Here is a 104,812-nt window from a genome sequence, read left to right on the forward strand (position 1 = left end):
TAGCACCTAAGAAAAATAGTAAATAAAGATTTATGTCGATCGAAACTTAGTATTGACAATGTACAAACCTAGAAATTTACTATTTAAAAAATTATAAAATAAGAAGTAAAGACACTTTCAACCGGAAAATAAATACTGAAAGCAATAGACAGTAAAGAACACTCGATCTCTAGCTAACCCAATAAGAGATAGTGAAAAGTAAAAGAAAAGTATTCACCAGAAGAAAAAGAAATATATGTACAAACTTTCTTCAACAAAGCCAATCTCTTGATCTTTAAATGCACTCAATTCCTTACCAGCGAAAAAAGAATAAACACTCACTCGCGCAAACTGGCCCTTTTTAATGAATATTTCGAGAAAACACGCTATAAAGCTACAAGAATTCTTCTCGAACTGCGTAGAAAGATTAGTGCGAAGCGTTTTTTTGTTTTGAGATACATTAAATGTTTACTCTTTCTAAATTCGCTAAAAGCTAAACTATTTGTTCACGATAGTTGGCGATAGCGCAAGCGCGTAAATCCTAAATCCGTTACATTACATGATAGTGGGTTTCTGTTTTTTTCATTTACGTTTGTTGTGTTAGTTTAGTAACTACTGTACAGAGTTTGTTGATTTGGTTGGTTTTTATATATGTACACAACACTACACTCTACGGTAATCTCGGGGGCTAGGAGGGAAGATGACAAAAGTGTGAGGGGTGGGAGTAGTTTTCTGTTAGTGGCTAGTAACTCTACAGGTGTGTCTGCAAGAAGAGAAAAAGAAACGGGTAAGTATGGTTTTGAGCTGAGATTAGGGGTAATTTGGGGTTTAGTAGCAATCAGAGTGGGTCATTTAATTTTGTTTTTTTTTTTAAACTTCCCCGCTTATACTACCTTATTATGCCAAGGTTTTTTTTTTAAATATAAACAGCATTATTGGGTTAAAATTTCAGATAAATTTGAATTATTTAGCTATTTATCATTTAATTAAATTCATTTTTTTGAGAAATCTATTCACCCAAACTTGAACAACCAAATCCTCTGAGAACTTTGTCAAAATAAAGTGATATTAACAATAATATTAGTGAACTTATCGGAATTGGACAGTTATTGAATCGATTCTTTAAATTAAATTTAAAAGATGTTTCATTTAAAAGTTTTTTTATGGACATTAACGATGGTTTATATTTAATTCAAATCCCAGTTCAGTCTTTTTCCAAAAATATTGCTACCAAATATAATTTTCGCTAAAATAATAAATAAGAATAAATAAGAACACATTATAAAAAGATTTTTCAATTTTTAAAGCGTTTTATTAATATTTTAGGCCGTTGCAAATATTTCTTGAAGTTTATGTCCCTCGGCTCTGACCAAAGTCGAGGGGGGGGCAAAAAAATAAAAAAATATAAAAATTGAAATAACAAGCCTAGGTTTTAACATTTGGATGAAAAAAGTGTTTTAAAATGCATTTTACAGGCGTACAGTTGCTTTCCAATCATTAGTTTTGAAAATATCGAGGTATTGACGGATTTTTTTTTTCGCAAAAAAAAAACTTTTCGTGGGACTGTACATTGATGTTTCATGAAAATTTAAAATGTTTTCAAAGGCGTTCAAACATGCTAAATATGATTATAAACGCGGGAAAATGCATTTTAACTGGTTTTCAGTTGATTAAACTTTAATTTTCATTAAAATTTTGAAGTTTTTCGAAAAAATATTTTTTTTGCCCCCTGATTATTCAGGCCAACTTTGAAGGGGGGGGCGACATAAACTTTGAAAAATATTTGCAACGGCCTTACTAATACAGTTCCAACAAAACGAGACACCTAACCAGAATCGTGAATTTTTATTTAGCTAATTTGATATTTTTTTTTACAGATATATATTTGAGGGTGAAGTTTTCCAGCTTTGGTGTCTTAAGAAGACATTGCACCAATCGGTGCAAATGGAAAGGGACAACTTTGGGTTTGGTAGAAAATTAGGGTGGTTCACGAGGAATGTGATTTTCAATTTCAATTCGGTTTTTATTGGCGAATAATCAAGATACAATCAGTTCTTTTGCAATTCATAACAGAGTTTTGGAGTTCCTTTCAGCTGTGTGTTGCATCATAATCCATTTTGGAACAATTATTTCTATAACTATGGCACTAACAAGAGCAAGAAAAATAAAAAAAAAACTTGCTAAAAAGGAATGTGATTTTAAAATTCTAACTTTTCAGGAATATGTTAGGAAATTTTTGTGTCTTCTAGAAAATTGAATTCTACTGCGCCTTTTCGAGATATTTAAGTTTTAATTTTGCATCTTTTTTACCTTGAAATGGCTGTAACTTTTGACCCTTAAGTCCAAATTGATCTTTAAAAAAAATGTCCATTTTTGGAGCTCTCAAGGTGCCCCGAACATCACTTTTCTCTAAAACTTAACCCAGAATTGCTAAGTTCACAAACGTGATTTTTAAAGGTTTGCTTAGGGACCATCCATAAACCACGTGGACCCTTTTTTGGTAATCTCAACCCTCCCTCTCCATCTTGGACAATTTCCATACAAAAAAAAACCAAGCCCCCCCCCTCCCCTAAAGTGTCCACGTGGTTTATGGATGGTCCCTTAGATGCTTTCTCTAAATCTGGTCGTAGAAGGCTTTGATTGCGAGAAATTTTTTTGTGTCTTCGACAAAGTTGCTTGCATTGGCAAGCCTAACAACTTTCTAGAAAACAAAAATAAATCCCAAAAATATTCATGAAAAGTTAGATTTTCAAAATCACCCTAATCGTGAACCACCCTAATTTTAAAGCAAACCTAAAGTTGTCCCTTTCCATTTGCAACAATTCTTCTGAAGACACCTGTTTTACATTTCGAGTTTTGTAGAAAAGTTACCTGTTGTCTCGGAATTAGTAAAATAGTTCCGATTGTCAAAATGCTTATCCGTCAAATGTTGATCCAGATTTTATGAATTTTTTGATTTGGATGATTTTTTGTGTTTTTTTTTCTGAGACCAAAGAAGTCATTTTGCATCATTAGTTCGTATATACAAGTTTTCATACAATGTGGTAGCTTTTATGCAATAATTTGTATCTTGAGGACGGATTTTTAAATCGATTTGGTGACTTAGGAAAAGTTGTTGGTATTGATTAGGCAGAAAAAATCGTTACACTCTTAAAATAAATACATTTTACAAGGATTGCACAAAATGATCAATTTTGAAAAATCTCATGTTTATTTTTAAATATGTTTTAAACTTCAAAAATGCCATCTGTTGAGCCATAGCATAAGATAGCATTCATTTGGCAGTGTTGGCATTTTTTAAAAAAAAATCATGATTTAAAAAAAAAAAATATCGAACAAAGTTTTCCTAGCCTCTGAATAAAAATATATATAAAGTTTTCAATTTAACCCAAACATTAGATATGGTCGGAAAAAAATGTTTTGGGATCATTTCAAACGTCAGCGTTGATTTTAAAATTTAGAAAGTATTTTTAGTCGAGAGATCAAGAAATTTCTCACACTTTGTACAACAGCAACCATTGGACCAATCTTCAACATCTTACATCTTTGAAGCAAATTTATAGAAAATGTTACGATCTCTTCGAAAAAAAAAGTATTTTTAGAGATGATGCTTGGTCATGACTTAAACAAGTAAAAGAAATGTTATCAACAAAAAACTATTTTTGGATGGCTATAACTTGAAAACAGTGCACGATATCGAAATCTATGTTGAGTACTTTTCGATAGCAAATTTGATTTTACATCTAAAAATAATGTAAACAATTTTTTTCGATTTTTTACATGTTTTTCGAACATGATGATTTTTCCGAAAAATTTGCATCACTGTCAACTGAATTTTGACTAACAACTCGATTCTGGTTCGATCTCGAGCCGGCTCGACTCGAGGCTCGAGCCAAAATTCTCAATGGGATAGCTCAATAGATGGCATTTTTTTTTTGTTTTTTTAAACATCCAAAAATAAAATTTTCCAAAAAGTTTTTTTTTTGCAAAATCCGACTTTTTATGTATGGACGAACTAATGATGCAAAATTATTTCTTTGGTCATAGAAAAATTACACAAAATTCATAAATTCTAAAAAATCGAAAAAAATTGCTCAATATTGAGCGAAATGCTCAAGGAAATAAACTATTATCCAAAAAGCTTCAGTTCGAATTTCTAAAAAAATGACCCACTCTTTTTTGCTGTTCTCAAAAGTATAAAAAAAACACAAACAATAACAGACAAAGGTTAGATATTATACCACCACGGAATAGAAGCGTCGTTATCACACGCACACACACAAATGAGTTCCCATATTAGACTTAGTTTTTTTTGCTAGATTTTTGTTTTCTTTATTTGGGTAGTTTTACAACCACTTGATACATTGAGATGCATGATATTTACTTTCTTAAATTGTTTGTTTGTTTTTTTCTGACCTTTGTTTCCCCTCTTGTTTTTTTTTTCATTATTTCGAACGAGGGCGCTTTTCTTCTTCTTTTAACGTTCCTGTGTGTGACAGCTTGTGAGGGTGTGGTGAGTTGGTGATTTTTCTTTCGATTTTGTATTTTCAACAAAGATATCGTGTTGTTGGCATCCTTGTTTCCACTTTGTTTTTTTTTGTTTGTTTTGTTTTGTTTATCGAATATTGCTTGTGGTGTTTTAGGAAAACAAAGACACTCCCGCGCTGAGATGCGCTGCGAGCGCGAACAAAAACATTGAAATTGTTCAACAGTTATTGCATCTGATTATGTGTATGTTTAATATATATAATATACTTTTTTGTTTTATTTGTTTGTCTACAACTTTTTTGTGTTTTTTTTTTCTCTTTTCTTTTCGTCACGTGATGAGGTTTTCAGTTTATTTTGGTTGTTTCTCGTAAAAGTACGCCTAACTATCTATTCGAATGAGAGTTTGATTTTAGTTGTTTTTCTCGGTCGACGGCGGAAACACAAACTGTTTTGCGTGTTTGTTTTGCTGGCGCTCACTCATCTCGTGTTTTGTGTTTTCTTCTCACCCCACCAGAAAATCCTGGTTTCTTATTTGTTCTGAATTGTGACAGTATAATTCACCTTTCTGTTTTTTGTCTTCTTTGCTTATGTTGCAGAGTATAATGAATGAAGCATAAATTCAACAAAAATTTACACTGATTAGTTAATGTTTCTTGTGTTTTTTTTTTCTGAATAAGAGTCCCTACGATTCGAGATACTATAATATGTATATTCTGAGAACTGGGTCCCGTTCGTGACCCTCATGCTTCATATTTCATAACTAACTTATTATTGTATCGTGTGTTTTTTATTCTGTTTACCTTTATTATTTGTAAATAATTCACTTACCTACTATGCATAGCGTTTTACCTCTGGTTTTCCCACCCCTTTCAAATTTGTTTTTATTGTAATGTCCTCCCACCGTTTCTTCCCCCTCTTGCTATCCCCAATTGTCCAAGTTGTTCGCTATAGCTCACTCTGTCAGCCGTTGGCAGCTCTGAAGCTGCCAGCCAGCTTTTTTCCTACACGTAGGCCGATTTATTTTGTTTTTCGCTATTTTGTTTCTTTCACACCAAACGCCACCTTTTATGTACATTTTTTTGATGATTCTTCGTTAGATTGCGTGATTCTCGTTTACCAGTCCTCTCCTAATGCCACCGTTGGGAATGAGTTTAGTACAACTTTTGCTTTGTTCTGTTTAGGTTTTGACACAATTTCTCGCAGCTCTGGCGCGGACTCGTTCGCATTCGATTTAGCAATGGTTTTGGTTGGATTAGAAAAATAAATGTTGCTGATTGCTTCCTGCAAATAAGCGTGCAGCTGGTGAAAGTTATTTTAAACTGCACAACGTAGCGAAAAATGCACTTTGAATAAGGAATAAGATGAATAAGGAACAAATATTTAATTTTGCAGGTTTCGTATGTATAGAAAATAATTTACCTCAAAACTTGATTTTTTTTATATGTTAAACACCGTAGTTTATGCTCTGTTGCCGAACGAAACTTTTTGACATTTTAAGTATAACGCATTTTAGTGTTTGTCAGCAAATAAACAATATTTTGGATTAATTTCGTTTAGAGAAAAATAACATAACATTTATAAATCAAAAAATAACAGCAACAGCATGAATACATGAACAAACAAATTTTAATTGTAGAAAAAATGTTAAGCCCTTCGAAAATTTTTTTTTTCCTTCATGACAATTTTTAAAATTGCAAAAATACTGAACAATTTTCAACAAATTTTACCATAAAATGCCTATAACATGAAAATAGTACACTTTATCAAAAAAATGTGTAAAGTCATTTTCGATTACAAATTTGTTTTTGCATCTGAAAATTGATTTTTTTTATTTAATTTGACAATTTTTTTCCAAAATTAAACACAATTCCCAATTTTTAGTATGAAATATCAAGTCAAATAAAAATATTGGGAAATTTGTGCTGTTTTGGCAGAAAAGTCCTAATCATATCTCACAACTTTGTCGAAGACACCAAATCGATCTAAACTCCCTTCTCGATATACAACTTTTTAGGGGAGAGTGGGGAGACTTGATCCCCTTTTTTTGTATCGCACATAACTCTGTCAATTTCTCACAAAACTATAAACTTTTTGCATGAATTAAAAGCTTAAACATTCATCTATGTTTGGCTAACAAGGGTATTTCATCAGATGAACTCTTCGAATCATGCCAAGCGTTTTAAAAAAATATTTTAAACCGGCATTTTAAAAATGTTAGGGGTAACTTGATCCCCCTTTCAACATTTTGAAGAAATCCTAAGCAAAATGTTTTTTATTCATCCAAACTTTTAATTTTCTATAAGTTACAGCAATTTCCCATAAAACTTGTACGTTTGTGTTCAAAATATAACAAGTTTAGTATGGGACCATCCATAAACCACGTGGACACTTTAGGGGGGGGGGGGGGTATGGCGATTGTCCACGCTCCATACAAAAAAGATTTTTTTTGTATGGACAATTGTCCACGAGGGGGGGTGGTTCGAGATTTCCAAAAAAGTGTCCACGTGGTTTGTGGATGGTCCCTATGTAAAATATTTAAAAACTTATAATATTATTTTTTAGACCAAAATTAAGCATGTTTACAAAAGCTGGAAATTATTGTTTACAAAACTTTTGAAAAAAGGTTCAAACTGCAGTAAGTTATGTACAACTAGACTAAAGGAAACTATGTATGAAAACCCAGCCTAATTAATTGATCTTGAGGCTGATTCCAGTGACTGTAAAAATGCAGGGATCAAGTCTCCCTAAACGCACTTTTATAAACAATTGAATAATAGTATGACGATAAATTTAACATCAAATGCGTAAGGTTTTTGGAGTTGATAAGTTTATCAAACAATTCATACATAAAAAATATTTTTTTGAATAATTTTTTTGTGTTTTCTATGCATATTAAAAAAAGAAAAAAAGATCTCTTGGAAGTTTTTTGCAGCTCGTTCTGAAAAATGTGTGTAACTCAATCTAAAAGCTAATTGTTTTACCCACATGGTGACGAGATACAGGCTTGGGATCAAGTGTCCCCGGGGATCAAGTCTCCCCACTCTCCCCTAAATATTCACTTGCACATGCGGTTATTGAAGATTTGAGCAAATCTCTATGAAATCGGCCGAATTCGTGCATTTTTGTTTTTTTTTCGATGTGGCTCAAACTTTGTGATGACCTTCCCTATTACCAATAAAGACATTTTCTGTTAAAAGTCTCCAAAATGGAAAATATGGATTTTTCAACCATTTCAAATATAAGGTAAGACATTTAAAATTTTGAAAATACTGTTTCGGAAAAGCGGGAAATTTCAAAAATGTTTCGATTTTGACATTGAAAATCTGATGAATGGTTTTCGAGTTAACGTCTAATGCAAAATAATGGGAAGACACTTAGAAAAACCTTTTTTAATCCGTTTTTTCAAGGCTGTTTTTCAGCATCTAATTGATTTTGAAATCCAAAAACAAGAATTGAAGAGAAAGTTTTCTCAGCTTTTCGAAAAAAGTAAAATTTTCAGAGATTTACTAAGATGAACACTATTTAAAAAAAATCAATAATATTCCTATTCTCATTCTAAATCAAGCTTATAATGGTTTTATCCTGAAAGTTAGAAATGTTATCAAAAAATTGGCATGTACTTTTCGATTGAAAACTTCTTTTGATATCAATACCGAAGTCAAAAATTTATGTTCTGTAAGATTTCCTTTTTTTCCAAAAATCAAAATATGGCGGAATTTTTGCCCGTACTCTTCTAAAACAAATCCAAAAATAAGAAAATCAGGATTTTGAAAAATTTACTGTTCGGCAAAAAAAATCAATTTTTTTCAAGTCAAAAAATCTTCGGTTTGATTGGTTTTGACGAGGCTTTTGACAAGCATTTTATAACACTCCATTATTTAAAAAAAATCTACAGTTTTTATTGAGTTTTTATTCCAATAAACATAATTTATTTTGTTGTTGGATGTTTTTAAAACAGAATCTTAACCATAATCACCTCATTCAAACATAAATTTATAACTTAATAACTTCACTATTAAATCTTGTCACCAAATGAAGAAATTGGATTTTCCGAAAATAAGTTGAAATTTTTGAGCTTTGTCCCTTCCAAGTTGTTGCAAATGGGAAGGGGTATATTTTGGATTGGTTAAAAATTAGGGTGGTTTACGATTTGAGGGATGAGGAAACTTAACTTTCCAGTAATATTTGTGGGATATTTTTCTCTTCTAGAAAGTTGATGTTAATGCTAATCCAAGAAAGTTTATTAAAGACACCACAGTTCTATCTCGCAATCTTGGCCTTCTACAACTATTTTTTATCAATATTAGAAGAGCAATCCCTTGAAAATCAGTGTTTGTACATAGCATGCAGGGTTATTGAAAAGTGATGTTCTTAGCACTTTAAGGTGAAACTGGACGTCGGCCATTAAAAAAACCATTGAAGAATTTTTGGAATTCCTCTTCTTCTTATTTTTTACCGTTTTATGAAAAAAAAAATCAAACGCATTGGATCATTTTAATTTCTGATATTTTTGATAAAAATCACTGAAAATTAGTTTTTCTGGCAAAATCGGACCAAAAAATAAAACTTATGCAAAAGAATGGTTTTTAGTCCTAAAAATTAAACTTTAGTTATATAAGTACTTTTAAGTTCAAGAAAGTCAATGCACCATAAAATTATATTTCTAGATGAAAAAATATTTTTTACTCATAAAATAATCGAAAAATCCCTTTGCCCCACTTACGGGGCAAAGGTACGCACTTCATTTTTTTAGAGCAATTGCCTGGTTCTCGAGATACAAGCGATTTGTGGTAAATCCTAGTACTACGTTTTGAAGGCAAGTGATAGGGGTACTTTTCGGTAAATAAGCCGATTCTGAAATATTGTATGGTCACTGGTTACAGAGTGATGGTCATTAGGTGCGTACCTTTGCCCCGCTCTACTCTACGTATTTTCGCGATTACAAACACATGATCAACATAATTACATTTTTGAACTCGAAAGAAAAAAAAACTCAAAAATATTCTTCCGCCCTTATTTTTGATTAATCCAAAAGTTGAATTTGAGGATGATTTGTTATTTAAAACCTTTTTTTTTTATTTTCGATCGCTTGAAAGCATCATTTTGCATCCAGTACAAATTTCTTCACCATTTTTCAAAAAGCATTTGAACCAAACAAAATCTCAAGGCATTTTTCGCTGCATTGTGCATTGTTTTTTTGTGTTACCGCGCAAACTGATTGTCCTCAAGCTAAAACCAAAAGTGCTCCCGAAAACCATTAAAAAAAAACAACCTAAAACACCCAACAGGAACCTTCTCTACTCACAAGATGTCCCCATTTCACGTACTGCCATCCATGTCGTTCACGGTTCTGGCGTGTTGTTCCTGTTCCGCTTCGCCGCCGGACGTGGGCCCAAAAGTTCTACTCAAACAATCGTTAAACTCATCTAGCTAAACGTTGAGAAATAAAATAAAAACAAAGGAAGGGGGGACGGGGGGATAGTGCTTAATTTTTTTTTGACTTAGCTTGTTTGTTTGTTTACTTGGTTGGTTTTAGTCTAGTCTCATCACAAATGTGGTGGTGGTGGTGATTTGTGGTTTTTGTATGTGTGGTTAAATACGGACGATTATAGATTATGTAACGAAAGCTCTCACGTTTTTTTTTTTTAGTTTGGGGTTTTGCTCAACAATTTTGCAACGACGTTTTTTTTTGTTAACACAAGTTTATGCAAACAGCGCGCGCATATGTATAAGTGTGTGCTCAAGCCGTAAGATAAATGGATAGACAGGGGTTGGGTAATGCACGAGTATAATCATAACTATGTGTCACTCTCACTTTTTAGTTCAAACTTCTTGCCTAGTTCGGGAATATGTCAACGTTTCACAATTGTAAGTCTTTTAATCCTCTTCTCATGAATCGTGGTTGTAACTTTGCGTGCTAAATTTTGATTTCATTCAACGAAACTCTTTCCTTCGCGTAAGTATTTTAATGGGGTCCTAAATACAACACTATATTCTAGTGTGAGGAGGGTAAATGCATTTACACGCTACGAGCTGGAGTAATGATATTATTCGCGAGATGAACTGTTGTTTTATTGTGAATTTTACTGTGATTTTTCGATTACTCTATAATATAGTATGTACAAAGTCGTAAAACTACATCAACTAAGTTGCATTGGTTTGCTTATTGAACGCGCCGATGATAGTAAGTACTCTTTTTGTTATATGTTTTCGTCTATACACGGGTGTAAGTTCTGAAGTTTTTTGAGATTTTTCCTTTGTATATACGAGATTTTTTTCTCTCTTTTTTTGTTTACTTATGAGTAATTCTCGCTGAAAGTGGACCACTATTTACACAAGGTGCTCAAAAATCAAATGCAATGTACTTTTCCAATAGCCCCCACCAAGTTATGAACGAAACCATGTTTGGTTGGTTGAATTTGTCCTCACCTCGGCGCCACGAAGCTAAAACATTTTTTTTAATTGGTAATTTTTTGACTTAGGCGCGCCTAAAAAATTGCTAATAACTTTGCAAAACTTAAACGAACCCTTGATGTTTAGGGGTGTTTTGGAAAGGAAATGGCCAGAGCTTTCGAATGAACTTGTCAGAAAAATACCGTTCCATACATTTTTTAGCCACAAAACACCAATGTATTTTTAAAAGTCATTTTTGAAGGCCGGCGCCCCGCTTTATCGAAAAACTGACAAATCCATTCGAAAGCTGAGACGATTTCACATAAAGGACCAATAAATCTAAGGTGTATGTTCCTCCTATCTTTTTTAATCTAATTTTGATTCTGCGAGCACAGCGCTCCGTTCGCATTTCGGGCCCCCAAAATGTTGCAATTTGCTGGCCCCATTTTAAGGTTTTGTCAAAAAATATAAGTGCTAACTTTTTAAATGATAGTTTATTGTCCAAGTATCGAAATGCACTTTCGATAATTTACCAATATTTATGTTTTTGGGTTCTTCCAGGCAATTTAATGTCGAAAAATTGTTTTTTTTTTTGCTTTTTTTGTAAAATGCTCACTTACAATTGGGTGGACTATTTTTCAGTAGAACTAATGAATGTAGCATGTAGGAAATTTCACTACGAACATTTTTCTCTAAAAGAAAACGTAATTTCGATACTCCAGTGCCAAGATATTTTAGTTTTAGTGAGAAAAAAAAGTGCCAATTTTACAAATTTCTCGGAATCAACAAGCACGGCCTATTATTTACATGCGGCATATGTTTTGGAGGCCAGAGTATGGTTTCTTATAGTTATTTTGGTCGCTGAATTCGGATCTGGAATCAAATTTCAGATTAACAGTGAACCGTGATATTTTAGCCACGCTCAAATGTTATTTGCGTGTATTCCCAATAGCCACTTAGGGATCGGCAGCCGAAGCCGCTAACCACCGCGCCACGAGGCCTCTCAAAACAATCAGAAGTTGAAAAAAAACAATCTCCATAAAAAATCCGTGAGTAAAATATCAATTAAAGGTGAGCGAAAGATGAAATATGACCGAATTCACTAGCGATCAAAATTACAGCATATTACCGCAAATAACTTTTGGGCGTGGCTCCAAATTTAACAGTTAATCTGAAATTTGATTCCAGATCCGAATTCAGCGACCAAAATAACTATAAGAAACCATACTCTGGCCTCCAAAACATATGCCGCATGTAAATAATAGGCCGTGCTTGTTGATTCCGAGAAATTTGTAAAATTGGCACTTTTTTTTCTCACTAAAACTAAAATATCTTGGCACTGGAGTATCGAAATTACGTTTTCTTTTAGAGAAAAATGTTCGTAGTGAAATTTCCTACATGCTACATTCATTAGTTCTACTGAAAAAAAGTCCACCCAATTGTAAGTGAGCATTTTACAAAAAAAGAAAAAAAAAACAATTTTTCGACATTAAATTGCCTGGAAGAACCCAAAAACATAAATATTGGTAAATTATCGAAAGTGCATTTCGATACTTGGACAATAAACTATCATTTAAAAAGTGAGCACTTATATTTTTTGACAAAACCTTAAAATGGGGCCAGCAAATTGCAACATTTTGGGGGCCCGAAATGCGAACGGAGCGCTGTGCTCGCAGTTTTTCGATAAAGCGGGGCGCCGGCCTTCAAAAATGACTTTTAAAAATACATTGGTGTTTTGTGGCTAAAAAATGTATGGAACGGTATTTTTCTGACAAGTTCATTCGAAAGCTCTGGCCATTTCCTTTCCAAAACACCCCTAAACATCAAGGGTTCGTTTAAGTTTTGCAAAGTTATTAGCAATTTTGTAGGCGCGCCTAAGTCAAAAAATTACCAATTAAAAAAATGTTTTAGCTTCGTGGCGCCGAGGTGAGGACAAATTCAACCAACCAAACATGGTTTCGTTCATAACTTGGTGGGGGCTATTGGAAAAGTACATTGCATTTGATTTTTGAGCACCTTGTGTAAATAGTGGTCCACTTTCATCGAGAATTACTCTTATCTAAGTAATTTCCTGATAACGAACGCTGGCTGTAGAGTACTAATTGTTCAGTTTTCTTTCTTCTTTTGGGTTGGCGATTTGTATTGAGTACCCCGTTTTCCCACCAGTTCACCGAATATATGATCATGAAACGGTCAATGATTTGGCCCTCACTTTCAGTTGTAATCGTAGTCTACTTGATATCTCAAGTTCTCCTGGTTGAGAAGGTTTAATGTTATTACCGTAATGCAAAAATCCATGATTTTTCGAAGTGATTGAAAGCGTGAAAAGACAGAAAAAGCAAGGGTTAGTGAAAGATGTTGTCGCGAGGAAAACCATTAGTAACAAGCCATGTTGTGATATAATCTTGATTGTACAGTAACTGAACGTCGATTTTTTTAGAAAAATAAACACAAAAATTCGATGTTAGTGATAGGGGCCATCCAAAAACGATGTAACACTTTAAGAAGGTGGAGGTTTGGCGATTGTCTACGCCGCAGGCAAAGTGCTTTTTTTTTGTGTGGACAATTTGTCCAAAAGAGGGAAAGGGAAGGGTGGGAAATATAAAAAAAATGTCCGCTTGATTAACGGATGGCCCTATAACAATTTATATAATTTGATGATGATACAATTACATCTTATTTGAAAAAGATAGCCTAAAATTTGTGATCCGGTCGATAAGAAGCACACATATTTTTTCACACAATCCAACTCTTTGGAAACAACAATGTCCAAAAGGGATTTAATCATTATTATTTAATTTTTATTATTGTCATTAAATGAAGTTGATAGGGTGCATGAATTTTCACAATTTCTCGAACATCGTAAAATTCGTGAAATTTCCGTGAAAACCCGTTATTTAGTAATTTTCTCAAATCAATGCATCAAAAAACAACCGAAATTTCATCCACAAAGCCTTTTTTAAGTTAATTTAATTAGTTTTCAATCGAAAAGTGTGATACACATTTGACATTTGAAATTTTTTTAGGAAAACAAAATAAATATTAACACTCAATTATTACAAAATTAACCAAAAAATTAATGCTCAGCATACCTCAATTTAAAAAAAATCGAGTTTTGAGTGCCCGGTTTATTGTTGATCATTTTAAGAGATCCAATTAAAGCACACAATCTTGTAAAGGTAACATTTAGAAGATGCTGTCGTCTTTCTCTGACTTTTTTTCCTACATTGACCGGAGGAGGAAGCAATATTAGGACATAGAATAAAAAAATATTGCTTCTTACAGAAGGGGCTGAAAATTGGAAAAGGATGGGCAAAATTATTGAGAAATCAGATTGCTATTTAGACTATCAACAATAGTTTATCAGCATTTCTTAGAAAACGTACTAAATTAAATTATATATTCATTTCATGTAGATACTAACAGTACCATTTTACTTTTAAGATTTAAGAATTTCAAAAAATATTTTTGATCTTTAAAATCCGGCCTTTTATAACATTTTAGATTTTGTCTGAGTTCCTTTTAATTTTCACGATATTTTATGATTCGGTTTGATTGTTCTCGTGGAAATTTCAAATTTCCGGCATGAAAAATCTATTATCATTGGTGTTATGTTTGTGCCAAAAAAAAAGCAAAAAATGTATGAATTAGCTGTTTTATGATCTGATTTAGAATACAATTAGGAAGATTTCTTTACGAATTATATAATTTTTGTCCCTCATTTTTTTGTTGCATAAAATTTTCCAGAAAATTCTAGTTATTTCAATCATTTTTCCTAGACAATACTGAAATTTTGTTATGATTTCTTATTCAATAAAATGTAATATACATTAAATAGATACAAATCAGAGAAAACTTTTCACCAATATCAGTCGAATATTGAAAAAAAAAATCTTGAAGTGAGAATGATTCTTTCCAAAAATTTTCAAGGATTGTTTTATTTTTATTATCATTAAACATAATCGAAATTATTTTGCAATTATGAAAAGCAGGCTGTTTCGTCACAGGAAAAGTAAATTTTTTCACAACGGGTTGCAACGAGTTGCTTACCATTTTTTTTTTTGCAATTATAAAAAACGCCTTCTGAATGGAATTTTATGTCTAAAATCCATGTGTTAAGCCAATTTACAGTTCAAAACGAAAAAATATTGAAAAATGTTACTTTTCGAAGCAGTGTTGAAAAGTTCAACTTTTCAGCACCCATTTTAGCACTGGTATTAATTTTCCATTCTGTTATTTTTGGTAGGGAAAAGTAGGCCATTTAGTTTCTCCAGAAGGAAAGGAAAAGTTGACAGTTTCACAGCAGAATTGCAAAAAAAATATCATTGGGACCTCTGCCAAATCAATTCCTTAATAATAATATTTTTTAATCTGCGAGAGCTAAGCAATATGTTGTGCCTGGAATGCCCTACTCTTTGACAAAAATCACATATTCTCGATTTTACCCCGATGTTTCGCTGATTTTATAAAATTTCCTACTTTTTATCCAGCATAAATCAAAAAGTATGAAATTCAACAATTAAAATCAACAATAAAAAAAAACAGCAGAAAAATTTTACGCTGATGAAAATAAAAATCATTTATTAGTTAGAGCAGTGGTTCTCAACCTTTATTGATCCTTTCTCCCTTGGCTATATTTCAAGAACTTCATTCCCCCCTTTAATATCCAACTAATTGGTATCATTGCACAATTGTCATAATTTTTGCATTAATGTTTGCAGAATAATTAAATTACAATATTTTTTTAAATAATAAATTACAAATACTTGAAGCATTTTTAATGGATTCAACGGAATGCAAAACCTCCCGAAAAATATTTGTTAAATATTTTTTTCTTTAAATGTTCATGTATGTACCAAATACAAATACATTTTTTATTTTATTTTATCAATCATAGACAGGTATCTTAACTCATTTTGTTTTAGAAGAAATGAAACAAAAATTAAGATGTTAATTGACTTTTACAGACATGATTATTTGAAACTGGTTTTTTTTTTTTCAAATTGGTGTAAATTATGTTCGGAAAAACTCGAATAAACGCAAAATCTCACAAACAAATTTTTTTAGAAACTGACCAGTTTAAAAAGAATTCAATTTTCATAAAATTACCTAAACCTAACAATTTTTTTTTATTTTCAAAAACTGCTTATGTGAAAGATTAAAACACATAATTTTAAAACACCTACAAAGATGAAATCTGAGTGTATAAATTGCTGTCGCATTGAAGCATTGAAGGTTCATAAAAAGAACAGATGAAGATTTTATTTAAAAAAAAAACGCATTGAATTTCTATTGCATCGTCAATTTAATTCATAACAGGACAAGTACACATTCCCGCCTTGGTATGATTTACGTTGTATCCGTGGATTTAAAAGTTATTTCTTCTCCCGCATGAATCTTATACATGGGGTCAATTTCAAGATGTTGCATTCCAAAACATTTTTTCATTTTTGATTAAAATTTTCTCGTAAAAAAAAGTCGAAATAATTGGCAACTTTGCTCAATAAGCCCAAAATAAGGACATCTACCATAATTCTAGTTCAAATTGGATGCAAATGAATAAGCTGTTATGCTCACGCATTGTCGATTCCCAAAACATTATGAGTTCATGAAATGTTGCACCTGAAAAAACCACAAAACGCCTGAGCAAAACGATTCGCACAAACAAACAACGCTGCAGCGGCTAAACGGGTGGTTTGAAGATGAATCAAACGAACGAAGGTGGTAGACATTATTTTTCCACACGCACCCACACACGAAAAAAACACACACACAAAATCGGCGGTGTTGAGCTTGAGTTAGCTACCTCTCTAATTTGCTTCGGAAAACAGTTTCCTAAACGCCTCCCGGAAGCTGCCCCTGGAAAACGAAATACAACCGAGCGTGGTATGGTCCACGGTCGTCACGGTATTCCGCTCGACCACGGCTTCCTCCTCCTCCTTTTTTTCCTCCTGCTGGAGAAGAACGTAAAATGACGATTTTTGAATTATACACCCGGAGTGTGATTGTTTGACGGGACGGCACGGGGGACAAAGCAGATCTCTTAGGAACTAAATGATGAGAGGAGTCGGGTTTTTTTTATTGGTTGTGTGATTTCTTGCTTTATTTTGTTTGATATTACAGAAATGAAGAGGATTACTCTTTTGACCCCTTTTTTGCGGAGGAATAGTTACTAATAAATTATTTATATATAGGTAAGATATAACTACATAACTTGCTGAGTAAAGAATGTCCTTTTTACTGACATATATAGTAATGATTGTGAATAGTTTGTTCTGTACTTTTGGATTAATCGACGACACTATTTCTAAACAGCGTTTTACAGCGTAATAATATGTTTGTTTTAACGTGGGGGGAAAATGTGGTTAACATGCGGCGTGACCTGTTCCCCGAGGGGAACAGGAGAATCTGCTATCTACAGACGTAACCCGGTTCACGCGATATCTCTGGTGTTTGTGTGTGTGCTACAAAGTAATTGAATGCTCGAGATTCCCATAGTTTTTGTTCTCCGTTTAAATCGTAACTACGTATCGATTATGTAGTATTTTTGCTCGCAAATTACAATTTTATACTTGTAAAGTCGTAAAAGAAGCAGCTTTTTATAAAGGGTAGCGCACAATAAACAGACAATAAATAAAAGAAAATTGCTGCTCTTTAAATACAATATTCTAAATCACAATGCGATTACTCGTTTCTAAATCTGCCAAATGAAAAGGGAAAAAATAAAGTGTCGAGTCTCACTCGTTGATTCTGAGCACGGCGGCCAGCGATCCGGAACTACCATCGAGCCCGTCAACCGACTCGATGGTCGTTACGGATGCCGGATGCGGCTGTGGCGACGGCGGCGGCGACGACGACGACGCAGAAGAACCGTGAACCACGGACGTCGACGAGCTCAACCGGGTCGTGACGACCGAAAGCTGTTCCGGTTCTCCCGCGCCGCCGCCTCCACCACCACCGGAACTGGTCGCCGTCTGTTCAATGCTCGAGCAGCTGCTGTTCTTGACGTAAATCAACTGTTTGTGCACCTTTTTGACGGCGAGCGCCGACGCGGACGCCACCGAGGACGCCGACGACGACGCCGAGTACAGGTGCGACGATTTGGAAAAGCTTACCATTTCGGAGGTGAGCGAGTTGAGGGCCTTCTCGACGGTCGGCTTGTGGCGGTCCCGGTCCGAGAGGGTCGTGTGCAGGGGAGACGAATGGCCTGAGAATGCTGCAATAGTTAAAAATCATTTAATTAAGACTCTCAACCCAGAAGCCAAGATGTTTTTACTCACTTCCGATATCACCGCTGGAGCTGGACTCGGTGAAGCTGGGCGTGCCCTCGGTCCAGGTCGGGGTCGAGCCCTCGACGGAGGCCGGCGGGGTCCACGCTAGGGCGCCCCGGGAGCCGTAATTGCTATTGGATGATGATTCGACTGCTAAATGACTTTCTAATCTTATTTCTGATATACTGTGGATTGAGAGTTTTTTGAAAAATTTCGAGCGGTTTTTTTTTCAGAGCACGGCATGCGGAATCGAATCGAAATGATAGGGATAGGGTTGAGAGAGAGAGAGAGAAGAATAAAATAAAATATTAGCGATGAAGAATATTTATGGAACAATACTAGCTATTTAAAACTGACGAAACAAAACATATTTGAAATAAAATCAAGTTGTAACTCGTTGAAAAGAGGTCATGCATAGCTATTACTGATATCGTAAATTTGCAGAATTTATGTTAACAAAAACAGAACAAAAAGTTCATTTATAATGGATTTTTAAACGATTTGTCAACGGATTGTGGTGGAGAAAATCCACTCGATCATTCTTTAGCAAAACAAGAGAAAACCATGATTTGCAATGCAAACATAATTTTTTTTTAAACTTCGTTTCAACTGGCAATGAAAAAGATGATGAACTAAAGGCAACCAAATTTATTCTTTATTTTTATGATTATATTTATTAACAAATTTTTACATATCTTTACACTTGATTACAGTTAATATTCTTTCAAAAAAATTAAAAATATTTAAAAATTCGGTTAAAAGATATTTTACGAAGTATCCTTGAATATTTGGTAAATTTTAATATTTAATGTTAAGAATCAATGTCGATTTATCGAAGTGTCAGTATTTGAATGTTTAAACTTTTTTTTCAAAGAAAAATCCAGTTTGATAACACTTTGTATTTTACCTCTTATTTTATAGGAATGTGTCTAGACAAACGCTTTTTAAATTTATTTGTAATAACTCAAACAAATTCTTATTAAATTGATCAAACCAATACAAATTTTAATTCAATTTGTCCCGTCAATTAAATAACATGTAACATGGATTTCTTTTTATGTTTTTTATACCCTTCAAGGGAATTAATAATTTCAGGGTGACCACTCAAATTCCCGACTTTTTCCTGACATTTCCAGAAACTCAAACAATAGGTATTTCTTATCTAAAGAATGATTTCAAACAAAAACTCTTTATGAAAAAAGTCAATATCAACCATCAAAGACTTATTCTAAATAAATTAAAAAAAATATTGGCAATTTTCGTAAAAACAGAAACATAACAACAAACTCCTAAAAAATGTTTAAAAAATGGAAGCACTCATTATTTTGATTAAGAGTAGAAACAAAAAACAATCAGTCAGTCAGTCAATCAGTCTTTGAAAAATAACCGAAAGGTTAACAATACTTTCAATTTCAATGTTTATTTTTAAATTTGGATAACGTATAGTTTTTGAATCTTCGTTTCAACTGGAAATGGCAAAAAGTTAAAGATAACAGAATAAAAAATTTTATTCTTCATTCCATTTTATTTGCAATCATAGAACGCTTTAAACATGATTATTGTTATTATTCTTTCGAAGAATTTAGAAAAATATCAAGGAATTCGTAAAAAAAAAGTTTTAAGCAGTTCCCTTATCAAGTTTGTAAAATTTGAAATTGATTTTTTGAATTAATGTTGATTTATCTAGCTGTCAGTATTTAACTGTTTCAATTTTTTCAATGAAAAATTAGTTTTGATATGGTTCCATGTTTTACCATTTATTTTAAGTGAAATGTTTCAGAGACATATTCTTTAAACATATTTGCAATAACTTAAATCAAAATTTCTTAGATTTATTTTATAGCAATTTCTGTACTTTTTCATGTTTCAAAACATAAAAAAGTTTTTCAGTTTTTTCATTCAGATTTTATTCAATATTTAAGTTTTCCGACAACTGAAAAGCATGCTTTATCTATAGTTATTTACCCATACTTACAAAAAAATCAAGGATATCATTTGGAAAAAAATATTTTAAATAACTTAATAAATTTAGTTAAACAATAATAAAATATAATGCAAATTTGTGTCAAATGCATCCTGTATTTATTTGTATTTTTATGCCTTAAAAAGCCTTTTCATTTTCAAATAGATTGAAAATGTAAAAGGAACCATAAATTTAATGTAAGTTATTAAAGAAGATTTTAGTGAATTTAATTCGAAAAATGTAAAACTAAATTTAAAAAATAATTTTCAAGCAAAGCAAGTATGCTCAGGATTCCCGACTTTTCCCAACTTTGTAATAAAAAATCACAAATACCCGACTTTTTCCCGTTTTTTTGCGGATTTTGGCGAATTCCCGACTTTTTCAATTTCCCGACTTGAGTGGCCACCATGTGATTTGTTCGAAAATTTTCTAAATGTGCATTACGAAATATTTTTTATATGCTAGAACTTTCAAATATTATTTTCATGTTCGCTATTTTGGTTATTTGCTCACTTCACACTTCGGTTCTGTAAACTGAAAGTAACCGAATTCGGTAAAACTTAACCAAATTTCATTAATGTAGTTCATTATTGTTTATTTTGATAAAATTTTGTTCATTTTGACAGATGGTTACCGATCTGAAATTAACCAATTTTTCAACTACCGAAGTCGGTAATAAAATCTTACTGTGTTGGATATTCGGCCAGGTTTTTGTTAAGTTTTACATTTTTCCAAATGTTTAACAAAATTTCAAAGCCGTCAGCCAATATTAACTGATTTTATTCAGCATTTGAAAATATGTAATATTCAACCAGACCAATATTAAAACTATATAACAAGCTACACATTTAGATTATTTTTACCGAATTCGGTAGTTGAAAAATCCGAATTATTACCGAATTTCGGTATTTTTTTAACGAATTCGGTAATTTTCAGTTTAATCGGAGCGTTTAGTACGGTATGTCCACGCATCCTTCCTCTCCGGTAGTTTCCGTGAAATGTGATCCGTTCTCAGAATCCTCTCTGCGGTAAACACAACGCAGTAGGGCTGACCTCTTCAATTTTTGTAATACATTTTCGGGTGTTCTCGGATGTTCTGCAATTATTAATATTGACAAGAAAAGTGCTTGGGGCATAATCTAATCACAAGACTTCCCAGCATGCTTTCATCGGACTGGCTGCGTTTGTGTTAGATTAAATAGATTAGATAAGAATTCGGTAATTTTTCAGTTTACTGTTCAGCAGTTAAAAATTCGGTAAACTTTACCGAATTTAGTAAAAAAAATCTAGAAGGACAATAATTTAAAAAAAAACAAAATCAGTTATTTATCATTGAAAAAACAAGATTTTTGAAAAAAGAATGAGTTATTTTTCGAACAACTCCCTGTTATTATTTTAAGTTATTATAAAAACTAATATAGGTAGCAAGTCTTGAACTTGAACTTTTCCAGTTATTTCCACCTGTTCGGGCAAAGTTGTCTATTCCGTCTAAGCCGAGGAAAACGTAAGGCGAATTAAAAAATGGATTAAAAGTTAGTCAGTTCTCAAAATAAAAGTTCAAACGAAAAAGCGTATATTTTGAAGGATTGCAACAATCAAACATAAATTTTGCAAAATTATTTTGGTAGATACCGCGTTATTTGTTTTTTTTTTCAACAATTAATAATTATGATGAAAAATTTAATGTCAATCAAACATAATAGCATAATATTTTAACTATCAATTCATACATAATAACATGCTTCAAAGATAAAATTTAAACTAAACCATTTACTCATCCTCGCAAAAGTTCCCTCATCACCCTTTCCCCTCCTTACCTTATTGAGTCTTCCTTGTAGTTATCACTCCGGCAGGAGGTGCTCCGCCGGTCAACCGTACCGCCTCCACCTTCTCCCCCGCCGCTCAGCCCATGGTGACGTCCGCCGCCGCCGCCATTCCCTCCGGTCTTATTATCGTCCGACGAGTGCCGATGACTACTGCTACCGTGCTCGGAGATATCGTCGAAAGCGGGAGGAGGGGTGGAAGAACAGGAAGGAGATGTGCCTAGCGATATACAACGGAAGAAGCGGTTTGATTTTTTTGTTTGAGTGGTTTGAAATTGATTTTTTTTTGGTGCAAAGTTTGTTTAAATGATATGAGAGTGCAAATGTTGAAATCAAGAGATAAAATACACAAAAATCAAGCTACAAAGACCGATATTTCAAGCGTTGAGGACAAAACTACCAAAAAAAAGTCGAGCGTCACTAGAGAGGACAGTGAGAGGAGACGCGCGCGGCACTCAGACGAACTCCCCTTCCAAGCTGAACTGGCTGAGGTAGCTCTCCAGGTTGTGATTTTCGTCCAGGGGAAGTCCGAGTCGTCGCAGGATGTCAACCGGAGGTTCTTCGCCATCGTCGTGAGGTTTTGGCTTGAGTCGCGCCAGAAAGCTGTCATTCTTGGACACTTTGACCGTCGGAACGACCGGTTCTGGGATGGACTTCATACGGACTTCGTTTTCGAGAATCTCTTGCTCAAGTTCTTGAATCTTGCGTTGAATTTCGTCCACGTTACGGACCTTTCCCATGGTTTGTTTTTGCTTCACCAGAACGTGCTTTCCAGCGGTTCCGTTGGCGACGGGCTTTCTAAATCGAGGACGATCAAGTGTCGAAGTCGGCGAGTCGAACATCTCCCGTCTGCAACGAACCACGTCCCGTAGTTTAGACAGCACCAGCTCGTCATTCAGCTCCTCCTCAAATTGCCCAACTCGTTCGGCCATCGGGACAAACTTCTCTCCGGCGTTGTTGTTGACCTCCTTCGTAACAACCGGCGCCGCCGCAAAACTGTTTCTTTTCACCACCGTCGTCGACGGAGGAGCCGCTTCGTTAAGTCCGGAGAACTTCCGAATCCGCTCCTGGATAGACTCTACCCGCTCAACTGAGGCTTGCTTCTCAAAGTTCTGAATCATCTTCTTGACGGAGGAGCAACTGTCGTTCAACCCGACGACCACCTTTTTCTGAGCGGGTTGTTCAACCTCCAAAACGGGATTCACAGCTTCCGCCACCTCCAGCCGGTCTCCGTTCTCGGACACCCGAAAGTCGTGGCTGCTCAACCAACAAACGACCTTGTTCGGCGATCGGGCGTAGTCGACGACCGGCGCGGGCAGTTCCGGTTTTGGCTTGGACGACGATCGCCTCACGACGCGCTTACCTGCGTAGAGATCGCAGATTACACATCTTTCATTATTGTGGTGTGTATTTGTTTGAGTGTAGATGTTGGTGTTCTAGCTGGACGCGGCCGCGATGGTTCTAGCGATAGTGAAGCTCTCTTCGCAGCCGTTGGTACAGCTCCCGAGACCTGTGACGGTTCAGTAAACTTCTCCAAACTTGCTCAACGCGGCAAAACGAAACAAAAAAAAATCATGCAAAAAAAACGAAAAAAAAAATACGAAACTCATGCAACAATCTCGATTCTACAGGAACATTTCCGGTTGGGAACATCTCGCACCTGCACTGGACCGTCCCCGGTGGCTGGACGAACTCGGCAGCGACCCCGTGCCGCCACCTCCTTTCATCCCCGCCTTGGTCATCTTGGGTGAGCCCCGCGGCGGAACCGGTGGCGGCACGCTGGCCTTCACAATGGCGGTTTTCTTCTTCAACGGAGGCATCGCCGCGGATCCCTTTCCCTTGCCGGTTCCACCAGCTGAGCCGCCAGCACCGTTGCTGCTCGACGATGTCGCGGTCGTTGCTGCCGTGCTGGACGCGGCGTCTAGGTCTAGGTTTTCAGCACCACGACGACGGGGGTTAGTGAGTTAGTGAACGGGAGACCCACACCACACCACACACACACCGGTGAGTTTTGCGAACAGGTTGGATTAGAGCAAGAGGGTTAGAGTATAGAGTTAGAGTTTGTGTGAAAAGCCAGCGAAACCGAGCGCAGCGCAATGCAGAGCAGGCGCACAGAGTTCGAAAGCGTTGAATATTATGTTTTTTACAGGGGGGTGTCAAGCAGGGTTCGAGGATTGCAATTCCGACTAATGGATCAAACTTTTTATTTTTTTTGTAAATAAAGGTTGTTTATTTCATAGTATAACTCTGCCAAAATGTACAATTATTAGGTTAGCAAAACCCAATCGGTGGTGGCATAACTTTATTTATGATTTTTCTCAAAGTCGAACCCAAAAAGCCCATAAATCGAAAGCGGAGCACCTCAAAAAATTATTGTACTTTTTTATTGCAAAATCGATGTCGTGAAAAATATTGTCCGGCAATTTTTTGCTAAAACTTCTCTATGGCTTAAATGATGCATGTTTTGGTCCTTTGGACAAATCCAAAAAAATATCGACTTTTAACGAATTTTGGGAATTGATTTTTATTTTTATTCAGTCTAAGGCCGATACAAATTTTATTCAAAGCTTATATTTTTGGCAGTGACTAAAGCCAGTTAAGAGGAAGGATGAAAAGATAAACTAAACTGCAAATAAACTACAAGCCATCATTTCAACATTTCAATGAAAAAAGTGTAAAAAAAATGCGTTTCAAACATTATTATTGTCAATAAAATCAAAATTCTGACTTTTTTTTTAGCCAGAAAAGACACTCAAACTTAATTTCAAATATTTTTTTTATTTTTTAGAATTTAAATTTTATTAAAAAGTTTCAGCATATAAAAAGATTTTAAAAATTTCAAAAAATTAAAAGTTTCTAAAAATATTTAGCTTTTCAAGAATAAAAAACATCAATTCAAAAAAATATATTCCAAATTTTTAATAAAATTTCAAAGATTTAAAACCAGAGTTCGGAAATTCACTCACGAGCAACTCAACCATGAGGAAAAAACTAAGTTACCTGCGAGTAAATTACTCAACACTCTCGGTGAGTGTGAGGGCCTTCCTCATTTATTCACAAAGAGGGCTTTGAAGGCCCACGAGGTCTATTTTAGAAAACAAATTTCGAGATGTCAAACTCTTTAGTAATTCGGAAATCACACAAATTTAGAAATTCTGAATTATAAAAGTCAAAAATTAAAAGAATTAGGATTTTTTCAATGTTGAAATTTTAAAAGGCTAACACTTCAAAAAACTTAATTTTTTTTAGAGAATCAACATTTTTTAAGAATTTTCATAATTTTAATAAATTTGCAATTTTAAACTTTAAAATTAAGATTTTGATTAAAATTTTGAATTTCAGAAATCTTTAACAATCACAACCATTTTTTTTATTTTGAAATAAGTATTTTTTTTAAATTACAAAAACATTAGAAAAACATTTTTCAATTTTTAAAAAAATAAAGATAATAAAAACGTTTGTAAAAACATAAAAAATGAGGGGTGGGTGGCAAACATTTCAATGGAAATTTATGTGCAATCATCTGAAATCAATTTAAAATGCATTCACCTGCGTTTAGAATTATTTTAAGCATGCTTGGGTTGATTTAAAATTTGTGGAATTTTTGAAAATTTTCAATGTATAGTATCGCAAAAAGATTTAATTTTTTTTTTTTCAAATATGGCCGTTGCAAATATTTTTTGAAGTTTATTTCCCACGGCTCTGACCAAAGTCGAGGGGGGGGCAAAAAAATAAAAGATATAAAAATTGAAATTACAAGCCTAGGATTCAACATTTGGATGAAAAAAGTGATTTAAAATGCATTTCACAGGCGTACAGTTGCTTTCCAATCATAAGTTTTGAAAATATCGAGGTATTGACGGAATTATTTTTTCCTAAAAAAAACTTTTCGTGGGACTTACATTGGTATTTCATGAAAGTTTAAAATGTTTTCAAAGGAGTTTAAACATGCTAAATAGGATTATAAACGTGGGAAAATGCATTTTAAATGGTTTTCAGTTAATTGAACATTAATTTTCATTCAAGTTTAACGAAAAAATATTTTTTTGCCCCCTGATTATTCAGGTCAACTTTGAAGGGGAGGAAGGAGTGGAGGAGGGGGGGGGGAAATAAAATTAGAAAAAAAAATCTTATTTTTCAAATTTTATTTAAAAAACATTTAATTTTTTTAAATTTTGATTCATTTTAAATATTACTGAAAAAATAAAAAATACATTTAAATTTAACAAACTACAAAAAATATCAAGCGTTTAAAAATTTCAAAAAAAAAAAAAATTTCAAATATATTTCGCAATTGGGAAACTGTAAAAACTGTTTTGCTGTAAAAACTAAATTTTGCTAACTCAGAAATTTTATAACTTTAAGAATTTTGGAATTACAAAATCCTGATATATAGAAGTTTAAAATGCAGAAACTCTAAAATACTTTAAAAACTGTAAAACTAAGAAATCATAAAATTGAAATTTATATAAATTTTGCAATTTTTAATTTGAGATTTTTTTTAAATTTTTAGAAAAAAATCTATACTTACTAAATTAATAAATTTAGAGACCTTGAAATTTTTAAGCTCAAAAATCATGAACTTAAGAAACCATACAATTCAATTTAAAAAAAAATCAAAGAAAATATTTTTTAAATTGAAAAAAAAACACACAGATTAAAAAAAATATTAACATTTACACAGATTTTTAAACTTAAATAAAAAAATATTAGGAGTTTAAAAAAATGAAATTGCAAAAATTTTGTAATTTGGAAACTGTAAAACCTTTTTTTTTTTTTGTTAAAACAAAATTTCAATTATCCAGAAATTTTTGAACTCTGAAAGTTTACAAAAAAATTAAATCTAGAAATATGAAAATTTTAATTTGTTTTTTTTTTTTAATTTGATTTTTTTTAATTTACAGATTCAGAAATTTTTAAATTTTGAGCAAAACAAAATTAAAATTAATAATGTCCAAAGTTGTGAAATTATAAATTTAAATTAGAGACTTTGAAACTTTGAAATTCAGAGATCATGAAATTAGGAGGAGGGCCTCGTGGCGCGTTGGTTAGCGGCTTCGGCTACCGATCCCTAAGTTGATATGGGGTGCGGGTTCGATTCCCGCCTTATCCCTTCTATCGGATGGAGAAGTAAAACGTCGGTCCATTTGCGTAAAAGAGGCTTTGGGTGACTCACCACACATAACCTTCGGACGCCAAGAAATAAGCAGAACTTGCAACAGTGACCACCAAAGACCCGGGGGTCGTTAAAGTGGATTGCTTTGCTTTTTTTGAAATTAGGAAATTGTATGATTATAACATTTAAAACTTTTACAACTTTTAAACTTTTGAGTTTATAAATTTTTGAACTTTTGAATTTTCAAACTTTTAATCTATGTTTTTTTAATCCTAAAACTACCTGAAATTTCATTCATATTTTACATCAGATTTAACATAAAATTAATGTGCCATACAATTAACTTTTATCATGTACAGTAAAATGAATGCTAATTGTGCAAATAGTTTTGCCAAATTCGACTTTTTCATACTTCTAAAATAATCTTTCACAAAACATTTTTTCCAACGGTCGGAATTGCAATCATCGATTTCCCCAACCCTCACTCGGAACCATCACCTTAATTTGGAAGGGGCATTTAGGGCAGCGCTCTCTTACCGGATTTAGGTGTTCCAGTGGTGTGCTGGTTGAAATGCGTCTGGGTCGGATGGAACTGCTGGTCCCGCTGCTGCTGATTCTGCTGATGCTGTTGCTGCTGCTGCTGCTGATGGTCCCGGTCCCTCTGCTGCTGGTGATGCTGGTGGGAACTTCCGGCCACAGCTTTATTAGTTGAGATGGGAAACCGGATTAGTGGTTGATATTTTGAAGCAGACAAAACTATTGCGCAAGCTGCAACTTGCGGCGCACGCATTTTTGGAAGGCGAAAACTGGGCGGTTTTTATTTTTTTTTTGAATGCTTATAGGTACAGATGGTTGGAAGGAAGGAAACTTAGGAGAAATGAGTGAGGGAACATGAAGAAGGTCGAGAAATGAAAGGGAGATTATTTTGTTTCGATTGGACACAAACATCCGTGCAAGTTTTTCCGAATATGATTTTTTGTTTTAAGGTTAAAGGGAAAAAGTCGAATTCTGATAGGGAAATAGAAACGCAAAAAAGATCACACTGACAAAAATCAAAAACCGGAACGAGAAACAACGCACAAGGTGAAGATTTTGAAGGGGAAGGGAAAAAACCAAAACCGGTTCCAAAAAAAGGTACCAAACTAAAACGTAAAACTCTACTGTTACAAAAATACCTTAAAAACTAAACGAAAAACAAAAAAAAATCTAAAATCAAAATGATACTTCACACTTACGTTGACTTTCGGTTTCTTCGTTTTTAGTTCTCTGTGCTGCTTTCGAGAGACTTTTTCTCTTCGACGGCGAATGTTTTAGCGCTTTTGTATTGCGGATTTCGGTTCAAAGATCGCAGATCGCGCGCGCCCATTTTTGAACGAACAACAACGACAACACATTTTTCGTACGCAAATCAGGTTGGTTTGAATGTTGATTGGTTGGGAGTGATCGGGGTTGAAAATATAAAAGAGAGAAAAAAAAGGTAAAAAATACAATCGGGGGAAGGTTAAAAAATCGGGGAGCAAAATTGGTTTCGATATGTGGTCGAGATTTTTTAAAACGAGCTAAGGGCGCAAAACAAAAACAGTAAATCGATTCTGCTCTCAGTGGTGGGTGGGTGTGATACAAAACAAATCAAAGGTGACTAGATCAACGTTAGAGAGCAAGTTTGGGGTTAAATCTCAAGCAAAAACTTTACGCTAATTAAATGTAAAGGCGTCTGCCTTCCCAAAATGGGCCAGAGACACGTCGGGGGGAGCAGCGGGTAAAACGGGATCGCAAAAGAAAAGTTGGTCGAGTGTGTTCGGTGTGGCATTTCATCAAACGGAGTCGTTGCTACAAAATGTTGTACAAAACAAACTTACTAAAGCAAAACTAGAAGCACTCGGTGGTGTGGGTGTGTGTGTGACCTGCCCTTACTTTTCCGAAATCGGAAGTCAGAGCAAGGTCTCGAAATCATGCCAAACTCAAGATTGGTAACGGAAATCAAAGGCAATTTACTCTCTGTCCTGGGTCACACACCTTTTCCAAGGTGGGACAGATCGAACGGAAAAAACGGAGGTCAAGGGGGTTAGGGAAGTAACGAAATGTTAAAAGTAAATATTTTGGGGATTTTTCAACGTACGGGGCAGAAGCGCTCAACTTTTCTTTATTTTTTAAACACGCTGGATTTTAAATCTTTACAATTGTGTGTGTTTGATTTACACTATTTGCAATTTCGGTGTATGTGTTCGTCTGACCCTTTCTGTATGTGTGAGTTTATGCAATATTTACACAACGTTTTGACCACTTTGACGGTGTTCGAAATAGCGTTATATTAGATATAAAACTATTCGATTTGGTAAATTTTCAAAGGGACAAAAAATAATAAATCTGTGTGTGTGTGTGTGTGTGTGTGTGTGTGTGTGTGTGTGTGTGTGTGTGTGTGTGTGTGTGTGTGAGTGTGAGTTATTGTGAGTTATTGTGATTATATGTTCAATTGTTATTGTGTGATTTGTTGTGATTGTGTGTGTGATTCATTGTGATTATGTGTGTGATTCGTTGTGATTGTGTGTGTGATTCGTTGTGATTGTGTGTGTGATTTGTTGTGATTATGTGTGTGATTCGTTGTGATTATGTATGTGTGGTTCGTTGAGATTCTGGTTGTGATGATTGTGATTATGTGAGTGATTGTGCAAATCTTAACGGTAGTGTAAACTTAAGGGTTTAATTTTTAATTCAAGCTTGCAGCTGTTTGGAACAGAGAAAGTCGCTCAATAAACGTTGTATTTTTTTTTTGTGTAAACAATAAATCCATTGTTAAGCACACGGAATCAAAGCACCGCATACAATCCTAAGGATTATTATCTGAGAAATCATCTTAAATTGACATTATTTCCTGTCTGTATGTGTGTGTTCTAAATATATTTTAAATTCGAGATCAAAATATCCTTCTGATTAACCAATCAGTTACGAAATAAAAAAAATGTCTAAAAAACCAAACTTATACGGAAACAGCAATCATTTCGCAGAAAAGGGGACACAACGGACAGAAAACTCACGCAGGAAAATTTACAAAAGAACTTGTAAAAACGAAAAGCTCAAACCAAAACCAGGCAGCGAGCGAGAACTTCAAGCAAAACAAAACGCAACTGTCACACGAATAACTGAAGGTGTAACGATATCTTAGTAGTAGAGGCGGCAGTAGCAAGCAAAGAAGTAGAAAGAGAAAGTAATCACAGAAAGGGGGGGAAAGGAGAAGCGAGCCGGAAAAGCTCACTCAAAGCAATCGAGGAAATAAGCGCTTCCTCAAAGCATCAAACGCAAGCACGCAAGGTAAGAAGTTTTGGCAGTTAATAGCAGAACACAGTGTAGAAAATGAAACATTTTTTTATATAGATTAAAAAAAACGCAGGCAGAATAGACAATAGAAAGAAAGAAGTACGAGAGCAGAGAGTATTAGAGAAAAAACAAGGGGTTTGTTAGATTACCTATGTAGCTGGTGACCAACGTGCGAAATTTTCTATGATTGCCTTTGATCTCGGGAAGATCCACTGGGTATTAGCAAGATTTTTTTTTTGTTTTTAACATTTACATATTTTTTGGTCATATTTTTTGTGTGTTTTAATAGTATTTGTTTTGTACACGTTTTGTACATTTAATGCAGCGTGTATGCAAAGAGAGAAAGAGAGAGAGAGAAAAAGGGAAGAGAATATATGAAATTACCATTTTACACCAACCCAGTTGTTGTCCTACTCTAACGCGCGGAACTTGTTTCAAACTTTAAATCCTCACGTGTTAGTCAACACAACGGTTTGAAGCACTGTTAGTGTAGGTTAATCAGAAGCGCTGGATTTGTTTAATTTCAAAACAAAACAAGGAACTTTTTATTAAATATTTTTAAATAAAATTTACATGTTTCGAGCCTATTTAGAATCAAATCCGGCCAACTATGGCCAATTCTAAAGTAGTTCTAAGAGACCTTCAAAACGGTTTCCTTTTTTCTTGAAAATCCACCTTGATATGATGCATATAAAACTTCGTGAAATTGAGAACTATGATCATTTGTGGTCATACCGACGTTTTATGAACATTCTACACAGAAAAAATATCATGGTAAAATTACAACTGGAAAGGGGTACATCTTTTATGTCAGAAAAAATGTGTAATTTAACCTCTGAAAAATGTGTAATTTTATCACTTTTCTGTTGTAATGTCGCTTTTTCAGTCTAAATTGAGGTTAAATTAAATCATAAAGAGGTAATATTCAACCTTCCAAATTTACACAATTTTTTACTGTTTAAAACACTCCAGAACCGGTTATTGGTGGCCGCATGGGGACACCTCCGAAATTTATAGGGAATCCTATCATGCGACATATCAAACATTATAAAATTTAAAAATATGACCATCTCTGGTCATGCCAACATCAATGACCCAACCTGGTTACTCCGGAATCGGTTACCAGCGGCTACATGGGGACATTTCCGAAATTCAGAAGATATCCTATCATGCGACACATCAAACTCTATGCAATTAAAAATGCTGTCCAACTGTTATTTTGCCGACGTCATATGAGCACATCTGGCCACTCTGGAACTGTTTACTGGTGGCCACATGGGAACACTTCCGGAATGTTTAGGATATCCTAGAATGTGACACATCAAACTTTATTGAAATTAAAAATAATTTTCAACTGTGGTCATGCCGATGTCATATGACCCAACCTGGTTTCTCCGGAATCGGTTACCAGAGGCCACATGGGGACACCTCCGAAATTTGGAAGATGTGCTATCATGCGACATATCAAACTTTATGAAATTGTAAATACTGCTCAACTGTGGAGTTGCCGACGAGCGATGACCAAACCTGGTCCCTCTGGGACCGGTCACAGGTGACCACAAGGGGACACTTTCGGATTGCGTAAAAACCCAATCATGCGACGTATCAAACCTTATTAAATTTAAAATCATTTTCATCTGTGGTCATGCCAACGTTATATAACCAATCCCGGTTACTCTGGAATCGGTTATTGGTGGCCACATAGGGACACCTCAGACATTTAGGAGATATCTCGCCATGCGACATATCAAACTTTATGAAATTGTAAATGATGTTCAACTGAGGAGCTGCCGATGTCCTATGACCAAACCTGGACACTCCGGAACCGGTCACCGGTGACCCTTATGGGAACACTTCCGGATTACGCAAAACCCAATCATGTGACGCATCAAACGTTCTGAAACTGTTTTTTTTTTGCTCAACTGTATTCGTGCCTGGTTTTGATTCAACCTGGTTACTCCGGAATCGGTTACCGCTGGCCACATGGGGACACTTCACACCTACGAAATTTTGTAAGGAATCCCAACATGCGACATATCAAACTTTATGAAATTAAAAATGGTGTCCAACTGATGTGTTGCCTAGGGGAACAGCATCTTATTCCAGCGTGCCTCTAATGTTGGCAGGTCAGAACTTTGACATTCAATTAAAGCTAATTAAAAGCGTTTTCAACTGAAATCGAGTGATAAATAGCTCAATAAGAAGTGAGCAAGCAAGTTTCTATCAAAAGTTATGCAAGATTAGTTGTTCAAATAGTTTAAATAAGCAAATTGGATGGAGTTAGGAGCGAATGCTTAACCTGCCAAACATACGAGAATTTCCCCTACATCCTGCACCACCACTCTGTAATCGATCACTTGTGACCACATAGGGGACACTTCCGGATTACGCAAAAAACCAATCATGCGACATATCAAACGTTCTGAAATTGATTTATGTGCCTAACTGTGGTCGTGCCGAAGTTCTATAACCCAAAATGGTTACTACGGAACCGGTCACCGGTGACCACATAGGGGACACTTCCGGATTACGCGAAAACCCAATCATGCGACATATCAAACTTCATTAAATTGAACAATTAAGACCATCTCCGGTCATGCCGATGTCCTAAACTGTTTGCAATGCTCTATGAAGATTTATGTAATGATTTTGGTAGTACAAAAGTCAAAATCCGCGGGTTTCACAAAACCATTTTAGAACAACTTTCCAATGCAATGGAGAGAGAGAATATGGTCAAACGTATTAGCCGATGCACATGAGTAGTATGTAACTGGCGGGGAGGAGAAAATCCGGAACTCCGGCGTCTCCGCCAAGGCCACGCGTACTTACGGGATGGAATTTTCTTGAAGACGGTCTTCGCCATAAAGTCCTGAAAGCGTTGTGCATAGAAGGAGGGCCGGTGTACCGATACGGTATCCTGCGCGAAAACCGGAAAGAAAGAATCTCATTAGTTTCAAATCTGCTGCAAGAAAAGGGAGACCAAAAACTTACACCGTCGTGTATAATACTTTTCCACGTGTGTTCCAGCTTTTTCCTTAACCTATACGACTGCAGGATGTCGATGATGCCGATGAACAGCAGGAGCCGCTCGCCTTTCTCGCTGCGGGCAGGAATACCACCGGGTCTGAAAGGGCGAGAGGGGAAAATCAATTTGGAAACATATTTTAAAGTGACTCGAAGTGGGGGAGATGGGATAATACTTACGGTACGTCGTCCTCCTCGTCGATTGGTTCGCTCTCGGCCTGAATACTTTCCATTGCAGTCGAATGCGCAACAAGCCGCTGCCGGTTGATTGACCTGGGGTGAAATTGAACCCGGTTAGTAATGATTTTGAATTGTGGGATCGCGCAGCGAGACTCGGAATGTAATCCCTGTTGAATAAACTTGAAGATGATATGAGAATGATTAAAAGAGAAAGAGAGAAATGTTGTTGCTTTTTTGTATCATCAGCAGGTCGATTTTAACTGATTGAACCAAATCTACAGCGGCTTTCCAAAGCAATCGATTCGAATCTACTCAGCTGATAGCTTTTTCTTCAAATGTTTAGCACAAACAAAACTCAACGCAAAACAAAAAACATTTTAAAATGTCGATGTCACAGTCAGATCACTCGTTTCTTTTTCCAACCAACTTAGATACCAAGATGAAAATGAGTTCGCGGAAGGAAACCACATTTTAGCGGTAGACTCTGGATGCGGTTTCGTTTTTTTTTCATCAAACAGCGGAGAAAATGGAAAATGGTGGGGAGGGGGTCCATACCTAATGAGCATTTTTCCGTACGTAGTGTTCCTGTGAGTGATTCGGAGAGTGTCGGAGAAGGGGGAAAGTTTGTTAAAGGTTTGGTTTAGTTTCGACGCTCATTTCGAGAGACAGAGACAGAGAGAGAGATTCCAAAAGGGTTCTACATCTATGGAGAGAGACAGCGAAACAGAACAGTGAGAGGGGGTTCTAGGTTATGTTCAGGGCTTAGCTTAGGAAAAAAATCTTAACAAAAATCAACAATAGTTAAAAAATAAGAAAGAGAGCTTTAAGGGGCATCCTTAAGGGGCAGGATTAAGCCAGAATCGAGAGAGTTTTTGCAGCTGAATTGAAAACAAAGTTTAAAAAAAAACAAAACCTAATATTTCTCGGGGAATGATTATCAACAATACGATACAAGACATCGATGTGTGGTGCACTGGACTGAGAGAGTGGTGAGTGTGTGGACTGATTGACTGACTGTACTCTGCCGCTGCTGGTGGTGGTGATCTCCAAGTGAGCCATTTTCCTGAAATACCTCAACAGGAACCGGAAGGAGGACATAAGATTGGGCTTGGTTTTAAGGGCAGATAGAAAAAAAAACAGGTAACTTCAAACCATTCAGAGGAACAAGATACAGCAAAAGTTAAGCAAACAATGTAACAAAACGTGTATTTACAGCTGAAACATGGCAGTTTATGTTTTACAGAATGAAACAATTTTTACAATTTGTACGCAATTTGAAAATCTGACATCACATTGATGCACGTAACGATTCCATAAAATAATTTTGGAGCCTTATTAAATGGATTGGATCATTTCCCAACAATTTTTTTTTCACTCTGTTGAAGCACTAGTAGTGTATGCAACGAGTAGCAAAATGATGATATTTTCAGCACGAGTCGCACATAAATACGACGAGTGGTTAAGAAATTGAGTTTTAATAGGATTTTTCAGTGAAACCTTTTTTTCCATGTTTAGTTTGGCGTCTGTATTTTTTTTTAACTTAAAAACCAAAACAGTGTCGAAAAGTATCACACTTCGATACAAAAGCTGAAAAATTGAAATCTTCAGCAGTGTTATTTTTGGTAATGATAAGTAGGCCATTTCCTCACTATAGTCACATTGGTAGAACTTGAGATTCAAAAAGAGGGATTTATACAGTGCTGCCTCTAGCGGTGGAGAGCTCCAACTTTTATAACAGATTTTATAATAGATTTAACCGAGGGGTTGATCAACAGCACGATTTTTTCTACAGCTTGAGCAAATAACTCGAAACACAACTTTAGAACCCCTTGACTGATAGAAACTGGCATAAACTGTTATACACATAAAAGAAAACAACATCGTAGCTGGCCATGCAAAAAAAAACTATTTTTCAATGTTTACAAATTTCCGTCCATCTTCAGGAACCATTTTCATTCATATTCCATTGCGTCCTAAAAGAAACGGATTTCCATAAAAAAAATCTGATGAAAAATGTTTATTGTGAACATCACTTGATCGAGAACCAGAGAAGTGCCATCTGAATGGATTATTTTCCGGTGGTTGGGGATAGTTGGATTTCATAAGTTGAACTGAAATAAACATTTTGCTTGAAAGTTACGGTAGTTATTTGAAAACAAGTGGTTCAATGAAGCAATTTTAAATGTGCCTCCAAGTGATCACTTCTGTTGTCTTAGTTGATGTCACCAGGCCAAGTTTTTTTTAACTTTCAATCTGTACTCTTGTTAAGATGGTTGTTTATGGAAGACGCAAAACGCTTAACATTGCGTGTGATGGCCAGTTTAACGGAAACACATTTTCACTCAATTTTTAGTTGATAAAAAGGTGCAAATCGTGATGATCTTGTTTGTTTTGATTCGTTGCCACGAATGTCAGTCTAACTGGTATACATTTTCTTTTATGAGATCGTAGTGTGCTGAGAAATCATCCAGGACAAATTTATCGTAGAACACTAATGAACTGATTTCTCGTCACACTTTTTGAGCAGAAATTTGTTCAGAGTTCCACGGATGTGCTATAGTACTTATATCATAGATCATATCACTGTATACGATAAAAGGCTTGCCTTTGTGTATGTTTTAGAATGAAGTTACAAATACCATAAAAACGCAAATCTACAAGAAAAGTAAGTATTTTCAAATAGATGCATAGATACCAATTTCAAAATTGCTTGAGATAGTTGATCCTCCAATCATTTAAATGCTCTAGACTAAAATAACAATTGAAATTCGGTTTTGTTGTAAAGCAATTCCTAATCTGACTTTCTGATCGATTAGGTGTCTTGAGCAAAGTTTAATGTAATGATAAGGTAACCCTCTCTTCATATTTTTTTAATGTGTTATGCTTATATTACATTTTTTTTATTCTTATCATAATTTAATTTTAATATAATATAATTTTATAATCAAGAATAATTTTTCAAACATCTTTTCTTGATATTTTCAAATTTAGGCCCAGTTTAAAAAAAAAAGAAGTTTCACTCTTAAACATTGTAAATTGAGCTAATAGGTTCAGAGTTATCGCGAAAAAGAGGGCTATTTAGATGACGCTGAGAAAAAAATATGTTTCACTAAATTTAATCTTAAAAAACTCAAAAAAAGAAAATATTTGGATTTTTTAAGGGTTGCTTTACCTTTATAACATATATTTAAATTGCAAAAAAACTGAATATTTTTCAACGAATTTCATTTTTAATTGAATCTGTTAATTTACAGCGAAAAATGATTCTTGACATTTTGTTTGACAAAATGTAAGGTTTTTTTTCAAAAAAACACATTTTACTTCGGTACCAGATTTTGCACCATCCTGAACTCTACCGCAAAAAATGTCTTTTTAGTGCCCTAAAACATATTAAAAAAAAAAATCGAAAATTAAAAAGCACGTATTTCGAGGATTCAACTTTATGTGACAAAAAGCCAATAAATAATCGTGATTTTTTTCTGTGTACCTTTCCTAATCATACCACCAAAACTAAACCAAAATGATCAGAAAATCCTTTCTTAAAATACAGATTTTCGAACATTGACATGACTATCATTCTATGACCAGCCCGAAAAAAAATTGCGAAATCCTACAGAATTAATCTGAAAGTTTGTGTGTCTTTCAACAAGTTTTATAATTAGTATCTTAGAAATTATTGGTCCAATCTTCAGTGTCAAAATACGCAATCTATGTGAGATTTCCTCAAATCTTTTCTCGACTTGCAACATAACTGTAATCATTTCGTCGCTTGTGTGTTATATTGTGATACGTCAACTATAAAAAGGCAGGACGTGTCGCAATATTGCACACAAGCAAAGATTTTATAAAACTTTACTTAATTTTCTCGATTATCTGAAGTTCGTTTTATTGTGAACTTGGAATAATTAAATCATGACAAAAAGAACATTTTTTGATTTTTTTTTATTTTCTCTCTTTCAACATTAAATTAGAGTGCTGCGACACAAATTTAGTCAAATCTTAGTGGTTTATTGTCTGATACCTTCATTGAAAAAGAAATTGTCACAATATTTCATCATCGCCATTTTGGCCGCCATCTTGGATTTAAAAATTTCGAATGACTTTAGATCATTTATTGGGTTACTTTTGAGCCCAATAACCCAAAAGTAGACAGTGAATAACAAGTGATACGAATATCTGAAGATTCGATTATTCAAATTTTTTTTGTGAGTGCTTCGTATAATCGAGTCTGTACTGTAATTTTAAATGGGTTGAAAATATTTTTTAGATTATTTGTGTCAAAACAATACAATTTAGACAGACATGCTCAAGGATTTGAATGGATATTATTTTTTGAATCTAATATGTTATATCTCAGTCGCACAAAAAAGTACTTGAGTGATATTTGCAACTAGTTCAGAGTTCCAATGATTTTTTTTGTAAATTTTTGATAAACATGTTTTTTTTTGTAGATAATAGGACCACTTGCGTGCACAGCAAGATTGGGTAGCTGCCCCACCACCGTCAAAAATGTTCTTAAGAAATTCTATAAATTCTATGAATTTTAAAATAATGTTATCCTCTGAAGGAACAATATCCTCAAATTTATAAATGCTGAGATTTTTTTTTTTTAATTTGCAACACGACGAGCTGGTTGCTCGTACAGTAAAAGTGAAAGTTAAAGTAAATATAGATTGCTACCTAGTAATCATGAAATGATTTTCCACCTGAGTAAGTAAGCAAAAGTAAGCAAAGAAACCCAGAACATATGGCTCAAACCGCAAAATCAATTGCTTCCTGGGCGCCTTTCTTCGCTTCAATTGGGTCCTAAAATGAAGCTTAGATTGCTGATATTATTGTTTACAGCGATAAAGCTTATTTTTCTGAGTACAATGAACCTTTGTACGACCAGAAAGAGTTTAAAATGGATTTTTAAATCAATTTTGAAAAATTAACCTCGCGGTGCTTCTTGACAGAAAAGTTCCTACTTGACAGCTCGTTCCAAGGGGACCATAGTTGATCCATCGAAAAAATGTTGTCTAGTCAAAAAAATGTTTTGCATTAAAATGAAAAAAAGTGATCAGAAATTGTTTTTAATCGTGTTATTTACCGTTGTACATAAAAATTGACAAAGGGCTTTAGTACCCAATTACGCTGAAATCAGGTACAATAGCGTAAAGCGGCAGCACGTGTGTCAACCTGCTGCAAACTACCGAACCACCAGAAGAACGAACCACTTAATCCCAGAAGCGTCCCACTAAAGCTGTCCTAATAGCCGATTAAAATCTCGTTGCTCTTGCTCGCTCTCTAGCTCACTCACATGCACCTGTTCAAGGAACGTCAATGTACACAACGTGTTTGTGGGTGTGTGCTTGTGTGCTTGTCTCACTGTTTTAAAGTATGTACGCTGTGTGAGAAATCGATGAAAATTTAATCAAACTGTATCCGGGGGTGTCGTCTTCATCAGCTCCGAGTTAGTTGCTGCTTGCGCGCCTCCTGGTTGGTGTCACCTGTTTGTACGTGTTGGTGTTGGTGTTTCACTTTGGTTCAGTGTGGGTGCATCGTTTTAAAAAACCACAATTGCCAAAGCCGGTCGTGCATGCGAAGTGTCGTCCCCTTTTCCGGAGGGGGGGCGCGTGGAGAGAGGGTTCGTGGGACGGTTGGCCATCATATGCTTAATTAAACAAGGCCGGGCCACGATTCCTCAACCATCGGTGGCCACCCACCGACTAGCAATAGAATTGCTAGCGTTTAACAAAAAACAGAAGAAAAACGATTGAACGAACCAACAGCAACAGCAACAACATTCAAAAAGCTCGGGTGGGTTCACCGATGGTCGAGGACGTCCTCCCCCGGCGCGCGCACACGGGACACCAACAGCTATTTATCGTGGGTGCAAACACACTCACACCAGTTAGAAAACGCGGGGTGGGAACAAAAAGCCAACCGGAGTGGGGGGTTGTGCGGCAAGAGGCCAGTTCAGCGGTAATTCCAGCCTTACCTGCTCCTGTTCAGTGCCGTCGTCCGTTGCTCCTCCCGTTCCTGCACCATGTACTGGTCCGCCTCGGGCGCGTCCTCGTAGTCCGATTCGCCCTCGGACCGGGCCTTGGCGGCCGCTTCCTGCTTTTCCTTGAGCGCCTGGTCCAGATTGTGGACGCCCACCAGCAGCGAGTAGTCCATGATCTTGAACGACTCGAGCACCCGGCAGTCCCGCTGGATGGTTTTGATCAGCGCGTTGCACGTGTCCGCCTCCAGGAAGATCCCGTTCGGGTGGTGCTCCATAAAGTCCAGATCTTTGTACGTGGGCGAGCCCTTGTTGCGCTCCGCTTTGTTGGCCTGGAAGGGTTGGAATTAAAGGTATTAATGAAATTTCTTCTTATTCTCATATCATAGTCTAGGCCACGAACGAGCTTGATCTCACCTTTCGCTTGTACGTCGACCCCTTCAGATCGTACTTCAAATGCATCTTCACGTACGACGGCAGCAGGTTGTTCATCGCGACCAGCCGGACGTTTTTACTATTGCACTGGTAGCAGTACAGCCCGAAGAACTTGGGCAGTAGCGTGCGCGGGTTTTGATTCAGATTCATGTAATATCTGCAAAGGATTAAATGTTACAAGTTGTCAGCACGCGCGTATTCCTAGCTTACCCTGGTAACAGCTTCTGCAGAAACTCGCCCTCCTTATGCTGCACAGTCTTGATGATGAACTCGTCGTCATCGGTCAGATAGAAGATCGAACCGGACGCGCCCGGATTCGAGAGCTCGCGCAGTGGAGCTGAACACATTGACATCTGCGGAAAATAACATTAAAGTTAGCTTAAGGTACCATTGAGTCAAACCCAGATCCTCACCATGAAATCGTCCGGCTGGATGCCGAACAGATCCCGAAAGTACCGGAACGCGATCGGGGCGTAGATTTTGAACTTGAACTCGCTAAAGTGGTGGGCGGGCGTCATGCTGGAGCCCTCCGGCGGGAACGATATCGTCTCCAGCTCCCAAAAGTCCATCATCAGCAGGTCGCGCCGCGGTTTCGACGCCAGGCTGCCGACCGTGTGCTGAATGCCGAGCTGGATCGAGCCCATGATCTGCGTCGTCTGGATCTTCTTGTAGGTGATCTCGCCGCCCTCGCCCACCCGCCGATGGCCCAGCTTGCGCTCCTTGTCCGACTTGGGCCGGTGGGGCCGCGAGGCCAGCGGCTGGTCCGCGGACATCTGAAAATTAAGAAAGAAATCGATTAGAAGTTGTTACTAACATTCATCACATTGAAATTCAGTTCTCGTTCTCTTCAGGACCTCCCGCTATGACCCAATTCTCAAATCCCCAGACGAATAAAAATTTCATTATCCTAGATGTGGCGCCACCCTCCAAGAACTAACCTGGATGCACTTCATTAGTCATGCAGCACGAGTAATAAGCTACCCTTGGGAGGGTCACCACGTAATTTGTCTCCCGCAAATTGCATTGTTGGTGACTGGGATAAAATTAAACGCTGATAAACAAAAAAATGTGGTCGGAGGGCATCGCCGGGGGGAATACCTCAAGTGTAACCGCCGCCGTCAAACACAACAAATGGACAATTGATGCAAAATCGCGCGCACACACACACACACAGATCGCATGTAAATCGTTGGCTTTAATATTATGCATATAAACGATAACAGTATGATAATATCACCGGTTGGGAGGGAAGGTGGTGGGATGGTGTCTTTTGAATTGCAGAAGAGGTGGGCGTGAGATTGTGGGATGTTAAGGGGAATGAGGGAATCCCTCCCAGGACTATTTTGTCACGGTGGGTAAAATAGCGATATCGTGGAAGATATTTAAAAGTGACCCTTCAAAAATCAGAAAATTTGTAATTTTGTGTTATTTTAAAATGCAAAAATACTACAGAGTTATTCATCCTTTTTTCTATAATATTCCTTTTTAAATTAAATAGATTTATATTTTTTTGCTGAGCAATTTGTAATAATTTCTTAACTTCAATAAGGCCGTTGCAAAAAATTTTCAATGTTTATGTCCAAAAAATATTTGGCCTAAGTTAAACTCAACGAAATCGGCCGATTTCGTGAATTTTTATTTGTTGTATTTTTGTATTTGGTTCAAACTTTTTGAGGGTCTTCCCTATGACCAAAGAAGCCTTTTTGTGTCATTGCATTGGTTCACCCGTATTGCAAACTTTGCACCAAATTCTCCACCCTTGCAAATAATATCTGCACACCAAATATTTGCACACTTAAATTCCTCCCCCTTCTCCACCCGCTCGAGCACTTCAGAACAGTTTCAAACAGGGGAGTGTGTCTTAGATATTTTTTTCTGCTGTAGTTTGAGGTGTGCATTTTTTTATAAGGCTTTCCACAAGTTGTACGATTGTCTAAAAATCGCTGCAATCTGCAATACAAGGCTCCAAACTATTTTAGCAGCTGTCCATACAAAAATGGTACGATCAATTCCAGCTCAAATCAGGATTTTTCTTGTACTTTTGTACCCGACCCTCTCCGATTTCAATGAAACTTTGTAGACACGTTATCCTACGATTATATACGCCATTTTTGTGTATATGGAGCCAGTTGCACTCGAAAATGACATTTGAGAAGGGCGTAAGTTATTAAATATATTTGTATTTTGTAGGGCGTCCAATTTTCCCGGGTTTTGAATTTCCCGGGAAACGGGAAAAATATTTTCGAAATCCCGGGAATTCCCGGGATCCCGGGAAATTTTTTAAGCAGTCATCAAATCTATGTTTTCATAATATGGATTTTTCTTTCATGCTAAAACCCGTAGAATAAGCTCAATAATAAAAAAAGGTGACAATCTACACTTCAATCCAAACAAGGACGACAGTTTTTAAATAACTTAAAAGTAATTAAAAATGGATTTTTGTTTTGTTCTTTCATGTGCTTTGGATTTCAAATAAATTACAATTTTTGATTCCAATGTGATTCAAATTAAATAAGTGTTTTAAAAATATATTTATTTTATGTATTTTTTATATGCCGTAATAACTAGAAAAGCTTGAAAAATTTCATTCAAAATGTCTAAAAAACGAGATACGACAACAAATCCAGATTTTTTTTAGAAATGTAGGCTATTGTCTTTCATTTATAGGACCTTTTAAAAAAAACTCTAGAAATAAAATGATACCAATCAATGTATAGATAAGTTTTGAATTTCTTATTTTATATAACACATATTTAACAAATTATCTTTAAAATACTCCGCCAACTGGGGAGAATCAGGATTACAGGCTGAATAAGCATAGGATTTCAGAGCATTTAATTCGAAAGTCGGTGTACTAATTGTTTTGTTTTGATCCAGTTTTAACCGAAGTTATTCAAAACACGATACAAAAAATTGACTTGAATAGCTGTCCGAATTTGTCTAATTTGTCTTATATGTTTTTTTATATTTAAAATCTTAAATATACGTGAATATAATACCCAGTCTTTTAAAAATACATTAAATTATACAGAAAATATTTAATGCGCAAGGCATTTTTTCGGATTTGTGAACTAAAATTTTAACAAATTTCCCTAATAAGCCAAATTTATACTAAAATATGCCGAATACAAATTTTAATGCTTCAAATTCGTATCGATTACTATGTACTCCCAAATTATAACAGACCAAAATTGTTTTTTTTTTTCAATTTCGGGAATTCCCGGGAAAAAATATTAAAAATCCCGGGATCCGGGAATTCCCGGTTTTGGAAAAATCCCGGGATTTTTGTCCCGAGAATTCCCGGGATGGACGCACTAGTATTTTGAAAATTTTGACGTCTAGATCACTTAAAAAAACAGGTTTAGAAAATGATTTTTGTTTCGAATCCCGGGGTGGATGGAAGCTAAGGTGTAAAAAGAGGTTTGCAATTGCCTCAACAATCAAGCCTTCGAACACCTAGTTTCGAGTAGGAATCTCGCAATCGAGAACGCCAAGGCAATGCTGTAAAGCGAATAATTTGATTTTTTTTATTTTATTTTATTTATTTTTTTTTTTTTTTTGATAAAGTGCATCGTTTTCAAGATATAGCAAACTTAAAGTAAAATTTTAACTGAAAAATCCTGTTTTTAAGATTTTTTTTTATAATAAACCACGTGGACACTTTTATAAAATTTCCGCCCCGGCATATGTTTTATATGAAGCGTGGCCAATCGCCACCCTAAGTTTTCCGATGTTTAAAAGAAATATTTTCAAAATTTTTCTAACATTTTAAAAGAGCGTAATATTAATTACCGGAAATTTTCTCAACTTTTCGAAAAAAATATTCTCTAGATGGATAATCATGGACACTTTTAAAAAAAATCAAACAACTGGAATTTTTCAGTTAATATTAAACTTTCAGTTTAAGTTGTCGGCAAAATTTTTGTCTACAATTTTCAACAATTTTTTTTCTCCTAAAACAAATTAAAACAAAATCAAAAATTAAAAAAACAACGTTGATAAAAAAAAAATTTCATGAAAATAAAAATAATTAAAATTATGTTTTCTAGATTTTCCTGTAACATTTTTTTCTGAAGTACTCATCAATACCTACAAGTCTTTGCCGAAGACACGGGTTCGGAGATTGACCACACTCCATACAAAAACTATTTTTTGTGTATGGACAATAGGGTGACAAGAAAAATTGAAAATGAAGGAAAATCTTAAGAAATACCCCACGGTTCGATTCTTTAGGTAATAATAAGTAACTGTGCAAATTTTGGGCCCAATCGGTTAAGGTATAAGGGTCGCTTTTTATCGTTGAAGTTTGTATGGGAGAAAACCATAAAAATGTATGGGGAAAAGTAAAAATTTCAAAATTACACCAAAAGGTGGCGTTAAATGTGTCGGATCATTGTCAAGTGTTAGATTCCTGAGTAAAATTTTATGACAAGCAACTTTGTCGAAGACGGCAAAACGATCCGAGCTAACCCTGATGAGTTATTAGCTAATTAAAGAAAACGTTATTGAATGAAAAAAAAAATTATCAGTTTTTACGATAAACGTGAAACTATAACAGATTTTGCTCAAAATTTTCACAGTGACTTATTTTCGCCTAAGGAATCGAATCAAGGAGTGTCCTGATTCGGAACGTCAGAGAACTTTGCGGCCGAATTTCGAGGTCATTGAACATTGTCTAGTCTTGTGGCTATTCATATTCTATGTTCAATTCCCATTTTCAAGAGAATCGAACGAGATTTGATCGCTGTAACTTTTTCCAAAACTAATAACAAAAAAACATACAATTGCAAATTTGCAACAAAAATGGAACATTCTATCATTTTTAAAAGTAACGTAAGCCCACCGTGTTACTGCTGTAAGGATTATACACTAAGCACGACACAACACACGTGCTGGAATAACAAACAGCAATTAGCGGCCGGCTCTGCCGTGTGTTGTGACACAGTGACAGAAACTGCCAAGTGTACTAGGCGCCTAACTACAACAGCGAGGTTAAAATAATTGAATTACGCTGCCAACTCACGGCGCTGAAATCGCCCGGTATCCAAGAACGAAATATTAAACAAGGCACAGATTCCTGAATCATCCATTCCCAATACATTAAAGCCACCCGCATCAACCCAAGCCCCGGCAGAAGCCAATAATAAACGATAAACATCTGCTGGGAAAATTCCGGCTCCGGCGAAAATTGATGCCTCCGGGGAAGGGAGAAAACAAAACAAAAGAAAACAACAATAACAGAAATTGAAACTGATTTCGGGGGGTGGGATATAAGAACGCCTTTTCCGAAGCCAATATTGCGATAGAGGATAAGCTAAAAGATAATGCTTCGAGAAGCATCAACGAGAGAGGTGATTTCGGCAAATTTATGCAATCGATGAGCTTTTTTGAGTCCTTTTTTTACTCAGCCCAGATAGTGTTGTTTTATTCAGACACTATTTCGGCGGATTAAAAATTTATTCGAAACATCAAAGGGGCGAATAACATCAGCGAGACACAATGCTTCAATGGTTGATTGTTCACTGTTCCATCAAGTTGATGGCTGTCACAAAGAGGGACGAACAATATACACTCTCTGGTTGACAGGTTGTCTGGAATGAGGTGATGAAATTTACAGTTTGACTGAGATGAGATGAGTAGAATTCGAGAGCAAACAGAATTTCACATGAAAAAATACTCAAAAAAATTAAAAAATTTAAAGATTTTAAAGAATTTAAAGAATTTAAAGAATTTAAAGAATTTAAAGAATTTAAAGAATTTAAAGAATTTAAAGAATTAAAAGAATTTAAAGATTTTAAAGAATTTAAAGAATTTAAAGAATTTAAAGAATTTAAAGAATTTAAAGAATTTACAGAATTTAAAGAATTTAAAGAATTTAAAGAATTTAAAGAATTTAAAGAATTTAAAGAATTTAAAGAATTTAAAGAATTTAAAGAATTTAAAGAATTTAAAGAATTTAAAGAATTTAAAGAATTTAAAGAATTTAAAGAATTTAAAGAATTTAAAGAATTTAAAGAATTTAAATAATTTAAAGAATTTAAAGAATTTAAAGAATTTAAAGAATTTAAAGAATTTAAAGAATTTAAAGAATTTAAAGAATTTAAAGAATTTAAAGATGTTAAAAAAATATAAAGAATTTATAGAATTTTAACAAAATATAAATTTTTAGAACAATTCTGATAATTCTGACATTTAATTCAAAAACGTGACTCAGAAAAGCAGCACACGCCAAAGAATGTCACTCATCGCACGCTGCCTGGAGGCATTCAACTCTGCGGAAGCGCTTGTCCTGAGAGCCTTCAAGCGGCTGCCATCGTCATCACGATGGTGTAAAAGGACAGCAGCCAGCTCTCTCTTTGAAGGCATTTAATTGTCCAAGGTGATGATGAGGAGCAGCAGCGACAATCTTAAATAAATTGCAAAAGATGGAGGGGTTTAAATATTTCAGAGAATTTAAAATTCTTAGAACAATTTCTACATTTAGGATTATCAATACAGATTTCTATGAAATAAAATGAAATTGCAATGAAAAAATCCACCCACATCAGCTTCAAAAGAATTCCAGCTTAGCAATGTCTGACATGAACTGCCATGGATGGAGCATACGCTGAAGTATACATTTCTTTATTCAGAAAAATGAACATTGCCTGGTGCCAACTCAAATTGAAAATTAAAAATCACAGAAACACTTAAAAATTTCAGATCTACGGAAAAAAGAAAAGTGGAACAACATTTTGAATTGCCAAGTTTAAAATATGAAAATTCACAAAATATGCTAAGAGTCGTAATTCTGAGTGGACCTGCTCATCTTCAAAAGATGACACACCGAAAAAAAGAGAGTTGAAAATCGATTCTGCAAATGGTTCATACTCGGTGCTCTCATGCTTCTCCGTTCGTGTTCTGACACGTGTCTAAATGTCGCCCACTTCTGGACTCTCTACACCGCACACCTTTCACCCCAGCTCCATCAGTTCTGCCAGCAGCAAGTTGAACGAGTTAGGGAGAAGCTCGCGAATATCCTGCAAAAAAAGCCAGGCAGAGAAGAAATGCTGCTGTGCAATGCTTTCTGACGACACGTTGTCTGGGTGAAGATTTGAAAGCTTTCCAAATAAAATGGCTATTATTTTGGCTGGCTTGGCAGAACTGAGGAGCTGCCTTGGACACCAACCTTGGTTCACGCATACTGGTGTTACCGTTTTCATGGCACGTATTAATGGACATAATATGATAATTGTCTTGGGTGGTGTCCTCTGGTTAATTGAGTATAGAGTAGAAGCAAAGCTACACTTGTCATCAAGGACAACTACTTGACTTTTAACTCAAAAATAGTGAGAAAATGAAACTTTTTGGACCGTTATGACGTCACTTGTTTTGCTACAATTTTTGCCCAATCAATTTTCAACCAATTTGTAAGCGCTATTTTTAAGCTTTTCAGCTGACTGGCGACATTGACAACAATATCCTAACAAGAACCAGAAATATTTGCCTATCAAATATTCGGCACGGAAATCAAATTTCCGCACCACTAGGTTTACGGAATTTGTATTTCGCGTGAAAAGGTGTAAATAACCCACTCGTGTATACCGTGGAATCTCCAAGCTCTCCAAAATCAAAAGCTTTATCCGGAAGTACACGGAAAAAAAAGTGTTCGAGAAATCATGAATTTCCTTTCATGAATTCGTAAATAATTGGATTCATGATTTTTGTGAAACTATTAATTTTTTACAAAAATGAATTTTTGTATTTTTGGAGTTTTGTATTTTTGTATATTTGTATTTTTGTATTTTTGTATTTTTGTATTTTTGTATTTTTGTATTTTTGTATTTTTGTATTTTTGTATTTTTGTATTTTTGTATTTTTGTATTTTTGTATTTTTGTATTTTTGTATTTTTGTATTTTTGTATTTTTGTATTTTTAGTATTTTTGTATTTTTGTATTTTTGTATTTTTGTATTTTTGTATTTTTGTATTTTTGTATTTTTGTATTTTTGTATTTTTGTATTTTTGTATTTTTGTATTTTTGTATTTTTGTATTTTTGTATTTTTGTATTTTTGTATTTTTGTATTTTTGTATTTTTGTATTTTTGTATTTTTGTATTTTTGTATTTTTGTATTTTTGTATTTTTGTATTTTTGTATTTTTGTATTTTTTGTATTTTTGTATTTTTGTATTTTTGTATTTTTGTATTTTTGTATTTTTGTATTTTTGTATTTTTGTATTTTTGTATTTTTGTATTTTTGTATTTTTGTATTTTTGTATTTTTGTATTTTTGTATTTTTGTATTTTTGTATTTTTGTATTTTTGTATTTTTGTATTTTTGTATTTTTGTATTTTTGTATTTTTGTATTTTTGTATTTTTGTATTTTTGTATTTTTGTATTTTTGTATTTTTGTATTTTTGTATTTTTGTATTTTTGTATTTTTGTATTTTTGTATTTTTGTATTTTTGTATTTTGTATTTTTGTATTTTTGTATTTTTGTATTTTTGTATTTTTGTATTTTTGTATTTTTGTATTTTTGTATTTTGTATTTTTGTATTTTTTGTATTTTTGTATTTTTGTATTTTTGTATTTTTGTATTTTTGTATTTTTGTATTTTTGTATTTTTGTATTTTTGTATTTTTGTATTTTTGTATTTTTGTATTTTTGTATTTTTGTATTTTTGTATTTTTGTATTTTGTATTTTTGTATTTTTGTATTTTTGTATTTTTGTATTTTTGTATTTTTGTATTTTTGTATTTTTGTATTTTTGTATTTTTGTATTTTTGTATTTTTGTATTTTTGTATTTTTGTATTTTTGTATTTTTGTATTTTTGTATTTTTGTATTTTTGTATTTTTGTATTTTTGTATTTTTGTATTTTTGTATTTTTGTATTTTTGTATTTTTGTATTTTTGTATTTTTGTATTTTTGTATTTTTGTATTTTTTTATTTTTGTATTTTTGTATTTTTGTATTTTTGTATTTTTGTATTTTTGTATTTTTGTATTTTTGTATTTTTGTATTTTTTGTATTTTTGTATTTTTACTTAGGTTTATAACTCAAAAAATTGTTATTTTTTATTAACGCTGAATATATGTTTTTTGAAAATCGTTACGTCAAAATCGCGATATTCATGTTTACGTGGTACGAAAATCACGATTTCCAGAATAATGTTTTTCCGTGTATCTCTACCAGGACCTCTCAAGTGGAGCACATCTTCTCGGCTCGTCGACACCCCGGGCACGTGCCCCACGGTCAACTGCAGGGTTCAACCTTATTTCAACCGCGTATTCTTCGCAGCAGCAGCATCAAGAGTCATCGCTTGTTTTGGGCGCTAAATCACGGGATTTGTGCTTTCTTCAGTCGGTGTTGTCCAAGAGGAGCGTCCGCATATAGTTCGGGCAGTTGCGGTCGACTGAGTTCATATTTGCTCAACCAAGCGCGTTCGCGCGTATTGAAACGGGGGTAGTCTCGGGGGGTTATAATCATGTGTACGTGATTGCTGCGGGTCTCTCTGTAGTATACATTGTCCAGTACAGTGTACAACAATACAGCTGTGTTCCGCACGTTTTACAATCCGGTGGCAATTTGGCGACGGCCAAGACCAAGAACGGGGAGGTTGAAACCGTTCGCGGTATGACTTCATAGCGTCAAGATAAATATGGGAAAGTTGACGCCATCAGCTGGGTAGGGGCTAAGAAGAGAACAGCACCAGCTACCATCTAGCTCAAGGTACGAGAAACTTGGCTTGCAACACTCGGACTTGCCGCGATGAACATAGTGTCGATGTCGTCAATTATTATTACGGACTTCTCTTTTGTCTCTCCTTTTATGTTGGCTAAACATTATTATTCGAAAAGTGCTGACCAAGTGCTTAATGGGACGTGTGGCATGATACGGTACGGGAACTCACTAACCTCACCAGCTGTGGTTAAGCTGGCGGACGAAGGACAATACGACGGTCACACCAGCAATTCCGACTGAAAAAGATGTCATGTTGGCATTTTTGAAATCTTTGTGAAATTCTTGTTATGAGATTGCCAAGTTTTTTTTTCGTGGTCTTGACTCACAATCCAGAGGTTCACGGTTCAAATCCCGTGATGCAGTGTCAATACCTTCACACTTAGGAGACCAAAGAACACTCACATTCAATTTCAAAAAAAAACTTCAATAAAGCCTCCAAAACTTATCGCGTAACGGCCAACCCCCTAAATCAAACCGTCCCACATTGCATCGAGGCCACTTTGGGAAAGGGCGTGCAAACTGCACCCAATCCACTCCGTAGCTCCGTGCCCAGATTCAACGCCCCAAGCCATTCCCATCCCCAATCGTTTGTGTGTAGAAGCGCAAACCAGACCAGATTGGCTAACGATGTTTACTATCAACAAGCCATTCCGCATACATCACACAAATCGCTTCGGCGCGAGGTGTCCCATCAGACAGCTGACTCCGGCGAGCTGCGCGCATCAACAAGTCGTAATTCCAATTAAATAATTTGTAACGTAGCAGCTCCACAACGCCCAATTGCCCATCTTCGGTCAGACACCACCGAGACCAAGTCCTCAGAAGTGATGGTGATGATGATGATGATCAGCTGGAGTTGGAATACAGTGAAGATTCGAATATTCAGACACGATTTTTATGTTAAGGGCTAAGGGAGACATTTGCTTTTTTTCAGTAAATTTGAGATTTTTCGAAAACGGTTTCTTTTGACGGAAATCCGAACTGACAACTTGTAGCCAAAATTCGTATGGATCAGCTGTAAGAAAATCAGCTTGATAGGATAAGTCTAGCATAAGATAATGTCTTTTGAACTAAAGGTTAAGGTGCAACCAAAAAATCATATCTTGACTATACTAAAACGCAAATTTGTTTACTTCTAGATGTTCCCGACTGCTGGCCAGTAAATTGAGCGGGAAAGATGGCCTGAGATCTGCTTGACCGTCGGCCAAGTGTTATTCAACTCGAATGACGAAGATCGAACAGTTTCCACCAGTTCAACGACGTCAGACTACAGAAATTTGCCAGTGCCAATTTTTGATTGACAGATTTTGATCAAACACTGTAAACTGGAGTGGTCTAGAAATTGATCAACGCCCAACACACATCTTCGAAGATGTCTGTAGAAGTTATGCAAATGTCTCTCATTTTGCAACTGAAACCTTTTATGGAGTTGTCCTCGGCGGCGGTGTGTCTCCGTTGTTCGCAACTCCATGGCCCACTTTTCGCCACCACTAAACCTTAAGTAATAGTCATTTGTTAACACGTTTATGTTTGTTTCAAAAACCCTACACATTGCGGCTTGCAGTTCCCACCGCAAGATAAACCCTCCAACTCTGCCAAGTATCTCTCGTCTCGCGGGCTGTATCTTGCGTGCGATCTCCATCAAACTCCACTCATTTCAACTCGTTACCGTATCAAGTCTCAAGCTAAAGAGCTACTACCTCAGTGGGAAAAAGCTAAATCTCAAATGCTTTCCACCGACCAGATTGCAACGGCCACTACTAGAGAGAACGACGACGACGACGACGATTTGTTTCAATTTAATTGAAAAAGTGCTCTAATGGCAAGCATCAGAGATCACGCGCGCGCGGTGAATAAAAACTTAATTGAAAAATCAACACACACGGCCGCGGTTGATGCTGCCTTTCGTAACGATGGATGATCCACGCTTGAGCAGAAGTGCTTTTCTAGGTCTCATCATCCGCTGAAGGTAGTAGGTATGTATCATCCGAAGTCGCAGACGATGACGACTGCGACACTCCTTGCTACATCTCTGTTTGGTGGGGCGTCTGATGACGCCGGTGTTGATGAGGTTGCTGGGTTGATGAACAGCACTGTCCGGCACGGACTCCAGCCTTTTTTTTTTTAAGAAAAAGACATTTTCAAATTGTGATCCAGTGTACAATGAGTCGAACACCGAGCATCTCCGCTGAGCTGAACTCTGAGTAGTTGAGGTCCGTAGGAATTCGCTGGTAAATTAATGTGCTGGTTGAGCTTCAACACCTTGTGCTAGTGAGCGTGTGACTCAGACCCCCCGGTGCAATCAGGTGGAATTGTTGTGGCGACATCGCAATCACTACGACGGGTCAGGTTTGCATTGCAATACCGTCGATTGGGGAGAGTTTGTGGTTGGCCTAATGTTATTTTATATTTTTTTGAATAAAATATTATTTTATGCTTAAAATTGCCAACCTTCTGTGGCCGAATGGTTACGGGTTTCGCCTCATAAGTGGAATGTCATGGGTTCTTCTCAGGGTGGCAGCCTTAGGTTTAAGTTCAGAGGTAGCAGCAACCGCATGAGTATAAAACGGTTGCTTCACGTGCTCTTCGAGCATGTGATCGATCTTGGGATATTCCTTTGCGCCTCTTTCCCAAAATACTTTCCTCGTGTCTTCGCATGTAAATAATGCCCAGCCGATCGGTATTGCACTGCAGTCCAGTCGCATTGTCCAGATCAGAGCAAAGGGAACACCGCAAGAGTAGCGCCGCAAAAAGACAATTGTCTTTACAAGACCCCGCGCGGCAAATACTAGCTGCTGGGAAGAGCTTGAAAAATGACACGAAAAAATTGTCACCGCGGTTCTAGCGATACATAGCGCACAAGGCACAAGGAAAGGAGTTTACAGCATCTGGATGGAACAGCACTTTCCCTCTCAATAGGGACTGTGTTATAGATCTGGAAATGCTTAATAACAGTAAAAATGGGTAACACGCTACAATAGTTCTCGTAATCAGGATTAAGTGGCTAAATACTCAACGCTTTAAAAATGCTTAAAATTACCTAATCAAAAATGTTGAAAAACATGAAAAAAGGATCCTAGTATGCATGCGATTTTTTCTAAAAATAGTAGTTTATGCAACAAGTTGCAAAAAGAGGATTTTTTTAGCACGAGTCGAACATTTATCCAACGAGGTTCACCGAGTTGAATAAATACGACGAGTTCTGAAAAAATCAAGTTTTGCAACGAGTTCCATACAACATTTTTTGCAATTTCGAAAAACACCCATTGAGTGAAATTTTAAGTCGAATTTTCATGTATTTTGTCAATAAATCGTTTAAATCAAAAAATGTTGAAAAGTGTTACTTTTCGAAACAAGTGCTGAAAAGTTCAACTTTTCAGCACCCATTTCAGTGCTGAAAAGTAGAACTTTTCAGCATTTATTTTGAAAAGTGTTGCTATTCGATTCTGTTATTTTTGGTACAGAAAAGTAGGCTATTTCGTCGTTCAAGAATGACAGGAAAAGTAAGTAGTTTCACGACGGAATTGCAAAAAAATCTTTTTTAGAAAACTATTTTACAAATTCGTTTTTTCTATGCATTGTTGATTGACTATTTTTTCGCATTTTTAATCTTTTTTTTATCTGAAAATAAACATAAAATCGGATTGAATTTTATAAAGATTTGAATTGAACATTTCTAAAATTGTTTTCACATGATGCGTACATTTTACAAATATTTAGTCCCAATTTTTTTTTATTCGAAAACTCAACTTTTAAAATATAGTAACATGTTTCCGCGATATGTGTGAAAATAAGGGCTGGTTTGGTTACACTTAGAAAACAAAAATCAAATAAAAATCAGTCTTCGGATCAACAATGCATGAAAAAGAAAATTGAATGAAATTATCACACCTTCTCGAAAATATTTTTTCAGGGGCGTCATACCATTCAAGAATATTTCTGAAGTTTTTTTAAAACCAAATTTTCAGTTTTTGATTTTTGGTGTTTTTGAAACCGCCTTGAGTCAGGGGTATTAAAAAACACCCTAAAAGCAAAAACTGAAAATTTGGTTTATTGGACCTTTTTAAAAAAAAACTCCAGATTTTTTAATGGGAAAAAATCCAAGGATTTTAGCATGCTTCCAACATGGAAAACGTGCATTTTATCACAAAAAAGTAGAAAGGCATCTCGACTGCAAATTTGATTTTTCAAACTAAAGATGATCATAACAAAATTTTATGATCATATTATTTTTTTCCTATTTTCCAAAAATCTTTAAAAATGTGTACCGTGTATCGTGTGTTCGTGTACCCTTTTTTTCTCAGCAGTCCTTTTTATTACCTACAATTTTGCCGAACCCAACAAAATCATATAGAAAATGCCAGACCCAATGTCACCCCTGATGACGGTACCTAAAAAATCGAAAATTATAGACCACTCTCTATTTCAGTTACATTTTTTTAAATTTATTGTTGAATTTTCAATAAAATGGGGCACTTTAGAGCTTATTACAGTTTTTGAGATCTCAAATATTGCAAAATGCATTTTTTTTCGACAGTTGCATTTTTTGGACCCTTAAAAAATATTATAAATGTCAAATCTCAAATTCGGATTTTGAGAAAGAAATATAAAAAAATGGGTATTTTCAGTTTTTCTTTTTTAAATTGTCCTTACCTAGAATAATGCCGAAGATACCGAATCGATCAGAAAATTCCTTTCCAAGATACAGATTTTCGAATATTTACATAAAAAAAATTTATGGGTAGCTGCCAAAATTGTATGGAGACTTGTATGGGCAAACCAATTATGCAAAATGGGTTCTACCGTCAGAGGGAAGCCTCCAGGAAAGTTTTATTCAAATCAAATAATACAAAAATAAAATGTCATGAAATCTGCCGATTTTTTGGAGAATTGCTCAATTTTGAATAAAATGGTTTTACCAGCTTCGATTGAGCCATTTTTTAGGTACATAAGCCATTTTTCACTTAAGTAAAATTTCAGAAATCAAAAAATTAGAAACAACGTCCAAAATCAGAGAAAACAGCTTTTCGCCAGAATTCTGAACAATCGGTTTTAAAAATAACCCAGCAAATTTCCCCCAATAATTCAATCGCGGAAAATTACAATGTTGACAAAAGCTTGACTTGTTTGCCAAAATTAATTACCCACAATCAATCAACCACTTTGCTGGGCGCAACCAAAATTGATGTTTTTCAAACCTCACACACTCCCACATCGTGTAGCGGCTACGTAACGAGTTGTGTAATCCGTAAATTTGTAACACTTACACACTCACACAAACATAGTTATCGCCAACCTTGTTTGCAAACAGAGCTTATCCAATTTTAATTGATTGATGTTTGGGGGAGGGAAGGGGGAGTTCCCTTTGAAGTCAATGTCATTTTAATTTGTGCTGAAATTGTTCTACACTTTGAAGTTTGCTCTGTTTATATAACCTGCGCGCTTTTCTGATTGCTGAATGATTCAATCAAGATAACGCATTCCCGGCGGCGGCGACGAGGCGTCAAACATTCAATCAGTGAAATAATAAATAACGTCACTCGCTCGACGTGCCAATGAATGACTAACTATTTGCGGGCATAAAAACAAAACTTTGCTCATAACAGCGGGGAAATTCCTTCCCCGATGCTCTGATGGGAACGCTGCGATGTTTGTTCTTTTGTTATCATCGCGTAGTCACACGTACACGTTCTTGCAAAACATACGCACACATACAGAGGTACACATGTGTCGTCGTTATCGTCATCGAGCTGTCGTTATCGCAAGAATGTTCCTCCCACTCCTCGACAGGAGAAAAAAACGAGCGAAATTCCAGCAACCCCGTTCTGTTCCCACAAAAGTGTTGCCAGCTTGACCCCTCCTGAAGAGTTCCGCAAAGTTACGACCTGCCAAAAGTTACAACTCCTCTCTCGCTCCCTTCCCGTGATGGAACGCGCCCAATAAATAAGTAATCTAATTTCCTTTTTCCCTTTGAATTCGAGGAATCTCACACGTGCGGGCAGGGATCGTGCTGATTTGGCAGCCAGTCAGTGCTTCCAGGAATCTCCGTCAGAAGGACCCATCTCCCGGCAAAGGTGGCAATTGCTTCGCGCGGCACTTTGTCCTCGTCGTGGCGCGCTTCGTCATCTTCTTTTCTTGGCAGATCTCGGAGATGGTATACGAGAATCAGAAAAACACATCACACACGTGACACTTAAACACACGAGAAGTGGTGGATTTGTGTGAAAAAGGGTAATAAAAGTTGAGTAACGCAGACGGGGTCGTTTGGGTAAAAGAATCGCGCAAGAGTAGCAGGTGATTGTCCAGGAAAAAAACATGTCGTTTTAAAACTAATTCGATGTCCTAATACTTTTCAGAGCTTTTAACATGAAACTTCATGCTACAAATTCTGTGTTAAAAAAATGTCACGAAGGAGAAAAGCTTTAACAAATTCAACAAATCGTACATACAAAATTGAGTGCAGTTAATTGTCCAATCATACAACAAGCTCTGTAAGTAACCATGATAGATATACAGACAAATCTGTATTTTACAGATTTTTCGATCTCAAAAATCATAAATATCTTTCAGACTTAAGCAAATATTTAAAATTTTCAGAGTGCTGAGCGAGTTGTGGCGCTATAACCACGGCATGTAATGTCCTGGGCATTTGTGGAAATACAATGTCCCATCCTTGAGGGTCCCGGAGCACCAAAACTTCTTAGCATGGTGCTCCCAACGAATAATAACCTAAAACCAAAACTCGGAGCGTATGGTGGTGTGTCCCCACGCTTCTTCCTCCCCTGTAGATTCAGAACTGTATTGTGGTTTGAACACACACCCCGTGCTCAAACTCAATCCAATTCAACGAATCATCTCTGCGGTAAACTTTACGCAGTAGGCCTGGCCGGTTTAACGTTTTGTTTTGTTTCAATGCATTCTATTGCAATGGTAAACTACAAATGTTAATAAATGACAAGAAGAGGCTAGGCGTCATCTAACCTAAGGCACTCTCCAGGATCCCTTCAAAAGATTGGCTGCGCTAGGGTTTGATAAGATTAGATTAGATTAAGCAAATATTTAAAATTTTCAACAATTTAGTCATTAAATTAGAATGATTAAAACCCTATTAAAAAATCAAAAAGGAACTTCTATGGTTCCAAATTCGACATGAAACAGATCAAATTCAGACTTTTATTTAGGAAACTAAAGACTTCTATGACATAATCTGGCAACGCTGTGTGTAAGAGAGCAATTCTCTACGAAATCGGGCTTTTTTTAGAATTTTATTTTTTGTATTTTTTAATACGGCTGAAACTTTTGTGGTGCATTTGGTATGCCCAAAGAAGCCGTTTTGCATCATTAGTGTCCATATAATTTTCCATACAAATTTGGCAGCTGGCCATACAAAAATGATGTATGAAAATTAAAAAAATCTGTATCTTTTGAAGGAATTTTTTGATCGATTTGTTGTCTTCGGCAAAGTTGTAGTTATGGATATTGTAACCATACTAAGAACGATCATGGGCGATCATCAATTTCCCCTAAATGAGCGAGCGCCAACTGGGTGAGGTGGTGAGTTTCGGAACTAAAAATTTAAAAAAATAGGTCAACTCTACATCTCCCGTAGACGATGATCGTGTGATATATTGACCTGGCCGAAACTCTCACAATTTTCCGCTAAGTGCTTAGCAACCAGGGCACCTTGCGAGTAGGACTCGGCTTTGACCAATCAGAGCCGGCCACGAGTGAGCCATTTTTCGCGGTCAAGGTCTCGACCTAGTGTCGTCAAGGGCTCTCTGCCATTTGCTCCGAGATCGTGCGCTAGTGAAGATCACCAGCATTTAGGGAAGTGTAGTAGTTGCGAAAATTTACAAGTCTGCCAATTAGCCAAGCAGTTGAATTTAGGTCCGCGTGTGCAAAACGAAGTGTATTTGGACTTGAGTTCACTCCCGAGTTATGGTAGTTCTTTTCATTAATTTAGATCACTTTACCAATTTTGTGAAATTAGGCCCAAGTCGCTAGACTAGCGTTTTTCCGCTCCCCCCCCCGCGGGCGTGTTGTTACAAACCAGAACCAAAGGTAATTAAATACATTAAATTAGGCCAGTGATTTAAGTTGCCCCGTTTCGCCCGTAGAACCTTCAGGCGAAGGTTCTTTTGGTAGGTTATACACCCCACCAGCACCCGCGAACGTTTCACAACGCGGTGCAGCACTGTGAGGTAAGCACCACGCCACCGCGTGCTTCACACCGGAGCAGCCCAAGCAAGCCCGCACAGCGAACGAACCGTGCCTATCCGCCAGGGTCCGCCGAGAGTCCGTAGGAGGCCACACCATCCCCTCCGAGCCACAGGACGCGATCGTCGACGAGGCTCCAGCATAGCTGGCCCGCTGAGCCGCCCACGCGGCCACGTGGTGTCGTCCGTAGAGGTTGCCGCCATCAACCTTGAGCCACTGGACCACCATCGACTTTCGTCTACATCCGTTCGAACCGGCGATTGACCAGAGACACGTGGCCAGCAGCTTTAGCTCGAAGCACGAGTCCGTAGCGTGCCCGCCAACGCACGTGAGCCATTGGACCCAGCCGTTTCCAACCAGCATCGCTGGCGAACAATCCGACAACGATCGGCAGGTGAGTTGTCCGTAGGAGACGCGTCAAATCTCTGAGCGAGTGGACCTCACCGGCGCCTGGAAGTGCCAAGATCGAGTGCCACGTGTCCCAGCGAAGTCCCACCAGCGTGGGAGTCCTGCCCAGTAGCAGCGTTTGTACCAGGCGGCCCGAGAGCCCGCCCAGACGTAGCAGTAGCAGATCAGCACACGTGATCGCGAGAACCGGCCGGCAGCGTAGTAGGCAGCGGCGTTCATCCGCCGAGCAACAGTAGCGATACCGCGAGTCAGCAGCCGCAGCAGCAGAGCAACGTGTCCGTAGCGTGCCCGCCAACGCACGTGAGCCAGAGGACCCAGTCGTTCACGCCAGCCCAGCTGGCCAACTTCCGATCGAGAATCGGACAGGCGTGCGAGTCCGTAGAGGACGCGCTAAATCCTCGAGCCAGTGGACCGCGCCGGCGACTGAGAGTGCAGCAACAACAAAAAAAACAGCCTTAGGCTGTAGCAGGTCAGACTAGAGTTAAAAATCTCTCCCCTTACACGTGCACGTGACCCCAAACTGTAAACCCTGCCCCCCTAGAGAATAAACAAGTGGATGTTAAGGGTGCACAGCAACGAAGGAAGTTGTTGTCTTCTTATTCCAAAATGGTCAAACTTACGGACCCAATCCTGCAATAACGGGAATGTAAATTTAATCAAACTTTGTTTTAAATTACTTTGTGGACAGTACTTTAGGGGATGAATAAAAAAATATTTCGATAGTACCCGTAGTTTTGAAGATACTAAAATGTCTGTAACAAAAATCTGGGTGCAAAAGCTCTGGTTGATGTGCACCGTTAAGTTTAATTCTAGGCTTGATTCTTTTACGAAACGCACTTTCGACAGACTTGTGGTTTTTGAGTTCCTTGTTCGATATCTATCTTCGTTTTTTTGATGCGCTTTTAATAAGTGGTTCTCACTTGACCTGCCCTGAGAAGCTAAGCCGGGTTCTCCAAGTAACACGCCCTTTCGCAGTGTAGCCTTCAGCTACACTGGCGCTTAAGCGAGAGGGTTTCCAAAGGGACGGTCGTTCCGGGTCATCGGTTGGCGGAAACAGTTGTGGTTGTTGGCCAAAAAAATCAAGTTTTGGTTCCGTTCCATCACCTCACCAGTCGCTAATCGCATCCCCCCCAAAAGAACTGTTACAATATGGACTACACTGAAAAAAAATGATACACGGTAAAAAATTTTTTGGTGATTTTTTATTTAACTTTTTTGTACTCAAACATGTTTTGAAAAAAACACTATTTTTTTTTGTTTTTTGATGTTTTAGGGGACACTAAACGCCAACTTTTCAGCTAATTTCCAGGTTGTGCAAAAAAATCTTTGAACGCGTTAGGAATTTTATAATCACCAATTTTTTTTATCGTGTATCATATTTTTTCACTGTAGTCCTTATCCACACCTATAACTTTGCCGAAGACACCAAATCGATCAAAAAATTTCTTCCAAGGATACAGATTTTCGACTTTTTATAAATCATTTTTGTATGGCCAGCTGCCAAATTTGTATGGAATATGGATATGGACACACTAATGATGCAAAATGGCTTTTTTTGGGCATACCGAAGGCACCAAAAAAGTTTCAGCCGGATTAAAAATTACAAAATAAAAATTAAAGAAAAAATACCGATTTCGTAGAGAACTGCTCTTTACGGGGCAAAATCGTCAAACATGTCAGAAGTTGGTATGAGCACACAATTAAACCTTTTTTTTAAATCGTTTTGCAGGGCATTAAAATGTACATTTTCATCTATTAACAAAATAAATATACATTTGGATGTGCCATTGCCGAGATATAGCAATTTTAAGCTAGCAGTTTCAAAAAACGGGTGCCACGATATCTCAAAACTGCTTCGACCAAATCGGCTAAAAATTTTGGTGAAGACTCGTTAAACTGGTCCTGTGTGCATGACGAAGGTCGATTTTCAAAAACTTAATTTTAAAAAAAGATAAAAATATTTTTTATGTTTTTCATATAAAAAATCGTCTGTTTTTGATTTTTGTATTTAAAAAAAAATCATAATTTCAAAATCGGGCTTCGTCATGCACACGGGATATGTCTTGGGAGTCTTCACCTCAAATTTCAGCCAATTTGGTCCATCCCATCTCGAGATATCGTGGCACCCGTAAATGAACTCGGTGTTTAGAGAAAAACGTTCACAAAGTTTGACAGTTCGCTTTGCGCATGGCAAAGTTGTGAACTTAAATCGTCTCTTACTCAGTTTAATAGTGAAATATCTTCATGAAACTTTCAGGAGTGATTGAAAATCATCTTTTTAGTGAATTTAGTGAATTTTTTGTAATATGAAATTTTGGAATTTTCTACATGTATGTAACCCCTTAAATAAAATTTTTGGACGTTTAAGGGTCGCTCCACCATCACCCACAGAACTATGCGGTGCTGGCGGCGCTGTACGGGGAGGACAAATAAAATTTCAATCTGGTAAATGCAAATAAATTCTTGGCAGTATAGGGAAACCGAGCGTTCGAACGATTGAACGAGATTGATTTGTTTAGCACGACCGAGAGCGAGCAAACGTTTTATTGGGTGATGGCGGCGGCTTGGTTGTGGCTTGGTAATTGATGTCGAGTTGGAGAAGCGAGCTTCCCGGGAAAATAGTTTTATTCGATTGTTGCATATTCCGACTGCAAATGGAAGCTGTAGAATGGTGGGTTTGGTTCGAGCATGATTTAGCAATAACCACGCGTTCGCTTGCAAGTGTCTCTAATGGTAGCAAACGGTAGTAGTAATTCGATTTTTGCTTCTCCAATAACAAGAATAAATTGATTTCACTTCACCGGTCTCCTTGAACGAAGCGGAACGACCTTCGTTGCTGCCGGCGGCGGGGACCGGCTCAAATCACGACACTTTCTCACCGCATCAATCTTAATTTCATCAAGTCACGCCTCGCTCTATCTACAAAGTTAGTACATACACTAGCACAAGTGCCGTGCCGTTTCTTTCTGCTCAGCTGATGATGCGTTACGAGCAGCAGCAGTCTGGTCTAGTCTGAACCAGCACCGGTGCTTGCTGAAACAACACCTTTCTCGCGGCCGCAACTCGATTTTGAGTCACATGTTTTTGCCTCTCCCAACTGCAAACTCCACCACCCTCTGATCTACTAGCGCGCAAAGTAAACATCACCGCAAACCAAAGTCAGTCGGTGCAACCCCAAGGGGGTGGGGGAGGCGTTGAAGAGGGGACACGACCAGCAGTAGCTGGGGCATCGTCGTCGTCGTCGTCGTGAGTGGAAGACCTTGAAGTCACTCCACGGCTTGAACCATGCCAAGGTAGGTAGAATGTAGGTCGAAGGAAGTAGAAATAGATGTTTTTAATAGAATTTCTGTTTAAATTTTGATGACATTTTTCACGATAAACTTAGTTCAATTCCACTTATTTGAATCGGAGGATAAATAATTACATTCATGTTTATTTTAATGGTCACTTTAATTACATTTTCAAAACAATCCAGAATATCAAAACGTTTCAAACTGTTTTTCCAACACTGCCTTACCGCACACAGATTGCGTCTAAGTCAACACATGCTCAGCACAAACACACACACCCTTCCCCACACATCCACCTTGCTGACAACAACAACGTCGTTGATGCACATTCCCTTGGCCAGTGCACATTACAGAGGACAAACTTTGAACTCGCGACATGCATTCCTGCGGTCGCTCCTCGCGCATTCACAAGGTTCCCCGTACCAATTTGAACCGGAATGCCACAAGAAAAGGACCACCCCGTCATCATCATTATAACTCTGGCAGGTGATCGGAATTTTAAAACACTTGCTTACTTCGAACAGTTCCATCACCAGATCCGGCAGCACGTCCTTCAGCATCGTGAATCAGTCCCCTGACGTGACGCTGACGTCACGGTTTTCGTGTAGATATTGAAGGGTAACGCCGATAAAAAATCACAGCTGATGACTGCAGGCAGTCGCACAAGTGCGCGGTTTTTTTTTATTGTTGTAAGGAGTAACGTAAGTCAGTGACCACTTTACCGAACAGAACTAGACCAAATAACTGGGATACCTTCTGCGTGATGGCACTTGATTGCCGCTATCAGCGGCGATGAATGGCCCAATAACATGGTGTCGACTAAAAATACAATACAAATATATTCAGCGATTCCACGTCAAACCAACAGGATCCAAATTAAAAGTGCTCCGATTTTGCTCAAATTTGGCATGGGAATTTCTTGACCAAAATAATTAATTAAACTCATTTTATTTTTGTTTGGCGTTTATGGTGGTTGGTCCTTTCCGAAATTAGGTGGTCTAAAAAATGTCGCATTTCGACAATTTTTGCCAAAATCACATTTTTTTTTCAAAAAATCATACCTGTTCCAGAGATGTTTTTTTTGCAAAATGTGGATAACAATACAGTATACACGCGATTGTCCGAAATTTTGATTATTCGAAGTTCGATTATCCGAAGAATTAGAACTACAAATAATCTAAGCACGAACAATTTTTTTTTGTTTTTTTTTAATTCTTGTTTTTAACATCAAATTGGAACTCTGCGACCCCATTTTAGTTAAATTTGTGTAGTTGATTGCCTTAAAAATTACCAAATGATTATCCGTAGTGAAAATTTTCCGAGGACTTCGGACAATCGAGTATTTTATCCACTAAGCTAAATCTTTTACCTTATATTAATTTTAAATTTTTCAAATGATTTTTTTTTTTCAATAACCGAGTAATAGTAAAAAAAAAATCTAGTGAAATTAATATTCAGTACATACAGTCAACTTTCTCTGATTCAACATTACAGGGACTAGGGTTGAAGGAAGCTAGCAAGATATAGAATAAAATAATAAAATTTAGAAGGGACTTAATTCTAAATCTAAAGTTTAAAAAAAAATAAAAAATTAAATTACAAGCCATGTTTTGAACATTTCAATTGAAAAAGTGTTTTAAAAATGCATTTTACACCAATCCAGTTGTTTTTCAATTTTTTCGCGAAAAATAAAAACTTTTTGCGGTACTGTACATTGGAATTCCATTAAAATTTATAATATTTTTAATCGAGCTCAAATATGCTAAATATGATTTTAAATGCAGGAAAATGCATTTTGAATTGTTTTCAGTTGGTTTGACTTCTTTTTCCAAAAAATTAAGTTTCAAGAAAAAAATGCCTCCAGATTTTTCTTGCCGATTTAGAAGGGGAACATAAACTTTGCAAAATGTTTGCAACAGCCTGATTTTCAGAGAAAAAATACTCAAAAAAAATCACAAAATACCGTATTTTTCGAAAATACTAAATTTTTTTATATTTGAAATATGAATAAAAGCAAATTTGAATTATTAATGGTTTTTCACTTCACTAAATTATTTTATTGGGAAATACTAAAATTTTCACAAAATACCGATTTTTTTCAAACATGCTAAAATTTTCAAAATATGAGTATCAAACGAGGCAAAATTTTGCATGCTTCATACAAACATTGAAATTTTGTATGCTTTATATTTTTTAAATATTAAAAAACGGTATTTTGTGAAAATTTCGATATTTTTTTTTCAAAAAAAAATCTAATAAAACTTAAAAGTACACAAAATTCCGCTTCCTTTGATACCCATAAATTATGAAAATTTGAGTGCTTTCGAAAAATACGGTATTTTGTGAACAATTTTAAGTATTTATACATAGAAACTTACTACATTTAACATGACTCGATTATCCGATGTTTTGTATGGGACTTCGGATAATCGAATCATGACCAAAAAAAAAATGTTTTTCATATTTTTTTTATTTTCTTACTTAAAATATCAAATTCGAGTTCTGCGACCCCAATTTAGTCAAATTTGAATATTTGATTGCCTTTTAAATTGAAAAATGCATTTTTTCAATATGTTATCACCGCCATTTTGGCCGCCATCTTGGATTTAAAAATTCTAAATCATTTTAGAGTAGTTTATGGGACCATCAAAAATAAGAGAGCGAAAAAAAGCTTTTTTTCGTGATTCGATTATACGAAGTGAAATTTTTCGGAGGCCTTCCGATAATCGAGTCTGGACTATGTTGATTTTAGAATGATTTAAAAATGAGTTGTCGTCCATTATCGGCGATTAGATTATCGCCGATAGAATTATCGAAATAACGATAACAATGTCCCAAAATCTGAATCTTGAGAAGGGATTTTCTGATCGATTTGGTGTCTTCGGTAAAGTTGTAGGTTATGATAGGGACTTGCCACAAAAAAATGGTACTCGAAAAAACCCCGACTTTTTTTTTATTTGACTTTTTATTAATAAAATTTGCATTCCCAATTTTGTGGATCAAAAAAGGCATCTTTTGCGCTAGAGTTTAGGATTGTGAAATAAAAAAATGCAGGTCACATAAACATATGAAACACAATAACTTATAGGACATTTAAAAAAAAAAAAAAAAAATCTCTTGATTTTTAACTTTGTCTTTAAGTCTAAATTCGGTGATAAATAAGTTTTCAGTGTCATCTGATTAGTTCTAATTTATCCAACTCGCAATATCTTGGAAACTATTGGTTTGATTTTCAATGTAAAAAAAAAATAAAGTTTTGTGAATTTTTCTGCTTTGTTCAATGAATTAACATTTTAAAATTTCCAAAATAAGTGTTTCTTGCCCTTTCAAAAAGTTAATCTTGATTCTCAAATTTCAAAGTTATATTTTATTATGTATGTAAAAAGTCCCATAAAAATTGAGATATGAATTAGACAGAGATTCTCACATTTTATCATGATTAGAATCCTACCCGAATGAGATAATCATTTTAAAGATTTTCCAAATTTCACAAGTAATTGACACCATACCAAAAAAGCACACCTGCCCAGTATCCCATTACTCTCCCTTTCCTAGTGTGACCTGCAGCTAACGCAACCAACAGCAAACAAAAAAACGTCTGCTCCCTTATCAGCGCCAATGTCGTCAATAAAGATAAGAATAGCGTGCCTCGGTTATCTCGCCGCAAACTCGCGTTCAAATTGGACCTGATACTAAGCTCTCATTGAACGGGTGGGGGAGACCCCAACCCCGGAGCAAACTTCAAGAAGCTTCTTTCGCGCAATTGACGGGTATGCTAATTTCGAATCCGATGCTTGAAAAATGACAACCAGATAACGAATACAAATGGTCCTCCTCCTGGCAGTCTGTTGGTGGATGACATAACCGCCGGAAGTCACGGTTTATCATTCGTTTATCGTGCTAGAGGCTAGAAATAGCGCGACGACGACCAGAAATCTATTTCGCAAATGAACCACTTGAAGTCTAGGTCGCGCCGCGGTAGAGTGATTGTTTGAGATTTGCTGGACACTTGCGGACTTGGAATCTCGGAATCACTTAGCACGGCCAGCATCACGACTAACCATCGGTTTTAATTAGACCGCGCGACGCGAATGAGACAACTTTTTGTCACGAAGTTCTCAAGTGGTTGAGGTATTAGAATGTCGCGCAGACACATGGCCTGTTGATGATTCAATGCTTTTTAGAAACTCATAAATTGCTCAATATCTTGAACTCAATACAGATCAATCTGGGAATGAAATCAAGTTTTAATTAAGCTAAACTGAATGCCAATCCATGTAATGAGTTTCTCATCAATACGGCATTGATACTTCAATCCACCAGAAATCGTATCGAAGTCCTTGTCCTAGGTCACGTCCAGAGTTATGGAATCCATCAACTCGAGTCCAAATCGATACTAACCGGACATTTATTGAGCTGAAACTGTGTGCCATTTCGAACACGAATGACATGGTCCCAGAGTTATATGATATTGGCCACGACAACAGTTGGTTCTTCTCTTTCCCTTTCTATGGTACTCCCAGCGACTACATAACATGCCTTAAGTGGATCACTCGGGGAGAAATAAATCGCTTCATCAGTCACTCGGAGAGTTTGGTAGAAGGAGCAGGGAGGACCACTTATTAAAATTAGTGGCAAACGACACCAATTTGGGAACGGCGCGGCAACCTAAAACCGAACCTCCGTTCCCTGAGACATGTGTTTGCATAGTCCTGTGTGTGTGTCCCTTAAACGATTCTTAAATTGCTTTCGCGGAGACGCGACGAGTCGGTCATAAAAGTTTGAGCTTTTCTGGGAACTTTTTCGCTGGGGTCAAATCTTGCTGATGGATTCGACCCCGGACGGAGTGGTGACCTTCCCCCCTGGAATCGTTTTGTGATAAACACTCTTATTAAACTGCATCACCGTTTTAGCGCCAAGCTCAGTGACACTTTAATTGTTTGTTTGTTCTACGCGCCGGGGAGGTGTTTTGGAGTTCGTGATCCGTGCAAAGTGTCGTTGATGTCTTCCGCGCAATGTCGTGAAGAGCACTTCTTGCCGTTCCAGCTTGTTGAGTTCCGTAATGTCACGACTCTCGTGCTGCACACGTACATCGCCGCACACATACACATGTAGTTGTGACATTCTATGTCAAGTATCAGCTCAGGGTGCCTCTTCCAAGAGCCTGTACACACCAAACGAAAAAAGAATAGTTGATGGATAACATTTGCGTGTATATCTGCAGGACCATATGCTGACGCTGGTGGTGTCGGATGCTAAATCGGATGATGAATGTGTGAGTATGTGTGTTTGTGTAGGCACACAAACACACCAAGATAACAGAATCCGGCGTTTGGGCGGTCTTGGTCGTCGTCGTCGTCACTGTTTGCTTGCGGATTTCCATAAACTTATTTTGATTAAATTCAGCTGGGGTGTATTCTTCTTATGGCTATTTTTGCGTGTGGACTCCCGAGAGGAGGAGGAGGATGATCAAATGCTGATGAAGGATTTGCTGTACGTGCTGAGCGTAGTTTCGCGACTTATTGTTTGAATTATGAATAATAACGTATGGTGTGAGTTATGCAATCATAATCTTTATTTCGCCGGGGTGATTTCACCCGTTGATGACAAGCTAATTAGGGTGTGAATAATTTTAAATGAATGTGTCAATCAAAATGACACCGTTAAGTCATGATTCGTCTTTGAAAACACTCGCGAATTGCATATCACTACGTCGTGATAGTGCTGTCTTGTCAAACGTGCATTTGGGCTAAAGTAAGTAAAGGACACTATGTGTACCTTTCAATGCCTCACCTTTTGACCATCACAAATCCCTAAAACTCAATTTCAATCCTGAGATATTGGACAAAACACCGTGAAATTTTGAAACCCGTCATACAAAACGTTGTTCCAATCAGATATGTTTTTTTTTTTGCCACAGCCTGTAATTGCGACAACAAATATATGGGAATTTTGGTCAAATCAATTAAGCCTCGAATACCCTAATTTTTTTGCAAGAATTTTAGGTCATTTTGAGATTTTTTTTTGCTCTACGAAAAACTAAACTTCTCATGTTTTCTACTTTAAATGTTTCAGATTTAAGTATTTCATTTTGCAATTATTTTGGTTATTTTAAGTTTGTTCCTGATAGTATTTGGCTAATTCTACCGCCTCCCATTATAACCTTTTGGATTTCCAGTTGTTTTTTTTTCATATTTTTACAGTCACTTTTTTTTCGTTTTTCACATTTTCTACTATATACTATCGTTAGTTAAATTACTGCATACTTATTCTTAATAAAAATATACTGAAATGTTAGTGAAAAACACAGCCAAAGTTGACCCAGAAAAAAAATTAGACATTGGCAAAGTCACATAAATCAAGTCAAACTTTCAACCTTTAATTTTTATTCAACTGAGTTCTTCTCTCTACTACACTCTACTCACTTCAAGATCAAAGATTTATTGAAAAATGGATTTTTGGGATTTTTTTTAAGATCGAAGCCCGTTTAGAGACGGGGCGATTGCCGCCTAGGGTGGCTCCTTAGACCATTCACCTTCACAAAAAAACCATCCAATTCCAAGCGAAAGTTTCTTGAGGATACCGTGGAGATTTTCCCTTATCCTCTTAAAAAAGTGGTCATCAACAATTCCCGTGGTCCAAATCCCCCATCAACTTGGACTTCAACATGACGAACATGACGAAATCCAGTATGCAATCTGCTAAAATCACTGCTTCCAAGCAAAGCCAAGCGGAAAGTTGGCGTCAGAAATCAGAAAAATAAGCTCTTTTAGCCAGAAACCGTTAAAACTGCATTTAAAGTATTCATACGACTTTTTCAGTCTATTCAAACTAGAGGTGGGCAAAACCGCTCTTTTTAAGGAGCCGCTCATTGAAATGATCCACTCTTTTGAACGGCTCTTTTACTCTTTTTTTTTAAAAAAAAAGGAAAAAGCTATTTTTTATGAATGGGGTGATTTTTATGGGTTTTTTTCTATTGGACTTTATAAGCTATAAAAACAAAAAAGAGAAGATTCGCCTGAAAACCATGGACCTTGACGCACTTTGTCAAGATTTCTACCCAAACCTTAACGTTCAAATAATAGGATGGGGAGAGAACTCAAACATAAATCTAGGATTTTGGAGATTTTGTTTACGAAATTGCGTTCATTTCTGCTAAAATAAAACAAATACTGATATTTTATTTTGAGAAAATATTCTGCAAACTCTTTTCTATATTCTGATTTAATTGATAATGTCTATAAATTCCAAAGTTTTATAATCGGGCTAGAGATTTTTTTTTTCAAATCTCATAGGCTCATTTTATAGTTTTTTGGTAAAAAATTTCCAAGTAAATCATTTCTAAATGCTCAAATTGGTATTCGGGTAGAACTTTAATGTATCTTTACGGTCAGTTGTGCTTTAAAAGTTGTTTATTTTGTTTGAAAGAGCATTCAGCTTTACTTTTAGAATAATTTCATGATCACAAGGAAAGCAAAAAATATTTAAAAAGAACTAGAAAAGGAAAAAAGAAAATATGGGTTTCAAAACGTTTAGGCGGTGATTATTTATGAGAAAGTTGCAATAGAACCCCAGCGAAATATATCGATTCTGCTCTCAAAATTTCACGTTATATCCCCTCTTTAACCTTTCCTTAAATTTAAAATCACCGAAATAGTACACCGTGGGACAACTTTGACAAATTTTGACAAATTTATTAGCGTTGAAATATTTGAAAATACATTTTTAACTCCTAAAAACGAATTTAATTCTACGATTTGTTGGAAATTAAATGAATAATTTTTAGAAACTTAAACACAAGTTTAAAAAATCATTCCGCCTTAGAACGGTTTTTTCAAAAGACCGGAGTTTCAAAAAGAACCGCAGCTCTTTTTTTGTGAGCTATGGTTCGTTCGCTCTTTTTAGTGAACCGGCTCTTTGAGCGGATCGGGATATGTACAGCTTGAACAAAAAAATGTTTTTCGATTTTAAAAATAAGCTTTTATTTTCAAAAATGGACAAAATTATTTTTTCGAAAAATAAAAAAACCTTTAAAATTGCCCAAGGAACATTGAAGACTGGACCTCTGGTTGCTGAGATATTGCCGGAAAAAAAGTAAAAGTAGCAGGATAATTTTAGTTTCCTAAGTCTGTTTTAAACAGCCCCCCATTTCTAATGAAATTATGTCAGCAACGAATGGTACAATTTCCAATGTTAAAAATTTAAATATCTGTGAATTTTTTTGATCTCGACGAAAAAAAATTCACAAGTTTTGAATTCTAGATTAACAATTGATAAGGGCCTAATATTTATTATTGTTATTATTTCGAAGGATATCAGAAATTTTTACTTATGGACACTATTTAAAAAAAAACGTTTTTTCTTTTGCAAAAATCAAAGTTGTGTGGTCATTTCTAGAAAACGGCGCAGTTTATCAAAGTTTATGTAAAGTACATTTTGATAGCAAATTTGATTTTTCATTTAACTAAAAAAAATCTAATTTAATTTTTTTTGGATAATATTTAATTTGTTTCCAAAAACTATATTTTTCTAATAATTTAACTTGGCGGCAACATTTTTGTCCGTGCTTCTTTATGGCTCAAAAGTTGCGGGATTTTGACCCTAAAAAACAGCAAAAAAAAATCATGAGTACATATATGGAAACTGTATGTTTTTTTGTGTAAAAAAGAATACCTATTATTACCTGTTTTTTTCCTAACAGTCTTTATCAATTATCTATAACTTTGCCCAAGACACTGAATCGACCAGAAAAGTTCTCCAAAAGAAAAAGATTTTCGAATATTTACGTACCTTTTTGCCTTCCTCACTGAGGTAAGGCTATAATCCTGCTCTAAAAATGAACTTTTTATTAAAAGCTCAAAGACCCACCTTCATGTATACATATCGACTCAGAATCGAAAACTGAACAAATGTCTGTGTGTGTGTATGTGTGTGTGTATGTGTGTGTGTATGTATGTATGTGACTAAAATTCTCACTGAGTTTTCTCAGCACTGGCTGAACCGATTTTGATCAAACCGGTTGCAATCGACTTGGTTCATGGTCCCATACATCGCTATTGAATTGTTTGAAGTTTCGATAACTAGTTCAAAAGTTATGTATAAAAATGTGTTTTCACATATATCCGGATCTCATTTTTATGCATGTAAACAATGTCCGGATCCATCATCCGACCCATCGTTGGTTAGGTAATCAAAATACCTTTCTAACGACTCCACAACATTGAAGATCTGGCAACCCTGTCTCGAGTTATGATCACTTAAGTGATATTTATGTACTTTTTTGAAGCCGGATCTCACTTAAATGTATGTAAAAGATGTCCGGATCCATCATCCGACCCATCGTTGGTTAGGTAATCAAGATACCTTTTCAACGAGTCCACAACATTGAAGATCTGGCAACCCTGTCTGGAGTTATGACCACTTAAGTGATATTTATGTACTTTTTTGAAGCCGGATCTCACTTAAATGTATGTAAACGATGTCCGGATCCATCATCCGACCCATCGTTGGTTAGGTAATCGAAAGACCTTTTCAACGAGTCCACAACATTGAAGATCTGGCAACCCTGTCTCGAGTTATGACCACTTAAGTTATATCTGTGTACTTATTTTTCTGGATCTAAAAAAAAGCTGAAATATGTGTCCAAACCACGCATATCACCCATTGTTGGTAAAAAGTGAGGAAGGCATCAACCACATAGGTGGATTAAGTTAGTTTTTGTATGAACAGCTGCCTAAATTGTATGGAACCTATTATGGATGAACTAATGACACTAAATGGCTTTTTTGGTCATATAAAAGGCCCCTAGAGTTTGAACCAAACAATATTATATATAAAATCAATTTACGTTAGTCGGGGAGAATTGCTCATAAAAAGATAAATATAATTTCTAGAAAAGAATGATGTTGCCAAAACTTCAATTTTTTATAGCAAATAAAACATTTTTTTTAACAATTTTACATGTCCTTTTTTGTCCGGTCATGTCTTAACGAATATGTCTGCTAAAACTCGCCAGAACTTAAAACGTTTCCTCCTATCAGAGTGAAAATTTCCGTTTACTGCCCAACTTCCGACAGTTGGGCTTCCACAAGCTTCTTCCGGCTTCCGGCAAAAGCTCCATGTCATATATGATGTCTGACCTGAGACGTTCGAAAATTGATGAACAATTTTCGGAGCGGTGCTTTCGCCCTGCTTCGCTCAAGAGATAAGCATCTAATGGCCAATATCGGTTAGTCACTCCATGGGAATGTTTCAGGCTGGAAATTAGGGGTGGTCAGGTTTGACCAGTTTCGAACATGAACTGGTGTCGGGATTATGCTGATAAAGTCTTTTCAAACGATAATTTTTAAGTCGAGATCATAGTTAAGCCCTGACTAAGCCTAAGTCATCCCAACTCTCAAATTTTCTTCCACATGACGTCTGACCTGCGCAAGGTTGGGTGCACTGTGCCAAGTGAAATATGATGGCATAATAGCGCTCCTACTCGAAGATGCCGCCCCATCAAGACACATGGAGCGCACATCATGGTTTTGCGCCCGGAATAACGGCAGGAGAACTACGGGTGGAAGTTGTGCGGTTAACTTTGCTGATTCATGTGGCTTCTCGGTCTCGGTAACTGATTAGTTTTTATGGCTAAAGTTGGAGGCTCTCTATACTTGATTTAGATCTATATACGATCTGGGAAGATATGGTCTTCCCCGGGCGGTAGGATTCACGTGTTGCACGCCCTCTCACTTATTAATGGATGGTTTGAGGTTTCATGAGGTTTCGCGTGTGGCTCATGAAATTCGATTCCATACACGAATGACGTCACGTATAAACTCGGAAGAAGATACTTTCTCGCAGGATTCCCAGGAATTCAATTGCCAACCGCTATGAGTCATTTGAAGTTAATGGAAGAGAAATACTCACTTCAACTCGACTTGTCTGTCTTTCATGGCAGCAACTTTGACAAACTTGACTGCTTGATGGCTGGGAAAATAAGAAATTATAACCTCACAAAGTTTTGTGCAAACAACGTCCGTAAGTACCTCTCCGAGATCTCTTGAATCTTGAATTTGAACTGAAACTTGCGAATCCGACTTGTTGGTCTGCAAAAGGAAAATGTCTTCAAACATTTAAAAAATATTTAAAAAGAACTAAAACTTCAAAGATGTCTCTCTCCAGTACAACCAAGGTCTTCCCCACAAAACCTGACTCGTTCCCCGGTTTTCCCCACGCACGGTTGGCTGGCCAAAAGGTGAAATATGAATCTCCGGCGCGGGCAGTAATTTAATTGCTTTCCCCTCTGACGAATCTGACTTCTGACGAGTAAATTTTGCATTTTTTGCCTCTTTCTCTGTTTGGTGTTCTGGTCATAACCGGCGGGCAAACGCAGCAGAACGGAACGCGAACCAGTGCCGGAATTCCGTTAATTTCTGGCCTGTGTGTACCAGCTTCCGTGACGTGTGCCGTCCGTCGCACTGGTCGGGCAGAAATCGATGGTGACGGCCGGGGCCGATGGCAGCGAATGGGAAGGAAATTACTGCATGAGAGCAAACAGAACGCGTGTGTGTGTTTGCGTGCCGGTTGTGGCACGTGGACACACGTGCGGAAATGTTTTATGTTTGAGAACGAATTGAAATGTTTCTATAAGCAAAGAAAGTAATAGTTTATAGCTAGACTTAGTGCTTTTTTGTGCTTTATTTTCTCGGGGACCATCGTACACAGTAAAAAATTGTGTAAATTTGAAAGGTGTAATTTTGGAAGGTTGAATATTACCACTTTTATGGTTTAATTTTACCTCAATTTAGACCAGAAAAGGTAAGATTACACATTTTCAGAGGTAAAATTACACATTTTTTGTGACATAAAAGATGTACCCCTTACCAGATGAAATATTACCATGATTTTTTTATATTGTGTATCAAATCACCAAATTTCGCGGGAATTTCATGGGACTCGCAAAATATGTAAAGGACTGATTTTCAAGATTAAAAATAACATTTAAATCCCAAATCAGTTAATTTTCAAAAAGCAAAATTTTAATCTTCAATTTTCTATTGGAATATTACATTTTAAAAAAGGTTGAATTTAAAGGTTGCTGTCTCTGCAGGAAAATTCATTTGAATCACTTAAATTTTAAAGTTTTTAACCATATTTTGCCCGTGATTTTTTGGGGTAATTTTTACATAAACTTAAAAAAAAAAGATTTCAGTAGGCTTATTTAATTTGAACAAACATTTAAGCAATGTTTAAAAAATAATAACTATGTTCTTTTAAAGTAAATTAAAACAAGTGTTGACTTAAATAAGCGTACTTGAAATTCAGATGCTTGAGTATAAAAACCACTAAATCAGCTGCGCCTCCGACAAGTTATCTAATCCATTTTCCAAATCTAATTTTCGAAGTTTTGGAGCAAAAAAATACCGTTAACCGGGGTGACATTGATAGCCGGGGTGATTTTGATAGGTTTGAGATTTAAATTAAATACGTTAGGAATGGTATGGAATCATACCAACTGTGGAAGAGAATTGTTCAAGAAGAACTTTTCATAAAATTTTGAAGTTATTCAAAAGTTAGTTAACTATATTTAAGAAAAAGTTGATTAATATTACTGTGTTAACATTCGCAAAGTGTCATGATTTTATCAGTGAAAATAAATTCAAAACGGAAAATGAAGTATATTTTTAGACTTTTTAAGAAAAAAAAAATACTAGGAGAAGAAAAATTAGTTTGTAAAAAATGAATTTTATGTGTTTTTGAAACACAATTCGAAAAAAATCAAATTTATTGGCATTTTTAAAAGAAAAATTTCATACAAATTGTGAAAACATTTGATTCGTGCTTCGTATTCAGCTTAAAATGCAATTTTAATCGATATTTTTATAAGCAAACAAGTTTATTAGAACTTTAAGCAAAATTCGGACTTACAAACAATTTTACCAAAAAAATATATGTTTTTGTTGAAAAGCTTATAAACTGTCTAAATAGTACACAGAAAAAAAGTTGAATTTTGGAAGATTGAAAATTTATTTGGTTGAATATTATTACCTCTTTTTTTTAGTAACATTACATAAAAATGCGTATCAATGTGAACCTAATGAAAATTCACCAAAACTGATGAAAATTCACTAGTTCCTGATTCAATATTACACTCTTTTTTGACACAAATTCTGTCATCATTCCCAGATGACCAACTTTTTTCTCCGTGTAGTGTTATTTGATTGTGCAAGTTTTTTTTATGAAAATATATTTTTTGGCAATATTAATATTTTTTCCTCATATTTTTTTTGCAGGAATATTGAATGGGGGGGGGACAAAAACTTGAAATAAAGTAAGCATTAGCCTGAAAAAACGACAAAATTTAATATCCAATTTCCATTTCAAAAAAAACTTTAGCTTTTGTGCATTTTGTTTTTTCAAAGAAAAGCTTAAATTCTCTTGTTTAATGTTTTCGTAAACTATTTAAGTATTTTCATATGTTTTATATTAGTAGTTTTTGGCCTTTTCTCGAACCCTTTTTTCGATACATTTTTTTTAATCATTTGTCTGGAACAAAACAAACATTTCTGCATACTTATTTTTATAATAAAACTAGGAAATATTACTTAAAAATGCGGTCAAAATAGAGCCCAGAAAAATGCATTATTTTAATTTAAGTATTGGCCAACTCAGATGAAACAAGTAAAATCAAGAAACAATTTCAAAAGATTCAAAATTAGTTCAGAAATTGATCTATGGTGAAATTTTAGTTCGAAGTCCGTCCGAGGCTCGGTTGCAAAAGAAGAAACACTTTTATTCAGCTGACTTTATAAACTTTTGACAACATTCTTATAATTAGGAGTTAAAGTTTGATACAATTTTGCTAAAATATAATTTAAAATTGATTTAATCTTATAAATATTGATAAATATTGACCATTTAAACTGATTTTGAAGCGCGTGAAAAAATCCACATTCACAGTTAAATTTGTTTTGATAAAAATACCATTAAACTTTATAGTTCTTAGAGTCAAAAAAAATAACTTTTCTTATTGAAATCGTTCAAAGAATCTTAAAATCCAAAAAGTTCAAAAAAAGCATTTGCGACTTGAAATCCTATTCAGATAGAAAATTATGACACTTTTAGAGTAATGAATCGAAGCTAACAACAGTAACTAACAAGCTAAACGTCTGAATGGAAGAATCGAAAAATCTTTAAAACTGCCGTATTTTTGACCTGTTTGACCAAATCCTTGACATCCGGTAGTCAAAAGAACGGGAAAGATCTCTAGTTTTCGATTCCGGGGAGAAATCCGAGTTTGGACCATTTTCACCGGAGTTATTCCGGATCGTAGTGGGGTACCTTTTTGACTGGCCGGCCGCATCCATACAGAAAATTTATTAAAATTGACAAAACTTACTGTAAATAAACAGAACATGCCCCAAAACATATTTGGATCAATGTTGGACCATCCTAGCAAGTGTGGCAACCGGTTTCGGTTCTGGCCACCCTCGGAACCGGTTCCACGAGTGGGTAAGACTATAACACATTACAAGTCACATTTTGCCTTCGTTGTGTTCGTAAAAATATACAAAAAAAAATATTCAGATACAGATCCCAAATAATAAACAGGCCTTGTATGGCCACTATGGCTTGACCCCCGGAACATCCGGAACACGGTTCCAGAGAACCATTTATACGAAACTTGCACATATAGCTTGCGACATGTCAAAAATCATGGTTTTGTATCGTAAAAGTCAACCAACCCACTGAAATAAAGTTTGGACACAATGTGGCCACTATGGCTTGACCCCCGGAACATCCGGAACACGGTTCCAGAGAACCATTTATACGAAACTTGCACACATAGCTTGCGACATGTCAAAAATCATGGTTTTGTATCGTAAAAGTCAACCAACCCACTGAAATAAAGTTTGGACACAATGTGGCCACTATGGCTTGACCCCCGGAACATCCGGAACACGGTTCCAGAGAACCATATATACGAAACTTGCACACATAGCTTGCGACATGTCAAAAATCATGGTTTTGTATCGTAAAAGTCAACCAAAACACTGAAATAAAGTTTGGACACAATGTGGCCACTATGGCTTGACCCCCGGAACACGGTTCCAGAGGACCATTTATACGAAACTTGCACATATAGCTTGCGACATGTCAAAAATCATGGTTTTGTATCGTAACAGTCAACCAACCCACTGAAATAAAGTTTGGACACAATATGGCCACTATGGCTTGACCCCCGGAACATCCGGAACACGGTTCCAGAGAACCATTTATACGAAACTTGCACACATAGCTTGCGACATGTCAAAAATCATGGTTTTGTATCGTAAAAGTCAACCAACCCACTGAAATAAAGTTTGTACACAATGTGGCCACTATGGCTTGACCCCCGGAACATCCGGAACACGGTTCCAATAGACCATTTTTTGTAAACTGGTACATATGACTTGCGACATGTCAAAAATCATGGTTTTGCATCGCCAAATTCAATCAACACACTCAAATAAAGTTTGGACATAATGTGGCCACTATGGCTTGACTCCCGGAACATCCGGAACACGGTTCCAGTGGACCATTTTTTGTAAACTGGCACATATAACTTGCGACATGTCAAAAATCATGGTTTTGCATCGCCAAATTCAACCAACCCACTGAAATAAAGTTTGGACACAATGTGGCCACTATGGCTTGACTCCCGGAACATCCGGAACACGGTTCCAGTGGACCATTTTTTGTAAACTGGCACATATAACTTGCGACATGTCAAAAATCATGGTTTTGCATCGCCAAATTCAACCAACCCACTGAAATAAAGTTTGGACACAATGTGGCCACTATGGCTTGACTCCCGGAACATCCGGAACACGGTTCCAGTGGACCATTTTTTGTAAACTGGCACATATAACTTGCGACATGTCAAAAATCATGGTTTTGCATCGCCAAATTCAATCAACACACTCAAATAAAGTTTAGACACAATGTAGCTACTATGGCTTGACTCCCGGAACATCCGGAACACGGTTCCAGTGGACCATTTATACAAAATTAGATCATATAGCTTGTGACATGTCATGCCATGATTTTTGACATGTCGCAAGTTATATGTGCCAGTTTACAAAAAATGGTCCACTGGAACCGTGTTCCGGATGTTCCAGGGGTCAAGCCATAGTGGCCACATTGTGTCCAAACTTTATTTCAGTGGGTTGGTTGAATTTGGCGATGCAAAACCATGATTTTTGACATGTCGCAAGTTATATGTGCCAGTTTACAAAAAATGGTCCACTGGAACCGTGTTCCGGATGTTCCGGGAGTCAAGCCATAGTGGCCACATTGTGTCCAAACTTTATTTCAGTGGGTTGGTTGAATTTGGCGATGCAAAACCATGATTTTTGACATGTCGCAAGTTATATGTGCCAGTTTACAAAAAATGGTCCACTGGAACCGTGTTCCGGATGTTCCGGGAGTCAAGCCATAGTGGCCACATTATGTCCAAACTTTATTTCAGTGGGTTGGTTGACTTTTACGATACAAAACCATGATTTTTGACATGTCGCAAGCTATGTGTGCAAGTTTCGTATAAATGGTTCTCTGGAACCGTGTTCCGGATGTTCCGGGGGTCAAGCCATAGTAACCACATTGTGTCCAAACTTTATTTCAGTGGGTTGGTTGACTTTTACGATACAAAACCATGATTTTTGACATGTCGCAAGCTATATGTGCAAGTTTCGTATAAATGGTTCTCTGGAACCGTGTTCCGGATGTTCCGGGGGTCAAGCCATAGTGGCCATACAAGGCCTGTTTATTATTTGGGATCTGTATCTGAATATTTTTTTTTTGTATATTTTTACGAACACAACGAAGGCAAAATGTGACTTGTAATGTGTTATAGTCTTACCCACTCGTGGAACCGGTTCCGAGGGTGGCCAGAACCGGAACCGGTTGCCACACTTGCTAGGATGGTCCAACATTGATCCAAATATGTTTTGGGGCATGTTCTGTTTATTTACAGTAAGTTTTGTCAATTTTAATAAATTTTCTGTATGGATGCGGCCGGCCAGTCAAAAAGGTACCCCACTACGATCCGGAATAACTCCGGTGAAAATGGTCCAAACTCGGATTTCTCCCCGGAATCGAAAACTAGAGATCTTTCCCGTTCTTTTGACTACCGGATGTCAAGGATTTGGTCAAACAGGTCAAAAATACGGCAGTTTTAAAGATTTTTCGATTCTTCCATTCAGACGTTTAGCTTGTACGGGTTAAAAATCATAGAAAAGATGATATATTGCAAATGATTTTTGAAAGAAACAACAAATTTATTAAATTTAATATTCAGGAAGCATAATTCCTTTTTTTTAACATAACTTTTTGTAAATTATTAGGGCTCAATAATGCATGAATTTGAAAATTGCGAAAAATTACAAATCAGTAGTAGTAATAATTAATACATATTTATTAAAAAAAGAAGTGAAATTAAAAGTTTGCAAGAGTTTAAAAATATGTTGATCTTATATGTTTTTCTGTAGCTAAAACATATTTTTTGTGTCTTTTTTGATTTGCCTTAAACTTTATAAGAGCCATCCCTATAACCAAAGTTGCCATTTTCCGTCCATACAAATTTGTCAGCTGTAATATAATATTGTTTGATCTGAATCTCGAGAAAGAAATTTCTGATGAATTTGATGTCAAATATAATTTCAAGAAATCTAGATAATAATTGGCAAAAATCCACCTAAAATTTGTTTTTTTTTTTGACAAATTTGCATTTTTTCGGATTTTTTTTTCAACAGTGCCAAAAGCTTAATTTTTTTTCGAAAGCTTCAGAAAATTTCCTATAAATTTATTTAATAAGCTTTGAAGTTTGCTGAGAAAAGAAAAACAAAATAAATATAACTTCTAATTGTTAGACTTTAACTTATTTCCATACTCTTCACAATGTTTTGAAGCAACAACACAACTGATAACAAAATCAGACCAATCTTCGCTCCCTCCAAGGGAAGCTGGAGGTCTGCCATCATCTCGGCTTATCACCTCAGCCGCAAAAAGGGGGGGGGGGTCGGTCGTGTGCCATTTGCCACTTGCTCTGGCGATATATTTACGTTCCAAACGTACGTACAAATATTATTTATTATTCTACGTCCTTGTAATGTGAGCATCTTAACGGGTTGACTGTCCGCGAAATGGTGCCTCGCGCTTCCTCTTCCACTTCCAAGGGCTGATAATTTTTCATGCCTGACTTTGGAGAACTGAAAAGTATTAAATATTTAATGGCGAAAAGGAGCTGTGCAACATGCGATGTGTGATAACAACTTCTTCTTCTTATTCATAACTCCTCAGAACAAACAAGTTGAAGAGAGAGACAGAGAGAAAAAACGTCTCATTCCGATGCTTGCCACGTGAGCCGTGCCAGAATATTTTAGCATAAATTTCGCTTAAATTATTCTTATGTGTGTATGGGCACAACTTCTGCCGAGAGAACACACCAATAAATTTAGTCAAGTGCCTTACACCAGCGCCACTCACAGGTTGCACAAATCATTAGCTTGTTTGCCCATAATCGCATACATCCCATCGGAATTAGAATTGCCAACTCAGCCAGCCAGCTAGCCAACTATGGAAAGAGTCAGAATTCATCAAGTTCCCGAGAGCAGTCGCTGCTGCAGCAGCAGTTTGCTTAATGAACGATGTTGCTCATTTGCTTGAATTATGACCGGATCATAAATTATTTAGTCAGCGAGGTACACGCGGACATCTAATGAGATTGGAGATTGCAAGGTTAATCAGGACCTAATCGGAATCTGTTGACTTCCATTTTGAATGTTTTAATCGACTTCAAAGATTCAATCTGAACCTCGTCGTAGCGTTTGTTGCACCTCTATGCTAATCAAATCTCTGCTCGATAATCTTCCCAACTCTCCAAACCCCCCAAAACAAAAATCGATTTCCCCACCAAGGTTGCACACTTGACCGTGATTGCATCACCACGCAGAGTTCCGACCCCGAAAACCGACTCGTGACACACAGACAAGACATCTTTCGGAAGCCGTGCCCTCTGCCGGGTTTTAGTATCGCATGACAAAACCAGGCCAGGCCACAAACCAACAGCAGCAGCAGGTGGCCTACAAAAGACACTCACGTGTCGTCACCGCTCTCGTTAATTACCTGGGGGTGGAGGAGAGGGCTTTTCCAACCCATCATGACTACGAAAAATGGGGCGGAAAGTGTGCTAACATTTTGACGCGAACCTGTCACGCAACATGTGATCCAAAGGTTCTAGCGTTCTAGGGTGACCCGCGAACCTATTTTAGAATGGCTGCTAATGTACCGTTTCAAACTCAACGGCATTCCGCTGGAAAGGTCAACAATCTAACAATCCTTGCAGAAAAAAAAAAAACAAAATTCACGCTGAACCTGCTCAAAGCCGCATACCGCACACGCAGAGAACGCGGTCGTTAGTTTTTCCCTCTTGACTTTATAAATTATTAGCTCCACTCTGGCGGTTTCCAGCTGGCTGGCTGGATGCCCCAGGCGACTGGTTTAGTCAGTGAACCTTTAGTTGGTCTCACTTACTCATCGCCGAGCTACCCAACAACTGTCTATCAAACGCACCAGGGTGGCTAATCAAATTTAACGTTTTTTTTTACGATTTTTAAATAAATGAAGAACAACCATGTGATTATTGTTTGTATTTTTTGTTTTATTTGGCTCAAACTTTTTGGGGGCCTTTCGTAAAAGATTCCATTTTGTGCGATTGGTTCATCCATACAAAGCTCCATACAAAAATGGTACGTAAATATTCAAAAAGCAGTATTGTTTGAAGGAATTTTATAGGTTTTGATGAGGACTATTCAGAAAAAAAAATTGGTGCACGTTAAAAAAATACCAAATTCTTAAATAACTTATTTATTACAAAAAATCCATTTCCAATTTTTTTACTTTTTTATTTTTTTTTTATTTTTTTAGACACTTTTGAGACAAAGAAAAGTATGAACCAAAATTTTGCAGCCGAGTTATTGAAAACATTTTTTTTTTAATTAAAATTTTATTTCATTTTTTTTTTTGCAATCGAAAAGTATTTGACAGATTTTTTGATAAAGTGCACCGTTTCCAAAATATGGTCACTTAAAGTTTAATCAAGTTGATTTTTCAAAAAAAGTTTCCATGATTTTCAATTCCTGAAAATATTTGTTATTCGAAAGTTGAGAAAATATTCAATAAAATTGCCTAAGAGAAAATGAAGACCTCTGGTTGCAGAAATACAGCGAATCAAAGAGAACAAAAACAATCATGGACACTTTCAAAATTTTCAGTTAAAATTAAACTCCTTGAAAACGATACACTTTACAATGTAATAATTTCAACTTTGATTTTTATTTTCGAGAATAAATTGTAACTTTTTTGTCCATACTTTATGGTTAAAAAGTTGCGGTTTTTGTTCCCTAAAACATTCATAAAAATTACAGGGTGACCACTCAAATCACATTTCCAAATTCCCGACTTTTCCAGAAACTCAAATAATAGCCATTTCTTATCTAACGAATAATTTCAAACAAAAAAAACCTTATATAAAAGTAAATATCAACCATCAAACAGAAAAATCTAAATGGATCTAAAAAAAAACAATTGACAATTTCCTATAAACAGAAACAAATTCCCAAAAAAAAATAAAAATGGAAGCACTCATTATTTTGATTCTGAGTAGAAACATAAACAATTAGTCTTTGAAAAATAACCGAAAGCTTAACAACTTATAAATTTTATTTTTTAAGATTGGCAAACGTATAGTTTTTGATATTTGGTTTCAACCGTTGTTGTTATTAAAAAGAATGTAGAAAAATATCCAGAAATGCGAATATAAAAGTTTGTTTGTTTTTTTTGTTGTTAACTTTCTAAATTTTTAATATTAAATTTAAGAAATCAATGTTGATTTATCTTGTTGTCAGTTCTGACCTGTTTTAATTTTTTTTTTTTCAATAAAAAAACCAGTTTGAAAAGATTTTATGTTTTACCACTTATTTTATTCAAAATGTTTGAAGAGACAAATTCTTTAAACATATCTGCAATTAATTAAATCAATTTTTGCAGCTTTAATATTTTTTTTATGTTTTCAAAACGTAAAACAGATGGGATTTTATTGGATATTTGACTTTTAAAATAACTGATTATCATGCTATATCTATAGTAATTTACCCATATCTAATCACAAAAAAGTTCATTTTGTAAAAAAATATTTAAAATTACTAAATGAATATAGACAATTAAAAATATATAGGGAAATATTCCCATTTTAATCACTCTAAGCCGTTCGACCAATTCTAATCACTTTTGCAGTTTTCCGCTATCAAATCAACATTTTCAGATAAATTAACAATGGAAAGTTGATTGCTCACTTTTATTTGAGCTATTTATTACTTTGGAACAGTCAAAAACACTTTATGAAAGCTGAAATTCATGACCAAAGTGCTGATAGGCCGATAATAGGAAATAGGCTGAGAAAGGGTACATTTCCCCTACCACATAAAACCATTGCCAATTTCAAGTTGTATTCTATTTTTGTCTAATATTCAATCAAAGTGACAAAATAAAACAGAATCATTACTTTTCGCTGGCCATAGTTTTTAAAATTAGGCTATTCCATTAGTTTTTTTTTTAAATTTGATGTTGTTTAAAGTTAAATTTCTCGTTTAATAAACTAAAATTTATAAAAATCTTTTTGAGCATGAGCATGAGCATGAGCATGGTTGACTGCCAATGAGCTGCTACTCCGTTATTGACGGATCAGCTGAAGTTAAACAATGAATCAAAAATGATCAGTGGGAGCTAACCATCCGTTCACTGTTTAACCTCTGAAGATCCCTACTTTATTAGTCAATACCGGCGCCCTCCCAAGAAGCCTGCAGTTCAACGAAAGGGAGGAATGTTAGTCCGATAGTTGAAGTTGCAGACTCATCAAGCACACAGTTTTTCGCTATATACTTGTTGATACCGCATGAGACCGTTGAATCCACAGCATCTCCTTCAAGCATCACGTGATTATTATTTTTTTGGGTTAGTAGGATAAGGTATTGGCTTTTCGATGCCTCCCGAGCTACGATGCTATGGGGAGGACTTTCATAACAGACCCGTCGGCGAGCCTTCCGAGCAACGATGCTATGGGAAGGTCTTTTTGGTTAACACACAAAGTCACTCACACACAATTATTTCACTCCACTATTAATTAATCCAAAATGTCAGTGCGTCTTTCGATCATTATATAGAAATGGCTTTTTCACTATAAAAAATAAAACCTTATTCGAAAAAATTATACACAGTTTACCCGACACCGTGCCTTCCGATCAACGATGATATAGGAAGGGCTTTGCAAATGACAAAACAATTAATTAAGATCACAAAAAAAATCACAAAAAACACCAATTACTCAACGAAAATTACGCTCAAGACACTAACTATTCAGTAAGTCATGCTATTATTCGATTACCACAATCACTCACCCCATACGAATAGCGACACAAAAGCACACCAAAAAATTAACCTGAATAATCACGACTTCGCGTCCCCATTTCCAGCGCACCAATGATGCTATTATTCGATTACCACAATCACTCACCCCACACGAATAGCGACACAAAAGCACACCAAAAAATTAACCTGAATAATCACGACTTCGCGTCCCCACTTCCAGCGCACCAATGATGCTATTATTCGATTACCACAATCACTCACTCCACACGAATAGCGACACAAAAGCACACCAAAAAAATTAACCTGAATAATCACGACTTCGCGTCCCCACTTCCAGCGCACCAATGATGCTATTATTCGATTACCACAATCACTCACTCCACACGAATAGCGACACAAAAGCACACCAAAAAATTAACCTGAATAATCACGACTTCGCGTCCCCACTTCCAGCGCACCAATGATGCTATTATTCGATTACCACAATCACTCACTCCACACGAATAGCGACACAAAAGCACACCAAAAAATTAACCTGAATAATCACGACTTCGCGTCCCCACTTCCAGCGCACCAATGATGCTATTATTCGATTACCACAATCACTCACTCCACACGAATAGCGACACAAAAGCACACCAAAAAATTAACCTGAATAATCACGACTTCGCGTCCCCACTTCCAGCGCACCAATGATGCTATTATTCGATTACCACAATCACTCACTCCACACGAATAGCGACACAAAAGCACACAAAAAAAATTAACCTGAATAATCACGACTTCGCGTCCCCACTTCCAGCGCACCAATGATGCTATTATTCGATTACCACAATCACTCACTCCACACGAATAGCGACACAAAAGCACACCAAAAAATTAACCTGAATAATCACGACTTCGCGTCCCCACTTCCAGCGCACCAATGATGCTATTATTCGATTACCACAATCACTCACTCCACACGAATAGCGACACAAAAGCACACCAAAAAATTAACCTGAATAATCACGACTTCGCGTCCCCACTTCCAGCGCACCAATGATGCTATTATTCGATTACCACAATCACTCACTCCACACGAATAGCGACATCTAAAATTTATAAAAATCTTTTTATTCATAAATTTTTGTATAAAAATCTGTGTCAAATGCATCCAACATTTATAAGGATTTTAAAAGACTTAAATAAGTTTTTCTTTCTCAAATGAAGGATCCTTAAATTTAAGGTAATTTACTAAAGAAGAACTCTAGATTTAAAAAAGTAAGAGTGAGTGAATTGAATTTAAAAATAATCAAAAACATTACAATTATTCGAAAGTCAAAAAATAATTTTCGACTTTTGCCGACCTTTTGCCAAAAAAATCATAAATTCCCGACTTTTTCCCGATTTTTTGCGAATTTTGGCGAATTGCAGACTTTTTCCCGACTTGAGTGGCCAATTAAAAATATTGATTTTGGAAATTGTTTTTTTGTGGAAAAAAGTTAATCAAAAATCGGCATTTTTTTTTCGTGTACAATTTTTTATCTTAAAAGTCCTTATCAATTTCTGCAAATTTGCCAAAGACACCAAACCGATCAAGTAAGAAGTGATCGATGAATTATTTATGAAAATGTTCAATGAATTACGTCTGTTTGTCTGAATGATATTATGAAAATTTAAATCGGTTGGTTAAAATTACATAGCATAAAAAATATGTTTTAAACCAGTCATTTACCAAATTGTCGAATTTGTAAACATTATTTTTTTTCAATATCATAAAAAAACTTTCGACGCTGTAAATGTTGATCAAAGTTGGATTTTTTTTACGATTTTGGAAACATTTCGACAACATAGAGTTACTGGATTGGCTCACAGAGTTTCTTTCCGTGTGCCTAAATTAAAAATTAGGAAAGTATCAATGAACTTCTGAAAACGTATTTTTTCTGGACATTTTTACGTCTATTACCAAACTGTGATCCCAAAATTAAAAATTTCTTAATATGAAATATAAAAAGCCGTTATTTTCAAGACGAACCAAACTTTAGTTATTTCTTTCTGTAACAAAGCCAAATATTTAAAAAAGCCAAATTTCCATCATTTAGTGGCCACCCTGCACTCACGCCAGAGCACCAGGCGAATGAACCAGCACGCAGACCAAAAAAGACAAAAACAACAACCGAAAAAACACCCAGCATTACCCAGAACGCGACAGCAACCCCAGACCAGCCATCGAAACCTCAGACAGCTGACTCGCGCACAATTTTCGCGTTCTGGCCAAGGCAGGCCTGACTGGCCTGAGAAGGTTATCGTACTCGGCAACCCTCACACCAGCACACCGTACTGCAGCAAGTCAAGACAGCTCAATTACAGCTGTTGCGCGCTCCTCAATGACCGCGGCGGTGTAACCGACCGACGAAACAAAAGCCATTTTCGGGGGGCGGCGGCAATCTAATTTGTGGGCGAAAACCGCCAAGGCTTCCGCGGTGATCTCTTTCTGCATCAAGTTTCCCAATTCTGGCCAAATCAACGTGGCGAAACGATCTCGCACAAATCTCAAAATCGGGCGTAATTTGCTTCAACCAATTAAAAATGCATCCCCCCTACACGTGCAACCTGCTTCTTCTTCTGTTCTAGGATTTGTTGGGGTGCCCTCAACTAATATAATTAGCTTTCCGGGTGGAACGGAAAACGGAACGTGATGTTCGAGTCGCAGTGCACCCCCGGAAGAGAACGAGAAAGTGTTCAAATGTTGAATTCCGGCCCCAACTTACACCGTCCGCCAGGATTTGCTTCCCGGGAGTGTCCTTGATGAATTTTCCTGGAAAAACAGTGGGAATGAGAGAGAAAGAAAATCATTAGTAAAGCAGTTTTTAAAACACGGAGCAAAAAAAGTAAAACCTAGGGACACGTGTTGGGAGATGGAAATAAAAAAAACGGTAAAGCTCAGCAAAACATTTGCATTTTTTGCTGTTTCTTCCAACAAAAAAAACACACACACGGAGGGATTCGGTTAAGTAGCACACGGTGGAGCGGCGATGTTAAAGTTAAAGTTTGGGCTTGGACACGAACCGCTTCTTTCTCTTGGGGCCTGCTCTGATATCAGGCGACACAGGTCGTCGCACGTTTCATCATCCATCGCAAATCTCATATAAATATTAGATTAGGAACAGCTGTCGCCGGAATGGTTTTGGTTTTCGGTGATGATTTGTGTTATATTTGGGTCATGATTTGATGACATTATTTTCTCGGTTCTATCCCATTCCCCAGAATCCCACTCCCCAGAATGGCCCATTCCCCAGAAATATTTAGAACCGTGAAAAACATGTTATGTTTCCCATTCGGTATAATGCCATTTAGCATAATGCCGTTTGGCATAACATAATTTGGCATAATGACGCATAATGGTTAATTGGCATAATGAAATTAAATTTTCAACATTAATTCAATATTAGAATCGTTTTAAAGAAGACATCGTGACGTGTGATAACTGCTGAAACTAATTGATTTTTTTTTTTCATTCTTTAAGAAGGGAAAACTCTCTTTACCTACTTGGGATAACTGCAAAAGTAAAATTCAACTTGTGTCAGCATTCTGCAGTTATTACAAGTCAAGAGAATTGTCCATTCTTTAAAGAAGGCAAATTTCAACTTTAAAGGGAAATTTCAACTTTTGCCCGCATTAAGACAGTCAAGAGAGTTTTCCCTTATGTAAAGAAGGGAAAATTCTGCTTCAAAGGGAAATTTAACCTTTGGCAACAGTACTGCCAGACCAGAGAGTTTGCCCTTCTTTAAAAAAGGCAATATTTAACTTTAAAAGGAAAATTAAACTTTGGCAGCAGTACTGACAGTCATAAGAGTTTTCCCTTCTTTAAAGAAGGGAAAATTTAACTTTTAAGGGAAATTTCAACGTTTGTCAACAATTATCACAAGTCAAGAGAGTTTTACTTTCTTTGAAGAAGGAAACATTCAACTTTTCTCAGCAGTTATCACAATAACGGCGAAATCCGAACACATCACACTTTAAACTGATCACTTTTTGAAATAAAGTACATTTATAATAAAAATAAAACTTTTCTGGGGAATGGGTCATTCTGGGGAATGAGTTTCTGGGGAATGGCATTCTGGGGAATGGAATTCTGGGGAATGGGATTCTGGGGAATGGGATAGAACCATTTTCTCATAGTTTGTTTCTATATTCATTAAAATTTAACTTAAAATACATTACAATAAATTTTTTTAACTTGTAGAGTGCATTTTATTTCGAGATATTTGACAGGATGAAACTTTGTCTATGCGTTCCCTATGTAGAAAAGAGCATTTTGCATCATTAATTTTTCTTTGCAGCACTTCATACAATAAAGCAAGATGGTCATAGAAATTTAGCATGAGAATATTCCTCTACAACCCAAAAATCATTTTTTCAACCAATTTTTGACCTTTAAAAAGCATCAGAAAGAAAGAAGAACTCTTAAAATTTAAGAAAATTTTAAGATTGTCTTATGTGATTTTGACAATGTTTTGAAAAATGTAATTTTTTCAAGGGTCAATTTTGGCTGTGTTTTTCACTAATATTTCCTCTATATCATGTGACAATAAGTACGCAGTATTTTTTGTAGTGTACCGGACTATGCCCCTCAGTACAAATAAAAGTCAATTTGCAAAAAAGTACAGAACTACTCTAATCTAGTAACACTTTAAACACTTTAAATTCTCAAAATATAGTATTATTATTGGAGAATTTTTGATAAGTCATACAATAAAGAAAAAAGTAAGCTTTCAAATATGTGAGCAACTTCAAAAAAATGTTTTTGTCACCGCCTCCCTTCAAAGTCTGGCCGAAAAATCAGGGGACAAAAAATATGTTTTCTAAAAACTTCAAAATGTTAATGGAAATTTAAGTGCAATTACCTGAAATTAATGTAAAATGCATTCCCCTGTGTCTAGAATCATTTTTAGAATGTTTGCGTTAGTAAAAAAAACATTAGAATTTTTTTTTAAGTTTTCGATGTTTAGTTTATTTTATTATTTTATAGATCCACAAAATGCCTAGCGCTATAAACATTTTCTATTAATTTATTATTTATTATTAATTATTTAGAAAAAAAAAATGGTAGCATATAAACGTGATTTTGTCATTTTGTCTTAATTTGCTCCAGAAGCCAGTGTTTGATGAAAAATAATCAAATATGATATTTGTTACAAGTTTAATGTAAAAAATATTATATTTGATTATTTTTCATCAAACACCGGCATCTGGAGCAAATCAGGACAAAATGAACGAAGTAAGGTAGCTGTTTAAGCCATTTTTTTATATAATGCTCTGATTTTTTTTAATTCAGTTTAAACAGGAACAGAACAAAACAATTAATACACTGATTTTAAAATATATTGCTCTAAAATCTCTATTACGTATTCAGACTGTACTCCAGATTTACCCAGCTGGCTGTAGTTTTTGATTTGTAAAATATGTTTTAAACTGACAGTGACTGAGCCAGTCCAGGGTGACCACTCAAATACCATTTTCAAATTCCCGACTTTTTCCAGGCATTTCCAGAAACTCACTGATTTGCCATTTCTTATCTGAAGAATGATTTCAAACAAAAAAACTCTATTAAAAAACCCGATTTAATCCCACCTGGGGTGAGAAAGAGCCTTTCTTACTAAAGAATATAACAATGGTAGAACTTTTTTCAATTAATAACATCAACTTTGTTTATTTATAACGTCAACACAAAAGAAAGTCTTATGATGAAAGCAAAGTATTATGATGATATTATGAGTATTATGAATGATATGATTTCCAAAAGAAATAAAAAACGCAATTTTCACCAAAAGAATATTTTTAATCGTATGTACAATATGTTTGTACGTTTCTAATCAAACAAGCGATCATGACAAACGCGATCAAAGCAAGCTTCCCAACAACGCACACCGCGGTTTTGGTTTTCTAGTTTCGGTACGAGCCCTTTTGTGTGACTGTGTTGGTGTTTTGGTTCATCGTACCAGCGCACCAAGACAAGCAAAACCGAGGTACAAGTGAACCGCGTGTGCCGCACGGTGCATGGAAGCTAGCCATTCAGCTTCTACGAGAGTGACAGAGTCAGAGATAGCTTTTTTTTTTTTTTTTTTAATTTATATTTATTCAGATTTTCTCTTCCATGTACATTATTGAGTGTCCAATCACAATCGATGACTTTTCACCTCAATTTTAAATACTAGCAATTTTCATTTATTCATGAAATATTGTAGCTTTCGCTATTCAGTGATTTCAAATGTAGGAGGTCCTACATGTACAAAAGGGAAAAGAGATACCTTAAAACTAACTTATAAACTATATAAAGAGCGGATCAATGCAGCTGAAGACTGCAATGATTTTTGTCGAAATGCATCGATTATCTTATTGGACATAACATCCAAAGTGTCAACTTCGGCTAATTGATGAAGTTCACTGGTGCTGAACCAGGGAGGAAGTTTCAGAATCATTTTCAGAATTTTGTTCTGAATCCTCTGAAGTTTTTTCTTCCTGGTTAAGCAACAGCTTGTCCAGATCGGCACAGCATAAAGCATGGCAGGTCTGAAAATTTGTTTATAAATTAACAGTTTATTCTTGAGACAAAGTCTAGAATTCCTGTTTATAAGTGGATACAAACATTTAATATATTTGTTACATTTAACCTGGATACTTTCAATGTGATCCTTGTAAGTAAGGTTTTTGTCAAAAGCAAGTCCAAGATATTTCACTTTATCCTCCCACTTTAAATTTACCTCATTCATCTTTATAATGTGATGACTTTTTGGTTTGAGAAAATCAGCCCTTGGTTTGTGAGGGAAAATAATAAGTTGAGTTTTTGCAGCATTTGGAGTAATTTTCCATTCTTTCAAATAAGAATTGAAAATATCCAAGCTTTTTTGTAATCTTCTTGTGATGACACGAAGGCTTCTACCTTTGGCGGAGATGCTTGTATCATCAGCAAAAAGTGATTTCTGACATCCTGGGGGCAAATCAGGCAAGTCAGAAGTAAAAATATTGTATAAAATTGGACCCAAAATGCTTCCTTGAGGGACGCCAGCACGTACAGGTAGTTGATCAGATTTGCTGTTCTGATAACATACCTGTAGAGTACGATCCGTCAAATAATTTTGGATAATTTTCACGATATAAATCGGAAAATTAAACCTTTTCAATTTCGCAATCAAACCTTTATGCCAAACACTGTCAAATGCTTTTTCTATGTCTAGAAGAGCAGCGCCAGTAGAATAGCCCTCAGATTTGTTGCTTCGAATTAAATTTGAAACTCTCAACAACTGATGAGTAGTTGAATGCCCAAGGCGAAATCCAAACTGCTCATCAGCGAAAATTGAATTTTCATTAATGTGCGTCATCATTCTATTAAGAATTATTCTTTCGAATAATTTACTAATAGATGAAAGCAAACTAATGGGCCGATAGCTTGAGGCTTCAGCAGGATTTTTATCCGGTTTCAAAATCGGAACTACTTTGGCATTTTTCCAACTACTGGGAAAGTATGCCAAATCAAAACATTTGTTGCAAATTTTGACCAAGCTACTTAAAGTTGCTTCAGGTAATTTTTTAATTAAAATGTAAAAAATGCCATCCTCACCAGGGGCTTTCATATTTTTAAATTTTTTGATAATAGATTTTATTTCATTCAGATCTGTATTAAAAACTTCATCTGATGAAAATTCTTGATCAACAATATTCTGAAATTCTATTGAAATTTGATCTTCAATAGGACTCAAAACATTTAAGTTGAAATTATGAGCACTCTCAAACTGCTGAGCAAGTTTTTGAGCTTTCTCCCCATTAGTTAATAGAATATTATCACCATCTTTTAAAGAAGGGATTGGTTTTTGAGGTTTCTTAAGAACCTTTGAAAGTTTCCAAAAAGGTTTGGAATAAGGTTTAATTTGTTCGACATCTCTTGCGAACTTTTCATTTCGCAGGAGAGTGAACCTGTGGTCAATAACCTTTTGCAAATCTTTTTGAATTCGCTTCAGTGCAGGATCACGAGAACGTTGATACTGTCTTCGACGAACATTTTTCAGACGAATCAGAAGCTGAAGATCGTCATCAATAATGGGAGAATCAAATTTGACTTGGACTTTAGGAATAGCAATATTCCTAGCATCCAAAATTGCATTAGTTAAAGATTCCAAGGCTGAATCAATATCAGCTTTGGTTTCTAAAACAAAATCATGATTTAAATTATTCTCAATATGATGCTGATACCTGTCCCAATTAGCTTTGTGGTAATTAAACACAGAACTATTGGGTCTGGTAACTGCTTCATGAGAAAGTGGAAAAGTTACTGGAAGGTGATCAGAATCAAAATCAGCATGAGTCACTAAAGGACCACAATACTGACTTTGATTTGTCAAAACCAAATCAATTGTTGATGGATTTCTAACAGAAGAAAAGCAAGTTGGCCCATTCGGGTATAAAACCGAATAAAGACCAGAAGTGCAATCACTGAATAGAATTTTACCATTGGAATTTACTTTTGAATTATTCCAAGATTGGTGTTTGGCATTAAAATCACCGATGATCAAAAATCGAGATCTATGCCGAGTAAGTTTATTCAAATCCCCTTTGAAATAATTTTTATTTTCCCCAGTGCATTGGAAAGGCAAATATGCAGCTGCAATCATAATTTTCCCAAAAGAAGTTTCAAGTTCAATGCCCAAACTTTCAATAACTTTCAACTTAAAGTCACGTAAAGAGCTATAAGTCATACTACGGTGGATAACTATTGCAACTCCACCGCCATTTCGATTCATTCGGTTATTGGTTATAACTTTATAATCTGGATCACTTTTCAAATAAGTGCCAGTTTTTAAAAATGTTTCGGTTATAACAGCAACATGCACGTTATGGACTCGTAAAAAGTTGAAAAATTCATTTTCTTTCGCTTTTAAAGAGCGAGCATTAAAATTCATAATATTGATGGAATTACTTAGATCCATGATTAAACTTCAGGGTAAGAACAACATCATTCGCAAATTTTAATCCAATCTGGATAGCTTCCATCATGGATGTAGCATTACTCATTGTTTGAATCAAACCAAACAGTGAGTTTTGCAAAAAAGTCATTTTTTCAAACGTAACATCGCCGAGATCAGAAGATCCCAAAGCGTTGCCAGCAGAAAAAAATTCAAATGAAATTTGAGGTACCTGCCCAATTTGAAAATTGGTAGAGGATTTAAAATTCGTGGATGAACCCGAAACGACGTTGGCATAAGAAATACCATTAGTGTTACCTAACTTTTCCACGGTAGGGGTATTTCTAGCATTGTTCGAGTGAGACAGCACGAACGTTTGATTTAAAGATGCAGGTACAACCTGACTTTGAGAAAATTTCGGTTTGGATTTCGGCTGATGCTTAGCACGAGAATCCAAAACCTTTTTTCTGATGGGGCAATCCCAGAAATTTGATTTGTGATTTCCACCACAATTTGCACATTTAAATTGGGTGACTTCTCTCACGGGACAATTGTCCTTGTCGTGAGAAGAATCCCCGCAAACCATGCATTTTGGAACCATGGCGCAATGATCAGTACCGTGACCAAATGCCTGGCAACGCCGGCACTGGGTCAGATTCTGGCCATTACCGCCATGTTTCTTAAAATGCTCCCACTTTACCCGTACATGGAACTTTGTCCAAAAGTTTCAAATTGTTGATTTCATTTCTGTTGAAATGAATCAGATAAAATTGTGAAGTCAAACCAAAGCGAGAAATATTCCCGTTTGATTTTTTCTTCATTGGTATTACTTGGGATGGGGCAAAGCCAAGCAACACCTTAAGTTCGTTTTTGATCTCATCCACCGACAAGTCGTTGGAGAGACCTTTTAGAACCGCCTTGAATGGACGAGCATTCTTGGTCTCATACGTGTAGAAATTGTGTTTGTGGTTTTTCAAATAACCAACAAAAGTTTGGTGATCTTGTAAAGATTCCGTCAACAAGCGACATTCTCCTCTTCGACCAAGCTGGAACGAAACCTTCAATTTGCAAGTTTCCTTGCAATTCTTCAGTTGCGTTCGAAAGCTGGCCAAATCGGAGACGGAAGTCACTACAATTGGCGGAGCCTTTACTCGTTTCTCGACGGCAGAAGGCTCAGTAGGAGGAGAAGGATCCTTGTCAACAGTTTCGGATAAAACACCGAAACTGTTTGCCAATGGAATTGGAGGATTGACCTCACTTTCAGAATCAGAATCAGACCTCAGAAGAGGCTGTTTTCTTTTTCTGTTTCCGTTAGCCGTTTTAGCGTTCAAACGCTTCACCGACGTAACGATCAAATCTTCAGAAGATTTGCGTTTACCTTTGTTTTGACGCATTTTGCAAGCAAAGTTCTCTTAAAAAGATGGCTTCGTTTGTAAAATACAACAAAATTTCAGGTGGGGTTAGTCTTGAAAAGACTGTTTAGAATTTTGGAAATTAACTCAGGTAGTCTTTAAAAAGACTTTGAATTTTGTTTGAAATAACTCTGAGCTTAGGTAGTAAAAAATACCGCAGCTCTAGTGTCCGTTCACCTCGAAGGTTCGCAAGACACTGAGTCAGAGATAGCTATTTTTAACAACCGCACCACTACACACTCAATCGCGAGAACCTTATGAAGAAAGCCATTGGAGTCGCCAGCATTGAACACTTTGAAAACGATTTAAACGATGAAAAGCTTAGAAAGCTCCTATTGGAATCCAATGAACCCTGTTAAATAAACTTACGAAAATGAAGTCTACATTTAGGCGATTTTAGGAGCGCACGGGAAACAAATTGATTGTAGCCGGATGAATGTCCTATGTCACAAAGGTTTTTGCATAAACATTGGACAGTTATGCAAAAACGGACAGGGCAAAAGAAACCGAAAAGCTACGATATCTTACATATTGAAGGAAACATCGGTAGACAAGTTACTACAAAATGAGTATAAGTCGAGCCACAAAATAGATGCGCCAGCATTCTCGCGCCAGTATTCGAAGCTCAACTTGACAACTTGTCGACTTGGCGACGAAGCGTCGAAAATCGATGCAGTGTGATTTTTTGGCGATTTTTCCGCTTAAAATTCATGCTGAATCGACATATTTACGAAGATGGAAATGACGTCCTGGCTTAAAGTAAAACCTATACCTTTCTTTAGTAAGAAAGGCAAAAAGTAAATCGTTCTAAAAATTGATCGGGATTGCCGATCGATGTCGAATTTGTTTCAGATGCTCACTCATGGTCTGTACTATGAATGTACAAGAAATTTCGAATAGAATCAGAAATGAAAAATGTTGGCGAAGGTCACCAGGTGGGCTTTTACCTTTTTTTAGGGATTTTTTTTCTTATGGTAGGTTAATCAAACGGCTCTAACTCCAGAACCATATTATGAATCTGGATGAAAATTTGGGAGGTTGTAGGGCTCGAAAAATGCAATTTTTGAGATAAATAAAATTTATGAAAATGAAAAACAATTGACCATATTTTCATTTGAAAACTGTGTATTTTGTTGAAAAGTCTGGCCTCATCCGAAAACAGATGGATATTTCGAAATTTGCGCGGCAACTCGCCCAGGTTCAGCACACTAGCTTTCATCTGCATTTAGAAGAATCGAAATCGGATATATGGGAGCTGAGAACGGCGCGACACAAAATTTTGCAAAATTTTACCACATACGAACATCACTCGACCTCCACGGAATTTATTTTCTCAAAATTCGAGGGTTCGAGATAGACGAGTTCTGTCAAGGTGAATCGATAGAGCGTCGAAAATCGATGCAGTGTGATTTTTTGGCGATTTTTCCGCTTAAAATTCATGCTGAATCGACATATTTACGAAGATGGAAATGACGTCCTGGCTTAAAGTAAAACCTATACCTTTCTTTAGTAAGAAAGGCAAAAAATGTAAATATCAACCATCAAAAAGAAGATTTTTTCGTAAATAAAGAAACTTAACAACAAATTCCCAAAAAAATACTTCAACAATGAAAGCACACAAATACAATTAGTTTTTGTAAAATAACAGGATGCTTAACAATACTTAAAATATTAATTTTTATTTTTGAAATTAGCAAACATATGGCTTTTGATACTTTTAACTGGAAATGACAAGAAGTTAAAGATTTTATTTTATATTTTGAGGGTCAAAGAACGCTCAATACATGACCAATGTTATATTTTTTAAGAATTTAGAAAAACATCCAGGAATTCGATAAAAAGTTTTTACCAAGTTCCAAATTTAATCAGTATTTTATTGCTTTGATTTTTTCAATGATACAGTTTAGTTCAAAATCGTGTGCTCTTTCAAAAGAGCCTATAACATCCAATATTTGTTCTAGAAATCAGGAGGAAATCCAGTTTTTTCGTGAAAACTTAACACGTAGCCTTATGTGTGGGACAAACTTGTTTAGCGTTTTTCTCAGCTTGCTGTTTTTGCATATGGGACATTTATGCGAACATGGGCAGTATAAACATATGAAACACAATAGCTTATATCTTGACTTTTTTTTGATAAGGTCCTATAAACAAATGTAAACATTGAGTGTATCCCGCTTACTCCGATGGACTTTGACATAAGGTGTGAAAGGGATACACTCAATGTTTACATTTGTTTATAGGACCTTATCAAAAAAAAGTCAAGATATGACCTTTACAAAAAACTATAGAAATAAACAAATTTGCCACACAATTAAAACAATTGCCAAACTCAAATTGGAATCTTTTTCCTAATACTTAATCAAAAACACAGTGAAAGTAAAAAAGAGACATAGCATTACGCTGGCCATAATTGTTTAAATTAGACTCTACTTTTGTATTAGTTTTTTAACTTTCTTGTCGTTTTATGTTAAATGTTACCTCTTATTTGATAAACTAAAATTTAAAAAAATCTTTTGATTCATAAACAATTTTTATGACAATTTTTGTAAAATGCATCCAATATTTATTAGGATTTTTAATGTCTTTAATAACCTTTTCATTCTCAAATAGATTGACATAGCGAAAGTAACCTTAAATTTTAGGTTAGTTACTAAAGACGAATAAAATTAATTATTAAGTGAATTTAATTTGAAAAATTGTACAAAATATTACAAAAGTTTTCGAGAGTTTGAAAATAAGTAAGTATGCTTGGGATTCCCGACTTTTCCCGACTTCTTGGCAAATAATCTCAAATTTCCGACTTTTTACCGATTTTGGTGGATTTTGGCGAATTCCTGACTTTTTCCCGACATTCCCGATTTCCCGACTTGGGTGGCCACCCAATCTTTTATTTTTTATTTTTGATTTAATGCAGTTATTAAAAATTATCATATAAAAATAAATAAAAGAAATATATAAATGAGAATGTTCCTTAATTTGCATCACATTGGAAACATTAAAATTAAAACAACAAACAAAAAATTTTAATGTATTTTATAGGCTTTTTAAAAACTCCTGTCTTTGTTTAGATTGAAGTGTAGATTATCACCGATTAACAGTATAAATAACATAACATAATAACATAATAAATATAATGAAAACATAGATTTTACGATCGTTAAAAAAATTTCCGAGATTTAAAAAATATGTTTCCCGTTTCCCGGGAAATTCAGAACCCGGAAAAATTGATCACCCTAAGTGAAACCAATCGAGGATGTTTTTCAAAATAAGTTTGAAATGCAACAAAATAGGATGTCATCAAGTTTTAGAAAAAAGGGACAATTTAATATGTTTTTCAGAACCATTAATTTTAGTGCCTTTTTCACCCCATTTCTCCTCTATGAGTTTGGCGTGAGTTAATCTCATGGATAAACAAACAAACGCTAAGTTTCAACCAATGAACCACGTATGAAAATCATTGAACATTGTTTCACAAAATTATGATTCAGATTTCGTGAGTCACTTCTACACACATCCACAAACTTAAGTTAGGTCTCCTGCCATCAATTAGAGTTTAAAATTCTTTTCCTATTAGAAATCATTCATCGATCGCCACATTATGCTAAATCGCCCCATCAAGCCAGTTCTAGCTGAATCATTCCCAGCTCATTGATTGATCTGCTGCTGCTGCTGCCTGCCCAGCAGCCACAACCAAGCATTGTTCAATTAAACAAATTTCTCAAAGCACACAAAACAAAACAAAACTTTTCTGGCTGACTCTTTGCGCGTGTCACCAGTGCACCGTGCCATTTCGTGAATCACAAATGCTTCCAACGAAATCTCGTTCGAAATTGTTGTTGTTGATTTGCATGGGTTTCGCTTTCCGATAAGCTCCCCGTCACGGTACGCGGCTGCGACCGGCAGCGTATAAATCTATCAACCTAGATTTCCCATGAAACTCTGCCTATCTCTGGCTGGCCGCGGCCAAAACCGCTGCTAAGCGCTCATCCGCGTTACTGATGCTGCATCTTTTGCCCATAAATCAAATACACTTTTGTTGGTTGTTGCTTCTAGAACAACCAAAACCCCAAATCAATTTCGAAAACAACGGCAAAAAAAAACGAGCAGCGGTCCTTCCTTCGCGGAATTCCTACATATCCGTCCCGTGACCTTGTCCCTTCTCACCGTATTCATCCTGCTCGGCGTACTGCTCCTTGGCGAAGCCGCTGCTGCTGGTCGTGTACTCGGAGTTTTTCGTCGACAACGCCGACTCCACGTCAATCGTGTCGATCGCGGCCGTATCCCCGGAGGCCATCTCGAGACCGCCGGCTCCCCTCCCCCTAGTCTCCTCTGCCCCTGTTGGCTATCCTGGTCGGAGGTGTCAGAGATCTAGAACCACACTTGAGGCCACAACTTCTTCCAGCGGAATTATTTCGTATTTTCCTGTGGCTTGCCCCCTTCCTCCCGCTCTCCAAGGTGAGCCGAAGGGAAGTGAAACTAAACTTTTTGCTGGCCACTTCCAACTTTCTTTCACACTTTCTTCTCACCACGCAAAACTAACACAAACTCTTTTTATTTTTTCCTTGCTTTATTGGATTTTCGCTGCTCGGAACACAACCCACCGCCGAGGTCGGTGATTTGACACTTGCCACACGGAATCGATTTTCTTCCCGGAACAACACCCCGTGTGACCACACTCTCGGAGGGGGGTCACCCCGACTTGGCACCGAAAAACCTTTTTGCCTTCCTCCTCCAGCGAGAACAATTTTTGACAGCTACTTCGTTTTTCGACCCTACTCCTGGGTGCCTGCGATCGATTCTCTTCCAGCGAAACTTTCCTCCTGCGCCCCCGCTGCTGCCTCTTCCGCAGGAACGTAATCCGGGACCAGGTTCCGCGCGAAACCCCGTGTGAATCACTCGCGCGCGCCCCGACCAACTCCGCAGAAAATCTTCCAACCCGAAATTCCACGGCGCGCACACACACACACAACGCACACACTCGTCACGGCCCACGGCCTACTAATTCATTTTAGGAACCTGCTTCGCACGCAAAAAATGACTCTCGATTCCAAGCGATTTTCCCCGATGGGCGGTGTGTGGATTACTAAACCCCGTACACCCGAGGAACCTCTGCTGCTGACAGAGAAAAACTTTGACACTTTGCGCTGTCACTGTCAGCCAGCAAAACACACGCACACTACGGGGGTTGCGCGAAATTCCTTCGGTCGGAGAGGTTTCTTTTCCGAGAGCGCGATTTAATCAATAAACGCACGACGAAGCACTGCTCTGTGGACGCGGATCCCCGCTAGTTGGAGCGACTAAGTGGAAATTTTAGACATGACTTAAGTTCGATTTCGTGTTTGTTTCGCGAAAGCGGTGGTTGTGTGGTGGAATGACAGCTGGGCACACCAATACCATCAAACTGTACAAGATGCGTAAGGTGGCGACTGATGCAATGTTGTTAAATAAAATTTTACATAAATCGATTGAAGAATTCGACGACGTTTTTCCGCTAGGTTCGCTGTTGTTCCAGCGGTGTTCGGAATGACAGCTCCCATACAGTTTGAGCAGTTTTTTGGAAAAAATCGCATTTATGATGAAAAATCAAGCATTTTCAGAAAAGTGGGGTATTGCAAAGTGTGGCAATTTCGCTAACGATCATAATGCGTGGTGATTTGTAGTGATTAATTGTGACTGGTAATTTATTTAAACGATTTTTCTAAATAGATGATCGATATTTTGGATAACTTGAGTTAAATGTTGCAAAAGTTAAAAGTAATGATGAAATGTTATGTAAAAGTGTTTAAACTTTACTTTTCTTCCCATTTGACCAAAATATTGACCTTAAAAATGCATTTTGGTGATTTTTTGGATTTTTTTGGAAAAATTCGAAGAACTGGCAATTTTTTGAGAAAATTATTGTAATTATGCTGTAATATGACTCTAATAGTTTGTTCTATCAATAATACACACATAATGAGCATTATCATTCAAATAAATCATATTTAAATCAATTTTTCAAAAGATCTTTTTGGTAAATTTGAGGAAAAATCATGAAAAATTAACTCAGCCCCTATGATTTATACATCATTTGATTCGTTTATGCGATTGCCACACTTTACAATAACTTTCATCGACGTTAAAAAATATTTGAAGGAAATTAAAATCAAAAACTACAAAAAAAAAATAATATTTCCAAGCACGCTGTCATTCCGAACATCGTTGCGTAGTGCTTCTACTCGCCACCAGGATGCGTGCACGTTTCTGTCGAATCTCTCAATACAAAAACGTTGTTTATTTAAGGAAAGAAAACTGTCAAAATTATAAAATTTATTTAAGTTTTCCTCAAAAAAATTCTAATCAATTTCTGTTCAACAAAACGAATTAACGATAACAAAACCTCAAAAAGCAAAGTTTTCACCTAGGCATCTTGAACTTCAATCAACCCCTAATTTGACAGTTCTCCGACCAGCGAGAATGAGTGCGTTCAATGATGTTGACAAGCGCGAGGGGTGTTGTTTTATGCTTTTTGTTTGTGTTTTTCGGGGGTGGTTTTATGCTGCACCATAAAGGAACATGGGGGTGAAATGGCAAATGGAGAAATGTTTTGAAGGATGAGTGGAGATTTGAGTTGAAACAGGACAGGAACCAGTTTTTTTATTTATTTTTTTTAATTTATGACTTCTTGACTTTTTTTTGATAAGGTAAATGTAAACATTGAGTGTATCCCGCTTACTCCGATGGACTTTGACATAAGGTGTGAAAGGGATACACTCAATGTTTACATTTGTTTATAGGACCTTATCAAAAAAAAGTCAAGACTTGTAATCAAACTATTCGAAATATTAAAGCAATAAAGAATTAAAAAATTTCTCTGATTGGGGTTGTGAAAGAAAGAAAAATCAATCCATTTAAAATCCATGAACAACAATTATGATAAAAATGGTAATAATAAAGGACTGGTGTGCGATTTCTTGAGATCAGAAAAAAACAGGGCTGCTAACTCGGGCAGCATTATTGTTTTCAATTTATGGCCGACAAATTTTAAGTTGGAAAAATATGTTTTCATTTAAATTCTATTAAATTTCAAGTTTTTCAAGTTGTTGATAGCTTGTCCACGTGAACAATAGATTTGAATCTAGATATGAATCGAAAAAATAAAAATCGAAACTGTATAACGTTAAATCTAAATCTGCAAATTTTTTCAAAAATAAAAAAGAAACAATTTTACGATGCTAAGAATAGTTCTGTAATGCTCAAATTTCTTTTTAACATCCAAAATTGGACGAATCGTTTTTGTAATCTATACAGTCCAGACTCGATTATCCGAAGGAACAAAAAACATTTACGTATTTTTTATATTCTAACTTTAAACATCCACTTCGAGTTCTGCGACCTCATTTTAGTCTTATTAAGTTTTACCTTTTTTATTATAAAATTTTTGAGATTTGTATTTTCCTCTATCTTGTTTATTTTATGTTTGCTTCTGATAGTATTTGGCTTACTCTTCTACTTCATATCATAAACTTTTGCTTTTTGTGGTGTTTTCATACTTTTAATTTTTAACTTTTTTAAAATTTGTTTTATATAATGTTTCTATATCAATTAAATTTAAAGTCTGGGACATAATAAAAAAAATCCATTCTAACTTTAACTTGAATTTAAAACAAATAGTAAAAACAGCCAAACCCCTGAAAATATGTCAATTTTGATACATTGGCAAAGTCACATAAAACAACATCAAACCTTAAAATATTCTAAATGTTTCTTCAAAGAGTTCTTCTTTCCAATGCTTTTTGAAAATCTAAAATTTGTTGAAAAATAGATTTGTTTTTACATTTTTTTTTTAGATCGAATTCCGCCTAGAGGCGGGATTGCGTTGTAAACGACTAAGCTATTCAATGCTTAATTTTAGTTAAAAAGCTATTCAATACTTAATTTTAGTAAAACGTCAAAGTGCTGATGAGTCAATATTAGGAGCTCGATTTAAAAATTTGCTCTTCCCATAGTTTTAAACAAAATGAAAATGTTGGAAAATGTTAAATAAAACTTATTTATGAAGGGTAATGACTTCCAAATAATAAAAATAAATTAAATATGAATGACCTGTCAAAATTTCATAATGTTTGCAGATAAGGGGGGAAAGTGATTTTTCCAAAAACACCACACCACATTAAATTTATTGTAGCTATAATTATTAAGGTAACGAATACATAAATGTTAAATCATAAAGCTTAATAATTATAAAATGAACAGTGTTTAAAACACACAAAAAAATAAACTAATCTCAAACAAATGTAATTGTAAAACAAGTTTGAATAGAACATATATAATTGGAAACAATTGTATAAGCTTAATTATTTTTTTTTGACTTTGTATGGACCTCAAAAAAGGTTTTCTAACAAAAGATCTGCATTTAAATGAAAACAATTACAAAAAATAAAACGTCTTAAAATTATTTGAACGTTTTACAATTATTTAGTACTATACATAATCATAATTTGAAATCAGCGATGATGAATATTCGAAAAAAAAAAGTTTCAACAGATCCTATTGATTGTTCAGTATCCATATTCCAGTCCAGTCAAATTTTGATTGATTTTGGTTAATTAGGCCGTTAAAAAAATATTCTGAAGTTCCAAAAAGATAATTGATTTTTCGTTGGAAATTTGTAATTCCCTGCAGGAAGCTGTACAGTCCAGACTCAATTATCCGAAGTTTCGATTATCCAAAGTTCGATTATCCGAAGGTTTGTATGGGACTTCGGATAATCGAATCACGAACAAATTTTTGTTTTGTATTTTTTTATTTTCTTGTTTTAAACATCAAATTCGAGTTCTGCAACCCCATTTTAGTCAGATTTGAAAAGTTGATTGCTTATTAAATAATTGAATGCATTTTTTCAATATTTCAACAACCGCCATATTGGCCGCCATCTTGGATTTAAAAGTTTTAAGAGCGAGTCCACGAACAGGGCATACCCCTTTGTATGGGACGTCGTTTGGACCTCACCAATCTGCCTGATATTTTCAGGGGTTGTTTGTACACATAAAACTAGCATCTGGCTAAAATATGAGCACTTAGGTCAACGGGAAGTGGGGCAAATCGGGACACAAAGTTTGAAGGTTCAAAAACGTCAAAAATCTTAAAATGGCTATAACTTAGGCAAAATTCAATTTAATTTTAAAATTTAAAATGCATCTGAAAGGGCTTAAAAAATGCAACAAAATACAGGATAGAGCATCCCAATTGGTTCAATCTTAAGGGAGTTATTGGCATTTTAGTGAAAAAATAGCATAATTTTCAAACTCAAATAAAAAAGTGTTCCATCCAGATATCAACTCGGTTCGACCTGCAGCTTGTAGGGGACATCTGGGACTACCATTTGAGACTGAGAACGCTTTGGGTAAGGCAGTTTAACATATTAAATAGACACTTTTACTTTTAGTGAATTTTTTGGCTTTAAATTTTTGCTTGGGTGACCCCTTAGATCCCATTTTCTGGTGATAATTTTATCATATTCGTGTTCCTGAGACAATTTCACAATAGAAACATGCATAAAAATGTTTATTTTCATCCATTTTGATGCTTTAAAAAATGAAAGTTTAAAAAAAATAAGAAGCTGATTTTTTTTTCTGGTGTCATCTAATATCCTTAGAAACGTTCTTGATTTTCAATAAATGTGAATTGACGATTTTTTTAACTTTCATTTTTTTAGGGTTAAAATGGATGAAAATAAACATTTTATGCATGTTTCTATTGTGAAATTGTCTCAGGAACACGAATATGATAAAATTATCACCAGAAAATGGGATCTAAGGGGTCCCCCGAGCAAAAATTTACAGCCAGAAATTCACTAAAAGTAAAAGTGTCTATTTAATATGTTAAACTGCCTTACCCAAAGCGTTCTCAGTCTCAGATGGTAGTCCCAGATGTCCCCTACAAGCTGCAGGTCGAACCGAGTTGATATCTGGATAGAACACTTTTTTATTTGAGTTTGAAAATTATGCTATTTTTTCACTAAAATGCCAATAACTCCCTTTAGATTCGACCAATTGGGATGCTTCTCCCTGCATTTTGTTGCATTTTTTAAAGCCCTTTAGATGCATTCTGAATTTTAAAATCAAATTGAATTTTGCCTAAGCCATTTTAAGATTTTTGACGTTTTTGAACCTTCAAACTTTGTGTCCCGATTTGCCCCACTTCCCGTTGACCTAGAGTGCTCATATTTTGGCCAGATGCTAGTTTTATGTGTACAAACATCCCCTGAAAATTTCAGGCAGATTGGTTAGGTCGATGCGAGATGGGTATGCTTTGCTCGTGGACTCGCTCTTAAATCACGTGTAATCACAGAGTAACCCAGACACTACTGCCATTCGATTTTTAGTTCCACTTCGCGGTACATCGCGGGTACATCGCACGCC

General features: G+C 35.9%; 1 protein-coding gene across 16 annotated transcripts; it reads right to left on the reverse strand.

Moving 5' to 3' along the window:
• Positions 1 to 419: 419 nt before the first annotated feature.
• Positions 420 to 99,677, reverse strand: LOC120425291 (phosphatidylinositol 4-phosphate 5-kinase type-1 gamma). 16 transcript variants are annotated; one of them, XR_008211947.1, is made up of 20 exons: positions 98,574 to 99,669; positions 86,809 to 86,855; positions 40,384 to 40,743; positions 40,181 to 40,323; positions 39,953 to 40,127; positions 39,533 to 39,867; positions 34,108 to 34,137; positions 33,553 to 33,645; positions 33,340 to 33,472; positions 33,178 to 33,265; positions 30,498 to 30,560; positions 28,269 to 28,349; positions 27,571 to 27,732; positions 23,578 to 23,844; positions 21,912 to 22,137; positions 18,141 to 18,316; positions 17,976 to 18,076; positions 16,667 to 16,814; positions 9,773 to 9,897; positions 708 to 742 (listed from the first exon to the last, which is right to left on the reverse strand). XR_008211947.1 is itself a non-coding variant. In XM_039589753.2 (19 exons), the coding sequence occupies exons 1-18, from the start codon at positions 98,701 to 98,703 to the stop codon at positions 9,787 to 9,789; spliced, it is 2,721 nt and encodes a 906-aa protein (XP_039445687.1). In that variant the 5' UTR covers positions 98,704 to 99,669; the 3' UTR covers positions 420 to 742; positions 9,773 to 9,786. The 16 variants fall into 16 exon arrangements, 15 of the variants coding, with proteins under 15 accessions (XP_039445687.1, XP_039445684.1, XP_039445690.1 ...); XM_039589753.2 differs by lacking the exon at positions 16,667 to 16,814 and having other exon boundaries at positions 420 to 742; XM_039589750.2 differs by lacking the exon at positions 9,773 to 9,897 and having other exon boundaries at positions 420 to 742.
• Positions 99,678 to 104,812: the final 5,135 nt, after the last annotated feature.

The sequence above is a fragment of the Culex pipiens genome, chromosome 2 (assembly GCF_016801865.2).
Source record: "Culex pipiens pallens isolate TS chromosome 2, TS_CPP_V2, whole genome shotgun sequence".
NCBI lineage: Eukaryota > Metazoa > Arthropoda > Insecta > Diptera > Culicidae > Culex > Culex pipiens.

Excerpts from the sequence above, each read along its gene's own strand:
- LOC120425291 (XM_039589742.2), bottom strand. The coding sequence starts at position 98,703 with ATGGCCTCCGGGGATACGGCCGCGATCGACACGATTGACGTGGAGTCG. Across the intron at positions 23,845-27,570 it reads CACTGGAACACCTAAATCCG|ACCTAGACGCCGCGTCCAGC; the intron begins GTAAGAGAGCGC and ends CTGAAAACCTAG. Across the intron at positions 18,077-18,140 it reads CTCCAGCGGTGATATCGGAA|CATTCTCAGGCCATTCGTCT; the intron begins GTGAGTAAAAAC and ends TAACTATTGCAG.